Source organism: Bos taurus, chromosome 10 (assembly GCF_002263795.3).
Source record: "Bos taurus isolate L1 Dominette 01449 registration number 42190680 breed Hereford chromosome 10, ARS-UCD2.0, whole genome shotgun sequence".
NCBI classification, from domain to species: domain Eukaryota; kingdom Metazoa; phylum Chordata; class Mammalia; order Artiodactyla; family Bovidae; genus Bos; species Bos taurus.
Window position 1 is genome coordinate 15,611,547 of NC_037337.1, and position 144,179 is coordinate 15,755,725.

The 144,179-nt window shown below is 42.8% G+C and overlaps 1 protein-coding gene, 2 long non-coding RNA genes and 1 pseudogene across 5 annotated transcripts; 3 read left to right on the top strand and 1 right to left on the bottom strand.

Moving 5' to 3' along the window:
* Positions 1–1,851: 1,851 nt before the first annotated feature.
* ANP32A (acidic nuclear phosphoprotein 32 family member A) lies at positions 1,852–40,762 on the bottom strand. 3 transcript variants are annotated; one of them, NM_001195019.1, is made up of 7 exons: positions 40,565–40,762; positions 10,100–10,249; positions 9,745–9,867; positions 6,964–7,162; positions 5,484–5,581; positions 3,281–3,344; positions 1,852–3,080 (listed from the first exon to the last, which is right to left on the bottom strand). In NM_001195019.1, the coding sequence occupies exons 1-7, from the start codon at positions 40,616–40,618 to the stop codon at positions 3,019–3,021; spliced, it is 750 nt and encodes a 249-aa protein (NP_001181948.1). In that variant the 5' UTR covers positions 40,619–40,762; the 3' UTR covers positions 1,852–3,018. The 3 variants fall into 3 exon arrangements, with proteins under 3 accessions (NP_001181948.1, XP_024853479.1, XP_005211416.1); XM_024997711.2 differs by lacking the exon at positions 40,565–40,762 and adding an exon at positions 37,192–37,343 and having other exon boundaries at positions 1,854–3,080; XM_005211359.5 differs by lacking the exon at positions 40,565–40,762 and adding an exon at positions 13,752–14,847 and having other exon boundaries at positions 1,854–3,080.
* On the top strand, positions 36,838–113,978 carry LOC132346333 (uncharacterized). Its single transcript, XR_009496131.1, has 2 exons — positions 36,838–37,250; positions 110,469–113,978. It is a non-coding gene; the product is annotated as an uncharacterized lncRNA (long non-coding RNA).
* LOC112448378 (uncharacterized) lies at positions 38,074–47,994 on the top strand. The gene is made up of 2 exons (XR_003036761.2): positions 38,074–38,177; positions 40,641–47,994. It is a non-coding gene; the product is annotated as an uncharacterized lncRNA (long non-coding RNA).
* A 14,703-nt stretch (positions 113,979–128,681) lies between the features above and the next one.
* Positions 128,682–130,690, top strand: LOC107132824 (small ribosomal subunit protein uS11-like; annotated as a pseudogene).
* Positions 130,691–144,179: the final 13,489 nt, after the last annotated feature.

Here is a 144,179-nt window from a genome sequence, read left to right on the forward strand (position 1 = left end):
TTCAAGGGAAAGTTGCCATTTCCTCCTTCAAGGAAATAAATTTCCATTTCTTCCTGACCCAGGGATCTTCTGCACTGGCAGGATTCTTTACCACTGAGCCACCTGCTAAGAGGGATTCCCTTGTAGCTCAGTCATAAAGAATGCCTGCAATGCAGGAGACTGGGGTTCGATTTCTGGGTGGGAAAGATCCTCTGGAAAAGGAAATGGCAACCCACTCCAGTATTCTTGCCTGGAGAATTCCAAGGACATAGGAGACTGGAGGGCTATAGTCCATGGGGGTCGTGATAGTCGGACACGACTTAGCGACTAAACCACCACCACCTGCTAAGAGGGCTGGGGCTGGAACCACAGATCCCTGGTTTATTCTTGATGCTGCTTTTATCTGACTGCATGACCTTGGGCCTGTCACTCTCTGAGCCACCCGTATAACAAGGATTATGGCACCTATCTAAGATGGCTGTGAGGATTCAATCAGGTCAATGAGATGCAATACCAGGTATCCAGCAAGAGCTCAATGAGGAGCTTAGCTTACTGCTTCCCTCCCTCTGGTTGAGCTTCCTCTTCTACTTGCCATACATGACTAAGTTTGGTGAAATGGAAATAGCCCAAAGAGACCTAGGTTTCACCCTGCCTCCTGTTCTTCATACCTCCAAGTCACTGGACCTGTTTTCCTCATTAGTAAAATGGGCACAGTGAGACCTTATCTCAAGGGCTGATGTGACTGCCTAATGACTGACACAGACAGGTTTTTCCTCCCTGGATCTCATCGGCATCAACCCACCCACCATCATTCATTTTACAATTTATTTCCAATCTATGTGATTAACTGATTGTTAAAAGCCCTCATAGGAGTCAGTATCAGAAAACCTGAGACCAGCGTCTCTGCATTTCACTCCACTCCCATGTTCCTTTCCCAGCTCTGTGAGGCAGGGCACACCTGGTCATTCTCACAGTCCTGATGCCAGGCACAGCACCGGGCCTCTGGGGGCCACCTCCCCAACCTACACCTGGAGCCAGAAAACGTCCATCTGCTCCAAAGAAGGGGGCAGGAGGTATCTGGGCACCACCCAGAGGCAGGGTGGGTCAGTCTCTCCTGAGAAGCACCTTTCTGCTGGAATCACATAGGATCTAGGGCTTGCTGTGAGGTTCCAGCTCTTATGGCTGAGAATGAATTTCTGTGTATATGTATCAACTACCACAGTATGTGGGATGATCTTTTTGGAAAACACAGAACCTTGCACATGAGACTTATAAACGTCTATTTTTGGTACAATGACTCCTAAGCATTTGGACTATCAAATCCATAAAGAGTGTAACACAATGTCTAGTGGTTAAGTTGAAAATAACCTGAGTATCTTACCATTTGGTTAGAATTAAGTAAATTAATAGACTACTACATAGCCATTTCAGGTATATGCTTTTAAAGCCTCTTTAGAGGGAGAAACTATCATACTTAACGCTAAATGAAAAAGGTACAGATTTGTTTTGTACATTCCTTTGGTTTTCCTGTATTCTTTTTACGGTCTGAACAACAAAACAATAAAATATACTAAAAATAAGGTCCCAAGGCCAGCTTTTTGGTGTTTAATAAACCTTTTTATGTCTTTATCTTTTTAAACTCCCATCCCCCACCACTTCCCTGCCCAAATCCAGTCTTTAATGAAGACTGCACACCAAGTCTTGAGTTGAGACCCAGAGTAGCCAAACTTCATCAGGTTACAGATCTTCTAAGAAAAACTATTTTATCAGGTAACCAACGTGAAGCTTCCTGCCCCCCACCCCCGCCCCCCAGCAGGTTATCTAGATGGCATCACCAATGGCATGTTGGACTCAAAAGAAGCCACCCCAAAAACAATTGTATAAAAAGATTTATTGAAATTTATCAATGACAAACAGACATAAAACTCAAAAGTTTGGCTCTTCTGAGGGGGAGGAAAACCGGTGCAGATGTTCTTTTATACAGATGAAACATGGGCTAGGAAGTCACGCGTCACTTGGAAAGCAATCCAGAAGAGGGACAGGAAAGCGAGCCTGTACATTCACTAGGAATTTGCAGTCACTTCAGATCTCCACTAGGTAAGAAAATACAATTTTGCGTTAAGTTTTTCCGTGCTCGGGTGTATGAAAAAAAAACCCAGCCGACATGCAGCAGTGTGTCCCGTGCCTAGGTCTGTAAAAATGGTCTAGGCCGAGCAGGACGCACAGAAGAGTTCTCCTGTCATTTTGTAAAACAAAGTGTTCTAATATTTTACACAACAAGATAGGGAGAGTTTTGTTTTTTTATATCTTTGAAAGAGGTTGAAGTTTGAGGGTTTGCTTCTTCTCTTTTAATTAGAATTACTGAATCCATTTTACTCCTAAACTCTGAAGCCTGCTGTTTCCAGCTCTCTGGCTCATCACTCAAGAGTGACATAAGAGTCTTCTCAGGAGAGCAAAGCCCACCACCGTCTGGGAAGAGAGAAAGGGGATGGAAGACAGGGAAGGTCCCCAGACCAGGGCCAAGATTCGCCTTTAGGTTGCTATTTACAAGCCAAGGCGCTTGCTGCCTCTAGCAGGCCCAAGAAACGTGAAAATCATGGGATCCGGAACAAGAGGTAAGACGCGGCTGGTGCTCAGCCCTCCTGGGCTTTGAGAAACCAAACTGAGGCCAGCCCCGGCCTTCCAATCAACTCAAGAGACTTGGGAAGTATCAGGAAATGTCAGAGATCTCCAAATTGTCCTCTCTGAGGGTAAGGAACAAACGTTCACGTGTGTGTACTCAGCTATTGCATTTACAGGGACAGAACCAGACACAAAGAAAAATTAGGGGAAAAAAATAAAGAGTGGCAGTAAAAATAGTATTTTATTCCACCCCCTCCCACCCTCCCTCCCCCCACAACCCCCAGTACACTTTTCCCCTCTCGTTCCCACAGCAACGTTACAATCAGAAAAAAATAAGTTTCAGGGGGCGGGATTTGGGGGGGTACGGGTAAAAACAGTCAAATCACAATAGGAATTTTTCAAAATAGGTTATTCCACTTAGTCATCGTCTTCTCCCTCATCTTCAGGTTCTCGTTTTCGCTTCTGACCCCTTTCTTCTTCTGGAAGAGTAAGGAAAAGGCATTCAGGTTAGACATGGATCTCACCTCTGACTCCGTCCACCCACCAGGAAAGCAGGGAGCCCAAGTCTAGGACGCTCTGCTGCCCCTGGCAAACTGAGGCCTGGTCCTCAGGGCCCAGCAATCTACCATGACCGAAGGGGTCAGCCTGCTACCCTCGGAGAGTAAAAAGGCTGCCATACCACCAAGCTCCTCTTCATCTTCCTCATCGTCTACTTCCCCGTCGTTATAACCTTCCTCATCCTCCTAGAAGAGAAGATGACATTGGATTTTAGGAACGCCCGGGCCTCGGGACATGGGGAAGAAGCCACTTTCCCTGATGCTGAGCTCAGAAAGGTGAGGGCCAGCCTCTCAGCAGCCCCAAGGCTTGGTCAGGTGAATCGAAAGCAGAGGTTCTTTTATATCCAGGACCACCTTTATGCCTCTGTAGAAAGCTTTGAACCTCTTTTCCAGGAAATACCCATATCACAAAAGTACCTGCAAGAGCGGGGAGTTGGGGTGGATTCTGCGCCCAGGTTAAGAATTACTGACCTGAAGTCCTTGTAACTCAGGCAGCTCTGCAGCGTGCCCTCCCAGAGCAGTGAGTTCCCCCAGCGACTCTCCATCACATGAAGCAGGCTGGACTTTCATCTGCCCTCAATCTAGTTTTGGTTCACGGGAAAACCCCAATCCAGATTCCGTGGGTGAGTCCAGCCTTACCCTACCCAGCCCCTTCACTTCTTGCAAACTTGGATCACTCGGAGGAGAGGGAAAATGCAATATCCTCCCCTCTTCCCCGCCTCAAAGAAAATCACTTCCAGCTCCTTGAGATTCAACAAGGGGTGTGAATTCACCCTCAACCCAGGACCACACTTTATGCTGCTCCTGGGGGTCCAGGCTAGTTGAATCTGCATGATACTGTTCCTGAGGCACCAGGCAATCCATTGTTTAAAAAGAACTTGGCAATAGACTTCTTTTTGTCAAGGGAATATCCTTTCATAATGTCACCAAATAGTTCCTTAATCAGTCTGTTTGCTAAGACTGTGTGTGTGTGTGTGTGTGTGTGTGTGTGTAATCTGCACATGGTTAATGAGATTACAGAAGAAGAAGGAAAAAAAAACCCAAAAAACACTCCACCACTACCCAATCCCAAAACAGAAACCCTCTGCATTCTGGAGGCTCCTGTGACAGGAAGAGCAAGTCCATTAGCCAAAATGCCTTATTGCCCTGTCCTGGGGGGCGGGGCGCGGGGGCGGTGTGCTGTTTTGCTGTCTCTATTTTTAAAATACATAATATTCTTTAGCAGTGAACTCAGCAGCCTACACCTGGGCAGGAGAGACACCCGGCAGCACCTCTCGGGGGGAACCAAGCCTACGTCACCAGCTTTTCCTCTGACCCTGAGCTGCCTCTCTCCAGCATGAGGGACCAGCCAGGAGGTCCCACCTGAGAGGGCCTGTGTGGCCAATAGGTGTCCATTCCCTTGATGGGGAGAGACAGGAAGTTATGGGAGAAGGCAGGTACCTTGTCCGTGCTGTCACCATTTTAAACCTCTCTCCATCTAACTTTTGCAGTCAGATTTAGAAAGCTGAAAAGTCAGAGAAAATGACTCTGCTCTAGAAAGACTCAGAACATCCATCCAAGTACAAAACCAGGCACACAGAGCCAGGACCTTGAAGGGTGTGAAAGCCTAAAATAGTAAGTGGTCAAACACTCCCTGTCCTTAGGGATTTTACTTACAAATTATTTTATCCTCTTAACAATCCAGTGAGTTGCTCCCTATTTACAACCCAGCTATAAAATGACACCTATAAAGAAACGGGCTCAGAAGGTCAAGCAACTTGCCCAGGGACACACAGCTAGCAAGTGGTAGAAACGGGCTGCACCGTGTCACAGACACATCCCAGACCTCGCTAAATAAGAATGCCAGCCAGCGTGTCAGGATAACGGCACTTTATCCGCCGTGTGGGGGACCCTTGCCACCCTCTGATGTGGAATCCAGCAGTGTCTTATCCTATTACCCACCAGTCCAAGGCAGTCCTTGATTTTTCCCCAGCATACTGTAAGTGCTGAGTATCTAAATTAACACACAAACGCAAAAAGGTGGAAATGGGGATGTGGATTCTATAAGAACTGATTCTTACATGGAAACAAATGCCAGGCTGTCCCAGCAGAAGAGTCCCCTCCTTACTGGCCTCCAGAACCCCTTCTTTCTTTTCCAGGGCTGACTGCAAGGCTTGCCTTTCCCAAATCAGCCCAGTAACAGGCCCTAAAATGATTCAATACACACTCAGGGCTCCTGGCTGCTAAGGCCGATCAGTCAGGCAGTTAGTGGGACTGATTCAGATGCAGCAAAGCAAGTAAGGGGGGCTCCAAGACATGGTCCCCCAGCCCAGCCCAGCCTCTTACCTCTTCCTCTCCACTCACGTCCTCCTCTTCCCCTTCCTCCTCCTCCTCCTCGTCCTCCTCGTCTTCCACTACCTGAGCATCTTCATCATACTCTTCCTCTGCGAGCAGAAATGGGGACAAGAACAAGGGTGTGGTGAGCTGACCCCTCTTTCCCACAGTACAGGCCCCAGGTCGCTGGCCTAGCACAGGAGATGCACTCCTTGATGTAGGGGCCACGACTCCCACACCCACCCAGCTCACAGCCTGGATGCTTTAATGTGACTGAACACACCCTGAAGTCATCCAAAAAATAAGCATCCTAGAATGACCTCAAAGGTAAGCCCTCTTCCCAAGGATTCTGAAAAGGAAAGATCCCACATGGAGGCTAAGATGGCAGAGAAGATGCCAGCTCAGGGAGCCAAGTTACAGGGCCCAGGAAAGCCAAGAAGTCAACTCATTCAGAGAGAGCATTGAGCCAAACTCTACGAGTCCCAGAGGGGAGAAGTGACTTGTTCAAGATCACACAAGGAGTCAGTTACAGAGCTGGGCTCAGAAGCCCAGTCTCAGGATTTTAGTCCTAAGACTTTTCTGTCCCAGCACAAGATGAAACAACTGGATGTCTGAATACCTAGTAAAATATTCCCACCTAAGAAGGGATAAGCACTCTCATCTGTGAAATATTCAGGCAAAGTCTCAACCCTCCACTTCGGCCACAAAGCCCTGCACAGAAGTGGCACTGAGCTGGCAGTGTGGAGAGGAGATGAGACGGGAGGTCCCCCTTCCTTTTCCTTCTCTCCTTCCTGCAAGTCCCTGAGTCCTCACTGTGCCACTAGGGAGCCCACTGTGCTACCTACAACCTCCTCTGCTTCCAAGATCCCTGGGGCTCCTGAGTCCTCAACCCCCAGGTCCTGCCATGTGGTCCTATGGGTGGCAGCCACCAGGGGGCCCCACAGTCTCTCCAGCCATGACCTCATCTCCACCACTGGACCCTAAATGAAAAGAGGGGACCCTCACGCCTTGCCCCACCTTCCTCTATCTGCTCATCTCCTCCCCGTAAGCAAATCCAAGTGAGACATCGTAGGATCTCATTTTGGGGAGGACTTTGGAAAAGGGAAAAAACTGAAAGGAGGATTCAGATGTTTTTTTTTTTTTTATGTGGACCAATTTTAAAGTCTTTTAATCTGTCACATCTTTTCTGTTTTGTTTTGGCTTTTTGGCTGCAAGGCATGTGGGATCTTAGTTCCCTGACCAGGGATGTCCCTCAGATGGTTTCTAAGGAGCTACCATGCAGTTGGAGAACCTCGGGTGTCTCTCTGGGCTCAGGTCCTTTTATTTAGGGGTGTCAACCAATGAGACAGACCATTGTTTGTCTACACAGTAAACAAAGCAGACGGCCTGCCCCCTCCACAGCTCTAGAAAGAGGTCGACAGCTCTCAGGGACCAGCGACGCCCAGTCTGCCCCCCGTAAAACCCGGCCTGGCCTCTCACTGGCGCCACCCACCATCCTCGTCCTCTTCGTCATCGTCCAGGCCCTCCACGTAGCCCTCGGCATCTGAGTCGGGGGCCTCCTTGTCGTCCCGGTCGTAGCCATCAAGATACGTGAGCTGCGGAAGGAGCTTGAACACGTTTTCTCGGTAGTCGTTTAGGTTGGTCACCTCACAATTGAAAAGGTCTAAGCTCTTGAGGTTTTCTAACTTTTTCTGCAAGGAAACAGCGAAGTCAGACAGTGAGCAGGATGAGGAGACTGGTGGCGGTGACGTGAGACAGCACGCAGAACTCACAGGTGAGGGGCAAACCCTGGTTTGGCTGCGCTTGGCTGTGTCACCCCTGGCTGGGGAGCCTCCTGTTCATCCATGTGAAAGATGGGCAGTTGGACCTGAGGATCTTCAGAGCCTCACCCAATGCCAACACTTCTATTCTGCAATTAAAGCCTCTGCCATAACACTGACAAGTTTGAAATTAACCCGGGGTTTTCTTGGTGCATAAGCCAAGAGCTCTGGAGCCTGCCCTGTGTCTAAGGAGCCAGAGAGGAACTGAAAAGGCCACAGGAATGCAAACTACCTCCTTCTGGGAATAATAATAATGGCAATTAATACTGCACTTTGTATTAACTCAGTTTATCCTCAACAGACTGATAAAGCAGAAATAATTATTAGTTCATTTTACAGAAGAGGAAGCAGAGGGCAGAGAACTGGGTTTTGATCAGGCAGTCCAACTTCAGACCTGTGTTCTTACACTCTGCAATACTGCCTGTCAAAAAGGACAAGAGAAAAACCAATGAAGGATCCAGATTTTGTCCACAGTACTTAATACCAATGGGTTTAAGTGACGGGCTCTAGTCCATGTTACACTTGTTGGCAGCTGGATTCTGAGGCCCAGGAAGTGAAAGGGTCACACAGCTAGCAAGAAATTGCTACATCTTTCCAGTTCCCTCATCTTCCAGGAGGAGGTATCCCACCTCAGGCCAAGTCCCTGTTCCAGTGGGGCCAGGCCTAACTGGTGATTAAAGCTACTGTCCCTCAAGGTCAATGTCAGGAACAAGGTCATTCTCTTGAGATTGGTCATTTTTAGCAGAAGGTCAAGGGTAGAGAGGAAGTCTGGGCTGTGGGCTGGGTGGGTGAGGCCCGCCTCTCCCAACCAAAGGCGGTTCCCCACTGTCAGGGGTGAGAGAAACACAATAATCACACTGATAACCAGGGAAGAAATCACACAAACACGAGTATTCTAGGCCAAAGGAACACTGTGTGTGTGCACGCGTGTGTACACAGTCTCCATAACTTGCCTCCCAAAACACACATATACAGAACTTCAAAGATTTTTTTTCAGTTTATAATAAAATTATGAAATTGAGGTTTCTAGCTAGATAAATAGAATTGCTTTCCCCTAGGAGATCAGAAGAAGTCCTAAAATAAAGTTCTATGGGAAATCTATTCTAGTAGCTGACCACATGCCACAGATAGGCAGGTAAGGCCCGAGTTTGGAGGAGAAATGCCAGCCTCCCATTCTGCTACACGGGCACATCAACCAGCCCCTCAAGTGTCCACAAAGTACGAGGAATGCTTTTTGGACAAGAATCCAAACTGAGAGATAGCCCAACTGGTACCCTCTATACCCAGAAAAGGGAAAGGTGCAAACTTGGCCAAATATCCTTATGGCCCTCTCCTGATTCTAAGGGGACCGACTTATGAAGTAATTCTTATGTATATATTTATGCTAGGTGTCAGTTTAATGCAGTAGTATTTCTATACTTCAACAAATAGAAATCAATGATTAATTAATCAAAAATTAATCAATGGTACATCTTACAGTTGATTTCCTTAAACTCAAGTGAATACAGTCATTCGGATATGCGTAACACAGAAATCGGAAAAGGTGATGGCACCCCACTCCAGTACTCTAGCCTGGAAAATCCCATGGATGGAGGAGCTTGGTGGGCTGCAGTCCATGGGGTCGCGAAGAGTCGGATATGACTGAGCAACTTCACTTTCACTTTTCACTTTCACGCATTGGAGAAGGAAATGGCAACCCACTCCAGTGTTCTTGCCTGGAGAATCCCAGGGACGGCAGAGCCTGGTGGGCTGCTATCTATGGGGTCACACAGAGTCGGACACAACTGAAGCAACTTAGCAGGAGCAACACAGAAATTGCTATTCTGATCATGACCTGCCCTTTTCTAGTGAGTGTATCGTGAAGTCTGGGTGTGCTCAGCTCTATGTGGACAAGCAAAGGAGGACATACTGCCCAGGTCTTTGAGTCCGTGGTCACCATCATAGCCAGGACTGCTGACCAGGGTCACTCTTCTCTATACCCTTTGGAGAAGTGCATGGGGCTCCTGTACCACATAGCTTTCTGTCATCCCATGGGACCCGCATCAGGACTGACCCACCTTCAGAGGCACCAGCCTCTGGGCAGTGACCCAAGGAGAAAATAGGCAGCGACCTTCAGGGTCAGCTGAGTTCCTGGATGGCTCCTCTCTCCCCAGTGAAAGGCACAAGCCAGGTTCTAAGCCTAAAGAAATGACAGCTCGGGTTTCCGAAGCTGAGTGGAAATTCTAAGAGGAAAAGCACTAGGACCAGAAATTGAGACCCGGGTCCTACGGCACCCTTCAGCCTCTTGGTCAAGCTCTCTGAACTTCTCGAGGCCTCAGTTTCTCTATAGAAGCTCAATTCTATCTCATAGCACATAATTAAACACAAAAGGCGTGTCATGCAAATGCAAAAGTAGCATTCCCTGGTATCAACCCCTCCCATCCCAGAGGAGAGGGGAGGCCCCGATGACTCACCAGTGGCTCTATTGTGCTGAGGTCTTTAATTTTGTTGCCACTTAAATTTAGATGCGTGAGGTTCGGACACTTTTCTGCCAATACTTCCAGGCCCCCTGAGATTCTGTTATCACTTAGTTCAAGCTAAACAAGGCAGGGAGAGAAAAAGCAGAAACGACTCTTACAATGAAGGCTCTGGGCTCAGGCGTTCATTTCCTTGCAGATGGGCCAGGAAGGGAGTCGGCTCAGGGAAGGGGCAGGTGTGCTGGGGCTCGCCCTGGCCCCCCTGCAGTTATGCTCCTTCAACTTGGAGAAATGACCGGGTCCTCCTCCCCAGCCCAGTTCCCGAGCACACCTGCGCCTCCGCTCTATTTACCTTCTTAAGTTTGTTTAACTTTGGTAAGTTTGCGACTGAGGTGAGGCCGACGTTGATTGTACTCAAGAACTCCAGTTCTTCAAATTCATCTGTGAGGCCTTCGATTTTGCCTTCATTCGACCGACAGTTGTCCAGGACGAGTTCTTTCACCTGGGAAGGGAAGGAGGTTGTGAATCAACCGGGGTGAGGAATGGGGGTTGAGGCCAGGGATGGGGGGAGGACAGGAGGCAGACTGGGAAGCCTCGCAGCGCCAGCGCCCACCCTGATCTTTCTCTGCTTTTAGCAACACTGAGGCGGGGTGGGGAGAGGTGCTGGGGTGACTGGAGCTGCAGAACCAGGGGGCCCTTCTGGACAGGCGTCTTGGCTGGACTGGAGAAGACAAATCCAATAATCCCACTGCTGACAGCAAGACTGGGAGTTTCTTTCCAACCCTGCTGCCGCCCCTTAGCCCCCAGGCTCCCCACTGCACCAGCCACAATGCTGTTAGGGAACCTCCGGGCCTTGCCGTTCCTTCTGAGCCCCTCACCCCAGGGTCCGCCATGGTCCCAGCCTGACCACCTTCCTGAGGCCCCCTACCTACTACTCTCCCTCCTCAGTCTCCACCGTCCTTTTACCTCTGAGTCTGTGACCCACTGCATGCGGATGGGTCCCGGGATGTACCTGAACCCAATCCTCCACCACAGTCAGAGCCAGCCCACCCAGCCTGGCAGTCATCACCTGGTCACTGGCTTGGCCTGCCCCACAGTAAGGGCTGCAGACCAGGGACCCCTCCAACTCTCCACTCTACAGAATGGAGACCAGTGCTGTCGAACAGAACTTCCTGTGGCGATGGAAACCCATCCAGGAGAGGAGCCACTAGTCATATGTGGCCGGTAAGGTGAGACTGAGGAGCTAAGCTTTAAATTTTATTCAGCTTTAATCAAAGTGCAAAGAGATACATGAAAGTTACCATACAGAATACCACAGCTCTAGATTTTGCTCTTCAGGTCCTGAGAGCCGACGCGGAAGGAAAATGGACATCCACAAGCCCAGGATGAACCCACATAGAAATGCTGGGCTTGGCAATGTCCAGAAGTTGGTCTTTGGAGACACTTCTGCGGCCCTGCAGGCTTCCTGCCTCCCTGGAGGTGGTTCTGCCCCGTTAAGAGACCTTAGATCTTCTCTTTTGGCCCTAAGCCCTTTATTTCGAATGAGGGAGAAAGAACTGATAAAGAGCTACCATCTCACTGGGTTGTTAAAAGGCAGATTTGGCTACAAGAGAGGGTCCAGGCTCCAGCACAGATGGTAGGGAGACGGGCTGAGGAAGAGTCATCAGCTCTCAGGCCTGCCATGACCCAGGGGTGTCAGCAAGGGATGCCAGGGTGCCTGGCCTGCCACCAGATGCCCAGAGCTTTCCACTCCTGTCCTGAGCGGACAGGGGGCTGCTCCCCAGCCTTCCATGGATGGCGGGATCCTTAAAGGTGATTCCTCCTGGCTTCATCTGGTGCTTGACACTGCATCCCCACTTGCCTGATCTCTGCTGCTGCTGCTGCTGCTAAGTCGCTTCCGTCATGTCTGACTCTTAGCGACCCCTTGGACTCGGGCTCCTCCGTCCGTGGGATTTTCCGGCAAGAATACTGGAGTGGGTTGCCATTGCCTTCTCCAGCCTGATCTCTGCAGCCTCCAGGAAATGTGTACTGATGTTGCCTGGATCTGATGCTCCCTGGGACTTCCAACCCTAGTTTGGATTTCACACCAATGGGTCACTCAGACCAGGCCTGTCCTGTTGACAGCAGTCCTGCATTATCATTCCTGCCCCTCACAGCCTTTTTTCCTCCTGGATAAGTGAGCAAGGCCTGTCCTAACCAGTCACTGTCCAGGGCTGCTCCCCACCTCTGAGCAGGTCCATCTGCCCAGGGTGACTGTCTGCCACAGTGGTCCTCTTCCTCGGGCATCACTGGACGTATGTCCACGTGGGAGAAGAGAATCCACAGCAAGCTGCTGCGCCTCTCCCTCAGCCTGCCCTTGAAAGAGGTCAGACTAGGAGAGGTCAGGGCTTGTTTGGGCCACAGTGCCCTGCAGGTGCCCTGCTGTCTTCTTCCCTGGTGGAGAGAGGTGGCCTGCTCAACTCAGGACAGCAACAATTTGGCAGGAGGGGTGAAGCCAGGTGCAGCAGCTCCTATCCAGAGCCAGCAAGCTCTCAGCCAGGCACCGGTGCCAAGGCTCACCTTTCCCTTGCATCTGAGACAGGGGAAGTTAAGTCCTTTCCCACTGTTCAGGGGAGGACAGATATCCAGGTCAAGCCCCCTTCTCAAGGTCACCGGCAAGAGACTGGGAGTAAACCCCGTGAGGCCTTCTGCCCTAGGGCAGGAGGTCAGTGCAGAGCCAGGAAGCCAGGCCTTTGGGGAGCAGTGGCGGGAGATCACCTGTCCTGAGGAGGGAGCGCCACCTCCTTCGTGGGCAGTTCTATCTGGGGTCACACAGCTAGGCTCCTTCAGTCACTCCTTTCCTTGGAAGGCCCTGGGAATTCTTTAAGTTCCATTACGGAAAGACAAATATGAGGAGGGTTTCCAGTCCACCTTCAAAGATTTCAGACATGTGGTTCTCTAGATGGGTCAGGGCTTCTATTCCTGTGGCCATCAGCCAAGGAGGAGGCCTCAGTAAGAGGGGGCCAGGAGGTGGTGCTGCAGAGTCAAGGGAATTCCTCCCGGAAGTCTGCCTCTTTCCCAGAACAGCTCAGTGCTGCCTGGGAATTCTCCAGATAGACCCAAGGTTCCAGTCCCAGCACCACGCCCAAAAGGGTGGCCATTCTTCTTGGGGACAATATGCAAGACACCACTACTAACAACGATTGTTTCTTTATTAACAACAATCAAGGGCTCTTTCCTGAGCCCTCAGCAGGCACTCTCTTTGCAGGCACTGTCTCATTTGATCCTCATAATCGCCTCATGGGGTGCTCCTGGGGTGCTATCCTATTGTACAGCCACACATCAGAACCACTGATCCTAAAACTGTAGGAACAGGCCCTGATGGTTAGTGTTGCCACAGACGAGGAGGGTTTCCTTGCTGTTCCCAAGCAGGGCACAGGTTCTCCCAGACCCCCAAATTCAATCCTACAAACTACCCTGACTGCACTAAACCCCCTTCAGCCCCTTTTCTAGCTGTTCCACTGGCGGGATGGGGGCTACTCCCAGAAGTCCCCACGCTGGTTACACTTCTTTGGTAACCAAAGCACAAAACCTAACCCAGCCCCCATTCCAATGACACTGCAGTCAGGAGCAAGGATCTGGACAAAGGCTGGGGGCCTGAGACCCTGTTCCTCCCCAAGGAGCAAAAGGCTGCTTCCTGTCACTCAGGAGGGAGAGCCTGTGGTATATGGAAGGCCAGGTGGCTGCTCCAGGTCTGTGGGGACTTTGGGATCCCCATGGTTTCTGCATTTCCTTCCTGGCCGGGTTTCAAGCACAGTTTGGGGAGAGATCAAAGAGGGCGGGGTAGGTGGGCTGAGGCTTACACCCTGAGGTTGCTGATATTACCAGAAAGCCCAAACCACGGGGGAAACCCACAGTTTCTTTGTGGGGTGATGAGTCACATCGGGGATGGCAGGTAAGCAGACTGTGATGTGTCTGTAATGGACCAAACAGGAAAAAACAAAAGGTCCAGTCCAACAGCTGACCTGTCGAAGGCATGGCATCCAGCCCAGTTCCACCTGCCTCCATGCAGGGCTGCGCTTTCTTACAGCTCCAGGGCGTGTTTCAAAACGTCCAATCCACCCCAAGCTTCCTTAAATTGACTCTTAGAAATCCTGCCGCAATTCCAACCCACTTCCTCCCGTCTCTCCTAGTGCTGCTGCTGCAAACCCTTCCTCCATGTGAAGAGAACATCCTTGTTACATCCAGGGTGTGTTCTGCTTAAAACAGAAAAAAAAAAGTAAGGCCCATTCCCCCCTGCCAAACCCTGGGTGTGAGCTAAGCGCAAAGTTAAAATTAAACTGAAAATTTGTACTTTGGGTTTAAACTCTCTCCCAATCCCACTGGCCGTTTAAAAATACCAAAATGTGGTTACTCTCTCTAGAACCAAGGACTGGACTTACTCTGCTTCTATCGGGAGCTTTTCAGTCACCCCAGTGACAACCCTCCACAGGAGCCTTTGGCTCATTCCTCAAGTGTTAACACCTAAGAGGTGTCTGCATATTCATACTCGGGCCCCCTTGGAGATGTCAGTAGGGAGGCACTGAAGGTTCCTAAGAAATCAGACTGCCCGGCTCCGCATTTCCTGAAAAACACGTCCCCAAAGCAAGATGTGACAGTCATTTCTCACCAAGCGGAGCTGAACTGTCCGTGATAAACACGAACACATTATTACTCTAAGGAAGAACCCGTTGCTTGTTTCAAAACTGTGAAATCTTGTCTTCACACATCTCTCAAATTTGACCATTCCTCTCTACTGCCAGCAACATGGTCCTGTTCACGGTAGTCTAAGTCACTCTAGGTCTGATTCTGCTTCCAAATGGGGTCTCTGTGACAGCAGGAATGCTAGACTACTGGGCAAAGACCTCCACACGGAGGCCCGGCCCAGGTTGCTGAACGACCCTGACTCTATCCCCGAGGTCTCAGGCTCTGCCTTGCAGAAAAGGGACAATGATATCTGTTTAGCCTATAAAGCACAAACTCTGGCCTAGAAAACATTCTTGGCTTCCCGCCGCCTCCGGGAAAAAAAATCAAGGTTCTAAACTGACCTAAGGAGGCCTTTTACTCTCAACCTCAGCCAACTTCCTCCAATCTCATTGCCCCCCACCCCACCTCTCACCCTTGCCTTCAGACCGAGTTAAGCACCCCTCCCCAGGAAACCTTCATCACCCAGCTCTGAGCATCCCAGGGCACCGAGGGCAGCTGCCACATGAATCATTTAATCGTGTATTAAGCATCCGATCCTCCTAGAGGTCAGGGACTGTCCTTCTCTGTAATCAGCCTAGCAGGGAGCGGACAGCCAAGCAACTGCTTAACAAATGTCCTGTTTATCGTGCTGGCCACAGCACTAGGTGCTGGGCATGCAAAGGGAGACAAACCATAGTGAAATTAACAGTGCAACTGGTCTGACACAGGTTGAATAAGCCCTCCCTTTTAGAAACAATAACAACGTGTTTTGGTGTGTCTTGTGTCCGCCAGGCAAGCCCTGTGAGGAGCGCGGTCAACACCGCACCCTCTCTTGACCTGGCCCAGTGCTCTGCATGCAGGTTCTCTTGCCCGTTAAGAAACCCCCTCTCTCCACCCAGCAAGCTCCTGTGACACTGTCCATCTAAGCAGCGGAGGGGACGTGGAGCCAGTAACGATCCACAGCTGGGGTCCCTGCCAGCAGGAGGTGTGGTGGCAGGCTAGGAGACAGACGGCCGGTAAACAACTCCAGTCCAGTGTGCCAGGTAGCAGGCCCGAGGCTGGAACAGGGTGCATGCTTCACATGCCTCTGCCCGGAGAGGACGGGCACGCTAAGCACAGGCAGGAGGGACCCAGCAAGACCAAGAATCAGGACGCACTCTAGCAACGCCAGGGCTGGCCAGATAATCTGCAGGGCCCAGTGCAAAATGAAACTGGAAGACCCTTGCTCAAAAACTGTTAAGAATCCCCAGACCTTCCAGGCGTGGGGCCTGGGTGGTCACATGGCCACATGCCCGTGAAGCTGGCCTGGATTTAAATGGACAGCTTGGGCCTAAAGCAAAGCCCTCTGAAGGCTAGAACCAGAGAGAAGGAAGCTCAAGAGGGGACTGCTCTTTATTTTTCCAGCATTTCCCGAGGCAACATAGAGAGGTGGACAGAAGGCAGGCTCTGGAGGCAGACCGACCTGGTTCAAGTCCAAATTTCCCATCGCAAGCTCATCACCTCACTTCTGAGCTTCTGTTTCCTCCAACGACAATAGTGCCATCACCTGGGGTTGGATTAGATGAAACAATGCACGGAAAGCACCCCCAGCTTGGAAAAAGCCACCTGCCTTCTCCTTGACCCACAGCCACCTTCACTGCTGTGTCCATGGTCAAGGGACAGAATGGGCGTCAAGGCAGGCCCGCAGCTCTGAGTCGCCTCTGCTGCCCGCAGGGCCCTTTCATGGAACGAAGGCCTCCCCATGTTCTAGAGAGCCGAGAATGGTGTGCCTCAAAGACGCGCCTCTGGATTTTACAGCTACACCTTGTTCCTTTAGTCTTTCCCACTCACCTCCAAGTCTGATCTTTTCTTTCTCCAAATGGGCATGCAACAAATATTTGTAGCTTTGGTTTCAACCTTGTCAGTCCCTGACCAATCTAGTTTTCAGGTCCCAGCCTTACAACAGAAGAAGACTTAAATCAGATTGACCCCGTGTTTTTTTGGTGCTCGTGGGTTTTAAATAGGTCAGCTTTTAAATGGGCCATCCCCTGTTGCAGATCCCATTTCTAGCTCGAAGGCCAACCTAAGACACCAAGGCAGCAGGGAAAGGGGCTTCTTCCCAGAGGTGTTCCATAGGAATGACAGATGATTGTGGTTTTGTCCTTTTAACCATAAAATCTCTAGTTTTGCTTAACAATCAGTGTGGCAAAACCTGCAAAAATCAGTCATGTTCCATGGGGGAAACGTCAGGCTCTGGGGGAAAAGTTGGACATTGATTTCAAAAGCTTAGAAAGGCCTTCAGGATCATCTAGGTCAGTGGCTTTCTGACCACAACCCACAGTAAAAAAGACATCGACACCTTGGCTCAGCACACATATATTTTTGTGTGTTTACATGCACATACACAGAAACAAAACTTAACCCTGTTTACAATTTTTCTTTTCTATTACATTAAAAAAAAAATTAACGTGATCCACAGTTTTCAAAATGTTGCTCTAGTTTAGCCCTCTTTTTCTAGAGGAAGCAGTAAGGTCCAGAGTTGGCTGAGAGCCGAGGAAGCCCAAGCTGGGTGATTCTCCTGCCACAGCACGCCACTGCTCTGATCAGAAATCACAGTCCCCAGTGGAAGACCCTGGAACCAACCATGAAGTTCTCTCATTTCTGCTAACAGGAGGTTATTCTGCAGCCTCAATGGTAGCTAAGACTGGGATCTCCACACCGCATAAAGATCTTTTAAATTCTTAACTAAGGGGCAGGGTCCTCCCTTACTTTAACACACAAAAAACCTCTCTAAGAAAAAAGCACCTAGGTGTCTGGATTTTGTTTGTTTCCTACAATAGAGCTCTGAAGGCACTGGGTGGGAGCACATGGCCGCGGAAGTCGGTGACGCCATCCTTATTATTTTAGGGAACCATGGAAGGCAGGCTGAGGCTCGCTGCGCCACTAATGAAGCTGCCGGCAGGGCCCGGGTAATAGGCTAAGCGCAGGCTGGGGGAGGGCCCGTATTAACATAAACCCTGTGACTGGCTCCCTCGCCGCCTGCAACCGGCTTCCTACCTCCTCCCCCAAGCGTGCGGAGGGCTCGGCTTCTGCCTCGGCAAGGCAGACAGAGGAGCTGGTGCCACTGCAGATGCTTCCCCGGTCAGAAGAACAGACTCAGGGCGGTAAAGGGAGGACTGGCGCAGTTGGTGCAGGACCTGGGCTTTGGGCTTATCAGAGGGGCCTGGCTGGGCAGTGGCCTCTCTCTTGTGTTAAGCCTTTGCTTTCCTCCCGTAAGGCTCACTCTTTCCTTCCTGCAGGAAGCCTTCCCAGACTGCCCACCCTTGACCTAGCCATGCTTAATTTAAGGGCAGGTGAACAATTCCCAGAACAGGGGAAAAAAAAATAAAGGCCCAGAAGGCTGTTTGGGAGAGAGGAAGTGGGGAGGAGTCAAGCTGGGTCTGACTTTAGTGTGTGTGGGTGTGTGAATGTGTGTATGTGTATGTGGTGAGGGCACAGGGCAGTGGGAACAGGGGAGCTGAAGGCTTTAGAACTGGTCAACGCCACGATCAAGCAAAAGTTTAGCAGGCTGCATCTTTTAAGTAGTTGTCCCTTGCTACCTTCAGTGGGTACTGGAAGGTGTGAGAAGCAGGAGTTGGAAGCAGGCCCCAGGGAGGTCTGCTGGGTTGTGTTTGAATGGAGACCAGGAGAAGGAAGGGGGGCAAGAAGCACGGGGGTATAGTGCCAAAGATGCTGGTCAGGAAGGCTCATGACCTGGACTCTGGGGCCCACTTTGCCACCACTTGGCTGTGTGCCCTGAGGGGAGTCATGTCCACCTCTCTGGGCTTCTGCAGTACCCTAATTCGCACACTGGACAGACAGACACAAGATCCCTTCTAATTACAAAATTTTGAGGGTCTGTCCACTTCTAGTCTTAGCCCACATCCAAACTCAGTCATTGGTCCCCAAAAGGAGGTGGGGAATTTTATGGGCCAGAGAAGCCCAGTATTCATCGTTGATATGCCAAAAAGGAAATCTGGGCCGCCAGGCAATTATGTTGATAATTACTGACATTAGAAAATCAATCATATTGTCTCTTAAAACACACCAGGATCATAAAAACAGCCCCCAGGGCTCAAGGTGTTGGGTTTCCAATATGGGAGACTGGCACCACCCATCTGATGCCTGCCACCTTACAGGACAGCTGGGAGCAGGCATCTCAACTCATAGAGTTGTTCAGGCTGCTCTACAGTCCTGTGGGTCATAAAACAACCACGACATCCACGATTATCCAAGAGCTGCAGCACTGGCCCTGTGCAACAGAAGACCCCGAGGAGACTGAAGAGCAAGGCCCAGAGAGCAGAGAGGTACATCTGACAGGACCTTCCCAAAATGCTATTTTGATCACGTCAAGTCCTGTCACTCCTTGTCCAAAAGCCTCTAATGGTCACGGGAGTCAAGTGTCAAGTCCAGAGGAGGATCCCCAGCCCCCGCCCATCAATGCCTCCGACTAAACGCTGTGCCTCTTTTCAGGTGCATCCCTGCCTCACCCTCTGCCAGCCTTCCTGACTTGCCCCAAGTACAGTGACACCACCTGGTGTTCCTTTCCCATGTTACACTTCACAAAGGGCTTCCCCAGGTACTACACTGAACCTGCAGGCAACTGGATCCTACCCCAGGGAAACCCCCTGTCCACCCACCAGGGTCCTCAGGGAGCCGCAGCTCGGCCACAGGATGCCTGGCCGTCTTTCCTCCTGCGGTCTCTCCTCCAAACAGTCTTGCTAAGGTCTGAGGTCTCAGTGTCCCTTGCTGGTGCCCTGCCCAGAGGGGCTGGCTAAGTAGTCAAACTGGACTGGGTCACTGGAGAGGAAAGGATGGAGCAGAGGAGGGCAAGAGTTCTGACTCTTCATTCACTTTTCAGAGGAGGGCAAGAGTTCTGACTCTTCATTCACTTTTGAAAGCAAAGCACCCGGTTAACTCCAATGGGGCAAATCAACAGAAGGCACAAAAACGGCTTCCTGGGCCCTTGAAACCAGTTTCCAGGGATTTGAGCCCAGCGGGGCTGGGACCACTTGTGGAAATTCCACCGAGTCCTCAGTCAGCAGGGTCTGAAAAGAGAACACAGCTCAGGGTCTCTGCTGTGGGTCTGGTGTGGACAGTGACAGATACCCACCCCTCAGGTACCAAGTGGATGAATGGTCTACAAAACAGAATTTAATTCATTTCCTCAGCTTCATCACGCAGTGATCCACAGGCCGGCAGTTTACAGCCCCTGACCCGCCCAGCCCAGGCAAGCAGCACAGCCCACCTAAGACGACACCACACCTTCAGACACAGACCTGGACACCTTCCACAGCCCTTGTATGGGCCTCTGCCTAACTTCCAGCTGGCTTTAGAAAAGTGCTTCAGAGAACCAAAGGACCCATCATCACACCTCTCGGGAACCACTGGATCTAATCCACCTACTCAGGCAACTGACAAAGCCAGGTGGAAACCAACCCTGTGACTTACCCAGGGTCACAGAGCCCACTGTGAACTGAACCCTGGACCGTTCTTATCCTCCTAACTTAGGGCCCACACCCCAGAGTCGCAGGTTTCTCCATGGTGATCTCCTGGAAGCAAGAGGAAACAGAGGAGGAGAAAGAGAACAACTGTTAGGAAAAGAGCCCCAGGTCTGAACCTGACCCTCTTCGTGCCTGGCCTGCCTCCCCACGTGGCCCAGGAGGGCTGGCAGGGCAGAAGAGGCGGGGGAGGCTCAGCAGACTCGGAGAAGCAGCCCTCGACCTTGGCCTCCTTCCCTGCCACCTCTACCAAAATGACAGCAGCATTGGCAATGACAGGAGCCGAGCAAACACTGAGACACAGAAGCCCTCGTGTCCAGCCACCAATCGGAAACCGCTGATTTGGTCAAAAATGGGAACCAATCACGCAAAAAAACCTGAGGCTGAGGACCAAAAGTTTTCTCTATCCAAGACTGCAAAGCAAATTAGCCAAGGGTCACACATAAGAAGCGATCTAATCTCTTTCTCCCTTAGAGAAATGTGACATGTGCAGCTCGCCTTAGTCTGGAAATTAAGGGCTGATGGTAAAAGTATTGGTGATGGAAGTGCAGGAAATGCTAAGGAGTAATGTTAGTTCCATATGCCACTAGCTGGAAGGGGGAACACGGAAGAGCAAGGATGGAATGGGAGCCAAAGGGCTGATAGGAGGCGGCGAGAGGGCTGGAACATGGAGGGAGAGGAGGAGACAGACAGACACTGGGAAAAGGACACGGGCAGCCAAAAAGAGCAGAGAGAAAAAAGTCAAAGGCTCTGTGGGTTTTTCTTTACTTCCAGAGTTCCATCCTCTTCACCTCGATCTTGGTGATAGAACTTTGCCCGTATTGACTGCATTTAAAAAAAAATATAGTACAGGTTGAATTCACTGCTGTTCACGGATTTACAGCTGCTTTAATCTTGAAAAGCCAAAAACAAAGACAAAACAAAACCTAAAAACCTTTACGATTCTTGAAGAGTTAGGGAGGGGCTGGACAAAGAGACGGATGTAAAAAGAAGAGAAAAAAAAAAGTCTAGGGACTTCCATAGTGGTTCAAGGCCTAAGAATCTGCCTTTCAATACAGCGGACCTGGGTTTAATCTCTGGTAGGGGAACTAAGATCCCACTTGCTGTAAGGCAACTAAGCCTCCGTGCCACCACTCCTGAGCCTGAGTGCCACGGCGAGAGTCTGGGCGCTGCAACAAAGAGCACATATGCGGCAACCAAGACTTGATGTAGCCCAAAATAAATAAACAGAATAACATTAGAAAAAAAAAAAGGGCCTAGAGATTTCGCTCTTCATCAGAAGCTCATAAAGGCCCCTGCCAAGGTGGTTAACAGACAAGGCTGTCCCAGGTTGTGTGGACGGAAACAAGGCTGGTGACCAAGGGTCCTCTGTCAGGGTCCCAGAACACTCTGTCTGACGGGACCAAACCGTCAGTGCCAACGCCTGAAGCGGAACAAATCTGAGGAAGGCGACGAGGGTGGAGAGGCTTCTGAAAAGCGTGACACTGGAAGAACAACGGAAGGAACCAGTGGTGCTTAGGCCAGAGCCGAGGTAGACTCACAATAGCTGACTCTCTCCAACTGTTTGGAGAGTCCTATGCAAATACAAGTACATTTATTCTGTGTTCTCCAGCGGCTCAAGAGCCAAGATCAGTGTGCAGGAATTACAAACAGGCAGTTTTCAAGCCCAATGTAAAACACAAGAGGGTATTTAAATCTTTACAGCTGTCCCACGAAAGAAAGGGCTGCTCTAAAAAAAAAATAAATAAATAAATGAGTGAGTCCCCTGTCCCTGTACGCGTACACGCTGGAGGCTGCTCGGTGACTGTCTGCAAAGAACTGTACACATACACAGCACTAACCAATTATTAAATGAATTAATAATACTGTGTAACGAAGCTCTGCAAAGAGATGAGCCTCGGGTCTTTTCACCTCTTAAAATGCTATGACTTAATGTTTAGGCCTGATTCACTCATTCAACAATATTTACAGAGTATCTGTCAGATATTGGGCACCCGTCGTAGGCAGTGCCCAGACAGCAGTGGCCAAACCTGGGTGCCTAGCACATGGATTTACAATCTAGCGGGGAGTGAGATAATAAGCCAATGTGTGTATACGTCTATATTCACCGTTGTTGCTCAGCCGCTAAGTTGTGTCTGACTCTTTTGGGACTCCATGGACTGCAACCCTCCAAGTTCCTCTGTCCATGGGATTTCCCAGGCAAGAATACTGGAGTGGGTTGCCATTTCCTTCTCCAGGGGATCTTCCTGGACTAGGGATCAAACCCACATCTCCTGCATTGGCAGGTGAATTCTTTACCACTGAGCAACCCGGGAAGCCCTTATGTCCATATACAACATATATAAATGCTAAAAGGGGGAAAAAAAGAAAGAACCACAATCGTGATGAGAGAGAACTTTACAAAGTCTACCACGGAAGGCCTATCCCAGCTGAGCTTTCCCTGGGGACTTGAAGCCAAGTGAAGAGAGGGCTGAGGGAACAGCCTGGGAAAAGACCCGAGCAGGGGGCATGCTTGGCCCTTTTGGGGAACAGCTAGGACAACAGGTGGTGGTAACAGAATGTGTGGAACAGAAGGAAAGTGGCGGGAAGAAAGCCACTGTCACACGCACTCGTGCACACCCGTGGACATTCTACACCTAACTGGTGAAGGATGATGGATTTCACAAGCAGCAGAAGGCAGAACTGTCTGAACCATAGTAAGACCCAAGAGCTGACCATAAGCCAGAGATTTCTCTTGCTCTTCCTTAGAGGAAAAAAAAGAGCGTTAGGATTGTGCTCACCCAACGTTTCCAGGTATACACACGCCTTGGCTACACTCCTGGGAAGTATCCTATGGCAGAAGTGTTTGCTTATGAGTGTATGGGTGCATAAGAAGTAGTTAGAAAACGTGGTTTCGTTCCAGGCTTTATCATTCGCAACTGTGTGGCTTAATTTCCTCATCTGTAAAATGGGGAGAAGAATATCCCTAAAAATCCCACAGGTCTCTGTGAGACCAGATGAGGTAAACTGTGCTGTCCTGGAGGGTACAGGGAGGAATTTTACAAGCAAGTTGTGTACCCAGAACTTGGCACCCCAGGGAGCTGAGAGGAGGTGTTATGTAGCTCTGATTTCCCCACACTGCCTTGCACTTAGCTAGCAATAAATGTTTGCTGAACTGAAAAGCATAAAAATAACCTGGGAAAACATTCTGCCATTTTTTTCCTTCCTATTAAACGGTAGCACTTTGCCAGAATGCTCAGAACAGTCTCTCTTCTCGGAGATCCTTCACTTTGGGGGAAGAACCAACTAAGTCACATCAGGGCAGAGCGTTCAGAGGATAAAGACCCAGGATGGGGACAGGAACAGGTCTGACTCCTCTGCAGAAGGCTCCTGGCTCTCTGTGTCACCCCAGGCTTTCTCCAACAGCCTGAGCTGATCCAGGTCCAGGCCGCCAACGGAAGAAGGGACTGCAGACTAGGATGGGGTCAGTAGCTCTTGGAAAAGCCCATGAAAACCAGAGATACACAACATATACAACATGCCATCCAGATGAAGCCTTAATCAAACTGCCTCGATGCAGAGAGGGGGAGAGAAGCCCAGATACACAGAACAGCTGAAGTCATTTCCATTCTTTTTTCATTTTTTTAGTAAGTAACACATTCATTCTCAAGGTCTCAAAACCAAAAAACATAAGACACACAGTTCATTCTCCCTTCCATCCTGTCCAATTAAGTGTCCTTCCAGAGTTTGTTTACACATATACAAATTCAGAATCTTATTTTTCTCTCTTTTATCCCAAATTCACATATTATAAATTGACCTTTGCCTTGCCCTTTTCCATGAAGTTTGTGTTATATATCTTTTGCTGTAATGTTGCAATATAGATAAGCTGGCACATGTCATTTTGCACTTATCCAGCTTATTAACCAATGAGATAGAATCAAGACCCCACTTCTGATCTGCAGGGCAACAGTCATGGAGACTTGGGAGTTCCAGAATCTAATGGGCTGACCACTGTACCCGTGTGGACAAGTTATCTCGCCTCCAGCCATTCAGCACTACTACTCAGCACCTGCCAAATGCTGCCAGTTGCACCAGGCTCCAGTGATAAAGGTATCCTGCCCTTTTGCCCCCAGACTGTCCAGTGGTGGATGGACAGGCAGAAGGGACCCCAGAAGCAAGTTCAGTGTGCCTTGAAGGCCATCTGACCTCTGTGGGCTTATCTCGCTATCTGGTAACAGGGTGGCCACATCTGCACCTTAGGGGACATTTAAAGGATCAAAACACAGTATCTGCCAAGTACCTGACATGAAGCAAGGCCTGGAGCAGGTGCTCAGCAAAGGATAAGTCTAACTCCTGTCACAGGAGGAGTCTTGCTGATGGCAAGGACAGCAAGGTGTTCTAGGCAAAATACACGGCCCTGCCATGCCAGCAGTTCACCACACGTGCCTTACAGAAGGCAGCACTCAAGCCCCTAATTACGTCTTAGCCCACTTTTCTTGGAAAATGGTTTGGCTTTCTCCCACTTTCCAGACCCTCTTTCATAGTTTGAGATCTCCTGGGTACGGCTCTCATTTGTGTGCACAAGCTCTCCTGTTTGAAGTACATCAGAGTGGCCACACACATTTTGTTAAGGCCCTGGCACAGACAGGCAAGGATAGGCATGTGCAAAGTTGATTTTCCTGGGATTTCACTGACAGTGATTTAAAATAATCATTTAAAGGGAAAAAAATCTAAAGGAGAAAAACCACTGAAACTCACATTTGTTTTGTTTACTCTGAAATGTGTTCTCTTTCACAATAACACACTTTTAAAAAAATCAGAAATTCTGGCATCATCTGTTTTGCTTTCCTAGGGGAACAAATGCAGCAGACTTTATAACAGAAAAATAAATGGAAGTCAGGAGTCTAGAGTATTTCCATATTAGCAGCAGCTAAGAGGAGGCAAGAGGTCAAAGTTAAGATGCGAGGTTTCACGCACTACTGTGAAGCCATAACCTGGCTTTGCACCCAGCACAGCTCCTCAGCACTATGTGACCTTGAGCTAGTTCACTAGCTTTCTGAGCCTCACTTTCCTCATCTGCTAAAGTGGGAATAACCTCATTTTGCAGTGGTTCTTTACAGATTAAATAAGAATAAATGAGTATCTATGTACCAGACACCGTAACAATTAAAAGCAAACAAAACACACAGAAAAGATACTACTTTCAATACTTAGCAAAAAAAGATGAAAATCTAGTGCCTTTAATTTGGAAGCTTAAAGCAGAACAGTAGGCATCAAATTATCCAGCCCCCATAATCCTGGGACGCCAGGCTCCTAACAGGCTGATTAATGAAGTCTTACTTCACCAGAAGCTCCTTTCATATTCATGCAAGACGCCTGCTTCCAGCTGAAAACTATCAGCCAATTAAAGCTCATCACGGTCCTTGGGAGAGGTGGGTCACAGCTGGATTTGTGACCTAACTGTGGGTTTCGCTCTCTAAAATAAGCCCCGGGACCTGTGAGTCCTGCCTTACCACCCTTCATCAGAGGGTTTGGCAGGGTCTCCTTCTCCCACCCAAAGGCATCTGTCCCCACAAATCAAGTGGGAGGGCCTGAGAGGTCCAGATGGAATCCGAAAAGTAGCAATAGGGCCCCTCAAGAAACTATTTCAGAAGCATGGAGAGAAAGTGTGCTAGGCAGGGAGAGCTTGTGGCTACCCAAACAGGGCCACATCTCTGCCCAGACAGGAATAAGACCAGTTCCAGGTGGTGGGCCCGTGCCTGGGAGGCTGACTGTTTCCAACCCCCAACCCCGGCCACGAATGAGGAAATAAATCTACTACTGTTAACAAACATGATTTGGAAGTACCAATTTTTCAAAGTATAAGCGTCAGCTGGCTTGGGGGAAGGCCTAAGGTTGTCACTCTTTTATATCATGTCATTAGCTCATCAATTGGCATCTTAACCTCACTAGGTCTCAGCTTGCTTCTAGCAAGATGATTCGTAGGTACTTTCAGATGGAACGTTCTAAGGTTCCAACTCCTGGGGGGCAGAAGTCTAGTGTAGGTTACATACTGCTGCTGCTGCTAAGTCGCTTCAGTCGTGTCAGACTCTGTGCGATCCCATAGATGGCAGCCCACCAGGCTCCACCATCCCTGGGATTCTCTGGGCAAGAGTACTAGAGTGGGGTGCCATTTCCTTCTCCAATGAGTGAAAGTGAAAAGTGAAAGTGAAGTCGCTCAGCCATGTTCAACTCTTAACAACCCCATGGACTGCAGCCTACCAGGCTCCTCTGCCTATGGGATTCTCCAGGCAAGAGTACTGGAGTGGGGTGCCATTGCCTTCTCCGAGTGTAGGTTACATGAGTCTCTGTCAAATGCCACCTCCTCAAGGAAGCCTTCCTGGATTACTTCTCTCCTTTAATACAGCTTTATCTGTCTCCATGGAACCTGTCACACGAGCAGTCACACCTCTGACTGGCTTATTGATGGTCTCCCTCTATGGAATAGAGGCCCGACGTGGGCAGCCCAGATAACGTCCTTCTCCTGTTCACTGCTGTATCCAGAATGCTCAGGACAGAACCCAGCACACGGTAGGCATGCCATCAATACTGTAAGTGAGAATGAATGACCCTGCAGTGTTTTCCATCTGCAGATTTCTCTCTCACAACTCTGGCTAACAGGGACTAGCCAGCCAGCGCTGCTCATCATCAGAGATCTGTGGCCACAATGAGCCTCCAGGGGCTAGCAAGCCATGTGCCCAATACAAGTCTGATTTCCAGCACAGTGGACACCTTAAACCAGGATCCAGATCCCACAGGAGTTTTAGGCCACGGGTCAGGCTCAGAGGTGCTTTTTCACTTCCACATCCAACTCTCCTGGGTGGCCACTCCTGACAATGACCACACTGGCCACGGGAACTGAGAGGAGATTGCCGAGCGCTACAGAGGCCAACTGTCTGCTCTGAACCAAGTACTCCCTTGGTTTTAAGAAGCCAGAATGCCACTTCTGCTCCTGGACTGGCTGCTTTCCCCGCAACACTGCAACCCTGGAGGGTCCTACCCAAGAAGCCTCCCCAGGCTCCTAGACCACAGCTCAATGTACAGACACACCAGCGCTCTTCTCTAAGACACACAAAGGCGTGTCTGCAACAGAGCCGCAAACTAGATGGGGGCTCAGAGGAGAACCACTCATTATGGCAGCAGGCCAGCCTCTGCAGAGGCTGAAGAATCAGGCCTCCCAGACAGCGGAGGAGCTCCACTCAAGTCCACGCCTGCCCACTCTCCCTGGGCACCAGGGTACACCCGAATCTCCACAGGGAAGGGGAGACGTGCAGCAGGGCAAGGAACGCCCCGGTGACTGCGATGGCCTGTTCCTGGCCCTCCATGTGGAACAGGCCCCTGTGCCAGAACAGACAGATCCTCCCACCAGCTGCCAGGCAGGAGGCTGGAGGCCATGACATCATCACAGCGCCTTCCCGATGCACCAGCTGCAGGGGAGCTGTGCTGGGCTCTGCAGACCCTCAGTGTGGCCCTCCAACAGGGTGACCAAAAAGACACTGACCAGTCCAGAGACAAGGGCCACCATGCGCACCCCAAGGAGGCGATCCCAGACTCAGTGGAGAGCCAGCCACGGCTGCGTGACCTAGAAATCCTGGGGACTTGCACATCTCGACAGCACTTGGGACGGACACAGTTTCCTCCCCTGCTTCCAGTGCAGGAAAGACTTCCTGGAGGAGACTTCTCAGGAGCTGTCTGAATGAAAAGATGAAGGCCTGAGAGGGGCAGACCCAGAGGTCTACAGCCAGGGTGGAAGGTGAGAGGCGGGAGGGGCTGCTGACACACAGCACTCCGAGTAGAGTGCTAACCCCAATCCCGAGATGGCAAGGGGGAGCCTGGAGCAGGGGATGTCACTCCAGCCCCACCTCAACAAAAAACTGGGGCTTGGTCCCTTGCCTGGGGCCCCTCCTGCCCTTGCCCACTGCCTGAGCAGCTCCAAGTAAGGCCTCCTTCTGAGGCAGGCAAAGATAGCACTCCCAAGTACTCCCACCACACATAAGCTCAGACACCAAGCAAGGGGGGCTGGCCCCCCCTCGTTCCAACACCTCAATCAAGCCCAGGCTGGTTAGAACCTTTAGGGGCTGCCCACAATACACACCTGGCATAAACCTTATTTCTTTCAGTCCTGACAACAGCCCCTGGGAAGAAATGTTAGTCCCATTTACAGATGAGGCAACTGAGGCTCAAAAAGGTGACCTGCTACTGATCCCCCAGCCACCCGGCTCAGCAATCCCCGCATGGCTCAGAGGATCTGACTGCTTGGCCCTCTGGCTCTCTCTTTACAAAATGCCCACTGGCCTTAGTCCCTGGAGATCAAGGATGGGCCAAGTCCAGCCTTGCACAATAAATTCCACTTAGCACTCAGCAGCCTCAAGAGTACAAGTAAATGAAAACTCTCAAGTGTGATGAGCAGGAATGTGGGCACATGTGAGCTTTGTGTGGCCATGGTGGGTGGCTAAGTGTGGGACCTGGGGGCGGGGGTAAGGTTAGCAGGCCAAGGACTAGGTACCAACATCCCAGTAGCTTAAATCCTTCACCCTCTTTCCTAGTTCCTGTTTTCCGTGCTCCATTTTTCTCTCTCTTTCAACCACTTAGTTTATCTCTTCCCACCTGCTGTGAAGTTCCACACCCTGCCTCAATGTGGTAGCTCCCAACCCTGTTTCAAAGCCCCTTTAGAGGATTCTAAAAATACACAGACTGGGCACCACCCTCAGAGACTGATTCTGTAATGGGATAGACTCTGGGAATTTCTCAAAATGCTCCCCTGGTGGTTCTGATACACAGCTGGGGTTGAAATCAGCCTTACCAACCACACACCTTTCCTCCTGCCTAATGTGCTGTGTTACATACACCTCCCAACTCTGCCCCTGCATCATTCTGGATGCTGTGGGCACAGACTATGCCAGTGGGCTCCCCTCATCCTCCCCTCCACAGCCACACCATTTACACCTGTGGATGAGACAGTAGCTCAGGTGGAAGCTGGTTGAGTCTCTCCCCAGGATGCATGCCCCAAAAGAAATCTACAAGTAATCCCTTTAAATTTACTGTAAGAGTTGCGCTCCCCACCAGCCCTCTCTCTCTCAGGCATCTCTTGCACGTTCTGCAAAAGGTATTAGAATCCACCGATGTAGACCTTCAGGGCACGTCTGACTGTAGAGTCCCACCCAACCCTACTGAAGTGTTCCCCAGAAACACACAGGAACACCAGCAGACCTCTCTCCTTCATGCTTCCCTCGGTCCTCCAAGCCTGCTCTTCCTGCCTGCACAGATTCTGTCTTTGACTTATTTCCAGCCTGCGGGTAGGTAAGAGAAAGCCTCCTTCCCCTGCACTGACCGACTGAAATCTATGGCTGATAAAATCCTCTTACCTCAGACACTTGCAGGCTTTTCTAAGCATCTGCAGGAGCAGCCCAGGGGTCAGCTTTACTGAACCAAGGAAGACCGGAGGGAGCCTGGATGGGTCTGTGTACACGGTCTGACCAGGCAGAACCCAGTTTACATGTAGCAATGGATCCCTGAGCACACAACACACATGCATTCTTGTATGGTGTGAACCTTGGTAACCAAAATTAAAGATAAAGTAAGCAATTGATTGGAGGAGTGGTCTCCTAAGTGGACCATCCTCAGACATTCCACTGGGGCACTTGGGCTATTAATATTTTTTAACTTAACCTTTTAATTTTTTGGTGTTTTACAATGTACATATTTATAGGTAGTATAGTGAATGTGTGCTCAGTCACTTTAGTGATATCTGACTCTTTGCAACCCTATGGACTGCAGCCCACAAGGCTCCTCTGTCCACGGAGTTCTCCAGAGAAGAATACTCAAGTGGGTTGCCATTTCCTTCTCCAGGGGACCTTTCAGACCCAGGGATTGAACTTGCATCTCCTGCCCTGCAGGTGGACTCTTTACCGCTGAGCCACCGGGGAAGTCCAGTGTATGTGAATAATTCCTAACTAAAAGGTAGACATCCCGGGGCCGGGACTCAGGTTCAGATTTTACAGACACAGGATATAAAACCCAAAAATGTGAGGACCCCTGGGCTGAGAAAGTGTGAATCAGCCGTCGAGAGGCAGGAGCTCACAGTGACCCAAGAAAAACCGAGGACACTAAAGCTGGTGATGCTTCAGATGCTTTGTTCCAGTGGCTCCGTGCGTGACTCACAGACTGCGGGTGAGGAAAATGACAAGATCTTCCAAGCAGTGTGGCTTCTTCTCCCAGCCAATACTTCTACAATGCCCGACACGTGCCAAGAGCAGTGTTGAGCCCAAACAGGCCCCTTCAATCATGCAGTCTACCGGCTACAGGGGACAGAGATGCTATTTCGAACACTCACATGCAGGAATGCCTAATTACAAACTGAAGCTCTTTGAAAGCAATTTCTGTAAGAGTTTTAGAACAAAAGAACGAGACCGACAGCTGAGGAGGGTGGGAGAGATGATTAGATGCTAAGGAAGTGATGATGGCAGTTCCCATGAGTAGGTTTGAGGGCATAAATGGTGGCAAGTGGGGCCAGTGCAGCGCAAAGGGGAGAGGGGAGGGCGGGGTGAGGAAAAAGATGAGAGCAAGAGGCAGACCACACAGGACCCTCACAGGTCTTACTAAAGCTTTTGGGCTTTATCCTAAAGAAAACGGTGTGCTGTTAAGTACAGGGTGACATGATTACTGCTGCATTTTGCTAAGATCATTCTGACAAATTTGAAGCCTGCCTTCAAGAGGGCTGTGTGCAGGGGCAATCTGCTGGCAAGCAGTAGAGAGTGCTATTTTGAATCGACAGGATCTGTGATGGATATAAAGATCACATGTGTGCATGTGGGGGAATGGAGGAGGCTGCAGAGGTCATGGGTGCCCATTGGACATTCTGAGTGTGGGGTGCGGTAGGGGCACTTGGAGGGAGACGTTAGGTGCATCCTGAGCTCAGCCAAGAGGTTGATCAGAGGTGTTAACAGTAAACATCAGACCCCAGAAGGACAAAGCGCCTGTAGCTGTCAGTGAGGAAGAGCAAGTAAGGACAGGGAACACAAAACAGGAGAGCGCTCAGGGCCTGGGCCTGACCGGGTCCAGCACCTCACGTCTGCAGAGGAGAGTGAAAGGGCCCCAGCAACCGAGGAGCGGCCAAGGCTATAGGAGAGACACTGGAGAAAGGGAGAGGTAACGGGGAACACACCTCCTGAAGGTCAAGGGTGGGAACACTGCTGCTGAAGAACATAGAAAAAGATGACAGTGAAGGCTTCCGGAACTGGGGGGTGCTGTTTAGAAAGCCAACCAGACTGAGGAGGCTGAGGTGTGAGAGAGGTGGGAGAAGGGAGAGACCATTCAGGAAGTTTCAATGTCAACGGGAAGAGAGATGGCCAGTAGCAAGAGTGAGACATAAGATCACAGGATGTTTGCTGTCTAAGATGGGAGAAACATCCCAAGCTTGAGAAGGATCCAAAGGAGTAGCTAGGCACCCAGGAGGAAAAAGGTAACTGAAGGGCAGGCCCAGGTAAGACCCAAAGGACAGCTGAGCTGGACACAGGTTTGGTCTAGAAATTTCTTGGGAAATCTGGAGGTTTCCACTTTCTCTGTGAGAGGAAAGTAGACATCTCTGCTGGCTGGGAGGCAGAGAGTGGAGGGTCGGTGGGCAGTTTGAGGAGGAGAGTCTGAAACAGTTGCTGGAGGTAGTGACCAGGCGTGTCCAGGAAAAGGGCAAGTTGAAACTACTTGGAATTCAGTGCTGGGGCTGTTCTTGACATGTAGATGCTGTAACTACACAGAGAAACAACACATTCACTGTTGAACTGCTTGTGGGGAAAAACAACTTCTGTTAAGTTTGAAAACCTTTTTTCCCATTGAAACAAATGTTACTCTTTGATATGTCTGTTGATAATGTAAGCTTTTTTAAAAAAGTGAAGGCCAACTGTGGTGTTTCAGCAGAACAGACCATAACAACAATGACATCTAACACTTATTGCGTGCTTACTGTGTGCCAAACTGGGTGGTAGGTGCTATTACATCATCATGTTACAGAGACAGACAGGGAAGGTACTGTGAAGTGGGGGCTACAGTCTTGGGGAGAGCAGGGGCCAAGTGCACCCCCTAACCCTGGAAATGTTCGAGCCCCCAGGCACCCAGTGCTGCACCCTGAGGTATGGTGGAGGGCAGCAGCAGGTAAGGCAGAGAGAATGGGGTGGAGGAACACACTTGGCAGAGGGTCGTTGGCACATTCAGGACACTTGGAAGGCATCCATCCAGGCAGGAACTTAGGACTGTTGTTGTCTAGTCACTCAGTTGTTTCCGACTTTTTGTGACCCCATGGACTGTAGCTAGCCAGGCTCCTCACATGGAATCTCCCAGGCAAGAATTCTGGAGCGGGTAGCCATTTCCTTCTCTAGGGGATCTTCCTGACCCAGAGATGAAACCCATGTCTCCTGCATTGGCAGGTGGGTTCTTGACCACTGAGTCAATTTAGGATAGTGACTCCATAATGCTGGGAGAAGGTGAGGGTTGGGAACGAGTTAAGGAGAGCAGCTCTAGAACATGGGACCCAAGATGAGCTGGCTTAAAAGCGGAGGAAATCACTACTGACTCTTGGTGGACAGGTTTCACAAAGCTCCAAATGGCATTCCCACTACCTTCCCCCAAAATCAAACCACAAAACATGTGTGAAGGAAACTTAATATTCATCTTTAACTGTCTTTCAAACATTAACAAGTAATGAAATCAATTTACAGGTTAAAGCCAGCACTTTTTTGGGAATGAATAGAGAAGTGTTTTATCCATAGTAAAGGAGTATATTGTCAGCTTTTTAGGTAGCCTGTATATGTACACATATACTATAAAACATTTCTTACTATATGAATGAAAAGCTTGAAAATCACTGATCTCAATTGAAATTCCCATTTTAGAGTGGAGAAAACAGAGGCCCAAAGAAGACAACTTGTTCAAGTTAGTTAAGAAAGCTGAGAACAGCACCCAAGTCTCTAATAGTTCTCTGGTAATTTCCTCACCAAACCGGAATCTCCAAAGGCAAATTTCTCTGGGAAAAACAGCCCAGACTTTAATCCACATTAGAGTCATAGTGGGGTAAGTAAACTGATCTCTTAAATCTGCTGCAGAAGAAAAAGTTTCGGTAAAGAAAGCAACAGATGGTTGCACCAGGGCATCTGCCGAGTCAAAACAAAATAAATTTGCGTGAAAAGACAAAGGTCGCAGGGTGTGGCCAATAGACACTGGATGGGGCCCAGTGCTGGTGAACAGACACATCTTGTCTGACTTCACAGGCTTCACCGTAACAAATGTCATCAGGACAACCGGTTCTATGCAGGCTGCTTCCATGTCTGGGAAAGGGGCCCAGGGCCACTTTGCTCATCTACCTTCAACCCATTTTATTAAATGAGAAGTTTGGAATAGCAGATGCCTTCACAATTCTCCATCTCTGGCAGACTCCATTTCTTTAATGAAAACATCACTGCTGGGTATTAATCATCTGTCATATATTTCAATATATGTAATATAAGATTCAGACTCAGGTCACTATTTCTTTACTTGCTTGTGGGAGGAAGGCAGTGTGATGGGGTACCAGGGGAGGGTACTTTCCAGGAGACTAGAGTACTAGCTAGAATAGAGGGCGGACCGATCAAAATGTGTGTGTTGCCAGCGAGGGCATGGCAGTGAATATCTCGAAGGGAGGACCCTGTCTGGACACCAAGAGTAATGGGCCTTCTCTTCACCAAGTCAGAACGCAGACTAAACAACTGGGTCAAAATCATTCAACCAGGGTTCCTGACCGCTCAGCAACAAGCTCTCTGCCATTTTCCTAAGTGATGCAGTAGAGTAGAGGGCAGGCATGTGGAAAGGACACATCTGATGAACGTCCTATACAATCTCCATAAAGGATACCCAACAGTCCTGAGGTTTTTTACTTCAATGTGATAAAATTAATATGAAATAAAACTCTGGATGACCAGCTTCCAGAGCTCAATCACGTGCCTGAAGGGCTGTATAAGTCCAGTGCAGGGAGAAGGAAATGGCAACCCATTCCAGTATTCTTGCCTGGAGAATCCCGGGGACTGCGGAGCCTGGTGGGCTGCCATCTATGGTGTCGGCATACACAGAGTCGGAACGGCATACACAGAGTCGGAACGACTGAAGCGCCTTAGCAGCAGCAGCAACAGAGCAAGTCATCTTGAGAGGCTGGTGGTGCAGCAGCGGCCCAGAGAGGGAACTGGGTCTGCTATCCTTAAAGTACAGGCCACAGTTATGGGGACTGGGATTTGCACTCTTAGATTTATCACCTCCTCCAGAGGTCTGGCCAATCTATCCATACCTTCATCAGCTCAGGCACAAGAGGCTACCGGTACAAAGAAGGGTTCTGGAACTCAAAGCCACTCTGCTGCTGGTCCGTCCCCAGGCAACACGCACTATGGAAGAGCAGCAGGCCCAAACTAGAGATTCCAGGATTATCTGTGCTTTTCAGTTAACTGTGCTCTGAGGGTCTGAGTGTCAGCCACCAGGTACACAGCTGTGGTACCTACCAGGCCTCAAAACTCAAACCACCGCACTTCAAAGTTCTTTCCACCTCTAAGACATCTAAAACTTAAGAGTAACTATTTAACTACAAGACATGCAAAAGCCTTTTGAAATATCCTGAATAGGCAAGATAAAGAATTTCGGTTGGTTACACTGAACAACTTCTGGATAGAAGGGATGCTCAATTTTACACCAGCAACAAGTAGGATTTCTCTTCTTTTGGATGTTCATGGATCGAGGCCGATTTCTACTAGACATCAACACCACATGTAAAAGGACTTGGAAAAACCCCTAAAGCACCACCCACATAAACTTTAAAAACTTATGAATTATAAAAAAAATTTTTAAACACCCAGATCAAAAGTTCCTTACCAACAATCTGTTAAACCAGGGATTACCAAATCTTTTCTGTAAGGGGCCAGATAGTGAACTTCACCTAAAGCAAAACTGACAATACTACATAGGCAGTTTTTTATAATGAAAGAAAACAAATTTCCACAATTCTTTCATTGATAAAATTCAAAATATATAATGAGTACAATTCTTTTGGTAATAAAGGTCCAAGGAGACAAGTGGAATTTTTTGCAAGGGGGAAGCGGGGATAACATTTCACTTAATTGGGATTCAAAGTGTTCCACATTATCAAACTGATTGCAGTGTTTACATGTACAAAGTATTCTTAGCTCACAATACAAAAACAGGCAGCTCACCCCAAACTTGGCAATGCCTATGCTAAACAAATGCAGGAGACCCAGGTTCAATCCCTGGGTTAGGAAGATCCCCTGGAGGGCACGGCAACCCACTCCAGTATTCTTGCCTAGAAAATCCTATGACAGAGGAGCCTGACAAGTTACAGTTCACAGGCTCCCAAAGAGTCAGACACGAGTATACATGCATGTGCTTAAATCACAGTCTAGAGGTGGGGCCAGGAATCTGCATTCTACATGCTCCCCAGATGATTCTGGTGATGGGTCTCAACAATTAAATAATATTCAAAGTTCTTCCTGTCTAACTAAAGGATCTCTGGTTTTACGGTAGGAGAACCCAATTCTGCTATGTACCAGCTGTTTTCCTTTCTCTTCCAATCTGAATGATTCACCCTCCCAGGAGAGGATGTCACCCTCCTTGGCTTACCCTTAAGGAGTTGTTGGAGGATTAAGTGAGATGATCCAAGAAGTGTTATTGGTAAACTAGGTCTTGGAAACCAAGGACATGCCAATTCTGTTTAGCTTTGTGTCTGCAGAAGGAGACTAATAAAAGTGGGTAACACATTACATGCACGATCCCCAACACACCACTGCCTGACTGGCTCCTGCTTATCCTCTTACTCAAAATGTGTCCCCCAACACCTAAAAGCCCAGATTTCTTTCAGCCTAACCAGATGTGATGTGCTAACCCAATCTAGGGAAGTAGATGTTTGACTCCTCACCTCCCCTCCCCACCCCATCCCCATGAAAATCCAGAGAGCCTCTGATCCTGCCCACCCACCTCGGTATTTTCAACTAAGAAGCTGTCCAGTCTTCAAACTTTCATATTAGGGTAGCACCATTTCAAAACCAGGGAAGAAAAAGCTTTTCCTCACTGTACCTTACAAAGTAAGGGTGCTTCAGGGGAGGCAGTAGAGATGAGGGATGGAGTTTGAAGTTTGGCTGTGGTAACATCTTTGTGCCTTGATTTCCTATGTTTATATAAGGATAATGATAGTACCTGCCTCACAATGCTGCTGTGGGGACTAGATTAATTGATTTGTGTTATCCACTCAGAACTGTAACAGGTATACATGGGTGCTATACAAGCATTAGTTATTATTTTTGTTCTGTAAACTCTATAGAAGCACAAAGTTGTACCTCATTGTACCCCAATATCTGAGAAATAAAACTATCACATACTAAGCACCTGAGGGCCAGATCAGGCCAGTTTTGTCACTGACTTATTAAATAGGATTATTCCCATTTTACAGGTGAGGAAACCAAGAATCAAAGAGGCAGGTTAAGTTAACCTGCCTGCGATCACAGGGGCAGGTAAATTTATCTTACTTCTGTGGCAGGAGGAATTTAAACTCAGGCCTGTGTGGTTCTACTACCCACCTCCCCCGTGAAGCCCTTAGGCTCAAAACTGCCATCAGCAGCAACAATCCAGTAACAAAACATAACTGACCATGACCATACAGAACTCATGCTCAATTTTCTGCTCCTGGATCCCTGGTAGGCTTGCACAAACTGGAGTTAATATCAGGCTACTTGAACCCAATTAGGCAGTAAGTCAGTCTGGAAAACATGATGCGATGTATTCCAAAGGTCAAAGTTAAACCTGGCTTCCTGGGCAGCCTTGGCCGGCCACTGCCATGAAAGCTAGTCTCCATGCAGACGTGTACCAGAGTTTAACCAGTGAGGTGCTTAACCAGCATGGATATCAGCTTTAAAAAGTCTGAGAGAGATGCTGGCGACGCGAATGACTTGCCTGGCTCCGCAGTCAACAGCCAAAGAAAGGCAGTTGGAAAAAGATAACATTGACTTTTAAAAAACCAAGCCTCATTCCCTACTCTTCTCGGTTTAGGATTACATTTACTACTGTAGCCGCCCTCCCGCGGGCAAAAATAAAAGGGGGAGAAGCCGAGGAAGAGTGAGAGGGCCTCCCCTAGCAGGCAGCAGGGCTGCTGCAACACCCACCTGAAACACGGAGCGCGACCTACCTTCCCGGAGAGCCCAGCCCCGAGGGCGTTTCCCCAACGCATCAACTCGTCCCTCCCGGGTAAGCGGCTGCTGTCCTTGGCTCCAGTCAGGGCCGCTAGAGTCGCGTCCGCATCGCCGCCCCCCACCCCCCACAACCCTCCAAAGAAACCTCGTATTTAATTTCTCCCCCTACCCTCCTATCAGTTCCGCCGTTCGTCTTTAGGGCCACACTCAACTACCTCTAAAACGCCTGCCGGAGGAAGGACGAAATACTGGAGAGAAGGGGGGCGGGGGAGGCAGGGAGCTCGCTGGGGGGTGGGGGGAGCACTCGCAGGGAGGATCGTCGCCCTCCCACAGCAACTGCCGCCGCGACGCTCCAGAAGAGCCTCAAGCCGTTGGCAACGGGAGGGGGACCCCCCCCGCACATCGGGGCCCAGAGCACAACTCGGGGTCCCCGGAGCCCGTTCCCCTTGCTGCTTCCACGTCCGGGGCCGTCGGGGCGATGGCGCAAGTCTGCGCCCCCCCCCCACCCCTCCCACCCCACAGCGACAACAGCCACGGTGACAAAATGGCAGCCCGGCGCCCGGCAGTCCTGCCACAGGCGTGCAGGGCCCTGGCGGCCGCCCCTGGCCCCCAGTAACGCCTCGGCACCCTTCGGGTTCGGTCTCCGGCGGGCCTGGCCGTTAAAAATACAATAATAAGAAAACACCTCGAGCTCCAAACCAGTTCGGGAAGCCAAAAGGCCCGCCCGAGGGCCAGCCCGGCGCGCCCGCGGCCCGGCTCGCGCGCACGAGGCCCGGCCGCCCCGTCGCCCGGCCGCCGGCCCGCGCCCCGCGCCGCATGGAGCCCGGCGCCCGCATTCGGAGCCCCGCGCTCGGCGCCGGCCGCGCCATGGGGGAGGGGCGGGGCGGGCCGCGCGAGACCCGGGAAACATGGCTGCTCGTCCTATTTCGGCGTCGCGGCGTGGCTACCAGCCCCCGGATCAGAGTTGGGAGAGGCTCCCAAGGTGGGTGTGATGGGGGTCCCGGGGGGAGCAGGGCGGGGAGGGGTGCAGGGGGCGCTCTCCGGGAGCTATTTATTTTAAGAACGTTTAAAAAACCGAGCCCCTCCTCCCCCACCCCTTTTGTCCCTCATTAGCTAGCTTTCTCTCCCTCCTCCCCAAACGGACAGAAAGTGCCCCGTCCACCCCACCCCGCCTCAAGGCAGGGGGCAGGCGAGTGGGCCGGGAGGCTCGGAGGCGAGGGGGCGAAGCGTGAGAAATCGCTCCCAGATCGGCGCGGCGCGTTCCCCTCCCCCAGCACACTCTCGGGAAGTTTAAAGAGCCGGTTCGACCCGCTTTCGATCTCGCTCCCAGTTGGCCAGCAGCGGGGGGTAGGGTTGGCCGCCCGAACCGCGCCTCCACACCCTCCCACCGCGACCCCGGCCCCCTACTTGGCGCCCTTCCCCCTCCGCACGGGGGGCTTCCGGAAAGTACGCGGGAAGCCCGCGGCTCCGGCCCCCTCCCCCATCACCACACCCAGCCCCCCAATCCTCTGGGCTCGGGGTCCAAGCTGGGACGAAACTGGCCAGAGAAACGCAAACCGCCGGCAAATTGTTCGCGGAAACTCCAGCGTCCTCCGGCGGGCAACCCCTCCCCTCCCTCCGCCACCCCCTCCCCGCCCTGCGCGCCATAAGGCACTGCACGTCTACAGTCCACAGCTGCGTTATGATGGGGGGGGGGGGGGGGGGCACAAAAAGGATCTTGTTTTCAAAAGTCTCACTCAGGTTTGGGGGAGGAACTAGAGAAAAGAGGAAGCAAGGCCTGCCTCCGCCAGGGATTCGGGTTTTAACGGGTTGGAGGGGCGACAGGTCAGCGCACAGTGCCCCCCAAACTCCCAACTCTGTGGAACCCTGGCCACCGGGGCTGGGGTGAGGGTGTCCACCCGCCCGCGCTCCGCTGGTCCCAGAGGGGCCACCAGAGGAGTCAGCCAGCGTCTCCGCCCCAGACCCGGGGTCTCCTCCGCTGAGCCACCAACTCACATAAAACAGTGTTTGAAAGCGAGAGGGAGACAGAAATAAAAACGGGCGTCCGAGTAACCCACTGTCACCTTTCCCTTCCTTGGGGGTGAGCTTTCGCCCGAGCCTCCCAGTTCCCATCCGTGTAAGTTTCCTCCGGCTGTACTCCCGCTGCTGCCCAATCAATAACGGCGACGGGAAGGCAAACTCCCATCCCCGAGCTGCGTGTCTGCTATGCCCGCAGAAATCTGGACCCAGCCAATACCCACCACGGGCACCAGCTCTGGGCAGCTCGCGTCCTGACAAAGTTTCCCGGGCCCATTTATTAATCGGGCGCCGAATGGCTGCCAAGGAGCCCACCCTAGAGAAAGACGGGCCGGGGGTCGAGGCCGGAGGGCGTCAGGGCTCAAAGGCTGGCATCTTAGGGAGGCCGGAAGGAGCAGAGGCGAGGGGGGACCGGGACGTAGCCTTTGGGTAACTTGCAGTAGCGATCGCGCGAGGTGGGGAGGCGCGGGGATTATCTGTGCCTTTGCACGTTCGAAAATCCCTCCCCCCCTTCTTTCCATTTATCCTCCCTTCGGAAGGAAAGGAAGAAACATCAGCATCTGGCCCGAAGGTGGGGTGGAAAGAGTGAGGGAGACAGAGGAGGAGAGGAAGGGAGGCAGAGAAAGGGAGGGAGGGAGAGAAAGGGCGCGTTCACGAACACTACAAAGTTACAAATATGGCTCCCCCGTCTCTCGCCTCATCACTGCAAAGAAATGAAGACGCACTTTAAACTCGAGCCATTCCCAACTCCGCTGCAGCCCCCTCCCCACGCGCTCTCCCCAGGGGCCTCGGCCCACATTTATCAGAAACTAAACCGGACTCGCGAAGCCCAAAACTTATTGTGTGTGTGCGAGAGAGAGAGAGAGAAAGGGAGGGGGAAGGCGCGGGAGGGGGGCGGAAGGGGGGATTCATTTATAAAATATAAAACCCCCCTTTTTTTGTTGTTAAATCCAGGAGGCAGCCCCTCTCCTCCTCCTCCCTCGTTAATCTTTCCCCCAGACGGAGTCACGGGAGCAGAGAGCTCAGAGGGTTATTTTGCCTCATTCTCTCCGACCCAAACGCGTGCGCCCGCTGGCCCCCGATGGGTGCACACTCGCACGCACACTCTCGCACCCACATTCGCACACGCGGGAGCACACGCACAGGTAGTCACACACCAAGGGCAGCGGCGGCGGCAGCCGGAACATGCTTGGATGGCATTGCAACCCCCCAACCTTGCAATTCATTTGCAGTCCGACCCCCAAACCCACATCTCCCGGGCGCCCCCCCTCAAAAAAAAAGTGCCTCCCCCTAACGCGCACACACACAAAGTAGGAGAATGGACCGACAGAGATATTTTTGGCAAATGCTCACATCAGAGGGCGTCCTGTTCCGCAGCTCTAAATGAATCCGTTTGTCCATGTCCATCTCTCGCGCTCTCTCTCTGCAGAGGCTCCCGCGCCGGCGGAATTCAATCAATAAACCCCGAACCCACGGCCGCGCGTTTTAGGACTTTGAAGGCTCAACCAGCTCCGCTCGGTTCTCGAGCCCCCAGCACCCGCGGCGCACACTAACCTGATCACCGTGGAGGCGGGATCGGCGGCCTCGCGAATGAGTGACAGCAGCGTTAGCCAATCGCCGTCGCCGGTCTCCGGGCAACAGCGAATGGTGGTGGAGGCGGGGGGGGAAGGGACCAATGGGCGGGCTGCGCAGCCGGCCAGGGAGGCTCAGCCATTTGGTTGTGGTGCCGGAGACGGACCCCTTTAGATTTCGGGGCGGCTGAGGAGCGCGGCGGCAGCTCGGTGGCTGAGCGAGGGGGGTGGGCGGAATGGCGGGGGAAGGGAAGGCGACTGTGCCTGGAGGGCCGAGCCGCCTGGCCTCGCCAGCCCGCCGCCGCCTCAGCTTTTGGCCGGGGGCGGGGCCGCAGGTGCGTTACACCAAAGGGAGGGGTGCGGCCGGAGGGGCCGGGGGTAGGGGTCCTCGCCGGGCCGTGGGCTTCGCCCCGGGTCTGTCCGCGCCGCACGACTGGGCTGTGGAAAGAGGCAGGCGGCGAGAGGTCTGGGGGCCGCGAACTGCTCGGCGGGCGGGCCGATGAAAGGCCTGGAAAAAGGGGGGAGGGATCAAGGGTGCAGTTGGGGGAGGGGCTGGTCATTTTCTGGGTCCAGAGGGCCAAGCTAGCGGAGCGAGGCTGCTGCCCCCCATCTCCTCCGCGGGTTCCCACTCCGGGTCTGCGGCTCACAATCCGCGCGACCCTTCCCCTCCCTCCTCGTCGTAGTCCAGCCGTGACCATCGCAGCCCCTTGAATACATAAGTAAATAAGATGCGTCCACCTTTGGGTGACTTAACTCGCGGTCTAGATCCTCTACTTAAAGGGGCATTTCAGTTTGTTGTCATATAAGGTCAGTTTGGAAGGAGTGATCTAGAGGCACCGGCAGTCTTGTTTAGTCAATAAATGAGTAAAGACCATGGACCAAGAATTGATGCTGAATATTTTGAATATTTTAAAAATGGAAAAGGAAGGTGCTAGTAAGTCTGGTTTTCTGGACCAAACATTATTTATGGGCTTTATTGACCTAGTGAAAGAAAACGGCGCACAGTTTTTAATTGTCCACCTGAGTCATTTGGTTCAATTTGGACTGCCAAAGAGGCTCTATTTGGAGCACTTTCTCCAGGTTTTACGGTTTGCTTGCTTTGGGGTTTCTGAATCACAGTTGTAAGAGATCTTAAAGCCTTAATTCCCACCTGGTTACCAACTTATTGTGGCCAGTTCTAGAACATTTATTGTGTACTAAGTTGGCTGCCTATGTCTGTTAATAGGTAATAGGGACTGCTGTCAACAGGACAAATACATCCCCACACAAGTATTTTTCGATTCTTTTATTTCTACACGTCTACACTCTTCCTCATGTGCTCGAAGGTAGTTCTTTTGGATACATTGTATTTATTTTTCAGAGACATGGGTTCAAGGGATAGATAAACCAATATGTATGTATGTTGCAAGTCTGAAATATTTTTACATAACTCTTATACAGTTATATTCTTGAATATATAAAATTTAGGAGGAAATAAAAAGTGACAATGTAAAAGGCACATAGTGAATGCCTACACTGGGGAAGAAACTGTAACTTTGAAATTGTAACCTGATGGATTGCAAATGTGAAATCCTGCAACTAAGCATTTTACTCAGTAAGTTCTTTCAGGTAAAATATTAAGTGAAATTTGAAAAGGGGTCATATTTACTTTTTGAGTAACTGGGAGATGCAAAATAAAACTGGGAAGCCATTGTTTTATTTCATCTGGGTATAAGTATTATGGGGTGTTTTACTTGTGTTAGCAGATGTCAGTCATCAGTTTTGTTAATCTTATTGACATCAATTTGTGTAGTTGGAATTTATCGTTTTAAAATATATTGGTTTCATTATAAAACATAGAGGGACCCCAAATTACTTCTCTTTGCCAGAGTCAGTTGTTATTTCTGGATATGGTATTTAAGGTTGCTTGAAAACAGAGCTCTTCATCACAAACACAGTATGCTGACATGATACATAGAATCTGTGTAACACAAGAGTCCTGAAGTTTGTTCTCTCTGGTGGTAAATGCTCATCTTCAATTTAAAATTTTAACTGCAGCTAAGTCCACACCACTAGCAATGTGATATGAGACAGTATCTTTCCAGAGAAGTAATCCTTTAAAAGTCAACCAATCAAATGCAGAGCTACCCACCATCCAGCTCTGCTGAACTGAAACAAATAGCTCAATTTAACATAGGAAGACTGGAGAGGATGACTTGGGAGCCCAAACCTCTGTTAAAAAGAATGTACAGGACCAAATCAGAATTGAAAAAGTCGTGACTTGATTACTACTCAAAATATTAAACTTATAACAGCTTTTGTACTGGTTTTAGAAAATTGAAGGCTTTACTGGATGTCAGTCATTACAGAAGTTAAAATATCCAAGAAGTGTATTTAGCCAATTGAATACTTCCAACATACTTTGAAAGAAGAGATTTTTCTCTCACTCACAAATAGATTTGTTTGTAGTTTATTTCTCAGAAAATTTTAGTGATTTTTATTTTTGTTGCCAAAAAGAAATAATATAGCTCAGCCAAAGCTGAGCCATTTGCCCCAGGCTACTTAACCAAACATCAAAACAAAACACCACCACCACTGCCCTTATAGTCCCTGTTTTACAGAGTTTCTTAAATTGGACTTCATTGCATATTACAGGAAATAAATGTTCCCTTAATGGCTCTGAATATCAGGCATAGTGAGAAGAGAAGCCCCATATCAAGGAATGTGGCTGAATTTTGGAGAAGATGAGTTCCTAACTCTTGAATGATTCTACAATGGGAGTTAGGTTATGAAAGATACAGAGTTTGTAACTTGTAGAACTGGATTTGATTCACATTGAGAAGAATAAATGAGATACAATTCAAAAGTTTGAGCCCCTAGGGAGAAAGATGGCCTTCAAGTAAGGAAAGATACCTTCCTGCCTTCCAGAACAGGAAGAATATTTTCCTTCAAGAACCATTCCCAACAAATGAGCAATCTTATTCTCTAAGAGGTATGAGCAATGGGTGTCCTTAGTCTCTCAATACATTTTGAAAAGTACTGTTTTATAAGTAACCCACGTTGATGCTGCTGCCATTTTAACTCATTTACACTTGCCTGGCCTCTAAAAATGGAGACCCTCTGGTTAGCATCCTTTTAGGAGTCAAGTTAAGGTATTCACAGTTGAGCTTCTTGCTCTTCAGCCTGCATCACATACACTGGAACCTGGCCATAGTACTTTTTCACCTACATCATGGTTTCGCTGCCTGGACCCCAAAAGACAATGATATGGAAAGGCTCCAGCTTAGTTATGTTCTCTTTTGTCTTTCTATATAAATAGCTTTTACAAATGCAGATTATTTTTTTCCTTTTTTTTTAGAAATGTAAATTATTCTTTTGAAATTCATGGTAACAAATGTGAAGGCTACTGCATTTTGATTTGAATAGCAAAGGCATGTTGAGGTTCAGGATCTAAAAAGTTAAAACATTCTTAATTTGCTTAATAAAGCATTGGATGATTTTATCGTTCAAATTACTGAATTTCAGAATTATTGAATTTTATTATTGACACCTTATCATTGTGTTGGTTATGGAGAAAAAGCACTGTCATTATGCAATATATAATGAGAATAGTCATTATATGTGATTTTAAAATAGTAAAAAATCACAAAAGCAGCTTAAAAGTAGTTTAAGAAAAAAGAAAAAAGAACTATCACCTATATACTTGTTAGGAACTCACTAGAAATTTTGAGTCTGTTTCTTTAATATACTTATTAAAGGTAGTTTGGGAGTAGCAATAAGGAAAGTTTGTTTACCATTCACTGGGAAGAAAACCATAGCATTTTAGTATTAAATATTTTAGTATTATAAACATTTTAGTATTAAATATGGCTATAAAAGGGCTTCCCTGTGGCTTAGAGGTAAAGAATCTGCCTGCCAATGGAGGAGACCTGGGTTCGATCCCTGGGTTGGGCAGATCCCTGGAGAAGGGAATGGCCTAGAGAATCCCATGGACAGAGTAGCCTGGTGGGCTACAGCCCATGGGGTAGCAAAGAGTCAGCCTGGACTTACTGTAAACAACAACAGCAATGCCATGAGAAAAGAAATGAAAAAAAAAGCCTTAAAGGCAAATAACGGAATGAAGAGCCAGAGAACAAGGCTGAGGGCAACAGAGGTTGAAAAAATAAAAATGCATTTAGAATCTACTAATTCATCTTAATCTATCTGGGGTTGAAGTTATCTCTTTGAAGAAGAGTACTGAAGTCTATTAAGAGGGAAGAGGAAGAGAACAGACTTTCTTAAGAACTTTTAATATATTTACTATCTGCAAATAGTCTATAAGTTTAAGCCTACCTGGTAAAGTTGTCCTCTCAGCTTACCTACTTTGTAATGGCAGTTATTTGTATATAAAAGAAATTATTTAAAAATGTATATTCTATAATTCTTCTTAGAGATCAATATAATGCACTCCAAGAAATTAGTAATTTTAAAATTATTTCATGGAAACATTAGGACCTGAACTTATTCTGAAATTCTGAATTGTAACAACTTGAATGTAAAAATTACATATCACTTGACCTCACCAAGAGTCATATGAGGATTTTTACCCAGCAGAGGAACCCTGTCGTCTGAAATCATTTTGTATGCCTTCTTGTGTAGGAGAATTATGTCACTTCTACATATGTTTATTCAAAGGCAACTTGCCTAAGTGTGACAAATACTTTTCACAAGGCTGGACCAACTCATGATGTCTATATTCATGTTCATGGGGAGAAGCAGTATTATAGATGAGGCAGAATAGCAGGTAAATAACACCCATGTTGATCACGGTATGGCAGCATTTTTTAATAATAGCTAAATAAACAGAATATGTTCACATATCCAGGGGAAAAGTCTAGGAGAGTATGCACCAGAACATGTTTAAAACTTTTTACAGAGGTTCTTTGTGGGTGTTGCGGTTACACTGGTTTTTGTTCCTGTCTATATAATTCCTAAGGTTTTCAGTTGATAAGTATTTTTGCAAGAAGAAAACATTATTTTAATAGGAAATATAGCAGATTTCAGGGATGTTTGTGCTAGTAGGAATTCTTAGTGCAGACAATAGAAACTTTCCCTGACTGAACAAGCAGTAGGCAATTTCTTATATCTCATAACCAAAGACCAAGGTAGAGGAAAAGAGCAGTAAAGCTGAGTGATCTGGAGCATTTAATGTGGTACTCTAAGGTGTAGTCTTCAGAGGACCCCCATACCTCAGAAGTCAGCTCTAGCCTGTGGACTCTACACCCCTCCACTGCTGTGAATGATTTTTCACAAGCCTTCATTTTTGTGTCACACCTTCAAGGTCCAAAGCCCTGGGCAGGACTGTTTGCAGAGGCCCCAGCTATCAGAGGAAAAGATTATCTGCCCCCTGTAGCTTCTATAGTGCCGCTTCCTATCTATTTAAGAATCCTGCCCAAAGAGTATTCTGATGCTAGATGACCAAAAGCAAAACCCACTGAAATGTTTTGATTAAATAATACTGTGAAGGTTTCCTAAAGATCCAAATTAGCTTTATTTGAGCTCCTCCCCTGCTCACTACTATTTACTACGAAGAGACTTGCAATGGTCTGAATGTTTGTGCACCTTCCCCTACAATTCATATGTTGAAATCCTAATCCCCAAAGTGTTGGTCTTAAGAGGTGGGGCCTCCTCTCACAGGAGGTGACTAAATCATAAGCCCTCATGATTGAGATTTGTGCCCTTATTAAAGAGGCCCCATAGTGAGAAGTCTGCAACCTGGAAGATAGCCTTCACCCAACCATGCTGGCACCTGACCTTGTACTCCTAGCCTCCAGAACTGTTAAAGAGAAGTACATTCCTTTTAATTTATAAACCATCCAACCTGTGGTATTTTGTTAAAGCAACCCAAAGAAACCAAGACAAGATTGCATTACATATCTAGGACCAACCTAAAACAGAGCTAATAGCTGAACTCTAATTTTCTTTCAAATGCTTCCCTCTCCAAACCTGAGGCCACAAGAAACAATGTGATGTCAACGAAATACTTACAAAGCTGAGCTGGTAATAACTAAGACTTTGAGAAGAAGGATCTGCAGTAGAGATAATTGATTTTAAGTCACAAAGAATTTAGTCCTAAGGGCTATGCTAAGGATAGAAGTAATCTACAAGTCATACGTCATGAATAAATGCAGAGATCTCTGGATATCAGGTGATACAAGATCATGAGTAGTGATGTTTTTACTGCTGATGGATTTCTATCTACTGTGAACGTATATTCAGGCTCAGGTGCAGAACTAAGCTGATCAGTATGAGATTTGTAGTAAAAATTTATTTGAAATAGGCAAATGGTCACAGGCTAAGTAAGGGTTCACAATAGGATACAGTCTCTTTAAGGACAATTTTGAAGGAAAAATGCTGATGGTAAAAGAAATGCAAAAACCACAAACACATCAAAGAGGCCCATGTTCCTGGGAACAAAAAGGAAGGTCGGAAAGGATCTGCTTATAGAAAACATATTAATCTTGGGATGCTGTCCTTTTTCCTCTTGCCCCCCATCATCTCAGGTCACTTAGCTTAGATTCCTTTTCAGCTGGAAAAAGCAAATGATACCCTGGCAAGGACTCTGCACAATCTTATAGGAATTCAACTGTTTTATTTTTACAAATATAAAGCATGGTTTAACTGTTACATGAATAGACGTTCCTTATAAATGGCAGTAACTTCTCTCCAGAGATGCAGTGCTCAAGATTCTATTTATTGACAGACTAAATGCTCTTCATGATCAAGTGCTTCACTTATTAGAATCTAACTCTTTCTCAGACAATTTATTAATAATACAAACCGTGGCAGACAGCTAATTATTCAGCCAAATCCATTTCCTCTTCTTCCTGGACATAAAGCTTGACTGTGCCTCCCAGCTGCCCGTGTTAGATTGAGCCATATATCTGAGTTCTAGCCAGTAGAGTGTGAGTAGAAGCCATGTTTGCCACTTTGAGGGATGAAATCTTGAATGCATGCTGACTGAGATGGAAGTGACAGAGTGACTTTAGAAGCCATGTGTTGTTCATGCAGGTGGAACCTCTCATCTGCCTGGGTCTCCTTGGAGAGCCATTCTACCAACCTATTCACTTGCTCATCAAGAGACAGAGTGTGACCAAGTGAGAGACTTTATGGTACTGTGCTATTACACGTTTGTTTATTTGTTACTGAAGCCTCGGCTAACCAATACACTAATAAAACTTTTTTTCAGTCTTAGTTTTTGATTCATTTATAATTTTGTAGATTAGTTGTAAATTTTAGATATTTATTATTGTATTTGTGATATATCTTTGAATTAGAGCTTCTAAAGTACCATAAAAGAGAAATAAAATAGCTATATTGTTGACTCTTGAACAATATGAGTTTGAACTGTGTAGGTCCACTAACATGCAGATTAAAAAAAATAAAGGCAGTAGAACACAACCAAGATTGGTTGAATCCATGGATGCAGAGGGAAAGCTTCAGAGGCCAACACTGGAACGCAAGCATCCTCAGATTTTGGTATCTGCAGTGGTTCCTAGAACCCATCCCCCGTGAATCTCCAAGGATGACTGTATAAAGAAACAAGTACTTAATGAAGAAAAGATCATTGTAAGGGAGTCTGTATAATTGACACGCAAATATATCTTTTCCCCCCAAATTCAGCGCTTAGCTCACAGTAGGTATAAAATAAATATATTCTTTCATCAAGAAATGACCTCTCTTCCAAGCTCCAGACTGACATTTCAGTTGCCCAAGGGACATTTTTCAAGTTTCCTACAGGATCGTCCACAGAACATTGCCACAACTAAAATGATCTTCCCTGTTAGCCTCTGACTGCTTTGAGTGAGTGGAAGTTGCTCAGTTGTGTCTGACTGTTTATAACCGTATGGACCATCAGTTCAGTTCAGTTCAGTCGCTCAGTTGTGTCCGACTCTTTGCGACCCCATGAATCGCAGTACACCAGGCCTCCCTGTCCACCACCAACTCCCGGAGTTCACTCACACTCACGTCCATTGAGTCAGTGATGCCATCCAGCCATCTCATCTTCTGTCGTCCCCTTCTCCTCCTGCCCCCAATCCCTCCCAGCATCAGAGTCTTTTCCAGTGAGTCAACTCTTCGCATGAGGTGGCCAAAGTATTGGAGTTTCAGCTTTAGCATCATTCCTTCCAAAGAAATCCCAGGGCTGATCTCCTTCAGAATGGACTGGCTGGATCTCCTTGCAGTCCAAGGGACTCTCAAGAGTCTTCTCCAACATCACAGTTCAAAAGCATCAATTCTTCGGCGCTCAGCTTTCTTCACAGTCCAACTCACATCCATACATGACAACAGGAAAAACCACAGCCTTGACTAGACGGACCTTTTTTGGCAAAGTAATGTCTCTGCTTTTCAATATGCTGTCTAGGTTGGGCATAACTTTCCTTCCAAGGAGTAAGCGTCTTTTAATTTCATGGCTGCAGTCACCATCTGCAATGATTTTGGAGCCCCCAAAAATAGTCTGTTTCCAGTGTTTCCCCATCTATTTCCCATGAAGTGATGGGACCAGATGCCATGATCTTCGTTTTCTGAATGTTGAGTTTTAAGCCAACTTTTTCACTCTCCTCTTTCACCTTCCTCAAGAGGCTTTTGAGTTCCTGTTCACTTTCTGCCATAAGGGTGGTGTCATCTGCATATCTGAGATTATTGATATTTCTCCCGGCAATCTTGATTCCAGCTTGTGCTTCTTCCAGCCCAGTCCATGGAATTCTCCAGGACAGAATACTGGAGTGGGTAGCTGTTTCCTTCTCCAGGGGATCTTCCCAACCCAGGGATCAAACCTAGGTCTCCCACACTGCAGGCGGATTGTCTACCAACTGAGCCACCAGGGAAGCCCGATGCTGCCTGCTTTGCCTCTACCAAAATGCCATCATGTCCCTCACTCTCCTGCTTTCATTAGGCTACCTTTCGACACATAGCCAAATGGTTGCTTCATCTTCTAAGTGTTATTTCCCAAATATCTTTCCTCCTCTTAGCCCACTTTCTCCATTCTGTCCAAGAGTACTCAACCAGCTCCAATTGGCCCTATATGACAGTAGCTCCCAGGCTTTAGTTTTCTGACCAATAATATAAAAAAAAAATGTTTTAAGGACCAATATATGATTGTCAACTTTTAATTTCACCAAATAAGAACAGTACTTTAAAAACTTCCTTTTTATGGCTGGATAATATTCATATATAAATATATCACATATATATCACATATATTAATATTTATAAATAAGTGTATATCATAATTTATCCATTCATACACTGACAGTTTGTTTCCATGTCTATTCTACTGTAAATAATGCTGCAGTGAACATGGGGATTTATCATATATTTTCTATAGACTATGTTTTAAATAGTAGAATAGAGAGGGCTAATTTCAGAATATAGGAAAGTCTTTTACCTTAATTAAATTAAGTTTTATGCAAATCATGACCTTCTTCAAGATTTTCTACTCAGGTAGTTAGAAACTTCTGTGAACCAGCACTGGCCCTGAGGTCCTGATATCCTCCCATGACCAGATGAGCTCTAGTCACAGTGTTCCTTCCATCAACAGTAGCCTCTTTGGTTCCAGGTGGCTTACACCCCACAAACTAGCATTTAGTCCCCCAATGAGAAGATCCCACACTACCTTCCCATTGTTATCTCTAATTTCTAGACAAATCAGATCATCTGCTATTCCCCTCTTTTCTACCTTTGATGTGACTCTCCCTTTGTATCACTTTGATGTGATATGCCCTTTCCTTTTAATCCTTACCAAAGTTCTGCCCAAAATTTAAGATCAATTTTGATAGCACTGCATCATGAAACCTTTTATGATCCACCCAAACAAATAAGATCTTCCCTTCCTTGAGCTTTTTTAACACTACAAAAGTTATCAAGAGACCACTTACTCCCATGTACTGTGTTCAATTACCCCTCCCACAGTAACTCTGTGAAGGTAAGAATGTCTGACACATTTGGAGGATCTGACATAATGGAGGGGTAACAAAAATGTTACCCCATTATATATATTTACATATATCTAGAGCTTCCCAGGTGGTGCTAGTGGTAAAGAATCTGTCTGCCAACGCGAGACATATTATGAGACACAAGTTTGATCCCTGGGACAAGAAGATGCCCTGGAGGAGGGCATGGTAACCCACTGAAGTATTCTTGCCTGGAGAAATCCATGGACAGAGGACCCTGGTGGGCTGCAGTTCAAAGGGTCAAAAAGAGTTGGACACAGCTGAAGCAACTTAGCACAGCATACACACAGACACACACACAGACACGGCTAAATAATGCTTCAAGCACAGCTGGCATTCTACTTTAAAAAGTTTCTTTGAAACATTTAAATCAGTGGTCCCCAACCTTTTTGGCACCAGGGACTAATTTCATATAAAACTATTTTTCCATGGACTGGGGGTGGGGGGAGGATGGTTTTGGGATGATTCAAGGGCATTACACTTATTGCATGCTTTATTTCTATTATTGTTACATCAGCTTCATTTCAGATCATCAGGCATTAGATCCCAGAGATCAGGGACCCTTGATTTAAATAACTTTGATCTTCAATATCACATAAATAGCAATAGGGTATTGGAGAACCAAAGATGGCTAAGCAACTTCTTTATTCTTTCCAACATGAAGGAAACAAAAATAAATTCTTGTTTCTATGACCATAACACAGAAGCTTTTCTACTATAAAATTTTTATTTTAGATTTCTACTCAGGAATTGTCTTTTATTTTAGGCTCCTACCCAGGGATTGAATTGTCTTAAAAGACAATCTGTAGGAGAGATGGGAATTACAGAGCTCCCTAACTCTAATTTTGTGTCTCTGCCAGTTTTAATGAAGGTATACAATATTTGTTCCTTTGGGTTTTACACTCATCAAAAAGGAAGACAGAATGATATGACAAAGCTCAAAGACCTGAAACCACAACATTTCTGGAAGAAAACATAGGGGTAAACTCCTTGACAGTAATTTTCACCGTGATTTTTTGGATTTGATACCAAAAGCACAGGCAACAAAATTAAAAATAAATGGGTAAGACTACATCAAATTAAAAAATTTCTGCACAGCAAAAGATACTATCAACAAAGTGAAAAATCAGCCTATAGAATGGGAGAAATTTTCTGCAACTCATGTATCTGGTAAGGGGTTAATAGTCAAAATATATAAACAATAATTCCATAGTAACAAAAACAAAAAGAATCCAATGAAAAAAATGTATAGAGGAACTGAACAGACATTTTTTTTTTCTGAAGAAACATACAAATGGCCAACAGGTACCTGAAAAGGTGCTCAGCATCATAATTATCAGGGAAATACAAATCAAAACCTCAGTGGTCTATCATCTCACACTTATTAAAATGTCTTTGATCAGAAACACGAGAGACAACAAGTGCTGTCAAGGATTTGGAGAAAAGGGCACACTCGTGTAGTGCCATAAGGATGTGCATTGGCACATCTGCTACAGAAGACAGTGCGGAGTTTCCTCAAAAGATGAGAAATAGGACTATCATGTGATCCGGAAATTTTACTTCTGGGTATACAGCTGCAGGAAAAAAACCACTACCTGGAAAAGGTATCTGCACCTCCACGCCCACTTCGGCATTATTTACAACAGCCAAGGTACAGAAACAACCCAAGTATCCACTGACGGATGAGTGCATTGCAGCAACATGGATCGACCTTGAGAGCATTATCCTAAACAAAAGAAGTCAGAGCGATATAAACACTGTGTAATCTCACTTTTAAATGAAATCTTAAAAAACTGAACTCATAGTGCAGAGAACAGACTGATGTTGCCAGACATGGGGGATAGCAGGTGGAGAAAATGGGAAAAGGCAGTTTTTTACCTTTGGGTACAAACTTCTGGTTATATATCCTGGGGATGCAATGTATAGCATGATGACCAAAGTTGACAATACTGTGTTGTACGTTTGAAAGCTGCTAAGAGAGTAGGTCTTAAAAGTTCGCATAACATGAAAAACAAAGAAACAAACAAGCAAAACTGTTTGTGGGGATGGATGTTAGTTAGCTAAACTTATTGTGGTAGTCATTTTGCAACATATACATATATCAAAGCATCATGTTCCACACCTAAAACCAAGGGAATCTGTTTTAGCACTTGTACTACTGTGTTCTGTCTTTGACCTAAGAAATGTAACTTTTTGTCTGTAATGCTCTATAAATATGAAAAGCAATAGGCACATGTTTTTGTTTCACTCCAATTTTATGAATAGAAAATTTAGCAAAGATTAGAATGAATATATTTTATTAAGCTATTAATGATTTTAAGAGAGGCATGAAAATAAAGGCAAGAACTCTAAAATTATGACTTTCAGTTTGGAATCTGAATTTGAGTGGCAGCAGTTAATAAGAGGATCTTTATGCTTAGCCTTTCTCTATGGTTACAGATGAGAAAAATATAAATGTTCCTTAAATTCATTCCCTTTACAAAAATGAATCTCCTGATTTCCAGCTCTGGTTGTGATTGAGTACCTGATATTTGATTCACCTGCCTGCTGTAAACAATAAAAGTTAGACGAATGGTGTAAAACAATGATTGATGACACTGGACAGCAACCAAGGCAGAAGAAGGAAGCACTTGAGGTCAGCTTCATGTTCTTCCTACCCCAGGAATGGAGAGCCCAAGCAGAGAACAGGAGTGTCTTGGGGCACAGGAAAGAGATCAAACTTCAGCCCTGCTAACCCAGCTGGGTTTGGAGGGCAAGGTGCCTTACAGAAGGGAGCTGTGGAGAAGAAGCCCTCCAAAATTGCATAAAAATTTCCCTCAGTTACTTGGCTCACTGTTGAGATGTGAAGAGCAAGGCAAGAATCTAGACTCTAGGAGACCTAGCAGAGAACAATTTCTTGGAGGCTGAGAGCTGAACAGAGATTTTCAGAGGTTTCACAATATGGGGAGACATGAGAGGTTTAGTTCAGTTCAGTCACGCAGTCGTGTCCAACTCTACGACCCTATCGACTGCAGCATGCCAGGCTTCCTTATCCTGCACTATCTCCCAGAGTTTGCTCAAATTCATGCCCATTGAGTCAGTGATGCCATCCAACCATCTCATCCTCTGTGACCCCTCTTCTCCTCTTGACCTCAACCTTTCCCACCATCAGGGTCTTTTCCCATGAGTTGGCTCTTCCCATCATGTGGCCAAAGTACTACAGCTTCAGCTTCAGCATCAGCCCTTTCAATAAATATTCAGGACTGATTTCCTTTAGGATTGATTGGTTTGATCTCCTTGCAGTCCAAGGGACTCTCAAGTTCAAAAGCATCAATTCTTCGGCACTCAGCCTTCTTTATGGTCCAACTCTCACATTCGTACATGACTACTGAAAAAAACATAGATTTGACTAGATGGACCTTTGAAGGCAAAGTGATGTCTCTGCTTTTTAATATGCTGTCTAGGTTGGTCATAGCTTTTCTTTAAAGGAGCAAGTGTCTTTTAATTTCAGGCTGCAGTCATCATCCACAGTGATTTTGGAGCCTAAGAAAATAAAATCTGTCACTGTTTCCATTTTTTCCCCTATCTACTTGCCATGGGACCAGATGCCATAAACTTTGTCTTTTGAATGTTGAGATTTAAGACAGCTTTTTCACTCTACTCTTTCACCTTCATCAAGAGGCTCTTTAGTTCTTCTTTCCTTTCTGCCATTACCAAGGTATCACCTGCACATCTGAGGTTGTTGATATTTCTCCCGGTAATCTTGATTCCAGCTTGTGAGTCATCCCGCCTGCATTTTGCATGATGTACTCACTTCATGGCAAATACATGGGGAAACAATGGAAACAGTGAGAGACTTTGTTTTCCTGGGCTCCAAAATCACTGCAGATGGTGAATGAAATTAAAAGATGCTTGCTCCTTGGAAGAAATGCTATGACCAACCTAGACAGGATATTAAAAAGCAGAAACATTACTTTGCTGACAAAGGTCCATCTAGTCAAAGCTATGGTTTTTCCAGTAGTCATGTACGGATGTGAGAGTTGGATTATAAAGAAAGCTAAGTGCCGAAGAATTGATGCTTTTGAATTGTGGTGTTGGAGAAGACTCTTGAGAGTCTCTTGAACTGCAAGGAGATCCAACTAGTCCATCCTAAAGGAAATCAGTCTTGAATATTCATTGGAAGGACTGATGTTGAAGTTGAAGCTCCAATACTTTGGCCACCTGATGCAAAGAACTGACTCACTGGAAAAGACCTTGATGCTGGGAAAGATTGAAGGCAGGAGGAAAAGGGGATGACAGAGGATGAGATGGTTGGATGGCATCACCGACTCAATGGACATGAGTTTGAGCAAGCTCCAGGAGTTGGTGATGGACAGGGAATCCTGGTCTGCTGCAGTCCATGGGGTCGCAAAGAGTCGGACATGACTGAGCAACTGATCTGAACTGAACTGAACTCTGCATATAAGTTAAATAAGCAGGATGACAATATACAGCCTTGCTGTACTCCTTTCCCAATTTTGAACCAGTCTGTTGTTCCATGTCTAGTTCTAACTGTTGCTTCTTGACCTGCATACAGGTTTCTCCAGAGGCAGGTATGGTAGTCTGGTATTCTCATCTCTTTAAGAATTTTCCACAGTTTGTTGTGATCCACACAATCAAAGGCTTTAGTATTGAATTTTCCAGGCAAGAATACTGAAGTGGGGTGCCATTTCCTACTCCAGGAGATCTTCTTGACCCAGGGATTGAATCTACATCTCTTGTATCTCCTGTACTGGCAGGTGGATTCATTACCACTAGTGCCACCTGGGAAGCCCTGTAGAATGCATAAAGCTTCACAAATTCCTCCACACTGATGAGGGCCCCAGAAAGGCTACATCCTAGCATTAAGGACCATGAACTAGCAGTGTTACCTGCAGGAGTAAGGACTAGACTTAAATTGATACTTGTTTCCAGAACAAGATTCAACCTTAGAGGGAAACAATATAATCTAGAACCTCTTCATTTTGTTAACCACTGTATTAACTAGTGGATACAGACACACACACACATGCCCAAACCCTGAATGTGCAGAGGAAACAAAAAAACCCACAAATCATCATAAGATAAAGCAATAAAAGAAGCAGACCCAGAGATGATTCATAAATTCAAGTTACCAGACAAAAACTTCAAAATAGCTATACTTAGTATGTTAAATAAATTGGAGGAAAAGATGAACAAAATTGACAAAAAGAGCACTTCAGTAGAGACTTTAAATCTAGGAAAAGAATCAAATGGGCATTCTAGAAATGGAAGTTGAAACATCTGCAATTAAGAGCTAATTGAATGGTTACAGTATGAGTCTAGATTCAAATACAGTCATATAAAATATTTAAACTGAAGACAGAAAGAAAAGTATTGAAAAAGAACAAAGTATTACAGAGATTTGGATCACAGGCAAAAGGTTTAACATACATGTAATCGGAGTCCCAAACAGAGAGGAGAGAGAGACAAGACATATGTGACATTTGAAGATTGACGGCTGAGATTTTCCTAATTTAATGAATGATAAAGCTCACACATTCAGAAAGCTTCATAAACACCAAGCAGGATAATAAAAGAAAACCATGCTTAAGGATACTATAGTCAAACTTCTGAAAAGTTAACTTATAAAGAAAATCTTTAAAGTGGTCAAGAAAAGCCACAGTACCTCCTGGGGAAACTATTATAAATATAATAGTTGATATCTTAACAAAAATCTATGGACATTGAAAAACAATGAAATAACGTCCTTAAACTGCTAAAAGGGATTCCCTGGTGGTTCAGATGGTAAAGAGTGTGCCTGCAATGTGGGAGACCTGGGTTCGATCCCTGGGTCAGGAAGATCCCCTAGAGAAGGACATGGCAACCCACTCCAGTATTCTTGCCTGGAAAATCCCATGGACAGAGGAGAATGGTAGGCTACAGTCCATAGGGTCGAAAAGAGTTGGACACAACTGAGCGATTTCACTTTCATTTTCACTTTCAAACTGCTAAAGGGTCAAACAAACAAAAACCACAAAAAAACTTTTCAAACTAGAATTCCATATGAAGAAAAAAATGCTTCAAATATGAGAGTTAAAAAAAATGTTCTCAGATAAATAAGAGCTGCAGAATTGTATCCCTAGCAGGCTTCCATGACAAAAAAAATAAAAAAGTCAGATTAAAAGGCAAAGGTCCTACATCATCATACTGAGTAAATATAAGACTATCGACTAGTAACAATAATGACAAATATTTGTAGGGTTTATAACATAAGTAGGAAATAAAATACATAAAATCAATAAAAATATGTGCATGGAGATGAAGATAAACTGTTGTAAGATTACTGCATTATTTGTGACAATAGTAGGTATACTGAAATAATACACTTTAAAAAAAAATTTTAGGATTAATTGCTGAAAAGATTGACAGTTAAAGGGAAACAAAAAGATAAAATGGGGTATCAAAATACCTGATTAATAAAAAGAAGATATGAAGGGAAGAAGAAAAGAACAGATGGGAAAACTTGGGGGAAAAAAACAGCAAGATAGTACACTTAACCCAGGCTGCAGTCCCTAGGGCCACACAGTCCGACACAACTGAAGCAACTTACAGGCAGGCAGACTTAACCCCAATTTAATTATGTCATAATGAGAGTAAGTGTAAATGTAAAGGAACAAAACAACCAATAAAAAACAGAGTGGCAGAAGATTAAAAACAGAAAAAGACCCGGGGCTTCCCTGGTAGTCCAGTGGTTAAGAATCCACCTGCCAGTGCAGGGGACATGGGTTTGATCCCTGGTCTGGGAAGACCCCACATGGCACAGGGCATGTGCCACAACTACAAAGCCCATGCACGAGCTGCAGCCACTGAAGCCTGCATGCCTAGAGCCCACGCTCAGCAAAGAGAAACCAGCACAATGAGAAGCCTGTGCACCAAAACGAAGAGTAAGCCCTGCTCACCACAACTGGAGAAAGCCTGCGTGTAGCAATGAAGCCCCAGCACTGTCAAAAATGAATGAGTAAATAATAAATTAAATCTTTAAAAAAGACCCATTACACGCTGCTTACACAAGGCATGCCAAAATGCACAAAAGTATGAAAACACAAGTAAGTGTTGTGTGAAAAGACAAACCAAACATGTCATTTAAACAACTAATCAAAGCAAGTATGATCACATTAATGTTATCATATGTAATCAAATAACCAGAGAAAGTAAAATTTAAGCCAAGAAGCTATTACTTGAAATAAAGAGAAATTCCAAATTGATGAGAGTTAACTCAACAGGAAGCAATAACAATGCACCTGAGAATACAGCTAGAAAATGCATAAAGCAGCAGTTGACAGAGGAAAAGGACAGACAAATCCACAATCATATTTGGAGAATTCAATACAATACAATTCCCACATGCCACGGAGTGACTAAACCCGTGTGCCACAACTACTGAGCCCACACTCTTGAGCCTGCAAGCCTCAGCTACTGAAGCCCATGTGCCTGGAGCCCGCGCTCTGCAACAAGAAAAGCCGCGGCAGTGAGAAGCCTGAGCATCGCAGGGAAGAGTACGTCCGGCTCGCCGAAACCAGAGAAAGCCTGTGCTCAGTAATGAAGACCCAGCACAGCCAACAAATAAATAAATCTTAAAAAAAGAGAAAGATAACATGATGAATAACTTTATGCCACCAAATATGAATATTTAGATGAATGGACAAATTCCTTGAAACACAGTTTACCAAAATACAATCAAGAAGAAATAGAAAATCTGAATAATCTTATATCTATTAAATAAATTGATAGCAAACCTTTCTAATAACATTTTCACAAAGTAAACTCCAAGCACAGATGATCTATCACATATTTAGTGAAGAAAAGATACTAATTTACATACATTCTTTCAGTAAATAGATGATAAGAGAATATTCTCTAATGCATTTATGAATTCAGCATATCCTGGATATAAAACTTTACAAGGATATTACAAAAAAGGAAATCACAGATCAACATCTTTCAGGAACATAGGTACATATTCCTAAACAAAATTTAGCCAATGAGCTCTATTCCATGGTGGCAAGGATAGTTTACCATGGGAAAATCAGTCAATGAAACTGGTCACAATAATAAGGTACAGGTAAAAACCCATGTCATATTCTCAGTAGATTCAGAAAAAGCATTCAATAAAAGGGAGCACCAGTTCACAACTAAAGCACCTTAAACTGGCATGGCAGGTTCTTCAACCTGATAAAGGGCATCTAAGAAAATCCCAGAGCTAACATGATACAATTATGGTGGAATGTTGAAAAGATATTGCCTGGAAGTCAGAAAAAGGCAAGTGGTTTCACTATTGCCACTTCTGTTTGACACTGTATTGGATGTCGTAGCAAAAGACATAGGAATACAGATTGTAAAAGGTTGAAGTAAAACTGTCTTTACTACAGAAAATATGATAGTTTACACTGAAAACTCTTTTTCAATCTATGAAAAAAAATACTAAAATTGAAGTGTGAATTTAAGAACATTGTATGAACATTCATGGCAACCCACTCCAGGATTCTTGCCTGGAGAATCCCATGGACAGAGAAGCCTGGTGGGCTGCGGTCCATGGGGTCGCAAAGAGTCGGCTATGACTGAAGCAACTGAGCACTTTCAGTATATCGTGTCACTCCCTTATGGTCTGTGGTTTCTGCTAAAAAATCAGCTGATAGCCTTAAAGGAGTTCCCTTTACTGACAAAGGTCCATATAACCAACGCTATGGTTTTTCCAGTAGTAATGTACAGATGTGAGAGTTAGACCATAAAGAAAGCTGAATGCCAAAGAATTGATGCTTTTGAACTGTGGTGTTGGAGGAGACTCTTGAGAGTCCCCTGGACAGCAAGGAGATCAAACCAGTCAATCCTAAAGGAAATCAGTCTTGAATATTCATTGGAAGGACTGATGTCGAAGTTGAAGCTCCAATACTTTGGCCACCTGATGCAAAGAACTGACTCATTAGAAAAGACCCTGATGCTGGGAAAGACTGAGGGCAGGAGAAGGGGACGACAGAGGATGAGATGGTTGGATGGCATCACCCACTCAATGGAGATAAGTTTGAGCAAGCTCCGGGAATTGGTGATGGACAGGGAAGCCTGGTGTGCTGCAATCCATGGAGTCACAAAAAGTTGGACATGACTGAGCAACTGAACTGAACTGTATGATATTTATTGCTTTTTCCCTTGTTGCTTTTAATATTCTCTCTTTAACTTTTGTCATTTTGATTACAATGTGTCGTCCAATAATAGTCCTCTGTGGGTCAATCCAGTATAGGACTATAGGTGGTTCCTGGACGAGGTCAATTGTTTCCTTTCCCAGGTTAGGGAAGTTTTTACCTATTATCTCAAAATATTTTCTCTGGCCCTTTCTCTTTCTCTTCTCCTTCTGGGACCCCTACAATGTGAATATCAGTTTGCTTGATGTTGTCCCAAAGTTCTCTTAAACTTTCTTCATTTTGTTTATTCCTTTTTCCTTTTACCTGTTTGGCGGCGGTGATTTCCACTACTCTGTCTTCCAGCTCACTGATCCGTTCTTCTGTCTAATGTAGTCTATTTATTCCTTCTAGTTTATTTTTCATTTCAGCTATTGTATTCTTTAATTATGCTTGGTTATCCTTAATATTTTCAAATTCTTTGGTAAAAACCTCTAATTTCTCAATTTCTCATTCTGTGCATCCACTCTTCTGAATTCTTTGATCCTTTTTTTTTTCTTTTTTTACCATTTCCTTGTTTTTAATTTTTTTTGGCCTTACCACATGGTGCAGTGGCAAGCGGTATCTAGTTGTCTGACCAGGGATTGAACTCTGCAGTGGAAGTGTAGTCTTTACCATTGGACTGGCAGGGAAGACCCCTCTGATCATCTTTATAATCATTACTCTGAACTCCTTCTCAGGTAGACTGCCTGTCTCCACATCACTTGGTTCTTCTGGGGTTTCATCTCTTCTCTTCATCTGAAACATATTCCTCTGTCACCTCATTTTATCTAAGTTGTTATTGGTATTTTTATGTATGTGGCAGGTGATGTTTCCATATCTTGGAGAAGTGGCTCTCAGTAGGAGATGTCCTGTGTGTCCCAAGAGTGCACTCCTCTTGTTACCCAAGGGCCAGGGGCCAGCTTGTCCCAGTAATGATTGGCCTGCATTAGCAGATGTGGTGTGCAGGGTGCAGGACCATAGTTTTCTTGCTTCTGGTGTCTGCCCCCTGGTGCGTGAAGCTGGTCTAGAGGCTTGTTCAGGCTTCCGGGTAGGAGGGACTGATGCCTGCCCCTGATGGACAGAGCTCAGTCTTGGTGCTCTGGTTGGCAAGGCGCTGTCCAGGGGTGTGTCTAGAGGTGCCTGTATTAGGAAGTCTTTAGGCAGCCTGTCTGCTGATGCATGGGGCTGTGCCTCTGCCCAGTGTGTTGTCTGGCCGGAGGAATCCCAGCACTGAAGCCTATAGGCTGTAGGGTGGGACCAGGGCTTGGTGTCAAAATGTAAGCCTCCAGGGGAGCTCATACAGATGAATGCTCCCTGATAGGTCCGTCTCCAGTGCCTATGTCCCCAGGTAGGCCAGACCTACTCCCTGCGTCCCCAGGAGACTCTTCAAGACCAATGGGTAGGTCTGGTCCAGGTTCCCATCAAATGATGGCTTTTCCCTTGGTCCTGGTGCATGTGAGATTTTGTGTGCACCCTTTAAAAGTGAAGTCTATTTTCCCCAATCCTCTGGAGCTCCTGCAGTCAAGCCTTACTAGCCTTCACAATCAAATGCTCTCAGGGCTCCTCTAACCATTTCTAGACCTCCATGCTGGGTCGGGGGGTGGGTCTGACATGCGGCTAACTCTCACTCCTGTGGGAGAACTTCTATAATATAATTATTCTCCAGTTTATGGGTGGCCTTCCCAGGGGGTATGGGATTTGATTAGATCACAAGTCTGCCTCTTCTACCCATCTGTTTTGTTTCTGTCTTTATGTCATTAGTTGTAGAGGATGCTTTATGGTAGGTTTTCAGTCTACTTTATCGATGGTTGTTGTTCAGCAAATTGTGATTTTGGTGTTCTCATGAGAGGAGGTGAGCTTAGGGTCCTTCTACTCTACCATCTTGGTCGATCTCCCCTCCAGGTTTTTCTTAATGCAATTCCTTCACCTTCTGTTGCTTTGGTCAGGGGTCCCAGGCCTGCCAGTGCAGAGGACATGGGCTTGATCTCTGGTCTGGGAGGATTCCACATGCCATGGAGCAAGTAAGCCCATGTGCCGTAACCACTCACGCTAGAGTACATGAGCTGCAACTACTGAGCCCATGTGCTGCAACTACGGGAGCCCCTGCACCTAGAGCCTGTGCTCTGCAACGAGAAGCCCCTCCAGTGAGAAGCCCGTCAGTGAATGACAAGCGCACCTCACTTGTCACAACTAGAGAAAGTCCTCATGCAGTAACAAAGACCCAGTGTAACCCATAAAGAAAGAAACAAAAAAAAGGGAAGAAAAGGTCACAACTATAAACAAGAACATTTCAAAATGGAAAAGCTCACTGGTAAAGGCAAACATAGAATAAAAGTAGGAAATCATCCACGCACAAAGCTAGTAGGGAGGTTAAAAGACAAAAGGAGTAAAATCATCTGTATCCATGGTAAGCAGCTAAGGGATGCACAAAAAATAGATGTAAAATATAGTATCAAAAACAGTAATCATAGGGGAGAAGAGTACAAATGTGGGGTATCCAAAATGCATTTGAAAGTAAGAGATTGGCAACTTAAACACATAAAAATATAGACCCCTAAAAAAATATTTCATGGTAACTGCAAAATAAAAATATATAATAGATATACACACAAAAAAGAAAAAGGAATCCAAATATAACATTAAAGATAGTCATCAAATCACAAAAGAAAAGAAGGGGGAAAGACGTACAAAAAGAATAAACAATTCACAAAATGGCAATAATTACATATGTATCGATCATTACCTTAAATATAAATGTATTAAATGCTTCATGCAAAAGACACAGACTGGCTGAATGGATATAAAAACAAGATCCAAATATTTGCTGCCTACAAGAGACTCACTTAAGATCTAGAGACATATACAGACTGAAAGTAAGACAATGGAAAAAGGTATTCCACACAAATGGAAATCAAAAGAAAGCTGGAGTAGCAATACATCAGACAAAATAGAGTTTACAATAAAGATTGTTACAAGAGATAAAGAAGAGCACTACATGATGATCAAAAGATCAATCCAAGAAAAAGATATAACAATTGTAAATACATATGCACCGAACATAGAAACACCTCAATATGTAAGGCAAATGTTAACAGACATAAATGGAAAAATTGACAGTAACACAATAAGAGTGGGGGACATTAATACCCCAGTTACAACAATGGACAGATGATGCAGACAGAAAATCAATAAGGAAACACAGGCCTTAAATGATACATTAGACTAAATGGACTTAACTGATATTTATAGAGCATTCCATCTGAAAGCAGCAGAATATACATTTTTCTCGTGCACACAAAACATCTCCCAGGTAGAGCAAATGTTGGGTTACAAAGCAAGTCTCAGGACATTTAAGAAAACTGAAATCATATCAAGCATCCTTTTCAACCACGACACTGGCTACAAGGAAAAAACTGCCAAAACTACAAACACGTGGTGACCAAACAATATGGTACTAAGCAAGCAACGGATCACTGAAGAAATCAAAGAGGAAATTAAAAAATACCTAGAAACACATGAAAATGAAAACACAATAATCCAAAACTTTTGGGATGTAGCAAAAGCAATTCTAAGAGAGAAGCTTATAGCAAAACAAGTTCACCTTAAGAAATTAGAAAAGTCTCAAATAAACAACCTAAAGTTATCCCTAAAGCAACTAGAGAAAGAAGAAACAAAACCTAAATTTAATACAAGAAAAGAAATCATAAAGATTAGAACAGAAATAAATGGAATAGACACGAAAAAATAAAAATAAAAAAGATCAATGAATCTAAAAGCTGGTTCTTTGAAAAAATAAATAACTAGGAATAAAACTGGAGAAGGCACTGGCACCCTACTCCAGTACTCTTGGCTGGAAAATCCCATGGCCGGAGAAGCCTGGTGGGCTGAAGTCCATGGCGTCGCCAAGAGTTGGACACGACTGAGCGACTTCACTTTCACTTTTCACTTTCATGCATTGGAGAAAGAAATGGCAACCCACTCCAGTGTGCTTGCCTGGAGAATCCCAGGGACGGGGGAGCCTGGTGGGCTGCCGTCTATGGGGTCGCACAGAGTCAGACACGACTGAAGCGACTTAGCATTAGCAGCAGCAGGAATAAAACTACCGTGTGTGTGTGCATTAGTCGTTCAGTCATGTCGGACTTTTTCCAACCCCATGGACTGTAGCCCTCCAGGCTCCTCTGTCCATGGATTCTCCAGGCAAGAATACTGGAGTGGGTAGCCATTCCTTTTCCTAGGGGATATTCCTGACCCAGGGATCGAACCCAAGTTTCCTGTATTGCAGGTAGATTCTTTACCATCTGAGCCACCAGGGAAGCCCAAAACTACCATGTGACCAGCAATCCCATGACCGGGCATATACCCTGAGGAGACTATAATTGAAAAAGACACACGTACCCCAATGTTCGTGGCAGCACTATTTACAACAGCTAGGATAATGTAGATGTCCATCAACATGTGAATGGGTAAAGAAGATGTACATACACACAATGGAATATTACTCAGCCATAGAAAAGAATGAATTTGAGTCAGTTCTAGTGTGGAGACAAACCTAGAGCCTGCTATACAGAGTAAAGTAAGTCAGAAAGAGAAAAACAAATATAGTATACTAATGCATATATGTGGAATCTAGAAAAATGGTATTGATCCTATTTGCAGGAAAGAAATGGAGATGCAGATATAGAGAATGGACTTGTGGACATAGTGGCCGAAGGAAAGAGTGGGATGAATGGAGAAAGTAGCACTGACATATATACACTACCATGTGTAAAACAGACAGCTGGTGAGAAGCTGCTATATGAAACAGGGAGTCCAGCCTGGCCCTCTTTGATGACTTAGAGGGGTGGGCTGGGGGAGGGGAGGGAGGCTCAAGAGGGAGGTGATATATGTATAATCACCAACGTAACATTGTAAAGTAGTTTTCCTCCAATTAAAAAAAAATTTAAACTAAATTTAGAGAATAAATAAATGAAATTGATAAGCCTTTAGCCAGACTCATCAACAGAAAAAGGAAAAGGGCCCAAATGAATCAAATTGGAAGCTAAAAAGAAGAAGTTACAATCAACATGGCAAATAGACAGGGAAACAGTAGAAACAGTGGCTGACTTTATTTTTTGGGGGGCTCCAAAATCACCGCAGATGGCGACTGCAGCCATGAAATTAAAAGACGCTTACTCCAAGCTATGACCAACCTAGACAGCATATTAAAAAGCAGAGACATTACTTTGCCAACAAAGGTCCGTCTAGTCAAGGCTATGGTTTTTCCAGTGGTCATGTATGGATGTGATAGTTGGACTGTGAAGAAAGCTGAGCGCCGAAGAATCGATGCTTTTGAACTGTGGTGGTGGAGGAGACTCTTGAGAGTCCCTTGGACTGCAAGTGTATCCAACCAGTCCATCCTAAAGGAGATCAGTCCTGAGTGTTCATTGGAAGGATTGATGCTGAAGCTGAAACTCCAATACTTTGGCCACCTGAAGCGAAGAGCTGACTCATTAGAAAAGACACTGATGCTGGGAAAGATTGAAGGCAAGAGAAGGGCACAACAGAGGGTGAGATGGTTGGATGGCATCACCGACTCAATGGACATGAGTTTGGGTAAACTCCGGGAGTTGGTGATGGACAGGGAGGCCTGGCGTGCTGCGGTCCATGGGGTCCCAAAGAGTCAGACACAACTGAGCAACTGAACGGAACAATCAACACCACAGAAATACAAAGGATCATAAGAGTCTACTATGAACAACTATACGTCAATAAAATGGACAACCTAGAAGAAATGGACAAGTCCTTAGACAGGTACAATCTTCTGAGGCTGAACCAGGAAGAAATAGAAAATATGAAAAGACCAATTACCAGTACTGAAATTGGATCAGTAATTTTAAAATGTCCCAAAAGCAAAAGTTCAGAACCAGATGGCTTCACAGTTGACTTCTACCATACATTCAGAGAAGAGCTAACACGTATACTTCAGAGACTATTCCAAAAAATTGCAGAGCAAGAAACACTGTCAAACTCATTCTATGAAGTGACAATTACCCTGATATCAAAACAGACAAAGATATCATACACAAAAAAAGAAAATCACAGGCCAATATTACCAATGTTACCTTACTAATTATGATGTTTAAGTAGGAGGATGTCCTTATTTGTACTAAATGCACACTAAAGAATTAGGGGGAGTTGAGGCACCAGGTTGGCCACTTATTCTAAAATGGTGAAAGAAAAATATTCTTTGTACTGTACTTGTAACTTTTGTGATTGTGCTATTTTTTAAAAAAATTAAAATTATAATGACACTAAAAAGATAATACCAAGTATGGTGAGGATGTAGAGCAGCTGGCCCTGCTTGATGGTTAAATGGTACAACCACTTTGGAAAATTATGTCAGTTTCTTATAAAATTAAAGTTATATCTACTTTATGACTTCGTAATTTCACTCCTAGAAAGATCCACTAAAGAGCTTGTACTAGAATGTTCTTAGCAGATTTCGTTGACACAGTCTCCAACTGGAAATAACCCAAATGTCCATCAGTAAGTGAACGGATAAGCTGTCGTTTATCTCATAATGGAGTACTATTCAGTAACATATAGGAACTGCTATTACACAGAACAAATGGTTGATTCTCAAAAACTTATGTCAAAGCCAGACCTAGATGAATTTACGCTTATGATTCCATTTATATGAAGTTAAGGAACGGCTAAAACAAAACCATAGAGGTTTCACACTGTAGTACAGCAATAACTAACACAACATTGTAAAGCAATTATCCTCCATTTAAAATTTTTAAAAATCTAGAGATTGAAATTAGAATAGTTGCTTTGGGGAAATAGGGATTGACTGGAAAAGGATAAGAGGGAACTTTGTGGAAATTTTTATATCTTGATTGGATGAGGGTTATCTGAGTGTATGTATTTGTCAGAATTCATCAAACTATGCACTATACACATTATTTGTATACTTCAACTTAAAAGGCTAATTTTAAAATATTCACTAAATCATTATCAGTGGTTAGCTCTAGAGGGTAAGAGTCTTTCAGTTTCCACATCATGTATTTCTGAATCGTTTGGACTTTTTTCAAGTCTGTCCTACTTATCTAAAAGAGGCACATCTAAAATCTAAAAATAAATATATATAATTATATAAAAGTAAGGACTTGTCCAAAGGGTACTCAAGCAACTAGTTGTTATGGGGGAAAATTAAGTTAGATCTTCTCCTTTTAAAATATAACCCCCCCAAAAAGTTCAGGTAAGTCAAAGAGTTAATGTATAAAACCAAGCCATAATTTTAAATCAAGCCATAAACAATAGAAAATAGAAGTTAATACTTATTTGACTTCTGAATAGCAGATAAATTATTTAATATTAAAAACAATGTCGGGAACTCTAAAGGAATAGATTTCTGCTACATAAAAATACGGCTATATAATAAAATATAAACAAAATTAAATGCAACAGAAATTGGGAGGACTTATACAAAAACATTTGACAGACTTATATAGGCAAAGTATATGAAATCTAGAAAGGAAGGAAGAATGGAGGGAAGGAAGGAGGGAGGGAGGAAAAAAAAGGAGGAAGGAAAGACAGAAAAAAGAGAAGGAAAGGAAAGGAGAGCTAAAGGGAGGAGAGAGGGGAGAAGGCGACGGAAGTCAGGACAGAAAGAAAGGAAGTGGGGGTGGGGTGGAGAGAACAGAAATGGCTAATCAACAAGTGAATAAGAAATAAACCTGAAATTTTACCTTTCAAATTAGCACACATTCTTGTTACATTATAGTATCTGATGGCAGTCACAGAGTGGCAAGAGGAATACTTGGTCACTGCCTGTAGGAGTGTAAATTACATTTTTGGAAACCACTCTAGCAATGTGTATCCATAATCTTTAATATGTTTCTGTTCTTTGAATCAGAAATATCTCTTTTTGGAATCTGTCTAAAGGAGGTAGTCAAAGAAGTAGCTCTTTTCAGGATTATTCATAATAGCCAAAATAATAACAATGTAAAACATTATGGAATTAATTCGTTAAGTCACGTGATATCTGATGATTATTCCACCATTAAATGGTGCTTACAATGAGTTTTTAATGTCACTTTTAAAAAAATGTTCATGATAAATTAAGAATAGCAAGCCAGGACTCCGGTTTGGCTCCGAAACAGAAATTTACCGTTGGTGAAAAAAAAACACTGTCTCTCTAGACACATCACATTTCCCTACCTTCGTTATATTTTACATATTTCAAACGTTAAATGGTACCACTGTCCCAATATACATGTGTCTTATTCAGGGTTTGTTCAGGAAAACATAAGCCACTCTACGTACGTCTTTGGATAAAAGGGGCTTAATATAGCTTTAGGGGCTTACAGGATTGTTGGCAGAGCGGAGGGAGCGGAACTCGGGGCAGCTGCTGCGAAGGTAGAAGTGGATGTGGAAGGTGTCACAGCCTGAAGTAAGTGGTTAGCTCTTGAGAGCTTGCTGGGAAGCCTCGGTCACTCCCACATCTGTGCAGCATCTGGCTTTCGCCACCTCTGGAGAATGATAGATTCCCTTTCCTTTCTGCTTTCCAAATTTCCCCCGAATTCCCTTCGTGCAAACTCCAACCTGGAAGCGGAGGTGGGCGAGAGTTGGGGGAGGGGGTATTCTGGGAAATGTAGTTCTCCGCTGCTCTGCATTGCGGAGGACTGGTGGGAGTGATGGTGATTGCCGAAACAGTCTAGCCCGCGCCGCGCGCAAGGTCTGAGAATCATCCCCATATTTTCCTGTTGGCCAGGAGACTACAGGTGTTAGGGTTGAATAGAAATATAATCTGGTTTATAGATATCAGAGGTAGTACTACATTTTTATTATTGAAATAGTTTTTTCCCACGTGTGGCATTCCCAGCTTATTTTATTACAAATTTGCAAAGCAAAACATAAACTATATAACTTAAACCCAGTTATACAACCTTTTTAGAAAGTTTAAAAAATGACAACATTAAAAAACTTCACCTGAAAACTTCACACATTGGCAAGAATGTAAAATGGTGCATCCATCGTGGGAAATCTGACAGTTCCTCAAAAAGTTAAACAATAGAGTTGCCTTATAACTTATCAATTCCACTCCCAGGTATATTCTCAAAGAAGTGTTAAATGTGTGTTCACACAAAACCTTGTACACTAACGTTCATAGCAGCATTATTCCCTCTTTTTTAAATTGAGGTATAGTTGACGTTGGATAAGGAAATGGCAACCCACTCCAGTATTCTTGCCTGGGAAATCCCAAGGACAGAGGAGCCTGGTGGGCTACAGTCCATGGGATCGCAAAGAGCCACTACTGAAGTGACTAAGCATACATGTATGCATAGTTGATGTACAGTATTATATGTTTCAGGTGTACAACATGATTCACAATTTTTAAAGGTTATACTCCATTTATAGTTATTACAGAATATTAGCTATATTCCCTTTAAAATTTTTTATTTATTTATTTATCTGCACACTGTGCAGCTTGTGAGATCTTAGTTCCCTGACCAGGGATGAATCCTGAAAGTCCTAGGTTAGGTGAAAGTCCTAACCATTGGACTGCCAGGGAATTTGCTAGCTTTTTTATTTTATACCTAGTAGTTTGTTCCTCTTAATCCCCTACTGGTATCTTGCCCTTCCCGATTCCCCGTCTCCACCAGTAACCACTAGTTTATTCTTTATATCTGTGAGTCTGTTTCTTTTTTGTTATATTCACTGGTTTGTTTTATTTTTTAGATTCCACATATGAGTGATATCATATGGCATTTATCTTTCTGTATTTGACTTGTTTCACTTAGCATAATACCCTCCAAATCCATTCACACTGTTTTAAGTGGCAAAGTTTGATTCCATTTATGGCTTAATAGTACTCCATTTATATACACTACATCTTCTTTATCTGTTCATCTGCTGGTGGACACTTAGGTTGTTTCCATATTTTGGCAATTGTGAACAATGGGCTGCATGCATCTTTTGAAATTAGTGGGTTTTGTGGCTGTATACCCAGGAGTGAATTTCCTGGATCATACAGTAGGATAGTTCTATTTTAAGTTTTTGAGAAAACTCCCTATTCTTTTCCCACAGTGGCTATATCAATTTACATTCCTACTGATAGTGTATGAGGGCTCCCTTTTCTCCACATCCTCCCAACATTTGTAGTTTGTGTTCTTTTTGATGATAACCATTCTGACATGTATGAGGTAAAATCTCCTTGTGATTTTAACTTGGATTTCCCTGATTATTAGTGATGTTGAGCACCTTTTCATGTACTTGTTGGCTATCTGTATGTCTTACTTGAAAAAATGTCTATTCAAGTCTTCTGCCCATTTTTGAAACCTTTGTTGTTGTTTTTTGATGGTGAGCGGTATGAACTGTTTATGTATTTCAGATATTAACCCTTTATTGGTCTTATTATTTAAAAATATTTTCTCCTATTCAGTAGGTTGTCTTTTAATTTTGTTGATGGTTTCCTTTTGCTGTGCAAGCTTTTATGTTTAATTAGGTTCCATTTTAAAAATTTTGCTTTTATTTCTTACTTTAAGAGACACATAAAAAAATATTGCTACAGTTTATGTCAAAGAGTGTTCCACCTGTTTTCCTCAAGGAGTTTCATGGTTTCTGGTGTTAGTTTGCATTTATTTTTGTATCTAGTGTTAGAGAATGTTCTAATTCCCTTCTTTTCCAGGTAGCTGTCCACTTTTCCCAGCACCAGTTATTGAAGAGACTGTCTCTTCTCCATTGTCTATTCTTGCCTCCTTTGTTGTAGATTAATTGACCTTAAGTGTGTGGATTTATTTCTGGGCTCTGTATTTGTGCCAGTACCATACTGTTTTAATTACTGTGACTTTGTAGTATTTTCTGAAGTCAAGGAGTGTGATACCTCCAGCTCTGTTCTTTTTTCTAAATATTATTTTGGCGACTCAGGGTCTTTTTTGTTTTTGTACAAATTTTAAAATTATTTGTTCCAATTTTGTGAAAAATGTCCTTAGTAGTGTGATAGGGATTATATTGAATCTGTAGCTTGCCTTTGGTAGTATGGTCTAATATCAATTCTTCCAATCCGTGAACATGGTATATCTTTGGGTCATCTTTAATTTCTTTCATCAGCGTCTTATAGTTTTCTAAGCACAGGTCTTTTGCCTCTGTAGGTAGGTTTGTTCCTAGGTATTTTATTCTTCTTTGAAGTAAATATAAATGGGTTGTTTCCTCAGTTTCTCGTTCTGATAGTTTGTTGTTCAGTTCAGTTCAGTTCAGTTCAGTGGCTCAGTCGTGTCCAACTCTTTGTGACCCCATGAATCACAGCACGCCAGGCCTCCCTGTCCATCACCAACTCCCGGAGTTCACTCAAACTCACGTCCTTCGAGTTGGTGATGCCATCCAGCCATCTCATCCTCTGTTGTCCCCTTCTCATCCTGCCCCCAATCCCTCCCAGCATCAGAGTCTTTTCCAGTGAGTCAACTCTTCGCATGAGGTGGCCAAAGTACTGGAGTTTCAGCTTTAGCATCATTCCTTCCAAAGAACACCCAGGACTGATCTCCTCTAGAATGGACTGGTTGGATCTCCTTGCAGTCCAAAGGACTCTCAAGAGTCTTCTCCAACACCACAGTTCAAAAACATCAATTCTTCAGTGCTCAGCTTTCTTCACAGTCCAACTCTCACATCCATACATGACTACTGGAAAAACCATGGCCTTGACTAGACGGAGCTTTGTTGGCAAAGTAATATCTCTGCTTTTGAATATGCTATCTAGGTTGGACATAACTTTCCTTCCAAGGAGTAAGTGTCTTTTAATTTCATGGCTGCAATCACCATCTGCAGTGATTTTGGAGCCCAGAAAAATAAAGTCTGACACTGTTTCCACTGTTTCCCCATCTATTTCCCATGAAGTGATGGGACCAGATGCCATGATCTTAGTTTTCTGAATGTTGAGCTTTCAACCAACTCTTTCACTCTCCTCTTTCACTTTCATCAAGAGGCTTTTTAGTTCCTCTTCACTTTCTGCCATAAGGGTGGTGTGATCTGCATATCTGAGGTTATTGATATTTCTCCCGGCAATCTTGATTCCAGCTTGTGCTTCTTCCTGCCCAGTGTTTCTCATGATGTACTCTGCATATAAGTTAAATAAGCAGGGTGACAATATACAGCCTTGACGTACTCCTTTTCCTATTTGGAACCAGTCTGTTGTTCCATGTCCAGTTCTAACTGTTGCTCCCTGACCTGCATATAGGTTTCTCAAGAGGCAGGTCAGGTGGTCTGGTATTCCCATCTCTTTGAGAATTTTCCACAGTTTATTGTTAGTGTATAGAAATTCAACAGATTTCTGTATATTTACTGTATATCTTGCACCTTTACCTAATTCATTGATGAGCTCTAGTAGTTTTCTGGTAGCATCTGTAGGATTTTCTATGTACAGTATTATGTCATCTTCAAACAGCGATGCTTTTACTTCTCTCTTACCTGTTTAGATTCCTCTTGTTTCTTTTTCTTGTCTGATTGCTGTCGCTAGGACTTTAAATACTATGTTGAATAAAAGTGGTGAGAATGGACATTTTTGTCTTGTTCTTGATCTTGGAGGAAATGCTTTCACCTTTTCGCCATTGAGTACAATGTTAGTTGTGGGTTTGTCGTGTGTGTGTTAGTCAATCAGTCGTGTTTAACTCTTTCTGACCCCATGGACTACAGTCCACCAGGCTCCTCTGCCCATGAAATTCTCCAGGCAAGAATACTGGAGTGGGTTGCCATTTCCTTCTTCAGGGATTTGTCATATATAGCATTTATTTTTCTGAGGTATGTTCCCTCTATGGATTTCCCAAGTGGTGCTGGTGGTAAAGAATTCACCTGCCAATGCAGGAGACATGAGACATGGGTTCAATCCCTGGGTCAGGAAGATCCCCTGGAGGTTGGCATGGTAATCCACTGCAGTATTCTTGCCTGGAGAATCCCATGGACAGAGGAGCCTGGTGGGCTACAGTCCATAAGGGTTGCAGAGTCAGACACAACTGAAGCAACTTCGCATGCATGTGTGTTCCCTCTCTGCCCACTTTCTGAAGAGTTTTTTTTTTTTTTAATCACAGATGGATGTTGAATTTTATCAAAAGCTTTTTTTTGCATCTGTTGAAACGACCATATATTTTAAAAATTCTTTAATTTGTTAATGCAGTGTATCACATTGATTGATTTACAGATATTGAAAAATTCTTGCATCCCTGAGATGATTCCCACATGGTCATGGTGTATGATTCTTTTAATGTATTGCTGGAGTTGGTTTGCTAGTATTTTGTTGAAGATTCTTGCATCTGTGTTCATCAGTGATATTGGCTTGTAATTTTCTTTTTTGTGTGATATCTTTGTCTGATTTTGGTATTGGGGGTAGTGGTGGCTTCATAGAATGAGTTTGGAAGCATTCTTTCCACAATTTTTTGGAATACTTTCAGAAGGATAAGTGTTAACTCTTCTCTAAATGTATGGTAGAATTCATTTGTAAAGCCATCTGGTCCTGGAGTTTTGTTTGTTGGGAGTTTATTTTTTTTAACTTACTCAATTTCAGACTGGCAATTGGTCTGCTCGTATTTTCCATTTCTTCCTGACTCAGCCTTAGGAGATTGTACATTTCTAGGAATTTGTCTATTTCTTCTATGTTGTCCATTTTAAGTATTAATAGTCAAAACATGGAAGCAATCCAAATATCCACCAACGAATGAATGAATAAACGTATGTTGTATATCTATACAATGGGATATTATTTGGCCATGAGAAGAAATGAATTACTGATACAACATGGATGAATCTTGAAAATAATATGCTAAGTAAAAGACACAAAGGCCACATGGTTTGTGATTTCATTTCTACTGAATTTCCAGAATAGGCAAATGTATAGAAATAGAAAGTCAATTAGGATCTAGGGAAAATAGGGACTGAGGGTAGTTATTAATCGTAATTGTTAATACCAGGTTTCTTTGTGGGGGGTGATAAAGGTGTTCTAAAATTATATCTAAAACACTTTGCTTATCCATTCGTCTGTTGACAGGCACTCAGGTTGCTTCTGCTTTTTGGCTATTTTGAATAATGTTGTTATGAACACAGGTGTTCAAATATCTTTTCTAAACCCTGCTCTCAGTACTTTTAGGTATATACCTAGGAATGAAATTGCTGGGTCATAGAGAAATTCTATTTTTTCATGTTTTGAGGAGCCTCCACACTGTTTTTCTTAATTGCTGCACTATTTTACATTCCCAGAAGCAATGCACATGGGTTCCAGTTTCTCCACATTCTTCCCAACACTTATTATTTTCTGTTTAAAGAAAAAAAAGTGTTTTAAATGATAATCTTATCATATATTAATTATATCTCAAACTGAAAAAACTGTTCACCACTAACCCTACACTAATTGAGCATGCCTAATGTCCAGACCTTGGCTTCCAAATATTTCTTCACTAAAGCAGCCCCAGTTTGGGGCAGAGAAGGTAGAAGGTGAATCTGGGACATTTCATTGTGTCAAAAAGCAAGGAAGACCTCAAATAATGATGGGGTATGTCTAAAGGACACCAGCCAAATTTGGAACAATTTGAGCATCAAAATGAATGACTGTAATTGATTATAATATGCATAAATAACAATCTATGAACTCATGATAATAAAAAGGAGAGAGAGAAAAAAGTGATTTTTTTAATAGAAGAATGCAAATAATGATAGAATTTAAAAATCACCATTTTTTGCAGCTCCTGATGAAACAATTGGTTCAAGCAAGGGTTGGTAATAGATGTTATAGCCATTAGGTGAATGGTTATTAGGAAACCAAATATCCACATGGCATCATCCCCAGATTACATATTAATTGCAAATAGAATCACATACCTCTGCAATGGAGAAATCTGGTGATTACAACTTTAAATAAGTGATCAAATTCAGCATTGCAAATTGTAAAAAAGTTTGATATTTGTGCTTCCTAATATGATGCAATACTAAGTACACAACATTAACTATTAAGTATTCTTACTGAAGTGTGTGGCCTGAACATAATCAAGCTTGTCTAGATCAGGAATTCAGAGGATAGTGGGATAAGTGAAAGGATACCATGTAGGATATTTCATAAGGCACTGACCTAAAATCTTCCAAAAGTCAATGCCAGGAAGAAAAAGAAAATCAGCAACAGCTGAAAGACTAATATGAATTAAAAGACATTTGAGTATTCCCCTGCTTGGTGTACATTTCATTTCTTTTAAGGAAATTTTGTTGTACAGACTGTTAGCAGTCTGCTTTCCCCTTCTTCTGCCCCGGGGAGTCACCTGACCTCCATGCCATTTACTGTCTTGTGAGTATCCCCATGTGTGCCTTACCTGGCTCGCCCACCTGCAGGGCCAGGACCCTGACTCCAGCAGAGTGCAGCCTCTTTGTTCTCCACTCAGCACCCTGCACAGGGCTGAGCCCACAAGAGGCTCTTGCAGTTACTCACAGAACTGCCTTCCCAAGGCTTCTCCACAGTTCCAAGATGTCTAGAAAGTCAAAAGAGATGCATAATGCTTGTACCTGAATAAAACACACGTGAGACCTGAGGCTGCTTTCATTGGGAGAAAAGATCAGGGCCGTGGGAGACATCTGCATTTTGTGGCAGATTGATTGCCAAAATATCCTCAGTTCTTCCACCCGTCCTGTATCCATGCCTGTTGTTATGTGATTTTGCAGTTCCTCCTACCAAGAGGTGGACGCCACTTCCCTGGCCTTTAATCTGGGCTGGCTCTGTGGCTTGCTTTGGCCATGAGGATGAGGCAGAAGAGAAAGAGCACCAGTTATGACCCAGGGCCTCCAGGTAAACATGTTCAGTGAGGACATAGAAGTAGAGAGGAGAGCCCCCACGCTCTGGTCCAGCTCTGCCAGTAACTGACGAGGATACTAGAGAAAGATGCCTCACTTCTTGGGCTTCCATTTTCTCATCTATGTAATAAAGGGTTCTAACCAGGATCATCCTACAGAGTCTCCTAGATCTTTATCACTGCATATTCATGAAAATGATAAATTTATGTATATTATATATAACTGCTCTCACCCAACCAGACTACTAAATTAAAATTTTGCCAACCACTGTGAAAATGGGAGTGTCCTATACATGCAACAGATAATTGAGACAGTGTCTACACAGTCTTAGCAATCATTAACAAAATCTTAAACCATCTTTGGAAATAATCACTGAAAAAGCAACTGCTATTTGCCAGGTTTTTTGTGTACCCTTGAATGCTCAGAACTCTGTAAGATGGATGATTTCTCTTTCTTTCGGGAAATACAATCCTATGTAGATTAAGCAGCCTCCCGAGGTCACACAGCTAGTGGATGGATGGTGGGTGGAGCTGATTTAGACATTGGTCCTACCCAGAGTTGGTGCCCTCCCCCGCTATACCGTGTTTGTGCTGCTAAGTCAAGCTTCAGTCATGTCTGACTCTTGGCAACTCCATGGACTGTAACTCTCCAGGCTCCTCTGTCCATGGGATTCTCCAGGCAAGAATACTGCAGTGGGTTATCATGCCCTCCTCCAGGGGATTTTCCCCACCCAGGGGTCCAACCCACGTCTCCTGCACCGCAGGAGGATTCTTTACTGCTGAGCCACCAGGCAAGTCCCCACTAGACCACACTGTCCTGCAATAGTTGGGATGGCTCCTAATGAGACACAGAAATGGACAGAGGAGCCTGGTGGGCCACAGTCCATAGGGTCGCAAAGAGTTGGACATGACTGAGCATGTATGTGATGTATTTTACAGTATGATGAAATTGTTCTGCATCTCGTCTATGGTAATGGTTACACAATTCTACTTGTCTAAACTCAAAGAACTGTGCACCAAAAGGAGAAAATTTTACTGTATGTAATTTTTAAAAAAAATTAATGGAGTAACTTTACAGTGGAAAAGCCTGAGAGACAACACCTTAATCAGACAGTCAAAGTGAGCATCATCAGTAATGGGACGATTTGAAGCCCTGTGATCCCTGAGGGGATGCAGTGAGAAAAATGCAGCATCACTTTTGTGCTATTCCTGTCGACAATGCGTAATCTAAGACCTTGTTTGGAAGTTCTAGCAGGGGAACACAGTTATATCCTTGATGGAAGCTCATCCTCTTTGACCCAGTGTGCAGCTTTGAGAGGAAGCATGTGGAGCAATGATGGACCAAGGGGACACCTGCCTAGCCAGCCAGATCAGATTGACCCTGGCCATCAGTCGGGTGACAGATGGCGCAGGCAGTTCACTCACATTCTAAAGATGCATAAACTGAATCTAATCATGAGGGATCATCATACTAATCCCAGCTGACCCACATTCAGCAGAATACCTGCCCTGTGATCTTTAAAGGTAACAAAGCCAGTCTTCTCCTGGGCGGGCCAGTGGTTAAGACTCCATGCTTCCATTGCAAGGGACACAGGTTCCATCCCTGGTTGGGGAACTAAGATCCCACATGCCGCATTGTCAAGCCACAAAATAAAAAAAAGTGTCAAAGCCAAGAAAATCATGGAAGCATGAGAAACTCTTTTGATAATTTTCAGCCTACAGATCCTATACATGTTTTGTTAGATTCATGTCTCGGTATCTCATTTACTTTTGATTGATTATAAATGCTCTTGTGTTTTTAATCTTGTTTTGCACATCTTTGTTGCTGGTATATCAAAGAATGTTTGAGTTTCGTGTTTTGATTTTGTAGCATGAAATCCTGCTGAAGTGTTATGTCTCAGACTTTTTCTTGATTATACTTTAGAATCCCATTTGACCTCTCTACACTAATTTTTTAAAATTGAAATATAGTTGGCATACTATTTTATGTTAGTTTCAGGTATACTGCATAGAGATTTGATATTTGCATAGATGATGAAGGGATCACAAGATAAGTCTAGCAGCCATATGTTTCCGTACAAACTTAACAATATTATTCACCGTATTCCTTATGCTGTATCACCATGGCTTATTTATTTTGTACACAGTGAGTTTTTTTCGGAGTAGTAGGTTCATTTGTTTTTAATAGTTCTTGCTTCTCAGTACCACTTCTTACCTTCAGTCAGTTCAGTTGCTCAGTTGTGTCAGACTCTTTGTGACCCCAGGGACTGCAGCACGCCAGGGTTCCCTGTCCATCACCAACTCCCAGAGCTTGCTCAAATTCATGTCCATCGAGTCAGTGACACCATCCAACCATGTCATCCTCTGTCATTCCCCTTCTCCTCCTGCTTTCAATCTTTCCCAGCATCAGGGTCTTTTCTGATGAGTCAGTTCTTCGCATCAGGTTGCCAAAGTATTGGAGCTTCAGCATCAGTCCTTCCAGTAAATATTCAAGGCTGATTTCCTTTAGGATTGACTGGTTTGATCTCCTTGCAGTCAAAAGCATCAATTTTTTGGTGCTCAGCTTTCTTTATGGTCCAACTCTCACATCCATACATGAGTACTGGAAAAATCATAGCTTTGACCAGATGGACCTTGGTTGGCAAAGTAACATCTCTGGTTTTAATATGCTATCTAGGTTGGTCATAACTTTTCTTCCAAGGAGCAAATGTCTTTTAATTTCATGGCTGCAGTCACCATCTGCAGTGATTTTGGAGCCCAAGAAAAGAAAGTCTGTCACTGTTTCCATTGTTTCCCCATCTATTTGCCATGAAGTGATGGGCCTGGATGCCATAATCTTTGTTTTTTGAATGTTGAGTTTTAAACCACCTTTTTCACTCTCACTTTCATCAAGAGGCTCTTTAGTTCTTCTTCACTTTCTGCCATAAGGGTAGTGTCATCTGCATATCTGAGGTTATTGATATTTCTCCCTGCAATCTTGATTCCAACTTGTGCTTCATCCATCCTGGCATTTCACATGATGTACTCTGTATATAAGTTAAATAAGCAGGTTGACAATATACAGCCTTGATGTACTCCTTTCCTAATTTGGAACCAGTCTGTTGTTCCATGTCTGGTTCTAACTGTTGCTTCCTGACCTGCATACAGATTTCTCAAGAGGCTGGTAAGGCAGTCTGGTATTCCCATCTCTTTAAGAATTTTCCACAGTTTGTTGTGATGCATACAGTCAAAGGCTTTGGCATAGTCAATAAAGCAGAAGTAGATGGTTTTCTGGAATCCTCTTGCTTTTCTGATGATCCAGAAGATGTTGGCAATTTGATCTCTGGTTCCTCTGCCTTTTCTAAATCCAGCTCGAACATCTGCAACTTCATGGTTCACATACTGTTGAAGCCTGGCTTGGAGAATTTTGAGCATTACTTTGCTAGCGTGTGAGATGAATGCAATTGTGCGGTAGTCTGAACATTCTTGGGCATTGCCTTTCTTTGGGATTAGAATGAAAACTGACCTTTTCCTGGCCTGTGGCCACTGCTTTTTTCCAAATTTGCTGACATATTGAGTGCAGCATTTTCACAGCATCATCTTTTAAGATTTGAAATAGCTTCTTACCTAGCTTTGTCACTGTTGATAATAATGATATTTTTGTGTTTTTATCGTGGTAAGAACATTAACATGAGATCTACCCTCTTAACAAAATTTTAGGTGTGTAATAGAGTATTGTTAATTATAGGCCTGATATTGTACAGCAGGATCCTGAGTTCCTGCTTCGTTTTCCAAACTGTTTTCTCTTTGGTGCTCAGGTTGGGTCATTTCTATCCTTCTGGCTTTAGGTTTGCTCCTCTGTCACCTCCACTCTTTTCTTGAGCCCATCCAGTACGTTTTTTTTTTTTTTTTTCCAGCTGTTGCTTTTTAAATTCTAAAATTTTCATTTGATTCTTTTCATATCTTGTATTTCTTTGAATATTTGCTAAATAATTAAAAATACGTCACCCCTGAATACTCCGATATGTCTCTGTATCAGAGTGGAAGCTCAGCTTCCACTAAGTGACGCTGCTATAAAGAGCAAGCCCAAAGCTCAGCAGCATGCAACAAAGTTTCTCTTCCTTCACATTACATGTAATCTATTAATCATCAGTGGCTATACTCAGTGAATCAATAGGCTATGAGTCTACTTCATTTTTCTCTTCATCCTGGGATCCAGGATGAAGGAGCAGCCCCTAGTTAGGTCATGCCATTCGCATGGAAGAAGGAAAAGAATAAGAGAGCAGACAGAAATTTGCAGTGCCATTTCAAGTTTCTGTCAGACTGGCAAAGTGTCACTTCTGCTTATATTTCACTGACCAAAGACCAGCATGATGTCAGTGGCTGGGAAAATATACTCCTTCTAGAGGAAGGCCTGCAAATCACATGGCGAGAGGTGAGAGAAGGAGAGGATATATAATTCTTATCCAGAAAAGAAGGGTGAAATAATTGAGGAGAGTAAAACATTACAAAGCATTTCCAAAGAGTAAGGACATTTTCTTACTTAATCACAACCCATTGTCACTTCTAACCAAATTAACAATTCCATAATATGATCTAATAGTCTACATTTAAAATTTTCCAATTATCCCAAAAGTATACTTAAAACTTAATTTATTCAAACCAAAATCCAATCAAGGACCATTGTAACATGGTTGTGTGTCTTACAGTCTTTTTAAAATTAAGGACGATCAGGAGACTGCATTATTTTTTTCATTATAGGATGCTTTTTCAAGGGAATTGGGCATTTGTCCAGCAATATCTTCTACCTTCTGGATTTGTTTGGTTGACCCCTCATGGTGTCAGTTTAACCTGTTCCTCCATCCCCAGATTTCTCATTAAATGAAAATTAGATGTAAATAATCAGTTAAACTCTGGTAAATATTTTTGGCAAGAATATTCACAGGTATAACTGTGTTGTTCATATTATATCACACCAGGAAGCATGTATATCTTTGTCTTATCATGAAGGATGACGAGGTTGATCAGTGAGTTAATGTGTTGACAACTTGATTCCTCCAATGTAAATTTTTCCCTCTTGTGGTTATCACACCGGTGGTGTAAGACACCTGAACTATGTGAACAGTTGGCTCCCCACCAATCTTTCATTCAAAGGCTTTGGCATCCACTGACAAGTCTGCCTGAATTAATTTTTTTTCAGTTATGGTAAAATGATAATTTTTATCATTATGTTTGTTAGCTGGCAATCGTATGTAAAGAAGGGTGTTCTTTATAGTCATATCTAGTATATACATAAGATATATACTATATACTATATATATACTTATATATATATCTAGTATATATATAAGATATCTAGATAGATAGCTATTAGATTAAAAAATAAAACTCTTAGGATTCTGTGAGTTGAGTTTTTAATTGTACCTTTCAGAAACTAATGTTATAAACACTTTTCTGTATATATTCTTCAAAATAGTTTTGTGGATTTTAATATGAATTATAGTGAAGAATGACTATAATGAGTATTAATCTGTTGAATAATGTATAGAATCTGCATGCTGAGCATTATAAAACAGTTTTTTTGTGTGTTTCCTTGACTTTCATGGCTTTTATATTTTTAAAGATTATAGGGCAAGTATTTTGCAGGATATTAGTCAATTTGAGTTTGTCTGATAATTTCTCAGGATTAGATTTAGGTTATACATCTAAAATTTCTAGAATTCTAGAATTTCTATATGGTTCTTTAAAACAACTTTTCTCATTTGTCCATTGAGAGTCCCTGTCTGTTCATCCACCGTGGCCATATTTTCCTATAGGTTCTCTATCATATTTATTATATCCATTTCAAGTAATTCCATTTTGTGAGTCACTTACAGGTCTGCTTCTACTGACCTCTTAATTATAGATCAATTTTTTTTGCATATCTAATTTTTTATTATTATATATTAGTCATTGAGGATAATATGTTGCAGAAAATCTGGATTAAGTTATCTTCTTCTAAAGAATTTTATTATGGCAACAGTTAATTTACTGGCAGATTATCTGGGTCCTTGGGGGCTTAGCATTAATCTTCATTAAGAAAAGCATATTCAATTTTTTCCCTCAGATGTTGTCTTTATTCCATAGGTGTAGTGCTTCAGGAAAATCAGAGGAAAGCTCTAGCTATTTGCAACTTCCTCTATTTTGGATGGACTTAAATGCCAACCTTAAAATCCTGTGTCCTAAGCAGCTGCTAAAATCTCAGTTCAGTTCCTTAGCCTCCTTTTTGCTGGGTTTCTTGAAGTCTTATCCTGTGCCTACACAGTTTAATAATTAGTCAAGAATTAAACGGATATCTATATGAAAATTTTGGATTGCCTTCTTTTATTTATTTCTTTGGGCTTCCTTGGTGGCTCAGATGGTAAAGAATCTGCCTGCAGGATCCTCTGTGACCCACCTTCCAGGGTAATGTAAATAAAAGCAAAAATAAATGGGACCTAGTTAAACTTAAAAGCTTTTGCACAACGAAGGAAACTATAAACAAGGTGAACAGACAGCCTTCAGAATGGGAGAAAATAATAGCAAATGAAGCAACTGACAAAGAATTAGCCTCAAAAATATACAAGCAACTCTTGCAGCTCAATTCCAGAAAAATAAATGACCCAATCAGAAAATGGGCCAAAGAATTAAACAGACATTTTTCCAAAGAAGACATATGATGGCTAACAAACACATAAAAAGATGCTCAACATCACTCATTATCAGAGAAATGCAAATAAAAACCACAATGAGGTACCATTTCACACCAGTCAGAATGGCTGCTATCCAAAAGTCTACAAGCAATAAATGCTGGAGAGGGTGCAGAGAAAAGGGAACCCTCTTACACTGTTGGTGGGGATGCAAACTAGTACAGCCACTGTGGAGAACAGTGTGGAGATTCCTTAAAAAGCTGGAAATAGAACTGCCATACGACCCAGCAATCCCACTGCTGGGCATAAACACTGAGGAAACCAGAATTGAAAAAGACATGTGTACTCCAATGTTCATTGCGGTACTGTTTATAATAGCCAGGACATGGAAGCAATCTAGATGTCCATCAGCAGACGAATGGATAAGAAAGCTATGGTATGTATACACAATGAAATATTACTCAGCTGTTAAAAAGAATGCATTTGAATCAGTTCTAATGAGGTGGATGAAACTGGAGCCTATTATGAGAAGGCAATGGCAACCCACTCCAGTACTCTTGCCTGGAGAATCCCATGGACGGAGGAGCCTGGTAGGCTTCAGTCCATGGGGTAGCTGAGAGTCTGACACGACTGAGCGACTTCACTTTCACTTTTCACTTTCATGCATTGGAGAAGGAAATGGCAACCCGCTCCAGTGTTCTTGCCTGGAGAATCCCAGGAACAGAGGAGCCTGTTGGGCTGCCGTTTATGGGGTCACACAGAGTCGGACACTACTGACGTGACTTAGAAGTAGCAGCATACAGAGTGAAGTAAGTCAGAAAATAAAGATACCAATACAGTATATTAATACATATATATGGAATTTAGAAAGATAGTAATGATTACCCTATATGCGAAACAGCAAAAGAGACACAGAAATAAAGAACAGACTTTTGGATTCTGCGGGAGTAGGTGAGGGTGGGATGATTTGAGAGAATAGCATTGAAATATGTATATTACCATATGTGAAATAGATCACCAGTCCAAGTGTGATGCATGAAACAGGGCACTCAAAGCCGGAGCACTGGGACAACCCTGAGGCATGGGATGGGGAAGGAGGTGGGAGGGGGCTCAGGATGGGGGACACATGTACACCCATGGCTGATTCATGTCAGTGTATGGCAAAAACCAGTACAATGTTGTAAGTAATTAGCCTCCAATGAAAATAAATAAATAAACTTAAGAAAAGAAAAAGAATCTGCCTGCAATGCAGGAGACCTGTGTTCGATCCCTGGGTTGGGAAGATCTCCTGGAGGAGGGAATGGCTACCCACCCCAGTATTCTTGCCTGGAGAGTTCCATGGACAGAGGTCTTGTCCTGTGCACATACAGTTTAGGAATTCAGTTCAGTTCAGTTCAGTCGCTCAGTCATGTCCAACTCTTTGTGACCCCGTGAATCACAGCACGCCAGGCCTCCCTGTCCATCACCAACTCCCGGAGTCCACCCAAACTCATGTCCATCGAGTCGGTGATGCCATCCAGCCATGTTATCCTCTGTGGTCCCCTTTCCTCCTGCCCTCAATCCCTCCCAGCATCAGGGACTTTTCCAATGAGTCAACTCTTCGCATGAGGTGGCCAAAGTACTGGAGTTTCAGCTTTAACATCATTCCTTCCAAAGAACACCCAGGATTGATCTTCTTTAGAAGGGACTGGTTGGATCTCTTTGCAGTCCAAGGGACTCTCAAGAGTCTTCTCCAACACCACAGTTCAAAAGCATCAATTCTTTGGCGCTTAGCTTTCTTCACAGTCCAACTGTCACATCCATACATGACAACAGGAAAAACCATAGTCTTGACTAGACGGACCTTTGTTGAAAAAGTAATGTCTCTGCTTTTCAATATACTATCTAGGTTGGTCATAACTTTCCTTCCAAGGAGTAAGCCTCTTTTAATTTCATGGTTGCAATCACCATCTGCAGTGACTTTGGAACCCCCCAAAATAAAGTCTGACGCTGTTTCCACTGTTTCCCCATCTATTTCCCATGAAGTGATGGGACCAGATGCCATGATCTTTGTTTTCTGAATGTTGAGCTTTAAGCCAACTTTTTCACTCTCCTCTTTCACTTTCATCAAGAGGCTTTTTAGTTCCTCTTCACTTTCTGCCATAAGGGTGGTGTGATCTGCATATCTGAGGTTATTGATATTTCTCCCAGCAATCTTGATTCCAGCTTGTGCTTCTTCCTGCTCAGCGTTTCTCATGATGTACTCTGCATATGAGTTAAATAAACAGACAGAATGTGGTCCACTGGAGAAGGGAATGGCAAACCACTTCAGTATTCTTGCCTTGAGAACCCCATGAACAGTATGAAAAGGCAAAATTATAGGATACTGAAAGGGGAACTCCCCCGGTTGGTAGGTGCCCAATATGCTTCTGGAGATCAGTGGAGAAATAACTCCAGAAAGAATGAAGGGATGGAGCCAAAGCAAAAACAATACCCAGTTGTGGATGTGACTGCTGATAGAAGCAAGGTCCCATGCTGCAAAGAGCAATATTGCATAGGAACCTGGAATGTCAGGTCCATGAATCAAGGCAAATTAGAAGTGGTCAAACAGGAGATGGCAAGAGTGAACGTCGACATTCTAGGAATCAGCAAACTAAAATGGACTGGAATGGGTGAATTTAACTCAGATGACTATTATATCTACTACTGTGGGCAGGAATCCCTTAGAAGAAATGGAGTAGCCATCATGGTCAACAAAAGAGTCTGAAATGCAGTACTTGGATGCAATCTAAAAAGGACAGAATGATCTCTGTTCGTTTGCAAGGCAAACCATTCAATATCACGGTAATCCAAGCCTATGCCCCAACCAGTAATGCTGAAGAAGCTGAAGTTGAATGGTTCTATGAAGACCTATAAGACCTTTTAGAACTAACACCCAAAAAAGATGTCCTTTTCATTATAGAAGACTGGAATGCAAAAGTAGGAAGTCAAGAAACACCTGGAGTAACAGGCAAATTTGGCCTTGGAGTACAGAATGAAGCAGGGCAAAGGCTAATAGAGTTTTGCCAATAGAATGCACTGGTCATAACAAACACTCTCTTCCAACAACACAAGAGAAGACTCTACACATGGACATCACCAGATGGTCAACACCGAAATCAGATTGATTATATTCTTTGCAGCCAAAGATGGAGATGCTCTATACAATCAGGAAAAACAAGACCAGGAACTGACTGTGACTCAGATCATGAACTCCTTATTGCCAAATTCAGACTGAAATCAAAGAAAGTGGTGAAAACCCCTAGACCATTCAGGTATGACCTAAATCAAATCCCTTATGATTATACAGTGGAAGTGAGAAATAGATTTAGGGGACCAGATCTGATAGAGTGCCTGATGAACTATGGATGGAGGTTTGTGACATTGTACAGGAGACAGGGATCAAGACCATTCCCATGGAAAAGAAATGCAAAAAAGCAAAATGGCTGTCTGGGGAGGCCTTACAAATAGCTGTGAAAAGAAGAGAAGCAAAAAGCAAAGGAGAAATGGAAAGATATAAGCATCTGAATGCAGAGTTTCAAAGAATAGCAAGGAGAGATAAGAAAGCCTTCCTCAGGGATCAATGCAAAGAAATAAAGGAAAACAACTGAATGGGAAAGACTAGAGATCTCTTCAAGAAAATGAGAGATACCAAGGGAACATTTCATGCAAAGATGGGCTCGATAAAGGACAGAAATGGTATGGACCTAACAGAAGCAGAAGATATTAAGAAGAGGTGGCAAGAATACACAGAAGAACTGCACAAAAAAGATCTTCACTACCCAGATAATCACGATGGTGTGATCACTGACCTAGAGCCAGACATCCTGGAATGTGAAGTCAAGTGGGCCTTAGAAAGCATCACTACAAAGCTAGTGGAGGTGACGGAATTCCAGTGGAGCTATTACAAATCCTGAAAGATGATGCTGTGAAAGTGCCGCACTCAATATGCCAGCAAATTTGGAAACTCAGCAGTGGCCACAGGACTGGAAAATGTCAGTTTTCATTCCAATCCCAAAGAAAGGCAATGCCAAAGAATGCTCAAACTACCGCACAGTTGCACTCATCTCACACGCTAGTAAAGTAATGCTCAAAATTCTCCAAGCCAGGCTTCAGCAGTACATGAACCGTGAAATTCCAGATGTTCAAGCTGGTTTTAGAAAAGGCAGAGGAACCCGAGATCAAATTGCCAACATCTGCTGAATCATGAAAAAAGCAAGAGAGTTCCAGAAAAACATCTATTTCTGCTTTATTGACTATGCCAAAGCCTTTGACTGTGTGGATCACAATAAACTGTGGAAAATTCTGAAAGAGATGGGAATAGCAGACCACCTGACCTGCCTCTTGAGAAACCCCTATACAGGTCAGGAAGCAACAGTTAGAACTGGACATGGAACAACAGACTGGTTCCAAATAGGAAAAAGAGTACATCAAGGCTGTATATTGTCACCCTGCTTATTTATTTAGGAAATAGTCAAGGGTTAAAGAGGTATCTATGAAATTTTGGATTTACTTCTTTTATTTATTGATTTTTTAATCAGGAAAATCGCTTTACAATGTTGTGTTGGTTTCTGCCATAAAACAATGATTGGATTGCCTTCTTTTGTGACTTTTTCCTTTCTGAGCCCCCCACCTCCTACCCCACCGACTTCTTTCTCCCTGATTTCCAGTGCTTCTGGATCATTTCTAAGACTCCAACTTCTGTCTCATCATTCTAGTAAAACTGCTACTCTCTCAGTCAGTTTAGTTCAGTTGCTCAGTCGTGTCTCACTCTTTGTGACCCCATGGACTGCAGCACACCAGGCTTCCCTGCCCATCAACAACTCCCGGAGCTTGCTCAAATTCATGTCTATCGAGTCAGTGATGCCATCCAACTGTCTCATCCTCTATCATCCTCTTCTCCTCTTGCCCTCAATCTTTCCCACCATCAGGGTCTTTTCCAATGAGTCATTTCTTTGCATCAGGTGTCCAAAGTATTGGAGCTTCAGCTTCAGCATAAATCCTTCCAATGAATATTCAGGACTGATTCTAAATATCTCCTTTAGAATGGACTGGTTGGATCTCCTTGCAGTCCAAGGGACTCTCAAGAGTTTTCTCCAACACCACAGTTCAAAAGCATCAATTCTTTGGTGCTCAGCTTTCTTTATAGTCCAACTCTCACATTCCATACATGACCACTGGAAAAACCATAGCTTTGATTACACAGACCTTTGTTGGCAAAGTAATGTCTCTGCTTTTTAATATGTTGTCTAGATTGGTCATAGCTTTTCTTTCAAGGAGCAAACGTCTTTTAATTTCATGGCTGCAGTCACCATCTGCAGTGATTTTGGAGCCCAAGAAAAGAAAGTCTGTCACTGTTTCCATTGTTTCCCCATCTATTTGCCATGAAGTGATGGGACTGTATGCCATGATCTTTGTTTTTTAAATGTTGAGTTTTAAGTCAAGTTTTTCACTCTCCTTTTCCACTTTCATCAAGAGGCTCTTTAGTTCCTCTTTGCTTTCTGCCATAAGGGTGATGTCATCTGCATATCTGAGGTTATTGATATTTCTCCCTACAGTCTTGATTCCAGCTTGTGCTTCATCCAGCCTGGCATTTCGCGTGAGGTACTCTACATCTAAGTTAAATAAGCAGGGTGATAATATACAACATTGATGTACTCCTTTCCCTATTTGGAACCAGTCTGTTGTTCCTTGTCTGGCTCTAACTGTTGCTTCTTGACCTGCATACAGATTTCTCAGTAGGCAGGTAAGGTGGTGCTAATCTCTGCTTGAACTCAATTTGCCCACACACTGCAATAAACTATGAAATGCTCCCAGGGGAAAGCCAAATGTAGGTCTCATGGTGGCTCATATGGCAAAGAATCACCTGCAATGCAGAAGATCAGGGTTCGATCCCTAGGTCAGGAACATCCTCTGGAGAAGGGAATGGCTACCCACTCCAATGTTCTTGCCTGAAGAATTCCAAGGGCAGAGGAGCCTGGCAAGCTACAGTCCATGGGGTCCCAAAGAGTCAGACGTGACTGAGTGACTTTCATTTTCACCCAGTAAGCTTCTCTTCTTCAAGGATAATATCCTTTCCATTTCTCTTTGTGTTGTACTTTGTGTTGGTCTCTAGTGTCTTCATACAGTTGTTTTTTATATCTTATCAAAGATTTATAATTGTTATTGGCAAGAAAGTTAATCTAATACAGGCTACTCCTCCAGTCAGTAGAACTGGATAGGTGTGTTTTGAGTCAAGGTTATTTAGAATTCACTATAAAGATGAACAAGTAAATGAAACAAGCAGCAATAATATTTATATTTTAATGGGTTAGTTTCTGTTTGGTATTTTGGGTGTTTGTGATATTTAGAAAAATTTGACATGATAGGTTTGCAGTCCTAACTTACAATGTGTAATTAAATAATTTGTTTAAGTCTGTGGTTTAATGTTTAACTCTCACTTATTTTATAAATAATATGGGAAGAATGAAAGGCAGTTTAGATTCTTATTCATATTTAACTTATTGGATATACAAATATTCTTAAATACTTGAGAGAGGTCTCCCTGTAAATCAGATATTGAAATACTTAAAAAGGTAATAGACTATATTGGATTCAAAATTCAATTTGAAATGATTAACACATTTAATGAAATTTGTAAATAAGACCAGAATTAATACTAACTCCTTATTAAAGACTATTAAAATTTTCTACATTTACATGGAAAATAAGATAGTGATTAATAAGTTGAATGTTGTATTTGTAATTTTATTTTATTTATTTTTAAAATTAATTTTTATTGGAGTATAGTTGATTTACAATGTTTTAGTTTCTGCTGTACAGCAAAGTGAATCAGTAATACATATATCCTCTCTTTTTAAAGATTCTATTCCCATATAAGTCATTACGGATTATTAATAGAATTCCCTGTGCTATACAGTATATTTGTAATTTTACTATGTTGGACAATTAATTTTAAACCAATATTCTAAATGAGTATTTATTGATATAAAGTCCATGGATTTGGACTCTTGTAACTCTTTAACTCTTGGGTTAAAGTGACTCTGGGTCACAATTTACTTAATGTCGTCCTCAGTTTCTTTATCTATAAAATGAGAATAGTGATGCTTCCCTAAAAGTACGTGTCTCAATAAATAATAATGTTCATGATAGTAATAATGATGATTTAATGATAATATTTTAAAAAGAGAGTTATAGAGCAATGTGCACAGTATGAATCCATTTATTTTGGTTAAAAATAAGGTATGCAAAGATATGTATTTAAAAATTTCCAGAAGATTAATTACATTAATTTTTACATATAACTATCATTTAAAAAATTTCCACAATGTAAATATATTATGATATCTATTTGTTGTACGTATATGTGTGTGTGGGAGAAGACAATGGCACCCCACTCCAGTACTCTTACCTGGAAAATCCCATGGATGGAGGGGCCTGGTAGGCTGCAGTCCATGGGGTCTCTAAGACTCGGCCACGACTGAGCGACTTCACTTTCACTTTCCACTTTCATGCATTGGAGAAGGAAATGGCAACCCACTCCAGTGTTCTTGCCTGGAGAATCCCATGGACGGAGAAGCCTGGTGGGCTGCAGTCCATGGGGTCGCACAGAGTTGGACACGACTGAAGTGACTTGGCAGCATATGTGTGTGTGTGTTCATATACAAAACTTCCAGTTAGTTATTTTGTGAAATACGATCATGAGTAACTTTTACTACTTGTTTTAGTAATGTATAACTAAAAATGTGTAACTTTTACTACTACTTCAATAACCAGATAAATGTACGTAACCTTGTATGTCATTTCCTCCTAGAGGCTTTTCCTGACCATCTCTCTCCCAGAGAATAAACCTTCCCTCACCTGGGCAATCCAGGCTCCATGGCACAAATACCTTTTAGAGCACCTATCACTTTAGACCATGACTGTTTGCTCCTTGAAGCTAGGGATACATCAGGATATCCCAGAACTGACCACGATCCCTGTAAAGACACTCTAATCACTTGTTAACTGTCTTGAAGCAAAAGCAATCCATTTTACTCCCTCACTGAGAAGAGGCAACATTTCTTTACAGAGGAATCCCAAATAATCTTTGTAGATACCTTCACCTCCTACTCCATGTATGGCCTGGACTGTTACTCACTTCCAAAGAGTAGCATATAGGAAGGAAAAAACAATAACTTTACAGTTCAGATAACTTGCCAATACCACCTTTATCAAGTGACAAAGGTTAACATCGTCAGTGAGTACCTTGAGCTATCTTGTAGATAGCAGGCACCCCTGATGGGATGTGATGAGAAAGGCACTTCACCTCTGCACTACACTTCCCCCAAACCTGTAACCTTAGTCTAACCTTGAGAAAACACCTGACTAACCCAGACCAGGGGACAGTCTACAAATACCTGGTCTGTACTCCTCAAAACTGTCGAGGTCATTAGAAACACAAATTTTAAAAGGAAAGACTTGAAAAACTGCCCCAGACCAGAGAAAACTGAAAAAATGATAAGTAAATGTAATGTGGGATCTTGATTTGGATCCTGGAACAGGAAAAGGACAACCTGGTGAAATCTGATAAAATCTGGAGTTTAGTTAATGGTAATGTACCATGAGAAACACTGGACTGGAAGAAGCACAAGCTGGAATCAAGATTGCAGGGAGAAATATCAATAACTTCAGATATGCAGATGACACCACGCTTATGGCAGAAAGTGAAGAGGAACTAAAGAGCCTCTTGATGAAAGTGAAAGAGGAGAGTGAAAAAGTTTGCTTAAAGCTTAACATTCAGAAAACTAAGATCATGGCATCCAGTCCCATCACTTCATGGGAAATAGATGGGGAAACAGTGGCTGAGTTTATTTTTCTGGGCTTCAAAATCACTGCAGATGGTGATGGCAGCAATGAAATTAAAAGACGCTTACTCCTTGGAAGGAAAGTTATGACCAACCTAGATAGCATATTAACAAGCAGAGACATTACTTTGCCAGCAAAGGTCCGTCTAGTCAAGGCTATGGTTTTTCCAGTGGTCATGAATGGATGTGAGAGTTGGACTGTGAAGAAGGCTGAGCGCTGAAGAATTGATGCTTTTGAACTGTGGTGTTGGAGAAGACTCTTGAGAGTCCCTTGGACTGCAAGGAGATCCAGCCAGTCCATCCTAAAGGAAATCAGTCTTGGGTGTTCATTGGAAGGACTGATGTTGAAGCTGAAACTCCAATACTTTGACCACCTGATGCAAAGAAATGACTCATTGGAAAAGACCCTGTTGCTGGGAAAGATTGAGGGCAGGAGGAGAAGGGGATGACAGGATGAGATGGTTGGATGGCATCACCGACTCGATGGACATGGGTTTGGGTGGACTCTGGGATTTGTTGATGGACAGGGAGGCCTGGCGTGCTGCGGTTCATGGGGTTGCAAAGAGTTGGATACGACTGAGAGACTAAACTGAACTGAACTGAATGTACCATGTACCAATGTTGCCTTTTTAGTTCTGACAAATGCACCATGGTAATTTAAGATGACAGTATTTGGAGAAACCAAAACTGGGTAGATGAGGAGTTCTCGGTACTACATTTGCAATTTTCTGTAAGTCTAAAATTTTCCAAAATTAAAAGTTTATTTCAAAAAATCACTCCCCATGTACTATACCCTCTGTAATAGGCTGAAAGGTTAAACATCTATGTTTGGATATAAATGGAACCTAGTTAGAAAATATGTAGTAGAATTGAGCAATTAAAGCAACATAATTTATTTTTATTTTATAGTGATTATAATGGTCTATACAAGAGAATATCAATTGGCTGCACATCCTTTCTCAACTAACTGAACCTATGTTGTCACTCAGCTGAATGGCTGTATTTATTGCCTCCCTTGTAGCTCGGGTGACCCTGTGACTAACTTCTGGTCAATGCTATGGAAACAAGGGTATGACATTTCCAGGAAAACTTCTTTAAAGGGCTAGGTGCTTCCTTCCTCTTTCCTGCTACTGGTATGGGAATGGGAAGCCTCTGAGGTGGCACACTGAGGTGGTTGGAGCCACAAGAAGGCATTAGTCTGAATCTGATGACATCTTGGAGGTATCATACCTAATCCTCACTAACACAAGATCATACACATCCATTTTTTAAAAGGGAAAAATTCAGAAAAGAATATTGTTGCATATGAAGGAAAATAAAAATGGCCTGTAATTCTACCATGTAGAAATCCAGTACCATTTGTGAGATAAATACATACATATTCAAATGAAAAAAAAAACTCTTACGATCCTATACATGGAGTTTTCTATTTTACTTTTAAAAACTTAATATTATATCATCGACACTTTTGTATATATGTATTTTTTGAAAATACTGTTTGGAAAATTTATTATTTTGGAAATACTGTTTATCAAAATATTGTTCAATGTTTGTACAATATGCATTATGGTGATGAATGACTGTGATGAGTATGAATTTGATTCACTCTGACTCGTGTTCAAGACTCACTTGGGCCACTGGCTGTGTAACTCCGGCAAGTTGTGCCACCTCTTGAAATAAAATGGGAGTAACCTTTTAGAGTTATTGGGAAGATTAAATTAGTTAATGCATATAAGATCTAGCACAAGGCCTAGATCTTAGTAAGTTGTTTTTTTAAAAATTAATTCATTAATTTGACTGTACAGGTTCTTAGTTGGAGCATGGAGGATCTTTAACTGTAGCGTGTGGGATCTAGATCCCTGGTCAGGGATCGAACCCAGGCCACTGGAAGCATGGAGTCTTAGCCACTGGACCCCAGCGTCATCCCAGTAAGTTCTTAATAAATATAAACTATTGTGATTATCATTATCATTCTTTAGTCAGTTTCTTCTTCATGGGCAGTTAACCTGTCAGGGTCTAATTAAGAAATAGACAATCAATTAGAGTTCAGTTTAAAAAAAGAAAGCAATGGAAGCCACATGAGAACTTAGAAGAAATGTAACAGAGAATTGGTTACAAAGGTGATAAGAAAGCTGAGAAATAAAATAGGGGAAATTAGAAACCCCAAAGATTGCCAGTAGCAAGAAGGCACTACTACTGTTAGGTGGGAGAGAGGGAAAGGTGGTAACCAGAGCCCAGGGCCAGGGTCACTGGTAGAAGCTACCATCATGGCAGACCTTTCCTATGGGAGCTCAAACCAGGGAGGAAATTCACCTACTTCTGGAGATGCCATCTGACATGAAGAGGGCTGGATTTTCTACCTCCAGAACCTCCCACTGCAGACCCATCAAGGCACCTGGAAATGGAGTCTTCAGGGATCAGCCTTGAGATATAGAGCAGAGCAGAGGAAGAGAATCTGGATGGAGTGGATCTGATGGAAACAGACTCAGGACCAGTGTAGTCCACCCCTTTTACCATCCAGCATTCATTCTTATGCTCCCACCTATGTTTAATGTCAGATGTGAAACACCTCTCTCCTACAAAAGCCTTCTCCATCTTCCCTCTGACAAGAGGAGCTGCAAATTCCATCAGTCATCATGTTAATCTTGGAACCAAGATCTCCAGGTAAATTTCAGCACTCCCCATCTAGTTTGGATGTGGCTTCTCATGGCCTAGTGAATTCATTGTGAAATTAAGCATCAACAACATTTTTCACATAAAATATGAGGGGGGGAGGAAAAGGGGAAAAAATGATCAATAGATAATAGGTCCATAAAAATATGTACAGACCCTTCAGTTCTTGTTTCTCTAACTGATCACAAAGGTCATCACTGATATTTTCTCACTGAAAAAGTAAAATTTTTCATTGAGATTCCATCACCATTCCATGTTACCTTGGCTGTTAGTCAGTCCATTGGTTATTCGGGATTATTTACTTGATGAAAAACATCTTCATACCTAAATGGTCTAAGCAATGGAAGCCACATGAAAACTTAGAAGAAGCGTAACACAGAGAATTGGTTACAAAGGTGATAAGAAAGCTGAGAAATATGTTTCTATGGTTTTATTGGGTTACTTTCATCTTTAATTGAACTTTAATATTGGACATGCAATTACTGTTCTTTAGCTATTTCCAGATTCTAAATGGCTCCCTAATGACTATCCTAAGTCCCGAATATGGTCATTCCTGCACCAGATGTGTAGCAGCAACTTAATTTTCCCATGATAATTAATACCAATAACCCCTGACCTGCTTTCTCAGTTTGACCTGAGGAATCCTGAATGGTCAGTAGCCCCTACTCCGCTTCAAGTTTAATGGGACCATTCTTTTATCTCCTGAAGAAATAACACTTTTCCTGAGGACCTAGTTCACAAAAGTAGTAGAACCCAAGGTTTGGGGATGGGGAACAAGAGCTTGCCCAGTGATTTATCGGGTATAACAGTGAAGTGGCCCCTCCCAGTTTTACACGTTAGTTCCCAGAGCCTTCAGGGCAGCACTTCAGCCTCGTAGGGGCTAACTCTGACTTGTTGCTGCTGTTGCTGTTTAGTCACTAAGTCGTGTCCGACTTTGTCCATCAGCTGGGCAATAGAAGGTCCTCATACGGCGGTGTGAATTGCAGGAGGAGACGCACTGTAGCAAATGGTGATAGATGTAACTTGCTTGTTTCTTCCAGATGTACTTGAACCTAATCTCACAGACAGCACTTCCAATGAAAAGAAATTGTTTCTGTTCGCACCAACCCTTATGGCTTAGCGGGTTTGAGAGCACTCAATTCACGATAGGAGGCTCAAGCCACATCGTCACTCAGAGTCCATGGTATAGTAGATGCTGTGGCACCCTGCCCCAATCCAGGACTGAGACAGCCCTTGTCTTCCTGAAATAACACTTTCTGCAAGAACATGATCATAGTCGATCCCCCTTTGGAAATCTCCCAGAGCCTGTGGAAGCAGACTTGCTCAAAGTTCTGCCCCCCTCTCTGGGGGAAGCCCACATCCAGTACCTGGTCATTGTAGCAGTATCTGGCTCCCTTTTCTCTTTAAGGCAAGACAACTCTATAGAGACAGCTCTACTCCAGAACTCCCTGTGTGATCAGTTGAGGCTTCTGTTGAAACTGCATCACCATTCAACTTCTCCTCTTGCCCAATCCTGACTCTTTTAGTCTCTTACAGTTGCTGTACCCAAGTGCAGTCCCCAATATGCCTCCTGTCTCAGATCTCCATCTCAGACATTCTCCATCTCAGAGTTGACTTTTTGGGAAACCAAACACACAGTCGAGTGTTTAAACTCTGTGAAGTCCTTGAGGCATGTCAGGGTCTGCTCAGGGGAAGAATAGTTATCAACTCAGAAAGGCACAGCTTTGCTTCAAAACTCTATGGGACTATGCTGTGATTCTTACTGGAATTTCCTATTCCACACAACTTTGAGGACTTCTCTGGTGGTCCAGTGGTTAAGTAACCACCTGCCAATGCAGGGGACATGGGTTCAATCCCTGGTCCGGGAAAATCCTGTGTGCTGTGGGGCAGCTAAGCCCATGCACCACAACTACTGGATCTATGCTCTGCAACAAGATAAGCCACCACAAGCAGCCTGTGCTCCCAGCTAGAGAGTAGCCTCTGCTCACTGCAATGAGAGAAAGCTTGCATGCAGCAATGAAGACCTAGCACAGCCAAAAACAAACAAAAATAAAGCTTTGAGTACCACTGAATCTGTTGTGTCATAAGCCTGAGTGACAGCCTGTACCCACTAAAGAATTTGCTCTTATTCTGAGCCCCACTTGAAGACTTAGTCTTGCAGATCACTTGGTAGATAGGTTGGACCATCATACCCAAGTACAGAATATGTACCCTCAGAAATGGTACAGATAGTTCAGTAAGATACATTAATTTTACATATACTCACTGATGTCTACTGTACATCAGTCACTCTGGGAGATGTAGGGAAAAAATGAAAAGTGGATTCAGCCTTAGAAGAATTACATCTAGTCAGTTGCAAAGCAAAATGAGCCATGATGATGGCTGTCTGTGGGCAGTGCCAGATTATATTTATGTATGAAGTGTCATGAGCATGCAAGAAGAGAGTCATCATTCCTACCCTGGCAGGCTGGAGGAGGAGGTGATATCCGGTCCTATCAAACTGTGGACTGATCAGCTCAATGAACAACAAAATACTTTTCTGAAGCCAGATATTAAAAGTATTTATATGACTTATGAGATTTAATGATTTAAATTTAATGATTCTGAGATTTAAGCTGTTTCTAAGTACATAATTCACCTATCATATAAGTTTGTTTTCTGGGTTTGGATCCTAAAAAATACAACAGAATGAATTTCTGTTTCTATTTTGTGAAGGGGTAATTTAAAAATAATTAAGATAATTTCTTCTCTTCAGAACAACAATATAATTCTCACTATTTTAATTTTCTGCTCATGGCCTGGCATTGAACAATGATTAAAAAACTATACACTTAATTATAGATTATGTGCTAAATGAATGTTCTAAGTAGATTGTTGAATATGCAATATTGGCACCAAATTTTGAGAGTTGAACACAGCCTTTCTTTTGTTTCATGAATCAGATGCAAGATACTCAGAACACCCTGGCATTAATTCTCATTTACTATTTCTAAAGTTTTTCTTTTTTAACTAGGAAGTCTTTTTGAAAATAAAATCAGGAAATGTTTAGCAACTTGGAGCAATAATCTATATACAATATATCATATACTTAAGTCAACGTAATCAAGATTGAATAATTTATATTTTACTATTAACATGAAAGATTATTTTGAGATTTTTTTTTTAAAAGGAAATTTTCTGATGCCTTTTCCCCCCTAAACCAACATGAACACAGCTATTGAAATGTCTTGCTTTACATTTGTGTACTTGAGGTGATGTTGATAGCTAATAATAATGTGTGTAAATTAATATACCTCTAATAGTATAAATTAGATACATTTGATGAATTCAAGCCTTTCTGGCTGACTGTCAGACCTGATTGTTGGATGGTTGCTGATTCAAACCTTGTAAATTCACAGGAGATATGTCAGGTTTGCCCCTTTGTTGTTGTTGAGTTGTGCTTGCTTTGTTAGTGTTATCTTTGATCCAAGGTCCTTTTGTAGGCCCAATTTTACCACATGTGGGGCAGGTTACTTAAGCTAAAAGGAGATAGTATAGTCTGTAGATCCGTGTAGCCCAGTGTCTGTAAACTTCAGTGCATTGCCACGAGAAACCGTCAGGGGCACAGTTGTCACTGCTCCAGGGCATGGGGACGCCGCTCATCCCTCACCTCCTGGGAGTCCCCTGGAGAACACATGGATGTCATGGTATCGGTGTGATAGGAACTGAATATTATCACTAATCTAATTCTGTGTCTCTGAAATTTGACAGTAAAAGGATTTAGGGCCCAGTGAGGTAGGTGACATCTGAGGACAGAGGTCCATCAGCAGTGTCTACAGATGGACTCCACTGCTTCTAGCAGAGGTGACAGAGCTTGTGATGCTGGGCAACCCCCTCTGCAGCGGCTCCCCTGGGGGGTGGTTTAGGCCAGGGCTGTTCCAGGAGGCAGTCAGATTTTTCTGTGTACCCTGTATGGGGTAAAACTAAGCGAGCCTTTGAGGCTGGATGATGGGGAGTCTGCTGCGTGATTCGGTGAGCCAGACCCACCCCCCCACCCCACCCCACAAGCGTCAGCCCCTTGGAGACCACTGCAGGGGTGTAGTTGGAAGGAGGCTAAAAGACTAGATCTTACCAAAGGGGGAAGGTGGGTTGGGATGAATTGGGAGATTGGGATTGACATATATACACTCTTGATACTGTGTATAAAAAAGGTTACTAATGAGAACCTACTGTATAGCCAGAGAACTCTACTCAGTGCTCTGCTGCTGCTAAGTCGCTTCAGTTGTGTCCAACTCTGTGCGACCCCATAGATGGCAGCCCACGAGGCTCCCGTCCCTGGGATTCTCCAGGCAAGAACACTGGAGTGGGTTGCCATTTCCTTCTCCAATGCATGAAAGTGAAAAGTGAAAGTGAAGTCGCTCAGTCGTGTCAGACTCTTAGCGACCCCATGGACTGAAGCCTACCAGGCTCCTCCGTCCATGGGATTTTCCAGGCAAGAGTACTGGAGTTGGGTGCCATTGCCTTCTCCGACTCAGTGCTCAGTGATGACCTAAATGGGAAGGAAAGTAAAAAAAAGAGGTGGCGCTAGTGGTAAAGGGAGGCCCATGCAGGAGACATAAGAGATGTGGATTTGATCCCTAGGTTGGGAAAATCCCCTGGAGGAGGGCATGGCAGCCCACTGCAGTATTCCTTCCTGGAGAATCCCATGGACAGAGGAGCCTGGTAGGCCACAGTCCATAGGGTCGCACAGAGTCGGACACGACTGAAGTGACTTAGCACGCACACATGCACGTAGCTGATTCACTTTGCTGTACAGCAGAAACTATCACAACATTGTAAACCAACTATATTCCAATAAAAATTAAAAAAGAAAAAAGACTAGGTCGTAAATGCTCTCACCACACCGAAGAAGCGGGTCATCTTGTGGGGTGACCTTTGCCAAGAAGGAGGAATCAAGTGACACCAGTCAGAGGCTGGTAAGGTCCTGCTGGTAAGGTGCAGTCCTTGGGTCCGCAGTCCTCTTTGGGGAGGTGGGATATACTACAGAAGCCCAGAGCCGCTGGAGGGGGAGCGCCCCCTTCAGGTGTCAGGAGCCCTGCCCGAGAGCCTGTCTGTCACTCCTGCCCAGGCCCACAGTGTCCTGCTTGGTGGGGCACAGACAGTGAGTGGTGGCTTCTCCAGCCCGGGGGCCTGGTGGCAGATCAAGAACACTCAGTCACTGTCTAGGAGAGCCCCCTCCAACCTGAGCCTGGCAGGGGACCCTCTCTGACATGCACCCAAACCTCACTGTCCTCCCTCGCTGACTCAGTCTCAGCCTTACGTAGGGGCTACCGGTTGAATTTGGTAGGCTCTGCTCTGTTCATTGCCCTCCTGTGTTCTCTTTGATTTATGTTTATTTTCATATATTTAAATGTTTATGAGGGCTTCCCAGGTGGCTCTGGGGTAAAGAATCTTCCTGCCAATGCAGGAGATGTGGATTCAATCCCTGGGAGAGAAGATCCCCTGGACTAGGTAGTGGCAACTACTCCAGTACTCTTGCCTGGAGAAATCGCACGAACAGAGGACCCTGGAGGGGCTACAGTCCGTAGGGTTGCAAAAGAGTCGAACATGACTTAGCGACTAAACAATGATGACAACAAATGTTTATGAATAAGTGATACAATGATGTAGCCTGGAATTAAACAGCAATAAATGGTTATATACAGTGAAAACGCTTCCCTTCCACCCCCTAGTCCATCTTTCTCTCCAGAGGCAACTGTTACTGTCAGATCCTTGTGACTATCTGAGATTTTATATGCATACATATATCTGTGTCTCAACAAGTATCTATTTTCTATCCCTGGCAGCCTCCTGGTAGAATACCATGTACATAGTCTTACACATTTTTCACTTAATTTATCTCGGGGAGGTTTGTTTTCATAGTAGTACATTAAAAGCTTTGTTACTATTTTTGACAGTTACGTGATTTTTCCACTGTATGTATGTATCACATTTTATTTAACCAGTCACCTATTGATGGATATTTAGATGGTTTCTGATTTTTTGATGTTACTATGTTGTATAGAATGACCTGGTACAGTATAATTTCCATGTGTGAAAATATGTATAGGGATCAATTCTGAGAAGAGAAAAATCCTAAGTCAAAAGGTACGAATAGTCAGGATTTTTATAGATACTGCCAAATTATCCACCATAAATGTCATACCAGTTTTCAGTCCCTCACAGACTGTGTGAAAGAACTGGGTTTTTTGAATCTTTACCATCCGAGTGTATTATCCATCTTTTTTATTTTTGCCAGCCTACTAGATTAAAAGTGAGATCTCAGTGGGATTTTAATTTGTTTTTCCTTAATAAGAGTGAAGTTACGCATAGATTCATATGTCTAAGATGAATGCATTTTTATTTATCTGTGAACTGTCTGTTCCAATCCTTTATCCATTTTTCTACTGAGTTATTTGTCTACCGGTGCTTTATATGTTCCTTTGGGTTGTACTTTGAGTATTTCTGGTACTTGCATGTTTATTTTTCTCATGGTATTTTGAGTGTGTGTGTAGTCAGATTTATCATATATGCATATATGTATGTACATGTATATATATCCCCCCTACTTTTTGCATGGCTTCTGGATTTGTGTTTTAGAAAAGGATTCCTCACTCTTACACTGAAATTTTTTCATCGTTATTTATTCTAGTACTTTGATTGTTTCTTCCATTTTTATACATACATTTTGATCCATTTGTCATTTGTCCTTGTGTAAGCTGCATGGCTACCCAAATGTTGCAATACCATTTGTTAAATAATTCATCTTTTCCCCACTGATTAGAACTATAATCTATAATTATTTATATATTTATATTTATAATTATAAACTATATTATTACCACATTCTTTCATTTAGATCTCCTGAATCTTCTATTATTTTCCATTGATTTCAGTACCACCTTTTAAATTACTATACTAAAATAAGTGAAAGGAATGTTGGTCCCTCATTATTTTTATCAGAATTCTTCTGAATATTATTGCTTATTTATTGCCTTATTGTTAAAAATAAAAACTCAGGGTTTCCCTGGTGATCCAGTGGTTAAGAATCCACCTTGCAGTGCAGGGGACACAGGTTCGATCCCTGGTCAGTGAAGATCCGACATGCTGCTGGCTAACAAAACTTGTGCACCACAGCTACTGACCCCGATGCTCTAGAGTCCGTGAGCCACGACTACTGAGCCCCTGTGGCACAACTACTGAAGACCGTGCACCCTGGAGCGCATGCTCCTCAACAGGAGAAGCCACTGCGATGAGAGGACTGCACGCTGCAGCTAGGGCGTAGCCCCTGCTTGCTGCAGCTAGAGAAAGCCCGTGAACAGCGATGAAGACGAGTGCAGCCAGAAAAAACAATCTAGAACCAGCCTGTCTATACACACATAAAAGATGAAAGACCCACGTTAACTTAAAGAATATTGACATCTTTGACATATTGATTGATTCTTCTCATGCATGTGGTAAATTTACATTTATTCAAGTATTTTCTTGAGCCTCACAGTTAAAGTTCTCATGTCATAGATCTTGCCCTGGACTTCAAGTCTACCATCGTGTGGCCACTACTGAACCAGTGAGAAGGGTCCAGACTGTGCTAACCACCCAAGGGACTACCAGTGGTATGAATCGTTTTTTTTAGAAAATCAACTTAATTGAGATATAATTTACATACAATAAATTATATATTATTCATGAATTTTTACTCAAAACATAACATGTAAAAGAATTTTGTTCACCACAATGAGATATCATTCTACACCTTTCAGAAAGGCTATAATCAGAAAGACAACAAATGACAAATGTTGGAAAGGATATGGAGAAAAGAGAAGCTTCATGCGCTGTTGGGAATGTAAACTGGTGCAGCCGCTATGGAAAACAGTATGGAAATACCTCAAAAAATTAGAGGTACCATCAGATTAGATCAGATCAGATCAGTCACTCGGTTGTGTCCGACTCTTTGCAACCCCATGAATTGCAGCACGCCAGGCCTCCCTGTCCATCACCAACTCCCGGAGTTCACTGAGACTCACGTCCATTGAGTCAGTGATGCCATCCAGCCATCTCATCCTCTGTCATCCCCTTCTCCTCCTGCCCCCAATCCCTCCCAGCATCACAGTCTTTTCCAATGAGTCAACTCTTCGCATGAGGTGGCCAAAGTATTGGAGTTTCAGCTTTAGCATCATTCCTTCCAAAGAAAGCCCAGGGCTGATCTCATTCAGAATGGACTGGTTGGATCTCCTTGCAGTCCAAGGGACTCTCAAGAGTCTTCTCCAACACCACAGTTCAAAAGCATCAATTCTTCGGCACTCGGCCTTCTTCACAGTCCAACTCTTACATCCATACATGACCACAGGAAAAACCATAGCCTTGACTATACAAACCTTTGTTGGCAAAGTAACATCTCTGCTTTTGAACATGCTATCTAGGTTGGTCATAACTTTCCTTCCAAGGAGTAAGCGTCTTTTAATTTTATGGCTGCAGTCACCATCTGCAGTGATTTTGGAGCCCAGAAAAATAAAGTCTGACACTGTTTCCACTGTTTCCCCATCTATTTCCCATGAAGTGGTGGGACTGGATGCCATGATCTTCGTTTTCTGAATGTTGAGCTTTAAGCCAACTTTTTCACTCTCCTCTTTCACTTTCATCAAGAGGCTTTTGAATTCCTCTTCACTTTCTGCCATAAGGGTGGTGTCATCTGCATATCTGAGGTTATTGAGATTTCTCCCGGCAATCTTGATTCCAGTTTGTGTTTCTTCCATGATGTACTCTGCATATAAGTTAAATAAACAAGGTGACAATATACAGCCTTGACGAACTCCTTTTCCTATTTGGAACCAGTCTGTTGTTCCATGTCCAGTTCTAACTGTTGCTTCCTGACCTGCGTACAGATTTCTCAAGAGGCAAGTCAGGTGGTCTGGTATTCCCATCTCTTTCAGAATTTTCCACAGTTTCTTGTGATCCACACAGTCAAAGGCTTTGGCATAGTCAATAAAGCAGAAATAGATGTTTTTCTGGAACTCTCTTGCTTTTTCTATGATCCAGTGGATGTTGGCTGCCTTTTCTAAAACCAGCTTGAACATCAGGAAGTTCACGGTTCACATATTGCTGAAGCTTGGCTTGGAGAATTTTGAGCATTACTTTACTAGCATGTGAGATGAGTGCAATTGTGCGGTAGTTTGAGCATTCTTTGGCATTGCCTTTCTTTGGGATTGGAATGAAAACTGGTCTTTTCCAATCCTGTGGCCACTGTTGAGTTTTCCAAATTTGCTGGCATATTGAGTGCAGCACTTTCACAGCATCATCTTTCAGGATTTGGAATGTGAAGTCAAGTGGGCCTTAGAAAGCATCACTACCAACAAAGCTAGTGGAGGTGATGGAATTCCAGTTGAGCTATTCCAAATCCTGAAAGAGGTACCATACAGTCCAGCAATTCCACTTCTGGGTATTTTTCAAACCCCCCCACCCCAAATATTAATTTGAAAAGACATATGTTCCCATATGTTCACTGCAGCATTATCCACAACAGTCAAGATACAGAAACAACCTATGTATCCATCAATATATGAATAGATAAAAAAGATGTGGTATGTGTATGTACACACACACACACACAATGGAATGCTACTCAGCCATAAGAAATAAGGAAGTCCTGCCATTTGTGACAACATGGATGAACCTAGAGGGTATTACGCTAAAGAAACAAGTCAGATGAAGATAAATATCATATGAGCTCACTTATATGTGGAAACAAAAACAAAACAATCCAACCAATGAAACAAAATGAAAAAGGACTCAGAGGACAAATGGGTGATTGCCAGAAGAGAGGAAGTGGAGGGGGGAGCAAAATAGGTGAAGAGGACTAAGAGGCACAAATCTCTGGTAATAAAATAAATGTCATGAATATGTAATATATAGCATAAGCAATATGTCAATAATGTAATAACATTGTATGGGGATAGATGGTTACAAGACTTGTGGTAAATATATGCAAATGTAAGATCACTGTGTAATATACCTAAAACTAATATAATATTGTACATCAACTATATTTCAGTTTTAAAAAGGGAAAAAAATATAGCACATTGACACTAAGATGGAGGATTCTAGGAGCTTTTCCCAAGCCCATGAGCACATTGCTTAATCAAGGACTGCTTGGTACACTTTGTTGTTGTTTAGTCACTAGTTCAGTTCAGTTCAGTCACTCAGTTGTGTTTGATTCTCTGTGACCCATTGGACTGTGGCACACCAGGCTTCCCTGTCCATCACCAACTCCCAGAGCTTACTCAAACTCATGTCCATTGAATCAGTGATGCCATCCAACCATCTCGTCCTCTGTCGTCGTCTTCTCCTCCTGCCTTCAATCTTTCCCAGCATCAGGGTCTTTTCCAATGAGTCGGTTCTTTACATCAGGTGGCCAAAGTATTGGAGCTTCAGCTTCAGCATCAATCCTTCCAATGAATAATCAGGAGTGATTTCCTTTAGGATGGACTGGTTGGATCTTCTTGCCATCCAAGGGACTCTCAAGAGTCTTCTCCAACACCTCAGTTCAAAAGCATCAATTCTTCACCTTTCTTTTGTTCAACTCTCGGCAACCCCATGGATTGCAGCCAGCCAGGCTTCTCTGTCCATAGAATTTCCCAGGCAAGAATACTGGAGTAAGTTGCCATTTCCTTCTCCAGAGGATCTTCCTGACCCAGGGGTCAAATATGCATCTCCTGCATTGAAAGGTGAATTCTTGACTGCTGAGCCAGCAGGGAAACCATATTGCATTTGCCTCCTTCTGGTCCCAGATAGGTCATATTTAACTCCTTTTTGAAGTCTATGATCCCAAAACATCATGGGTTGTTGGAACAGGAAGATGCCATTTGGAGGCTAATGAGTCCAGTTGACCAGATCAGTATTATGTAGGAGAAAGAATTATGCATTAAGGCCAAGGAGATCTGGGCATACTCATCTTGGCCCATCTGGTATCCACCTGACTGGCCAAGACTTTCAGCTTTTTTGAGAGTCAATTTCTACAACAGAGAGATATGTATTGATAATACCTGCTTGGTCTACATTTAGGATTATGAGGGTTAAATGAGATAGAGTGTACAAAAGGTATTAGTAAAGTCAAAAGGTAATGAAAATATAAGGGATTATTATCTCTGCTCTAAAGAAACTCATCATCTAATGGGGTAATATATAGCTTTTGGGGTGTTGGTTACATGACTATGTTCACTTTGTGAAAATCCATTGAGCTGTACAATGATAACTTGTGTACCTTTCTGTATGTATGTTAGGTTCAGTAGAGTTTACTGAAAAGTAAACTGGATTCATTTGAACTTTGTAATATGCATTCATAGATTTCAATGTAGCATTGCATTTTATCGGATGTTCCAATACAATTTATTTGCCTCTTCTCCTGGTGATGGACATTTGGGTTGTTTCTGGTATGGGGCATTCGTGAACAATGCTTGTGCGTGTCTCCTAGGACACATGAGCACAAGTTTCTCAGGGAGTGGAACAGCTGAATCATTGTCTGTGGGCATCTTCAAGTTTATTAGATCATGCTAAACTGGTATTTGAAGTTAAGCTCCAGTTCTCCTCCCCACCAGAACTGTATGAAATTACTCTTATTGGCTTGATGATGGTGGTGGTGGTTTAGTTGCTAAGTCATGTCTGACTCTTGCAACCCCATGGACTGTAGCCCGCCAGACTCCTCTGTCCATTGGATTTTCCAGGCAAGAGTTCTGGAGTGGGTTTGCTTGATAGTCATTAGAATTTTTGCCAATCTCACCAGTGTTCTGTGATATCTAATTGTGATGTTATTTTGCATTTTCCTCACACTGAACCTATGTGTACTGGACTTTTGGATTTCTTCATTTGAGAACTCCTTCCTCAAGGCTTTGCCCGCTTCCCTACTGGGTTGTTGTTTTCTTATTGATTTGGATTGAGGATTACTTAAGAATTCTGGGACTCTGAGTGGACAAATCCTCAGACACATTCTAATATGTTCCCATGGGAAGAAGTTACAGCTTTGACATCTCTGAGGTCACCAGCTGTGCTTCTTCTCTCCACGTGTCACAGGGGAGGATGGATTTTCCATTATGTTTTTATTACTGATTCCTGTCTTAATGGCATTATAGCTAATCCTTTTGAAACTGACTTATAGCCTTACTGTATAGGCAATTTTTCTAAATATTCCAGGTGTGATGTGAAAGATGTATATTTCGCAGATGGTTGTTGTGGGTCTACGCATGTGCATGATGTCAAGTGTGTTACATGAGCTATTCAAATCTGTATCCCTTGTTGATTATTTTGTCTGCTTGTCCTATTAATTACTGAGATGAATATGCTAAAATATTCCATTGAAATAAAAGATGTGTCTATTTATCCTTGTAGTTCTGTCCATTTTTGCTTTACATAAGACTGTTTCGGTCTATGTCACTTTCCATAGTACAAGTCCATGTCCTTAGTCCAGCTCATTGTCAACAGGAAAACAGAGCCCCTATATCTGCCTTGTGGTGTGGCCACAACCCCTGCATCATGAATCTTTTCCTTTCATCTTCCTTTATAATCCTGCCTCACTCACTTTACAGAAGAAAGGGACTTTATACACCCTTTTCCCTTCTTACTATGGTTCTTTGCCTCCAGAGCACCAAAGGGTACTCTGAAGTATTAGTTATTAATATTAATCAAGAACCCATAAATTGAAGTCAAGGCTTTGTGTTTTTCATTAGTTAGACATATATGTGTTAGGGACACAGCATGGCATTAGATTATGACGGGATTTTGATATATAACTTAAGACTGTTTAAAAAGCTGCATGACATTATGTAGTAAAATTTCTCCCATTTCCACCCACTGAGATATATATATATATATATATATATATATATATATATAAACATATTTCTAATGATTTACATATATAGAGATGGAAAGAGGAACAGAAGTTGTGTTAATCTTTGTCTCAATCTAATCAGTTCAATTCAGTCTCTCAGTCATGTCCAACTCTTTGTGACCCTGTGGACTTCAGCATGCCAGGCTTCCCTGTCCATCACCAACTCCCAGAGCTTGCTCAAATTCATGTTCATCGAGGTAGTGATGCCATCCAACCATCTCATCCTCTGTCGTCCCCTTCTCCTCCTGCCTTCAATCTTTCCCAGTATCAGGGTCTTTTCTAATGAGTCTGTTCTTTGCATCACGTGGCCAAGGAATTGGAGTTTCAGCTTCAGCATCAGTCCTTCCAATGAATATTCAGGACTGATTTTCTTTAGGATGGACTGGTTGGATCTCCTTGCAGTCCAAGGGACTCTCAAGAGTCTTCTCCAACACCATAGTTCAAAAGCATCAGTTCTTTGGCGCTCAGCTTTCATTATAGTCCAACTCTCACATCCAAACATGACTACTGGAAAAATCACAGCTTTGACCAGATGGACCTTTGTCAGCAAAGTAATGTCTGTGCTTTTTAATATGCTGTCTAGGTTGGTCATAGCTTTTCTTCCAAGAAGCAAATGTCTTTTAATTTCATGGCTTCAGTGATTTTCATCTGCAGTGATTTTGGAGCCCAAGAAAAGAAAGTCTGTCACTGTTTCCATTGTTTCCCCATCTATTTGATATGAAGTGATGGGACCAGATGCCATGATCTTAGTTTTCTGAATGCTGAGTTTTAAGCCAACTTTTTCACTCTCCTCTTTCACTTTCACCAAGAGGCTCTGTAGTTCTTCTTCACTTTCTGCCATAAGGGTGGTGTCATCTGCATATCTGAGATTACTGATATTTCTCCTAGCAATCTTGATTCCAGCTTGTGGTTCATCCAGCCTGGCATTTCACATGGTGTACTCTCCATCTAAGTTAAATAAGCAGGGTGACAATATATAGCCTTGATGTAATCCTTTCCCTATTTGGAACCAGTCTGTTGTTCCATGTCCAGTTCTAACTGTTGTTTCTTGACCTGCATACAGTTTTTGCAGAAGGTAGGTAAGGTGGTCTGGTATTCCCATCTCTTTCAGAATTTTCCACAGTTTGTTGTGATCTACACAATCAAAAGTTTTGGTTTAGTCAGTAAAGCAGAAATAGGTGTTTTTCTGTAATTCTCTTGCTTTTTCTGTGATCCAACAGATGTTGGCAATTTGATCTCTGGTTCCTCTGCCTTTTCTAAAACCAGCTTGAACATCTGAAAGTTCACGGTTCACATACTGTTGAAGCCTGGCTTGGAGAATTTTGAGCATTACTTTGCTACTGTGTGAGATGAGTGCAATTGTGTGGTAGTTTGAGCATTCATTGGCATTGCCCTTCTTTAGGATTGGAATAAAAACTGACCTTTTCCAATCCTGTGGCCACTGCTGAGTTTTCCAAATTTGCTGGCATATTGAGTGCAGCACTTTCACAGCATCATCTTTTAGAATTTGAAATAGTTAACTGGAATTCTATCACCTCTACTAGCTTTGTGCATAGTGATGCTTCCTAAGGCCCACTTGACTTCGCATTCCAGGATGTCTGGCTCTAAGTGAGTGATCACACTGTTGTGGTTGTCTGGGTCATGAAGATCTTTTTTTGTATAGCTTTTCTGTGTATTTTTGCCACTTCTTAATATCTTCTGCTTCTGTTAGTTCCATACAGTTTCTGTCCTTTATTGTTCCCATCTTTGCATAAAATGTTCCCTTGGTATCTCTAATTTTCTTAAAGAGATCTCTAGTCTTTCCTATTCTATTTTTTCCCTCTATTTCTTTGTATTGATCACTGAGGAACGCTTTCTTATCTCTCCTCGCTATTCTTTGGAACTCTACATTCAAATGGGTATATCTTTCCTTTCTTCCTTTCCTCTCACTTCTCTTCTTTTATCAGCTATTTGTAAGGCCTCCTCAGACAACCATTTGCCTTTTTGCATTTCTTTTTCTTGGTGATGGTCTTGATCACTGCCTCCTGTACAGTGTCATGAACCTCCATCCATAGTTCTTCAGGCACTCTGTCTATCAGATCTAATCCCTTGAATCTGTTTGTCACTTCCACTGCATAATTGTAAGGGATTTGATTTAGAGCATACCTGAATGGTCTAGTGGTTTACCGTACTTTCCTCAATTTAAGTCTGAATTTGTCAATAAGGAGTTCATGATCTGAGCCACAGTCAGCTCCTGGTCTTATTTTTGCTGACTGTATAGAGCTTCTCCATCTTTGGCTGCAAAGATATAGTCAGTCTGATTTCAGTTTTGACCATCTGGTGATGTCCATGTGTAGAGTCTTCTCTTGTGTTGCTGGAAGTGAGTGTTTGCTATGACCAGTGCATTCTCTTGACAAAACTCTGTTAGCCTTTGTCCTGCTTCAATCTGTACTCCAAGGCCAAATTTGTCTGTTATTCCAGTTATGTCTTGACTTCCTACTTTTGCATTCCAGTCCCCTATGATGCAAAGGACATCTTTTTTTGGGTATTAGTTCTAGAAGGTCTTGTAGATCTCCATAGAGCTATTCAACTTCAGCTTCTTTGGCATTACTGGTTGGCACATACCCCAACCAGTGGGGCATAGACTTAGATTACTGTGATGTTGGTTTGCCTTGGAAATGAATGGAGATCATTCTGTCATTTTTTGAGATTGCACCCAAGTACTGCATTTTGAACTTTTGTTGACTATGAGGGCTGCTCTGTTTCTTCTAAGGAATTCTTTCCCACAGTTTGAGATTGAGTTCTGGATTGAGTTATCATTGTCATTATTATTAGCATGTGCTGTGCTGTGCTTATTTGCTCAGTCATGTCTGACTCTTTGCAACCCCATGGACTGTAGCCTGCCAGGCTCTTATTAATATTAGGGGCTTCCCAGGTAGCTCAGCTGGTAAAGAATCTGCCTACAATGTGAGAGACCCCAGTTTGATTCCTGGGTTGGGAATTTCCCTTGGAGAAGGGATAGGCTACCCACTCCAGTATTCTTGGGTTCCCTGGTGGCTCAGATGGTAAAGAATCTGCCTGCAGTGCGAGAATCCTGGGTTGGATCCCTGGGTTGGGAAGATCCCTGGAGGAGGGCTTAGGAAACCCACTCCAATATTCTTGCCTAGAGAATCCCCATGGACAGAGGAGCCTGGCAGGCCACAGTCCATGGGGTTGCAAAGAGTCAGACACGACTGAGCAACTAAGCACAGCACAGCAGAGCACATACTAATATTAATGGCAATGATAACTCAATCTAGAATTTTTTTTTAAACATTTAGAGCTCCATGGTCATTTGAAACTAAAAAGTTTAAATCAATTTTCCCATGTCTTAGTTGCAGATAAGGATGATAAGATAATAGTTTTTAAAACTTTGAGATATAAAGCTATTTTTATGCAAAATTCTGAGTTCAAGAAAAAAATTATGTGGAATTTTTGACTGTTAAAGATGAGTTCATTCATGTTTTAAATGGACAACAATGGGAATCAAATTGCGTAGTATTTATTTTCCATTGTGTGTATTTAAAAGAATGTGAAAGTTTTTTGTTAAAATGTCAACTTCTGTGATATGCAAGAAATAACAAAAGTTTCTGAGATCAACTTTTTAAAAGTGTACAATTCTTTTAGGGATTTGCAAGCAGAACACCGTGGAAGACCCTGACCTCATGCTGGCCTAGTCCATCTCCTGCCTCTGGGCATTCAAACCATGCCGGACATTTGAAAAACCATGGATTTCCTGGGAAGAAGTTTCCTGCCTTGGTAAAAGTGTTTCAGTAGCTCAGCACATTCACCATGTGGAAATTCTGATACTTTCCTTTTTATCTAATAGAAGGCACATGTGATAAAGGGCTTTATTGTCCAATCAGGAAAGGAGTGTCACCATGTAGCACTGAGTGCTCAGAGTACTTCAAAGGTGCTGGAGCGGTGGACCTCACTCCCTTTTTGAGCTCACGTCTGATCGCCCACCTTATTCCAGCTGGAAAGAATAAGGGAGGAAGGGAAAACGAACAGATTAATTTATGAAGTGCCTACCATGTTTGGGTACCTTACTAGCTACTTTCCTGTACGTTGTCTGATTTCTATAATGATCCATCCTACAGATGAAGAAATGAAACCCCGGGAAGATGACAGGTGTGCCAAGTTTATACAGCCAGTCAGTGGCATGGCTGGGATTTGATCCCAGGTCTCTCTGACTTGGTTATATCCCTGGCCTCAGAATCAAAAGATACATGTGCCTGCAGTCAAATTACTTAGCATCTCTGAGCTTAACCTTTCTCATCTGTAAAATGGGCTAGTAATAGCTATTTTGCAGGTTGGCATTCACAGTCTAGGGAGTTAATGTGTGGGCGTACTCAAATCTTTCACATAGGCCTGGCCCACGGAAGGCGCTGAAAATGAGGTAGTAAATAAGCAGGCACAAAGTTGGGCATTCTGGCATAATACTGTTGCCAGCAACATGATGGCTAGTACTGGGGATATAGCTACGTCTTGAAGGTGACACACTGAGGAGTGCTTGCCTTGAACTCTGAGACTAAGCAGTTAAGACTGAAGGATGGACTGGATTTTGTGGTAGGCAAAAGGAAAGGTGGCTATTGCCTCCCAGGCCTATCCATTCCACACGCTTCTCACCAAGAATTTCCCACCGTCCACTGTGTTAAGACAAAACAATGCAGTCCACAGAGCTCATTCTGCTGTCTGTTGGAGAAGAATAAAAAACCTCATGTTGCCTCATCCGGGCAAGGCAGTAGCCACAAGGGAACACCCTGCCTCCAAGACTCCCTTCCAGTTTTTCCACATGACAAAGCAGTTTCAAGCCTAAGACCCATCCTCAGCTCAGCTCAGCTCAGTAAACTTTATCAGAAAATGGCAAACAGAAAAACTCTAGGTATCCTGGGCTGAGGCAAATGTCAGAGTGAGAGCTATTCTTTATTATTTTTTATGTTTAAATCACTATTCATATAACCGTCATGATCTTTGATGGATTGGCATTTAAAGCGCTAATGTGTGTGTCTAAACCTTGCACCGAAGAGATGAATTTATTAATCCGGGAGAATCTAGCCCAGTGTTCTTGGAGCCATTGGTGTTGTTTGGGTGCCACCTGGTGGCCAATGATCTTCCCTGTTGGAGAGGTTGTTGGCACTGGTCATCAGTTTTCCTAGCCCTGACTACCTGTTAATGATCGCCCTGAGATTCTCACAGGACTTCCAGTTGCTAGTTCTGCATATAAGCATTACTCTGTCCTGACAACATGTGAAAAGCTGAGCAGATTGAACAACCAAGAATTCTTTTAGGATGCCTAAGAGAGGCAGGACACAGTAAACCGCTGCTCCCAAGATTACAGAGAATAATAGCTTAACGGAGCAGAGACTCGTTCACCAGCCGAGACAGCTACAGGAGCCAGTGCTGGCCAGGAAAACCTGCACTGTAACTGGTGAATGGGGACCCAGCCATAGTGCAACTGCCACAATATTCTGGGATGTGCCTGCAGGAGCTTGATCAGGTTCCCACAGTAAACAGCACAGAAAAATCCCCTCCAGCTTCCTGGAGCGGGACAGGAAAAGGAACCATTCTGAAATATACCAGAGCACTCTGTGCTTCTTAACACCTGTCCTCAGGAGAAACTACGTAAGCAGGGCATAGCTGAGCCTGCTCAGTTATGGGAGAACCCAACTCCAGCCCAGTCTAGGCAGCCTGTTCACCTAAGAGGGTGGGGAGCAAAACGAGAAACACTTGAGAAGTTCCCAGTCCAGCGGCAGAGGCTCACTAAGAGACTGAGACATAATCACAGGACTATAGAAATCTTCTCATATGCCCACAACTTCCCCTCATATCACTAAAGGCCCAGCACTTCCTTCTACCTGGTACATCATCTCCAGCTATCAAGAAAAAGCTTACAAACCACCCCAAAAGGCAAAAATTTGAAGAGACTGACCAAACATCAGAGCCAGACATGGCAGGAATATTGACATTATCAGTTCAGGAATTTAAAATAACTATGATTAATATGTTAGGGGCTCTAATGGATAAAGTAATGAGCATGCAAAAACAGAGGGACAATGTAAACAGAGAGATGGAAATCCTAAGGAAGAACCAAAAAGAAATGCTAGAGATAGAAAACACTTTTACAGGAATGAAGAATGTCTCTGATGGGCTCATTAGTAGACTGGACACAGCTGAGGAAAGAATCTCTGAGTTTGAGGATCTCTCAATAGAATCCTCTGAGATGAAAAGCAAAGAAAACAGAGACTAAGAAACAGAACAGAATATTCAGGCTGTGGGGAAACTCTGAAAGGTGTAACACACTTAATGGAAATACCAGAAGGAGAGGAAAGGGAGAAAAGAACAGAAGAAATACCTGAAACCATGACCAGGAATTTCCCCCAATTAAAGTCAGACATCAAACCACAGAGGATAAATGCCAAAAAAAAAAACCACCTTACAGGGCCTTCCGTGGTGGTCCAGTGGTTAAGAATCCACCTTCCAGGGAAGGATTGCACGTTTCATCCCTGGCTGGGGAGCTGAGATCCCACATGCCGCGGGGCAGCTAAGCCCACGCACCACATCTAGAGAGAAGCCAGCGCACCACAACGGAAGATCGTGAGTGCTGCAACTGAGTCGAAGCAGCAAAATAGGTATATAAAGAAGTAAATAGTAAACAAAACACCCTACACCTGGGCACATGATTTTCTCATTACGAAAATCAAAGATAAAGAAAAAATCCCGAAAGGAACTGGGGGAGCGATCTTATCTATAGAGGATGAAAGATAAGAATTACACCTACTATCTCTTCAGAACCCAGGAAAGCAAGACGAGAGTGGAGCTAAATGTTTAAAGTGTTGAGTGAAAACTCCCACCAACCTAGAATTCTGAACTGTGTGAAATTATTCTTCAAAAGCAAAGGATAGATAAAGGCTTTCTTGGACCAACATGACTGAGGGACTTTGCTGCCAGTGGATTTTCCTTCAAAAAATGTTTAAAAAGTTCTTTAGCGAGAATGAAAATAATATAGGACAGAAAACATGATTGACATTAAAAAAGGAAGAACATCAAAGAAGGATTAAATAATGGTAAAACAAAAACTATCATTTTTCTTATTTTAAAAACTTTATTACTTATCATTAAATAATATTATTCTAATTTTCTTGTTCTTAGTTGTTTAATAGTTTGTTGAAAATAATAATGGCAAAATATATTATGATTTTATATATATTTACATTTATATATGCTTATATATAAGTGAAATGGTTTATGGAAAATCTCTGTACCTTCTTCTTAATTTCCCTGAAAACCTAAAACTGTTCTGAAAAAATAGAGTTTTTTTTTATAAGTCTATGGTCATTTTTTTTCAAGTCTATGGGGGTCATTCCCAAATGGCTTAGTGGTAAAGAATCTGCCTACAGTGCAGGAGACGTGGGTTCAATCCCTGGGTCGAGAAGATCCCCTGGAGAGGGAAATGGCAACCCATTCCAGTATACTTGCCTGGAGAATCCCATGGACAGAGGAGCCCGGCGGGCTACAGTCGATGGGATCACAAAAGGGTCAGACACGACTTAGTGGCTAAAGAACAACTTGGTAGGGAGGGACATCAGTGTTGTTTAAAAACACAACTTCACAGATGATTCTAATGTGCAGCCAGGGCTGAGAACCACTGTGTGAGGATTTCATTTTTAAATTACTGATGGGTAGTTTTCTTTATTTCACAAAATATTGTTGTTGAGTTCTCACCAGGTGCTAAGCACTGTGATAAGAGATGATGAGCCAAAAAAGACCAGTCCCCTGTCCTCACGTAGATTACAGATCTTAAGAACAGGGCAGCCTGAACTCATCTAGGGGTTAGCAAAGGTTTACCTGAGGAACTGACTTTTGAAGTGAGTTCTGAAAGTTGAATTGGAATTAACCAGGTAAGGGTGATGAACTGAACTACTTAGGTAATTGCCTCAGATGTCCTTGCCCTTTTGGGCAAATGGCCCATGAAGTTGGAGGAGGCAGGCTTTTCTTGATCTGACTCTGATTTCTCCCTAAGTGGACAATCATGTCCCTGGATAGTTGAAGACAATTATATATTTATTTCATTGAGTTAATGTAAGAAAACAATAATGTAGGAAGGCGTTGTCTCTAGGGACAGCTACAAGTATGTGGATGAGGAAGGTACAGGAAGGAGACAAGACAGAGCACTGAAAATAAAGAAATGCAACCTAAAACAAAAAGATGCCGTATTTCATGAAACCGATTGGCAAAGGCAGATAAATGCACAGTGCTGGTGAGAATGGAAAATCTCTCTGACATAGCAAACTCACTGTTAGAAAATTAGCCTGCAGAATTATGGGCATCGCTATGTGAAGAGTCTACCAGAGAAAGAGAGTGTGGCTGGGCTTAAATAATAGGATGGCAGCCCGGTCTGGGAGAGAGGTTTCTTTTTGAGAGAGGAAAAGTACGTATTGTGTGGGAGGTTGTCTCAGTGGCTGAATTACCATTGATCACTCCATGTGGGATTATGTAAAAGCAGATCCATGTGCAGAAACATTTCTATATAACAATCTCTCCTATCCTTTTAGTTTCAGTTCAATTCAACACACTTACTGAGTACCTGCTGATACAAGGCTTTGGCAGGGATAAAGAACTGTAGTTTAATAAGGGGTAACACCTGGCTTCCTGTGCTCCAGAAACATGGTCTAGAAAGGAATGCTGACATGTGACAAATTCAAATATAGTGATTGCAATAAAATAATCAGGGCTTCCCCAGTGGCTCAGCGGTTAAGAATCTGCCTGCGATACAAGAGACACAGATTTGATCCTGAATCGGGAAGATCCTCTAGTGGGGGAAATGGCAACCCACTCCAGTATTCTTACCTGAAAAGTCCCATGGACACAGGAGCCTGGCGGGCTACAGTCCAAAGGGTTGCAAAGAGCTGGACATGACAGAGCACAGAGCACTTGGTATATTATAGGTATGAGAAAGTGAAAAGTCAAAGTTTAGTCGCTCAGTCATGTCCAACTCTTTGCGACCCCATGGACTGTAGCCTACCAGGCTCCTCTGTTCATGGGATTTTCCAGGCAAGAGTACTGGAGTGGGGTGCCATTTCCTTCTCCAGGGGATCTTCCCAACCCAGGGATCGAACCCAGTTCTCCCACATTGTAGGCAGACGCTTTACCATCTGAGCCACCAGGGAAGTCCTAGGTATGAGAATGTGTGTTTAAATGTGTTACATGAAAAGAAAAGCACAATAAATTGTAATTGAAGAAATGTGAGTGAGGATGATTCCCAGAAGACATGACATTTGAACAGATTTTGAAGAATTAATTGGATTTTGAAAGATTTGGCATAGGAGCCGTGGAGGGGGGAAGGAGCATCTGCTTTAAGAACTTCATGAGGCCTTTTTTTACTTGATGTTTGCTGAGCTCATACTGGACATGGTATAGATACTGTGTGGGATATGGAAGTAGGAGGACCTTCTACCATGAAAGAAGCCAAATCACAAGGAGAAAAAAGGTATGATATTAAATTACAGTGTATAATTAGTGACAATTGCATTGTCAGCAGGATCCAGGAATGAGATAGAGCCATTGCCCTAAATATTTGGAGTGTAGTGGAAAACAGCCTGCTGAGGGCAAAGGGCAAGATGAGAGGTACACTGTTACCATTACCTTTTCTCAGGTTTTGGGTTAAAATGTATCATTATTTCTTAATGCTTATGAATTATATCTGAAAATGTTTTTGGAAAAAAATTCAAGCGTAAAAAAAAAAAATCAGAACCTCCCTTTATCATTTCCAGCTCCCTCCAAGCCCACATCTCTCTGCAGATACAACTACCATTGAGTTTGGTGTGGGTCCTCCCAGAACTTTATCTATGCATTTACATATAGTTATGTGTATATAAAAATATATATAGTTTTTTTGTCTCTGTGCTTTATAGAAATGGTAATATTCTGAACATTTTAATCAACTGGTTTTTTTTACTCCAATATATTTAGGGAACTCTACGTATTGTTCCATTTATATATACCTTGTTTTTTAAAACTGGTACTCCGTGGTATGGCACATCTGACTTAGTTACTTAAGTATTTCCATCTGATCAACCATAAAATGGGCAACCCATTCAGGTCCTCCTCAATGTATACAACAACAACAACAACAACTAATCCTAGTTTGGATTTAGTAAATGGAGCCTTGTCTTATGCCACCATTCTAGAGAGTCATTGTTGATCCCAAGATCTGAATCTATTCACAGATCCGAGAAGGAGGGGAAGCTGGGGACCCCTGAATAAGAACCCAGTGATGGCGCTAAGAGAATGAACTGAGAATCTTATTTCAAGCCATCCCCAAAGAGACTAGTGGCCATTGGCTAAGTAACAGAGTACTGAGGAAAGGGAAATACCAAGAGCTTATCTGCCATCGTTATCCACCAGTGAGGGTGGGGACTCCTAGTGGGCAAGGGAATAAATGATGCTTTGATTTGACCTCATCTCACAGTAGGCTGACTGGGACATGGACTTTAAAGATATTTCTAAGTGTTTGGGTTGGGGAAGGGAGAGCTAGATAGAGCTCTTTGCCTCACTAAAGATTAAGGAAATGAAGACTAAAACAAGATCCCCAAGCTGATTGTTAATTCAATACATTGTTTATGGGATGGAAATTGGTATTTTCCCTTTGACCCAGCATCCCCACTTTTAGGAATTATCCCTTAGAATTACCTTCACTGATGCATAGAAGAACCTGAAAGAAGCTGGTAAACATCTATTTTACTTATACCTTGGAATTTAGCACCCTCTGAGGTAAGATGTTTTGAACCTATTTGGTAATTATTTCCTAAATTCCTGAGTGTACAGTTGAAATTGATACACTGAGAAATCAGCATAATCTTCACACTGGATCCCTGAACCATGGAGTGAGAACTATTACAGTTGGAAAACCCAGACTGTCCCCCCCCTTTTTTTTTTTACCAAGCCAAAGAGCAATATGTATCTCTGGGAAAACTGTAGCAATTAGTGCCACTGTCTAAAATTTGAAAGATGCAGAAGTGATGATTTCTATCCCAGCTTGCAATTTACCTGACAGTGTGGTTGATGCACAGTTTGGAAGAATTTGGAGAGTGTAATGACAGTGACTTCAACTGCATCTGCTTTTACAGCTGCTGTCTCTTTCATGGCCCCTGATATATATAATCAATTTGGCAAGTGCTGCTTTCTCCATCTCAAGAAACAGTGATACCAGAAGCAGCTTGCTTTTACATGGCAGGGTCTACAGAATACTTTCAATATCTTGCCTTAGACTTGTAGCAGCTCCATGGTTTTGTGATTCATTTTTTTATTTAGAGGGCTTCCCTTGTGGCTCAGCTGGTAAAGAATCTGCCTGCAATGTAGGAGATCTGGGTTTGATCCCTGGGTTGGGAAGATCCCCTGGAGAAGAGAAAGGCCACCCACTCCAGTATTCTGGCCTGGAGAATTCTGTGGACTGTATAATCCATGGGGTCGCAAAGAGTTGTATTTAGAAACCTTGATCATCTCACCAATCCACAGGATACAGTCCTGGTCCTCTACATAGATGTCATCATGCTAAGAGGGCCTGGTGAGTGGGAAGGAATAGGTCTGCTGGTTGCCTTGGAAGACACGGGCATAGCAAAGGTGGCAGATAAATACCAAGAAAAATCAGGAAACTACCACGTGAGCAAAGTTTCAGGGAGTCCAGGAGTCTGGGTCATGATGGATACTTGCTCCAGAATGAAAGACTAGTCTCTTCATCTTGTACCCTTCTACAATCGTGACAGAGATACCATACTTCTAAAAACGAACCAACAGACAACAACAGGAAAAGCACACTTTACTTTGTATTGTGGTAAAGCCAACTGGGGCTTCCCAGGCGGCGCACTGGTAAAGAATCCACCTGCAGTGCAGGAGATGCAGGAGTCATGGGTTCAATCCCTGGGTTGTGAAGATTCCGTGGAGGAAGAAATGGAAACCCACTCCAGTATTCTGGCCTGGAAAATTCCATGGACAGAGGAGCCTGCAGGCTACAGTCCATGGGGTCACAAAGAATGGGACATGACTGAGCAACTGAACACTCACATGTAGCTAATTAAACAATGTTGTGAGAGTCTCAGGTGAACAGCGAAGGGACTCAGCCATACGTATACACGTATCCTTTCTCCCCCAAAGTCCCTTCCCATCCAGGCTGCCACATAACACTGGACAGAGTTCCATGTGCTATACAAGTCTGACCTTGTTGGTTATCCATTACAAAATAGCAATGAGGAATACTTAGGGAGTTTCGGATGGCCATGTACACACTGAGATACTGTACTTTATAGGACGTTTTTGAATAAGCAAAAGCTTGCCAGCTTTGAGAGAGGCCTGGAGAGACGGAACACTTCTCAAGCTAACCAGGCTGCAAGGAAAGGATTCTGCCACCTAGCCTTTCTGGCCCAGTATATTCAATGATGCTCCAAATGTCTGTGGAAAACTGGGCTATGAGGTGCTTAGGATGAGCAGTATGCAGGCTACTGTTTACATAGCCTAATATTTCCATAACTGTAACTCTTCTGTGCTGTTACCACATGTTTTTTGTTGTTATTCTTAATATTTTAAGAAAATTTTAATTATGTAAAATATAGATGATGTGAATTTACCATATTAACCATTTTAAGTGGACAGTTTAGTGCTATTATTTACATTCACCTCATTATGCAGCCATCCAGCCCCCAAACTTTTTTTTTTCATTAAAACTAAAACTCTGTATCCTTAAATAATCACTTCCATTGCCTACTCCTCTAGCCCCGGGCAACCACCATTCTACTTACTGTCTCTATAAATTTGCTCCAACATACCCAAAGGGACTTCTCTGGTGGTCTACTGGTTAAGAATCTGACTTGCAACGCAGGGAACATGGGTTCAACCCCTGCTTGGGAAACTAAGATCCCATACGCCACAGAGCAGCTAAGCCCGCATGCCATAACTCCTGAGCCCACTCACCAACACTTGAGTTTTTGCCCCACAACAAAAGATCCTGCCTGATGCAACAAAGATTCTGAGTGCCACGACTAAGACCCTACCCAGCAGGACAAACAAAGAAACAAACAAACAAAATAAGCTACCCCAGAGATTTCAGTTTTGATCTCCTTACAGTATCTTCTGCTCTGTTGAAAGTCAAATTTTTCCTCATTGCTCTTAAAAAAATTTCCTGAACACTATTGTACATTTGATTTTCCAGGTGAGTTTTTGAGTGAGCTTATCAAGTTTTATAAACAATTCAAATAAGGTTTCTGATCTCTCATTGAATCACCATTTCTAACATGACAATTCAAGCTTCAGAAAAAATTGTAATTTATTGAAACAAGCTAAGGTACATGACATTGTACAGGAGACAGGGATCAAGACCATCCCCATGGAAAAGAAATGCAAAAAAGCAAAATGGCTGTCTGGGGAGGCCTTACAAATAGCTCTGAAAAGAAGAGAAGTAAAAAGCAAAGGAGAAAAGGAAAGATATTCCCATTTGAATGCAGAGTTCCAAAGACTAGCAAGGAGAGATAAGAAAGCCTTCCTCAGCGATCAATGCAAAGAAATAAAGGAAAACAACAGAATGGGAAAGACTAGAGATCTCTTCAACAAAATTAGAGATACCAAGGGAACATTTCCTGTAAAGATGGGCTCAATAAAGGACAGAAATGGTATGGACCTAACAGAAGCAGAAGATATTAAGAAGTTGCAAGAATACACAGAAAAACTGTATAAAAAAGATCTTCACGACCCAGATAATCACGATGGTGTGATCACTGACCTAGAGCCAAACATCCTGGAATGTGAAGTCAAGTGGGCCTTAGAAAGCATCACTACGAACAAAGCTAGTGGAGGTGATGGAATTCAATTGAGCTATTACAAATCCTGAAAGATGATGCTGTGAAAGTGCTGCCCTCAATATGCCAGCAAATTTGGAAAACTCAGCAGTGGCCACAGGACTGGAAAATGTCAGTTTTCATTCCAATTTCAAAGAAAGGCAATGCCAAAGAATGTTCAAACTACCTTACAATTGTACTCATCTCACACGCTAGTAAAGTAATGCTCAAAATTCTCCAAGCCAGGCTTCAGCAATACGTGAACCGTGAACTTCCTGATGTTCAAGCTGGTTTTAGAAAAGGCAGAGGAACCAGAGATCAAATTGCCAACATCCACTGGATCATCAAAAAAGCAAGAGAGTTCCAGAAAAACATCTATTTCTGCTTTATTGACTATGCCAAAGCCTTTGACTGTGTGGATCACAAGAAACTGTGGAAAATTCTGAAAGAGATGGGAATAGCCGACCACTTCACCTGCCTCTTGAGAAATCTGTATGCAGGTCAGGAAGAACTGGACATGGAACAACAGACTGGTTCCAAATAGGAAAAGGAGTACGTCAAGGCTGTATATTGTCACCCTGCTTATTTAACTTCTATGCAGAGTACATTATGAGAAACGCTGGGCTGGAAGAAGCACAAGCTGCAATCAAGATTGCCGGGAGAAATATCAATAACCTCAGATATGCAGATCACACCACCCTTATGGCAGAAAGTGAAGAGGAACTAAAAAGCCTCTTGATGAAAGTGAAAGAGGAGAGTGCAAAAGTTGGCTTAAAGCTCAACATTCAGAAAACGAAGATCATGGCATCCTGTCCCATCACTTCATGGGAAATAGATGGGGAAACAGTGTCAGAGTTTATTTTGGGGGGCTCCAAAATCACTGCAGATGGTGACTGCAGCCATGAAATTCAAAGACGCTTACTCCTTGGAAGGAAAGTTATGTCCAACCTAGATAGCATATTCAAAAGCAGAGACATCACTTTGCCAACAAAGGTTCATCTAGTCAAGGCTATGGTTTTTCCTGTGGTCATGTATGGATGTGAGAGTTGGACTGTGAAGAAGGCTGAGTGCTGAAGAATTGATGCTTTTGAACTGTGGTGTTGGAGAAGACTCTTGAGAGTCCCTCGGACTGCAAGGAGATCCAACCAGTCCATTCTGAAGGAGATCAGCCCTGGGATTTCTTTGGAAGGAATGATGCTAAAGCTGAAACTCCAGTACTTTGGCCACCTCATGTGAAGAGTTGACTCATTGGAAAAGACTCTGAAGCTAGGAGGGATTGGGGGCAGGAGGAGAAGGGGACGACAGAGGATGAGATGGTTGGATGGCATCACTGACTCGATGGACATGAGTCTGGGTGAACTCTGGGAGTTGGTGATGGACAGGGAGGCCTGGCGTGCTGTGATTCATGGGGTCACAAAGAGTTGGACACAACTGAGCGACTGAACTGAACTGAACTGAAGTCTATTTAAAAAGCCATGAGACCCTAATGACTCCAAATAGAGAAGTTTTTTTTATTTTCAAATAAAAAGTCCTATACTCAGGTTAATTTTATTCAGGTCAAAAATATTTTGTTTAAATTTAACTGTAAGTAATAAACCATAATGGAAAGGAAAAATATTAACTGAAAGGATATTTTCAGGATGTTTTCATTATACCCTTACAAAAGGTTAAGACTCTTCCCATGGATTGTCAGTGGTGATGCTCATGAGACTTTCTGCTCTGTCAACGTATGATGTTGGAAGGGGAGGAGAGGGGCATGGAGGGTGTTGGGGAGCAAACTAAAGACTGAAATGACAACCTCAAATTTGCAAAATAGGTTTGTATCAGACAACCTAACATTACTAACTAGATTTTAGCCATCTTGTGCCATAAAATGATTTGATTCTCCCTAAATTCCATCCTTTGTATCCTAGCCAGCCACAGGGTGAGTTTTGTTGACCCTCACAAAGGCTCTAATTCAATATGGTATGTGGAATTTTTGTAGCCCGGTAATCCTTAAGGTATTGTCTCATAACTGTACTCTCTTTGATGGTGAATGTACATGTTTAAGAACACTTTTAAAATTATGCCTAGGACCATGGAGCTTATAATGTGATGTAGGATAGTGTGCCTTTCCCAAAAGAGAAATCTATTAAAACCCTACCAGTTCCCTCTTCTAAGCAGAGGCAAACAGCTTATTTCATGTAGTAAAAAGATTGGAGAGGGTTACCTAGGAGCTGGAACTCCCAATATAGAGAGTAAATGAGGATAAATGGAATAAATTCACAGAGTCCTTCCTTAGTCTGGGTGGTAGAATTTGATGTTGGAAAATTCCTAGACTGATAATCAAATCAGAATCCAATGCATTATAGTTCTGTTTTTAGAAGCGTCCTGGCTTCACCCATCTTGGTGATGATTCTTCCATGTGTTCTAGAACATTGAAAGAAGACTTCTCTGGATGGAATTTTAATTGTACCAAATTTGAATTAACCACTTCATAAGTTGAATTATTTAAAAGGTCTATATGATCAACTACATGCTTAACATCAAAATTTATTTTTTCTGAGTGAAATAATGTATTTGCAGCAACATGGATAGACCTAGAGATGATCATACTGAGCAAAGTAAGTCACAAAGAGAAAGGCAGATACCTTATGATATCACTTATATGTGAAATCTAAAATACAACACAAGTGAATCTATCTCCGAAACGGAAACAGACTCAGAGAACAGACTTGTGGTTGCCACAGGGGGAGGGGGAGGAGGAGGGAAGGGTTGGGAGTTGGGGATTAGCGGATGCAAACCATCACATATAGAATGGATGAATAACAAGGTCCTACTGTAGCACAGGGAGCTATGCTATAATGAAAAAGAATGTGTATGTATAACTGAATCACTTTGCTGTAGAGTGGAAATTCATACAATATTATAAATCAATTATACTTCAATAAAATTAAAAAAAACAACAATTTTTTACAGTGCACATGAGAAAAAACACTCCCCTCCATATTTTACAAATAGAACTTATATTTGTAATTCCTAAGATAATTTTTATATGATTTTGATTATTTTTCATGTATCAAAAAGAAATAGAGTTACATCCCACATATAAAGGCTGTGCGGTTTATGCCATGCTACTTGGCATTATTAAGAATGGGACAACCAGTTGTACTGTGTCTCTTGAGATGCAGAATGCAGTGCACAGCTGCACATCGGCAGTGCTCTTGCCTGAAAAAGAAAAAAATCTTGAACCTGAATCTAATCAACCAGTGGATCCAACCACACTTTAAACAACATCACAAGGATATAATCGGCCTAAAGCTACTTTTATGTTAAAGAATATCACTACCTTTCAGATAATTGGTATACACATTTAAACTAGTTTCAGAAAATTAAATGTTAATTCACCATAGTCAACAAGAATTCATCTTACTGCACCTTGACTAGAATTGCTTTTATAATTAATTTTTAATAATGTACACTATTTGAATTAAGCAAAATGGCTTTTGTTATATTAATTTGCATACAGTTGAGGCTAAATATATTTTAACCTATTAATTAGCTAATTAATTAATTTTTCTTTTTTTTGAACTATTTATATTTTTTGTCTGTTGATCTGTTTGATCCTTGATGGTTTTCTTATTTCTACATGAGATCTTTATTTGGTAAAGACATTTATTATTCATCATATTTACTGCAATCTTTTTCTAGCTTCTAGTTGGTCTTTTAATTTTGTTTATAGTCTCATATAGATTTCAAACATTTTAATGTTGTTAAATATGTTGCTACTTTCCTTTGAATTTCTAACATTGCTCTTTAAATATGCAACTCTTTTTTTCTATTTATGGCTTGATGCTTATATACTTAACTCCTTGATCTACCTATATATTTTTTGCCATAAGGTATGAAGTAAGTATGAAAAGAACTTATTTCCCCCAAAATAAAAAACCAGAGGCTTGAATACCATATTGAATAATTCCTATTTTCATGTAATTATTAGTAAGTGAAGTTATAATGTTATTAAGACCCTGTGTTCCTTCTGTATTATTGATCTAGAAAGACCAGTTTTGCCGAAACCTGAATGGCTTTTGTCTGAATATATTTTGCTCTATTTTGTTGTTTCTTTAAGGTGGAAATGGGGACTAGCTTTTTCCTCACTCATATTACTGAGTAACAAACAAGGAGATCAACTCATTGGCACTGATCTTAGTGAATATTTTGCCTGTTTCACATTTTGTAAGTTAATATCATTTAATTTTCACTGGTAGCAATCACATTTTGATTCTGTTTGCATGCACTAGTCTAAAGTTAGGAAAGTCAGTTTCTTAACTCTCTAAAGGTGAAATCCTGACTGATTCTGGCTTTAAAATATACTCCTAAAGGGAAGTTCAAAAAAAAAAAATCAATTCACAGTGAGAATAAATAACAGCCAGCATGTCTATTGAATTGAAGGATCATATGAAATAAAGAGAAGGTGAATTTTGTCATGGGAGGAAGTGAGAAGAGGGCTGCCTGTCTGCGGACAGTGCCAGAGCAGAGCGGGCTGCCCAGACATTCCAGAGTCGCTGTGAGATCCAGGGAGAACCCAGCAGGGCTGCATTCTGGTATGCTGCTGGAAGACGTCTTTTAATATATTTTTAAACCCCGTGGTGAAAACACTGTCTGCCTCAGATATACCACTGGGTTTAGATATACTAAATGATGCCAAAGACGGAGCATATGCCAAGTTTATATGCACCTTCTACAGCCATTCCTGTGTGTCAGATAGCACAGGGACTGAGTAGAAAAACCATCCAGGGAAGATAGTGGAGTTGTGTTAGCCATTGAATTATTAATACATTATTAAAATATTTCAATCTTCACACATCTGACATTTTGAGTGCATTCCTTTACACATTAGTAAACAAACAAGTCAAATTGTTCAGGCTAAGTTATACAAACTTTTCAAAGGTAAGAGCAGAAAATGTTCATTGAGGGCACACACCCAGCTAGACCGGAATGTCTAAATAAAGATGCACCTTAGTTTACCATGCTTCCATAGCAAATATAAAGTGTTTGTATTGACATTGCATTTTATGCTCTCTCCCCAAAGAGGGTAAAAACACTCATAAATGTCTGTCCTTAGAAGCAGAGAGTATTAATGATATGACTCATCACTGAAGGGTAGCCTGGAAAGAAAATGGAAAGCGTTGGAACAACCTGTGCCTTCATTGGACATGTAAAACATCTCCACCTGATGTCATTACAGCATAATGGAACACTCTGTGCCTAAGGTCTGTTTATCTACTGGACCAAGGTGGAATTGGCCATGCAGGTGAGTGACACAATGCAGCATCTTCAAGTGTATGCTATAGGTCTCTCCCCAACCACAACCGTTAACTCCTGGGACCCTTTGTGGGTCTCACTTTGCCCATGAACTGACAGGGATGGGGCACTAACCCCTGAATGTTCTTGCTTCTGGTCTAGCTCCCAGCAAACTCTCTACGCACTCACTGAAGAGCATTCCACAGGGGCCCACAGTTTACAGAGACGCTGTCTGGAAGGTCTCACAGACATTCATTTATATTTAGAAAAAAAGGAAAAGAAAACATTTGGGAGAACCATGGCTACTTTTGTGTGCAAAATAAAATTCTGCACAAAAAGATGTTTTGCCTTTTAAACAATAGATTCCTTTGCCGCTGAACTTCTAGACCCACAGTTTTTAGTCCTTGATTTATACTTGAAAAACGAGCAAAAGCAGATGGTGAAAGATGTCTGCAAGGTTGTGGAGAGTATTGACGTCAGAGTCAGAAGAACAGAGTTTAAATTTCTGTTCATTTAGTTTCTAACTGTGTGATCTTGAGCAAGCCACTTGACCCATAAAAGACATAAACAAAATAGAAGAAAAAGTTAATATTAACAGATACACACTAATGTATTTAACATCCCGTATCCTCTAAATAATCTTTACAAGATTGTTTTCTATAATAATCAGTAATAATAATTTTCTTGATTTGTTCTTTAGCTTTGTAACAACTATTTAAAAATAATAATCAATATAAATCTTAAAGAAATTTCACACGTGAAGTAAAATTTGCACTTACCAATAAAAAATATATTTCACAATGGACACGCTATTTCAATTTTCAATTTTAAACACAAGTAAAAACTCCAAGTCAAACCAGTCAATCCTAAAGGAAATCAACCCTGAACATTCATTGGAAGGACTGATGCTGAAGCCGAATCTCCAATACTTTAGTCACCTGATAAGAAGAGCCAGCTCTTTGGAAAAGACCCTGATGCTGGGAAAGATTGAGGGCAGGAGGAGAAGGGGACGGCAGAAGGATGAGATGGTTGGATGGCATCACAGACTCAATGGACACGAGTTTGAGCAAACTCCAGGAGATAGCGAGGGACGGAAGCCTGGAGTACCGCAGTCCATGGGGTCTCAAAGAGTCAGACATGACTGAGCCACTGAATAACAACAAGGGAAATACTCCCAAGAGGTCATGAAGAGTGATGAAATTGAAGTACCTCAGGCTCTGCTTCTTCATCTTTATAACTTGTGTCATCTTTGCTTATGTCAAATTTACCATCTAAACGCATCTAAATGCACCTAAAATTGCATCACAAGCTCTGTGGGCGCGTACAACATCAAAGAGAACTTGAAGAATCATGAATGGTTTGAGCTGAACCTCAAAACTAAAGTGCATAGGTGAGTGTTGGGGTCAGCTATATAACTGAGAGTTTTTCAAATTAGTCTCCACGTAAAGTATGATGCTTACCAAAGTATGTGATAGACAAATGTGCTAATTTGGAGCTTACACGTATGTTCTTAAAATTCAACAATAACTACTATTGTTTAGAATGTAGACCAATAACATTTTTTAGAGGGGGAGGGAAGAGTATTTTTTAAAAAAATTTATTGAAGTATAGTTGATTTATAGTGTTATGTTCATTTCTGCTATACAGTAAAGTCACTCACATAAATATCTGAGTCATATGTATATGTCTCTCTGAAGCATATATATATATATATATATACACATACATATACATATATATATATATACACATGCTGCTGCTAAGTTGCTTCAGTCGTATCCGACTTTGTGCGACCCCATAGACGGCAGCCCATCAGGTTCCACCGTCCCTGGGACTCTCCAGGCAAGAACACTGGAGTGGGTTGCCATTTCCCTCTCCAATGCATGAAAGTGAAAAGTGAAAGTGAGTCGCTCAGTCGTGTCCGACTCTTAGCGACCCCATGGACTGCAGCCTACCAGGCTCCTCCGTTCATGGGATTTTCCAGCACATATACATACAGTCTTCTTGGGTCAGCAAGATCCCTGGAGAAGAAATGGCAACCCACTCCAGTATTCTTGACTGGGAAATCCCATGGACAGAGGAGCCTGACGGGCTACAATCCATGGGGTTGCAAGTCAGACATGACTTGGTGAATAAACCACCATCACCACCACTATATATATATAAATCAGATTCTTTTCCATTAGTTTATCACAGGATACTAAATATAGTTCCCTGTGCTATACTGTAGGAACTTGTTGTTTAATCCATCCTAGATATTAATATAATAGTTTGAATCTGGTAATCCCAAACTCCCAATGCTTCTCTCCCCCTGGAGAAGAGTATTTTATCATTGACATTTTTTAGAATTGTCAAAAGTAGTGATAACAGAAAGCAGATCAGCTTTTAGTCAGTTTTAATATTTTAAAATTCTCTTCAATGTTTCCCTGTTGCCTGCTTCCTTCGCCCTTGGTAATCCACCCTCCCAAGTTACTTGCATTTTGTGACTTTAACGGTGAGACAACCACTGACTCACTCCCGGCCTCACCCACCGGCCGGCCTATCATGGCCCAGACCTCGTATTCACAGATCTGCCATATATGAGGCTACACTTGTGGCCACAGAGATAGACCAGCAGGAATGAAGGAAGATGTTCACCTTACAATTTTTGACTTGTGTCATTACTGGACTGCTACATGTACATTAATTTTGTTTAAAAATCTGAAATTTTCTTGTGATTAGCACAAGCATAATGGATTGTACATTTGAGGTATTTAAAATAGGTGTACTACCCAAAGCAGAAACTAACATCACATTGTAAATCAACTATACTCCAATAAAACTTTTGAAAAAAGTTATAAGTAAATATTAAAATGTACCACAATTTTTAATAACCGTTTTGTCATTTCTACAAAATGACAAAGTAGTAGGTGTATTGAGCCTGTAAGCACTGCTAAAGTGAGCAATCCTATGAGTTTTCCAGGGACTCGGGTTTTCCAGGATACAGGACATTCAGTGCTAAAATTGGGACAGTTCAGGCAAACCCAGGTGGTGAGCCACCCTACCTGAGCCCCTCGGAGAGCAGCACACCATGATCTCACAGAAGGCTGGTTTCTCACTGGCTGAGTCTTTTCTGGAGGGATGGAGAAGCCAGCCATTTCTTATTGATGCTGAAACTGGCTCTCAGACTAGGAGGCTTCAGCCTAGAAGCATGGCCGCCTCTTTATACTGATGTCCTCTCCTCCCTAAACTGACCACCTTTCTCTGACTCAAACAGAGCATTTGTTTGATGACAACAGCAAATGCTATTAGGGAATGTCCTTTATATAAGTCACCGTAGAGTGTTTTACAACTAAACACATGGTGAATGTAGAAATTTTGCAATTTTTAAAGAACATAGCAGAGACTTAGGTTTCTGAAGATCCCCGAGGCTGCTGCCACACCTGTGTGATGTAAATCAGAAAGCCCTAGATTTGGGGTTCCAGAGTTGAAATTTGAAGTGTCCAAGATAGTTGGGGGATCCAAACCCTTGAATATGTAATGAAACAAGAGGCTTGGAAAGTATATTATCCTGCTAAAACTGTACCCCGTGTGAGTTAAATAACTAAAAAATCAATACATAGTGTTACTGACAACCAAGCTATTGTCTTTTGGCGATTTTGTGCTGAAACAGACAGTTGTAAAAGAGAATGATGGTGTTTTTCATGCATCATATGTTGCCCTCAAACCAATGGCATGATCTATAAATAATGATTTGTGGCCAGACTCAAGCATTGAGATAAAGTCATTTGTGAAAGTTTGATGAACACCTTTGCCTGTTTTTATTTTCAAAACAGTAAAATAAAAGACATCCAAGCCTGAAAGATAATGTTTAAAGAATAGGTTACAGCTTTCTGATGGCAAAGTCTGAAAAAGATGTGAAGAAGTGATACTTCACAAGGGGAATGAAAGAAGGAAGAACAGGCCATTTTCTCCTTCAGGTTTGGCCCTCAGGTGGCTGGAGAGAACAAGTATGTGGTGTTGCCACATCTGTGCACTCTGCAATGACACTTTTGTGCACGTCACTGATCCTTCTGGCAAGGAAGCCATCTCCTGTGTAACTGGTGGGATGAAGGTGAAGACTGACTGAGATGAATCATCTCCATATGCTGCTATGTTGGCTGCCTGGGATGTAGCCCAGAGGTCATGGAGCTGGGTGTCATTGCTGTCCACAGCAAACTCCAGGCCACAGGAGGAAATAGGACCAAGACTCCTGGCCAGGGGTCTCAATCAGCCCTCAGAAGCCTGCTTGCTCAGGAATGAAGATTGGGCAGATTGAGGATGTCACACCCATCCCCTCTGACAGCGCTCACCAGAAGGGGGTTGCTGTGATTGCCATCTGTGAACAGGACTCCTCAAATTATTATTGTTTTCTGTTAAATTGCTGTGACGTAAGCTCAAAAAAAAAAAAAAAGACTAGGTTACAGAAACGTCATCCACTGACCACTTAAAATTTGGCCTTTTGCCACACCTGTGAGGCTTAAACTTCAAGGTCAGTCAAAACAAAGGCAGTTGTTGTTGAATGATTGAACATGCATTAGCTTTCTGAAAGTGGAGCACCAAACAGGAAGGTCCCACTACTAGAACACTAGCATCTGTGTTTGTTGGAAGGTATATTGGTACAAATTTTTGGAAGATCATTTGACCTTATAAACAAAATTTTAAATGCAATGTCCTCTGATCGAACAAGGCCATTTCTAAGAATTTGGTACATTAACATAATGGCACAGATTTGCAAAACAAGGAAAGCTTATTGCTGAACATTGATAATATTTGTGATAGTTGTCCATCTAGACAACCTGAATCTAACAGTAGAGTTAAGAACTTTATTGTAGTTACCAGAGGCAGAGGTATGGGGAGGGAGGACTGGATGAAGATAGTCAAAAGGTACACACTTTCAGTTATAAGTACTAGAGATGTAATGTACTACGGATGTAATAAATGTCATTAACACTGCTTTAATTTATATAAGAGTTTAGAGAATAAATCCCAAGAGTTCTCATCATAAGAAAAATATTTTTTTTCTATTTCTCTACTATTGTTACCCATATGATCACTAAGTTTACTGTGATAATCATTTCATATGTATGAAAGTCAAATCATTGTGCTTCCACACCTTAAATTTATACAGTGCTGTATGTTAATTGTATGTCAGTAAAACTGGAAGAAAAACAACTTTATTGGTGTTCCACATTGAAGAAAACTAGCCACCAGGAAGAAGGAGGTAGGTTATGTGCATTGGCTTGGGAATAAGGCTGGAATATACTGGGGAGAAGATGACAAGTTGCAGAGCAGCATGCATCGTGTGATTTTATCTTGTAAAATAAATATAAGAAAACAATCTGCATACACATTTGTGTGTGCACTCATAAATCATTTAGGAAATATGTTCATGGCAAACTGTTGAGTGGTTAATGCTTAGAAATGGGAGCAGAGGTGCTCCATTTGAATTTTTTGGGATGTACTTACATTACTTTCTCTGTTTGAAGGCAGAATTTCCTTTTTGTTTCTTTTAAGAACAAGGAAGCATGTTTTCAGTTAGGTCCTGACTGAAAATCACTGTACTTCTTTCTTGCACTGACCATATCAGAGACGGATGGCAGTGTTGACTGGATATAAAAAGACACCATGGACAGTAGGTAAAATCAGTCCTCTCCACCTAAAGAGAGAGCCGCTCTATCCTACAGTACTTCTGGCAAAAGGCTTCAACCAGGTAATGTACTAAAATCACTTATCAAATAAAGGTAGTATATTATTTATGGAATTAGAATTATCTATTTGTATCTATTTATATCGCTCTATTTCAAGTTTGGAGGATGAAGGATGCTTTTTCCTCTTACCCAAGTTATTTCTCTTCCCAGACCTACATCTGTCTCTCCCTAGACACTACTCAATTAAAATAAATTTTAAGATATTTTAAAACAGGAGGCAGAAGCTATCTCACGAATGGTTCTAAAAGAAGTGTTATTTCTGGAAGTTTCCAAATGGGCTAAGGGAATAGAGTGGGTCAGCACATACTTGTGGGATCCAACAAGTAACCCAACAATTATTAAGAGACCGAAGAGCAACTACCCGAAGACCAAGAGTAACTCACCAATATGGCACTTGTATCTCCACCTGTTAACAATGCCTGTCTATCAAGTTAGTACCTGTGAAAGCAACCCAAGAACTAACAGAAAGTGTTAAAAATATATTACTCAATTACTTTGAATAATAGCAGTTTAATCTTGTAAAACATCATTTGAATTTTTAAAAGGGATTAAAAAATGTTCACTGCAGTATATAAACGCAAAATTACACATATAATAAATGAACAGCTTGTTAGATTTTCACAAACGCAACTCTTCCATATAAACGGCATCCAGATTAAGAAACAGTACATTATCAATACCCCAGAAACAACTAATTTTTTTAAATGTCAGGGGACAATATATTTGTGGGCCTGTTTTTGGATTGTCTTGGGAAAGATCAATGTCACAATATTGAATTCTCCAATTTATGAAGGTGGTTTATCTTTGTAATTTAACAGGGAAGCTTTGTAATTTAACAGCCTTCCTGGAAATGCTGGAAAATCAGGAAGAGTGACTAAGTCCATCAGTTTCTTCTGAGAGTCCCTGCAGGGAGATGTCCTGCTTCACTGCGTCCTCCTTGACTTCGTGGTATGGGTAGAAGTGCCCAGGTGAAGCCTCCAGTTTTCTAGCCATCACTCTCATCTTACCATCCCAGTCACGGCAGGTGTTCAGTGTCTTCCTCCCTGCACAGAACATGCTCCATCTTATGCCACTTTTTCCCCTCCATTTCCTCTGCCAAGAATTTTTAGGTTGGCTCAGAGCAACGCACTTTGGTGATCTTCCATCTTAGTGTGGGGCTCTTGGTCCAGCCTCCTTCTTTGCTGGTCATTCTAGTGGTGCTGCTGGCTGGTCCTTGTAGATTTTGACCTTCTATCCAGGAACTTTCCTTAATTTGTTCTTCATACAAGTATGTCTTCAGGGCAAACAGGGATATATTCTTAAAGTATACTTCTATATGTTAAATAGAAGTATATAAAGTATATATTGATGCACAATATAAGTCACAGGTATACAACATAGGATGCACAACTATTAAAGGTTACACTCCACTTATTATAAAACATTGCCTGCATTCCCTGTGTTGTATGATATATCCTTGTAGCTTAATTTATACCTACTGGTTTGTACCTCTTAATCCCTACCCCTATGTTGGCCCTCCCTTCTCTCGCCCCACGGGTAACCACTAGTTTATTCTCTATGTCTGTCAGTCTGTCCTTTTTCTTATAGTATTCACTAGTTTGTATATTTTTAGATTCCATATATAAGTGATACCATACAGTATTCGTCTTTCTCTGTCTGACTTCTTTAACTTTAGCATAATGCCCTCCAAGTCCATCCATCTTGCTGCAAATGGCAAAATTTCATTCTTTTTTAAAGGCTGAGTAGTATAGCATTGTGTGTATGTATACCACATCCTCTTTATACATTTATTTGTTGATGGATGTCAACAAATATCTTGGCACGTTCCATATGCCATATCTTGGCAATTGTAAATAATGCTGTTATGAATATTGAGGTGCATGTATCTTTTTGAATTAGTCTTTTAATTTTTATTGCAGTATAGTTGATTTACAATGTTGTGTTAGTTTTAGGTATAGAGCCAAGTGAATCCATTATACATACACATATATCCATCTTTTTTAGATTCTTTCTCCATATAGGCCACTACAGAGTACTGAGTAGAGTTCCCAGTGCCATACAGTAGGTCGTTATTAGTTATCTATTTTATATAGTAGTGTGTGTATGTAAATTCCAATCTCCCAATTTATCCCTTCTCCTTCTTCTCTCTGGTAACCATAAGTTTATTTTCTACATCTGTAGATATAGCTAGAAGTGGATCTATACCCAGGAGTGGAATTGCTGGGTCATATGGTAGCTCTATTTTTAGTTTTTTGAGAAACTGCCACATTGTTTTCCACAGTGGCCTTTCCAATTTACATTCCCACCCACAGGTGCCCTTTTCTCCACATCTTCCCAACGTGTGTTATTTGTGTTCTTTTGGATGATTGCCGTTCTGACAGGTATGAGATGATATCCCAACGTGGTTTTGTTCTGCGTTTCTCTGATGATTAGCGATGTTGAACATCTTTTCACATGCAGGTTGGACACCTGCATTTCCTCTTTGAAAAAAGTGTCTATTGAGGTCTACTGCCCATTTTTTGATTGGGTTATTTGTTATTTTTATGTTGAACTGTATGAGACAAAAGGGATACATTCTTAACCTGAAATGCTTCCCCCTAATTTCCATGATAAAATTTTTAACATAAAAAAAGAACAAATTGAATAGTTCATCAAATAAGCTAGAGTTAACAATTGTTAATGTTGACCATATTTGCCACACTGATCTTGTTAAGATGTTGTAAATACAGATATTATCATATTTCACCCTAAATATCAGAAGGCATCTCTAAAGTTAATACCTTTTCCTACATAACCAGAAAACATTATCATCTCTAACAATATTAACAATAATTTCTTCATATAATCTAATGTCTAGAAGTTACTTAAGATTTTCCAACTGTTTCCAAAATATCTTTATACCTGGTTTATTCATGTTATTTCATTGTATGCTTCATCTTTTTTATGTGTACCATTTTAAAAGTCTTTATTGAATTTGTTATAATATTGCTTCTGTTTTTTATGTTTTGGGTTTTTTTTTTGGCCACAAGACTGTAGGATCTTTGTTCCCTGATCAGGGATCAAAGCTGCACTCTCTGCAAAAAAGGCAAAGTCTTAACCACTGGACCACCAGGGAAGTCCCTGCATGTTTCATCTTGAGCTACCTTACCATTCACTTGTTGAAGCACCGTCTAGATTTGTCTGTTTGCTTCCTCAGAGCAGTGTGAGTTGTTTCTTCATCTCTTCTACTTCCTTTTACTTCGAAGTTAAACATTTTTCGGCAGAAAATACTTCATAGGAGAGGTGATATATACTTTCTATTTCATCATATTAGAAGGCTCTTGAGTCTGATTCTCTTAATATTTGCAATGCTAAGATTGATCCTTGGATTAAGATGATAACAGCCTGATCCTAGGATTATAAAGTTACATTTTCTTGCTTGTGCATAGCAAGTAATCTTTGAGGTGAAATTTTGCAAATATGTAAAACACTGGTTCCCCATTGATCTTTCACATAATGCTTTTAACATCTTTGTTGATCCTTGCCTGAATAAACTATTTCACTAAGGGATTGTAAATTGATTTCCTAACTCTATTATTTTTTACATTTATTATCTAACATTCTTCTATTACTAAGACTCTCATCAGCAAGGTTTAGTTGATTATGCTGATAATAATTCCTAATGGAAAGTGGAATAAATGCCTAATTACTTTCTTTTAAAAACCTGTTTTCAAAGTAAGAAAGTAATTAACAATTTTCAAAGTTACTGTTATAGCCACCACCACTGATAAGAAGTGAGTTTATTGTTTTATTCTTATTTGAATATTTTTTGTGGATTTTTAGTATGATATCATTATGAATTCTAAATATTTCAAACAATAACATTAAGTATTTTTTGGTGTTCACATTGTTATACTTTTGGCCAGTAAAACCCCTTCAAGCTGGCTTATTCCTTTGACAAACTTAAAAGCCTTTGAAAGTTCTTTACTTTCTGACATAACAAGATCACCCAGGCTCACCAGTTCATCAGCTTGAACAAGTTTCTTAAACTTTCCAAGCTCCAGCATCTTCATTTATAAGATACTAGCAGTGGTACCTACCTCATAGGATTAATATGAAGAATAAATGAGATAGTGTGGTTTGGCATGGTAACTGACATTCAGTAGGCAGGTAAGGAATTTCAGTATCTTTTATTATTATCGGCCCAAGCTCTGCCTTTAACAACACTAGTGTTCTTGTTGTTTAGTCGCTCAGTTGTGTCTGACTCTTTGCAACCCCATGGACTGTGGCTCACCAGGCTCCTCTGTCCATGGGATTTCCCAGGCAAGAATACTGGAGCGGGTTGCCATTTCCTACTCCAGGGGATCCAATTCAGGGATCAAACCTGAGTCCCTTGCATTGGCAGGCGAATTCTTTACCGCTGAGCCACCACGGAAGCCTCAATAACACTAGTAACCTTGGATAAGACATTTGTCCTCTTTGGGCCTCAGCTTCTCTCTCTGTACAATGGGAGATTTAAATTTGAAGTCCTTTCCACTTAATTTTTTTGGGTAACCAGATCAGTGGTTTTGTATGAACTTAATAAGAAAACACAAACAAAACAACAGAAAAGTCCCAAGAAGGGAATTTATGAAAATCCCATGGCTAACATTGTATTCTGGAGAAGGCAACGGCACCCCACTCCAGTACTCTTGCCTGGAAAATCCCATGGACGGAGAAACCTGGTGGGCTGCAGTCCTTGGGGTCGATAAGAGTCGGACACGACTGAGCAACTTCACTTTCACTTTTCACTTTCATGCATTGGAGAAGGAAATGGCAACCCACTCCAGTGTTCTTGCCTGGAGAATCCCAGGGACAGGGGAGCCTGGTGGGCTGCCGTCTATGGGGTCGCACAGAGTCAGAGAGGACTGAAGCGACTCAGCAGCAGCAACATTGTATTCAGTGGTGAAAGACTGACAGTTTTCTCCTTTCTCCTGAAAGTTTGATCCTTAATATCAGAACCAAGACAAGGCAAGAATGTTCTCTTTCATCACTGCTATTCAACATTATACTGGAAGTTGAAACAAGTTGAGGAAGCATTGGAGGAGTGCCCTAGGATGGAGCCAGAGTGAAAGGGTTAAGAAAGGTTTTTTTCTCTGTGTATCTCTCTATGTCTGTCTCCCATTCAGTTTGTGGTATCCAAGGAAATCTGTCAAAATGTTAGCTGAACGTAAGTTAAATGCTAGCTGAACAAAGCTAATGGAGGTGATGGAATTCCATATAAGACTTCAGAGACCACATATAATGGAGATTACAGACCTTACAAAAATAATTTAAAAAAGTAAATCAGCAAACAAACAGCTAAAGCCTACAGCAAACAATGAAAACAAACACAGAGAAAAAGAACAATCTGAATTTCCAGAGTTGCTACATTATAATATTCAAAATGCTCAGTTTTCAAAAATTATGAAGCATGAAAAGACACAAGAAAATATAGCCCATTCACAGAAAATGTTAACAGAAACTGTCCCTAGGGAAGTTATTGAACTTAAAAGACTTAAATCAATCATCTTTTTTATTCTCAAAGAACTAATGGAAACCATGAACAAATAGATAAAGGAAAGCTGGAGAACAATATGACAAAATATGAAATATTAACACAGAAACAAAAATGCTAAAAAGAGCCAAACAGAAGTTCTGGCAAGTCAGTCCTGTCTGACTCTTTGTGACCCTATGGACTATAGTCCACCAGGCTTCTCAGTCCATGGAATTCTCCAAGCAAGAATATTGGAGTGGGTTGCCATGCCCTACTCCAAGGGATCTTCCAGAACCAGGGATTGAACCCATGTCTCCTGTGGCTCCTGCATTGCAGGCAGATTTTTTACCACTAAGCCACTGGGGAAGCCCTAGGACATCCCTAGATGGATACAAGCTAAGAGAATTTATTGGTGATAGAACTGCCATACCAGAAACACTGAAGGTGTTCTTTAGGTTGAAGGAAAAGGGCACTAGCAGTAACCCAAAGCCGTATGAAAAAAAAAAAAAAAATCTTTTGTAAAAATAACTACATAGGTAAATATAAAAGCCAGTATTATTGGTTTCTAACTCCACATTTTACATCCTACATGAATAAAGACAAATGCATAAGACAATTATAAATTTGTGTCAGAGGGTGCAAACATATAAAGATATATTTTGTGAAAACAACAATATAAAGGGGGAAATGGGGCTGTATAGGAGCAGTTTTGTACACTAATGAAATTACATTGGAATAAATTCAAGCTACATTGTTATAAATTTAGAACATTCATTGTAATCCCCATGGAAACTACTGAGAAAATATCTAAAAGATACACAAAAGCAAGTGAGAAGGAGGCAAAAATTGCACACTACAAAATATTAAGTGCAAAAGAAGGCAGTAATAGAGAAAATGAGGAACAAAAAGGTGTAAGACATACAGAAAACAAATAGCAAAGGGCAGAAATAAGTCCTTCCCTATTAGTAATTACTTTAAGTGTAAATGAGTGAAATGACTCTAAAAAAAAAGGCAGAGATTGGCAGAACTTTAAAAAAAAATTATCCAGCTATATGTTGTCTATAACAGAGGCATTTCAACTCTGAGAACATGCATGGGTTGAAACTAAAAGGATGTAAAAAGATATTCCCTGCAAATGCTAACCAAAAGAACTGGAGTAACTAAACTGAAATCAGAGGAAAGAGACTTTAAGTTAAACACTATTACAGGAGACAAAGAAGGACATTATATATTATTTGTAAAAGGGTCAATTCATCAAGAAGTTACAGGGACTTCCCTGGTGGCCCAGTAGTTAAGAATCTGCCTTCCAGTGTAAGAGATGCTGGTTCAATACCTGGCTGGGGAACTAAGATCCCATATGCTGCAGGCAACTGAGCCTACATACTGTACAGCCCAGGCCACAGCTAGAGAGAAGCCCGTGTGCCACAGGGAAAGATCCTGCGTGCTGCAACTAAGATCCAACACAGCCAAAATAAACATATGACAGGCCCCCCAAATACATGAAGTGAACAGCCACGGAAGAAATAGTCCTACAATAGTAGCTGGAGATTTCAATATTCAACTTTCAATAATGAATAGAACATGTAAACAGAAGGTCATAAGAAAATAGCACAACAATATAATAATAGAGCAACACTATACACCAACTAGATTTGACAGACATATTGGACAGTCTACCCAATAGCAGCAGAATACACATTCCACTAAAGTGCATGTGGAACATTCTCCAGGATAGCCCACGTTTTAGGCCACAGAAAAATCTCAGTACGTTTAAAAAGGCTGAAATCCTCTGAAGTTATCTTTTTCAACCACCATGGAATGAAGCTGCTGCTGCTGCTAATTTGCTTCAGTTGTGTCCGACTCTGTGTGACCCCATAGATAGCAGCCCACCAGGCTCTGCCGTCCCTGGGATTCTCCAGGCAAGAACACTGGAGTGGGTTGCCATTTCCTTCTCCAATGCATGAAAGTAAAAAGTGAAAGTGAAGTCGCTCAGTTGTGTCCGACTCTTAGCAACCTCATGGACTGCAGCCTACCAGGCTCCTCCGTCCACGGGATTTTCCAGGCAAGAGTACTGGAGTAGGGTGCCGTTGCCTTCTCCATGGAATGAAGCTAGAGCTGAGCAATGTAAGGAAAACTGGGAAGTTTTAAACTGTGTGCAAATTAAACAATGTAGTCTTAAACAACCAAGGGTCAAAGAAGAAAGGGAAATTGCAAAGGGTTTAGAGATGAGTGAAAATGAAAACACCATATACCAAAACATATGGAATGCAGTGAAAACAGTATCTGGAGGAAAAATCTATAGCTGTAAATGCCTATGTTAAAAAAGAAGAATGATCTCAAATCAATAACCTAAATTTACAACTTAAGGAACTAGAAAAGGTATAGAAAATTAAACCCAAAACAAGCAGAATGAATTAAGTATAAAGATTAGAGAGGAGATAAGCAAAATAGAAAATAGAATTATCTATTTTTATAGAGATTATCAATGAAATCTGAAGTTGGTTCTTAGAAAAGATCAATAAAATTTACAGACTGTTAGCTAAAATTACCACAAAAAAAAAAAAAAAAAAAGAGAGAGAAGAATGAATTTAAACAACTAAAATCAGAAATGGAAGTGGGACATTAATACTGACCTTATGTGAATAAAAAAGTTCGTAATAGAATATTGTAAAGAACTGTATGCCAACAAATAGGATAACCTAGATGAAATGGACAAACTCCCACCAAACTGCCTTAAGAAGAAACAGAAAATCTCAGTAGACTGCTGGGAGCCGGCGAGAGACATTCCACTCGTGACAAAGGTCATGAGGAAGGAGGCTCGACATACGCAAAGGCGGGATCCAGCCTCGGGAGTCCCCCCGGATATTCTTGAGCATCTTCCCCCCAAAACCAGAGTCTGCCTACTTTATTGCTTTGTGCTCTCACCTCTGACTTTACTGGGGTCTGTCCCCCACCACCATCTCACTCTCTCTGTCAAAGAGCTAACTTACAGCTCCAGTTAATAAAGTTCCTGGGCAACTAGGAGTGTTTAAATCCAAACCCCTCAGATGGCTCTCTAACTCGCCTGACAAGTTTACCCGGTCTCCTACAGCTATGCATACGATTGTTTACAGTCTCCCAGCCTCGAGAGGCACGGGAAGCTTAAGATATTCAAATAGCTTAGAGCCTCTCAGAGAGTTAGAAACTGTCAGAATAAAACTAGTAAAAGATTTCATTCATGAGCCAATGTTTGTTGCCAAGTTTTCACATCCCCTGAATTGTATCCTTGAATGTGTATTAATTAATATAGTTGGTATGTAGAAAAAATAAGTAGTGGCCTTGGTGTTAGTAACTTTAGACCCTTAAGGTAATAAATTCTTTCCTTTGTTGTAAACCCATTACACATCCGCCCTATAGGAATGCAATTTTATCTTCGGAAGATGGCACCAAACCTTAAAATAATTACTCTTAGAGAAGATAAGTCTTTGTTGATAAGTCCTTGTCAAGAGTCATAAAATGTTAATAAGCCTTCTGGCCAGAAGATGATGTAAATCACCTAAACCATTTGTATATGATAAATTTGCAGGAAAGAAACCCTGGTTTTTGATAAGGATCAAAGACTGCTGACTTTGCACCCCCTATTATCTTCTATGTGTAACTTAGGGTATAAAAGCCCCTGTTGAAAATAAAGCTACGGGCCTTGCTCACCAAAGCTTGGTCTCCCCATGTCATTTTTCTCCTTAACCTCCAGCTGAGTCTCCATCTGGAGCGCGGATATCCTCTGCAACCATTTATTTGCCTGGGCTTCTAAGACCCACTCGAGAAGGTGTCTAAGGTGGGGCACCTTCCGCTATTCGAGAGGGCGCCTGCGGCCTCCGTGGTCAGAGCTAACCTGGTGTCATGGGTTATATTGATTTTCTGCGTAAACCAAGCTACTCAGCTTCTTTTCTCCACTGAATTTTCCTACTGAGCTATCCTCATTCTATTACTCTTTATATCTCTAATTAACATTTGAATAGGTCGCCGACGCAGTCTCCCCTTCGAATACCCTGGATCAGCCGGGGCTGGACCTCGGCAGTAGACCATCAACAAGTAAAAAGACTGCATCAGTAATTTAAAAAATTCTCAATGTAGAAAAGTCCAGAACAAGATGGTTTCAATAGTGAATTCTGTGAAACTCTAAAGAATAATTAATACTAATTCTTCTCTAACTCTTGCAAAAAATAGAAGAGGAGGGAACACTTCCTCAGTCATTCTACAGAGCCAGTATTACCTTGATACCAAATCCAAAGATGTCATAAGAAAGAAAACTATAGAACAGTATATAAATATAGATGTAAAAATTCTCAACAAAATACTAGGAAACCAAATTCACAGCATATTTAATAAGGACTATACACCATGATCAAGTGTGGTTTGGCTTTTTTCATTCAGAGTTCTTTGGAGATTCATCCAAGTTGTCACATCAATAACTCTTCTTATTGCTGAGTAATATTCTGTGGCATAGATGTACCAGAGTTTGTTTAACCATTTATCCATTGAATGACAATTGAGTTGTTTCTAGTTTTTTGATTATTATGAACAAAGTTGTTATTCACATTCAGTTTTTGTATAAGTACATTCTTAAGTATCTTGGATAAGTGCCCAAGACTGTATGTAATTCCTGAGTCATATAACTGTTTCATGTTTAATTTTAAAAGAAAATGCCCAACTGTCTTCTAGAATGGCTACATAATTTTATATCCCACCAGCAATTCCTAGTGATCCTGTTTCTCTTATCATCAGTAACATTTGATGGCGTCACTATTTTTATTTTAGCTATTCTAATGTGTGTGCAGTGGTATCTCATAGTGACTTTAATTAGCAGTTCTTGAAGGGGACAGAGGATGAGATGGCTGGATGGCATCACTGACTCGATGGACGTGAGTCTGAGTGAACTCCAGGAGTGGGTGATGGACAGGGAGGCCTGGCGTGCTGCAATTCATGGGGTTGCAAAGGGTCGGACACAACTGGGCGACTGAACTGAACTGAACTGAATGACCAATGATGTTGAACATCTTTTCATGTGTATTATTTGTCACCTCTATATCCTCTTCAGTGACATGTCTGTTTATATCTTTTGCTTATTTTCTAATTGAATTTTTTTCTTTTAATCTTCAGTTTTGAGAACTCTTTATATATTCTAGATACTAGTCCTTTGTCAGATTTGTGGTTTGCAGATATTTTCTCTAAGTTGGTAGCTTTTCACTTTCTTAACAGGGTCTTTCTTTGAGCAGATGTTACTAATTTTTATGTTGTCTAACATCAAATTTTCTTTCTTGTATAGATTATGCTTTTAGTTTCAAGTCTAAGAATTTTTCACTTAGTCCTAGATCCTAAAGATTTTATCCAGTTTTTTTTCCTTAAAAGTTTTATACTTATATCTGTAATTCATTTGAAGTTAATTTTTATATAAGGTGTAATGTTTGGGTCGAGTTTCATTTTTTAAACTATAAATGTCCAATTGCTTCAGCACCATTTCTCCAAAAAAAATTATCCTTTTCCATTGAATTGTTTTTGCATTTTGGAAAATATCAGTTGGGCAGATATGTCTGGGCCTATTTCTGGATTTTCTATTCTGTTCCATTGATCAATGTGTCTATCCTTCTGCCAATACCACATAGTCTTGATTGCTGGTTAACACTTTTAAAGCTCTGCACTAATTATAAAGTGCAGTAAGGACTGCTGGAGTTAGAGAAAAGGTCCCAAGAGATATAACATTTGATGACAAGTTTGCTGCACTTAGATTCAAATGACTTGGGTTTTGTAGTCATTGCATCAGGATGTGACTGGGTGACCTGGCCAAATCATTTAGTCTGGGACTCATTTTTCTCATCCATAGAATTGTGATGCTAATACCTGTGTAGCCTACCCTCCCAGTATCCTTGTGAGCATAAAAGAAAAATATAGAGTCTATAAGGTTTAGACTAAAGCCAGTATTCAAATATAAAGGGTTATTATTTGAGGGATAAGGACAATAGACATTAAGGTCCTTCTTACCTAAGGTCGCCTCAAATCCCTTATGATTATACAGTGGAAGTGAGAAATAGATTTAAAGGACTAAAATAGATACAGTGCCTGACGAACTATGGACGGAGGTTCATGACATTGTACAGGAGACAGGGATCAAGACCATCCCCATGGAAAAGAAATGCAAAAAAGCAAAATGGCTGTCTGGGGAGGCCTTACAAATAGCTGTGAAAAGAAGAGAAGCAAAAAGCAAAGGAGAAAAGGAAAGATATAAACATCTAAATGCAGAGTTCCAAAGAATAGTAAGGAGAGATAAGAAAGCCTTCCTCAGCGATCAGTGCAAAGAAATAGAGGAAAACGACAGAATGGGAAAGACTAGAGATCTCTTCCAGAAAATGAGAGATACCAAGGGAACATTTCATGCAAAGATGGGCTTGATAAAGGACAGAAATGGTATGGACCTAACAGAAGCAGAAGATATTAAGAAGAGGTGGCAAGAATACACAGAAGAACTGTACAAAAAAGATCTTCATGACCCAGATAATCACGATGGTGTGATCACTGACCTAGAGCCAGACATCCTGGAATGTGAAGTCAAGTGGGCCTTAGAAAGCATCACTACGAACAAAGCTAATGGAGGTGACAGAATTCCAGTTGAGCTATTTCAAATCCTGAAAGATGATGCTGTGAAAGTGCTGCACTCAATATGCCAGCAAATTTGGAAACCTCAGCAATGGCCACAGGACTGGAAGTCAGTTTTCATTCCAATCCCAAAGAAAAGCAATGCCAAAGAATGCTCCAACTACCGCACAATTGCACTCATCTCACACGCTAGTAAAGTAATGCTCAAAATTCTCCAGGCCAGGCTTCAGCAATACGTGAACCGTGAAATTCCAGATGTTCAAGCTGGTTTTAGAAAAGGCAGAGGAACCAGAGATCAAATTGCCAACATCCGCTGGATCATAGAAAAAGCAAGAGAGTTCCAGAAAAACATCTATTTCTGCTTTATTGACTATAC

Excerpts from the sequence above, each read along its gene's own strand:
- ANP32A (NM_001195019.1), bottom strand. The coding sequence starts at position 40,618 with ATGGACATGGACAAACGGATTCATTTAGAGCTGCGGAACAGGACGCCC. Across the intron at positions 3,345-5,483 it reads ACGTGAGTGGAGAGGAAGAG|GAGGATGAGGAAGGTTATAA; the intron begins GTAAGAGGCTGG and ends CTTCTCTTCTAG. Across the intron at positions 3,081-3,280 it reads AGATGAAGAGGAGCTTGGTG|AAGAAGAAAGGGGTCAGAAG; the intron begins GTATGGCAGCCT and ends TTACTCTTCCAG.